The following is a 142,317-nucleotide window of genomic DNA, read 5'->3' on the forward strand; positions in this document are numbered from 1 at the left end:
GCTTGAGATCAATGATTCCTTCCGGTTTGCTAGCACACCTGTCATACAATTCCAAATGCTCATTTGCAGCTATTGCTTCAATGATTTTGATGATTCCTGAGGCTGTTGTGAAATTTGTCGAGCCTCCAGCTGCTGTATCAATTAACTGCTTTGTTTTGATTCTGAGTCCATTGACAAATACTTGCATCTGTTCAGTCTTGTCCATGTTGTGAGTGGGACATGCCACTAGAATTCTTTTGAATCTTTTGTAGGCATCTCCTAAGGGCTCACCCTCCTGCTGCTTGAAATTTAGAATGTCATACCTCTTCCTTATAAATACCGAAGCGGGAAAATACTCATTTAAGAAAGCTTTTTCCATCTCTTCCCATGATGTAATGCTGCCCGCTGGAAGGGAATAAAACCACTCTTCTGCTTCTTCTGCCAAGGTGAATGGAAACATTCTCAGCTTCTTGGCCTCTTCTGTATGACCTTCGATTTTTAAAGTTGTACTCATGGTCAGAAACCTCTGTAAGTGCTTGTTTGCATCTTCATTAACCTTTCCGGTGAAAGGCTTTCTTTCGAGCTGAGTGATGGTGCTTGGGTGCAATTGAAAATTAGGGACATTCACCGGTTGGTTGATAATTGTTTGTCTTCCCCCCGGTGTATTTGCAACTCCATAGTCTCCGAGGAGTCTCTCTGGTGGTGGTACCTCGCCCATGACTTCTTCTTCACTTTCAGAACCTGAATGAACTGTCACAACTTCTTCTTCGGATTCCAGTTTAGCTTGATGAGCTTGTCTGCGCCTGGCGTGAAAAGTCCTTTCAATTTCTGCGTCAAAAAGAAATTCTGCTGAGGCCTTGCCTCGCATAAACAGATTAGACAATTATTAGAATGAGGAAAAAATAATATAAAATTTTTTTTTATTTTTTTATATATATTTTGAAAATAAAATTTTAGTCGCAGAGCAACAAAATTCTAATTGAAATAAAACTAAAACTCTACAATTTTCGGCAGTCCCCGGCAACGGCGCCAAAAACTTGATCGGTAAAATAGCAAGTGTACTATTTTGCCTCTGTAGTAATAAAGGGAAAATTCCCCGAATATCGATCTCAAGGACTGCGTGAGATTATAGAGTTAGTCGCACTTCAATTAAACAAAAAGCCTTGGGGTTTTGGTTTTTGTGATTACAAATTAAATTGCAAATAAACTTAAAAAGGATGAATTGGCCAAATATGAGTAACATGCCAGGGTAGGTGTGTGCATTAACATGTAACAATTCTGAACCCTTATTTCATTAACAAAGTTCAACTTATCAATTACCGGTTCTTAAGGGTATTTGCTCCTAAGTCCTTAGTGGGCAAACTTTTGAACATTGAAATCCTAATCCCAAAGTCCTTCGAAATTAGTGATCAAATCAAATATTATTATAATCAAGAACAATCCGGTTACTATAGGGTATCCCTAGTCCTAGGTGATATCTACTATAATATAATGGTATAAAAACCCTAACAATGGAGGTCAATCCTAATTGTCAGTCATAAATCAATCCAGTTGGTCCGACGAGGAAAGCATTAAAAACCTTATACCATTAAATTGAATGTAAAAGAGAAACATGTTATTGAAATTCGGAATTCAAAATCATCACAAATGTTAATCAGGGACACCCCCCTAGCATTGGGGGGTTTAGCTACTCATATCATCCAAAGAGATTACAAAGATATCAAATAAAGACATTACAATAGAGATGATGAACTTTGATCTTCAATGGCTTCCGCTCATGAGAGTTCTCCGTTCTTCTCCAATTGCATAGGCTTCTTCTCTCAATCCTCCAATTCTTCGTGTGGCAAAAAGATCCCTAATTCATCTTGGAAACCCTCCTAAATAGTGCAGACTCACTTAAGTTGGTTGGAAATTCCAAAAACACCCCTGCAGGCCAACCACTGAACTAAATAATAAAAATCACTGAAATCAGCGTCATCACCCAACACGGGCCGTGTTGTGCAACACGGGCACCCGTGTTGCTTCACTGTAATATTTATTTTTCAACTTTGGTCCCAGGATGTGCAACACGGGCCGTGTTGTGCAACACGGGCACCCGTGTTGCTTCACTGTTTTTCCTCTCTCTCAAACTTCGCTCCCAACTCTCTTCCTGACACGGCCCGTGTTGGGCAACACGGCCACCCGTGTCAGGCCTCCTGTAGCATGTTTTCTGAACTTCCTCAAAACTTCCGAGTTTCGCACTGATTTACTCCGGTTTCTCCATATGAACCTGAAAACATTAAAACATACAACCAAAGCATAAAATGACGAATAAAGACATAAAACACTCAATAACAAAACTTAACCATACTTAAAAACAACGATAAAAATATGTGTGAAAACCACTGATCAGGAAGCATGGTAGCAACAAGTTCTATTAATATTTATTATTATTTTTACAAAAAAAATATTAGCAACATCAAGTGTTTTTGCTTTTTTTGTTATTAATGCAATATGTAATTGTATTCTTAAAAAAAAGATGTGAAATATATGTTTTTTTTATTAAAAAAAGAAAAAAAATAACGAAATACTAGTGTTATAGTTTGATCGAAAAATATAAATAAAATTTTAAGATTTGATCTCCGTGGGGATCTGTGGGGATGTGGGAAAATATCCGTCTGTGGCGGGGATTGGGAATGGGGAATAAATTTGGGGGCGGGGCGGGGCGGGGAGCAGAGAAGCATCCTCCGAACATTCCCTTCCCCGTTGACATCCTTAATAAGTAGTCAATAGTATATGGTGGTTTCATTTGAACTCTTCCAATTCAGTTTCTTTTTCCATACCCGCGATTTGAAAAAAAAACTTTGTACCCGAGCCCATATCCGCGTTCGCACCAATGTTCATACACGTATCCTTATTCTATCAGTATCTTAATACTCGTACTTGTACCCATTTATCTGCGTTTGTAATTAAATTAAATCGACTAATTATAAAATATCATATAATTTTAAATTTTTTTAACAATATTTAAAAAATTATAGATGTTATTGTTGAGTTAAAAAATAAATAAACATTTTTATTAAAATATGTAATAGTTTAATAGTGATATTTTTTTAATTATTGATAAACATGCATTTTTATATAATAATATTAATGAATTTATATAAATATGTAGTGCAGGTATGGGGCGGGGTGGGTAGTAAGATACCCGTGCCCACGCCCATACCCGCTTATTTTAATGGGGTTATTATTTGTGTCTGTGTGCATATCCATTTTGCTGGTTTTTACCACATCAGTTATGGGCATTTTTTGCGGGTATCTATAGGGTATGGGTCAAATTGTCATCCCTATGCACGATGTTATACACATTATTACACACATTTTTCACATCTGATCTCTAAATCACAACAACTTCAAATATCACACAAAAGAAATAATCAAAGCATTTTTACAGGTAACATCATATCATAATAAAGCATGAAAATAACATGCAATTAGATTCATGAATAGAGGTTACACCATATAACATAAACCACATATCATTAGAGAAAAATTAGAATGTACTTATTATCCCCTTATTTTCCTCAAAAGGGACAAAGGGAGGAGATAACTGCTAGGCCCAAACGGTCATACAAAATAGAGAACAGAACCAATCACACATGGGCATAAAACATCATCATAAAGCATATTATATAGCCTAAATTGGGGGAAAGCATCGAGAGAGAACAAATTATCTAGCCATACTAAGGTATAGATCTTTAACAAAATTTAGAAAATCCAACAAAATAAAAACAATCACAGAAACCATCAACATTTTAATGAGAGGAGCTAAAGGAGCCATCATTATAGGCACTATCATACTAAAAATCTTTGTCTTCATCACCACTAGCCATGCTTCATCTTCACCCAATGTCACAACATCTTTCTCAACATCTGGTACAACGACTTGAGAAGATGAAGCATTTGTAGCATTTAGACTTAGCATTTAAATTAACCTTTCACACACACCCTTTCTGATAGTGGATGTAACTAGGATTTCCTGTAACACCTTGTTTTCTTGCATAAGGACCTTAAGGAGATGGATTTTTACAAGGCCATACATGGTAGGTATGTCAATCATTCTCTCATCAGTAACTAGATTAGGCTTATCAATACTCAAAATATTGGGAAGAACAATGTTAGGGACATGTTTCCCCATAAAATATTATAGCTAAAATTTAACAAACAAGGAGAAACACTTATTTCATATTTAATAGAAAAAATATCTCTCTTTTGGTTAATCAAAATTCTATAAACTAAATATGGGAACCTAATAAAAAGTTTAACCACATATCGTTCAACATGCTTCACTACTTGCTAAAAAACATACACACCAAAACCAAACGCTTCCCTAGTTCATATTTGATATATTAAACTAGCTAGGTTGGGATTTGTAGTGTTATATTTGTAAAGGGCATAACAAAGGCAGAGGGATGTAGCCCTCAAAAGGGGAGATAACCATATGTCACCCCCCCAGATAGGAATCGGCTCACCCTAAGTGTCTCTCCCTCACCCAATCATGGGGAAAATGGAGAAATACATTTATTAGACAGTGGGAAGTCAAGGTCAATGTCTGATCCACGTCCTCCTAGAAAATAGGGATTCAACGGTTCACCTTGACTGAGTTGGAGGTTATCATTCCCAAGGAAACTATAGGCCCAAGGGCCTATATAAATACTTCTTCCCTAGTAGGAGAAAAGGCAGGTAATAACACCCTAAGCACAAGGCATACATACATAGTCTCTCACCTCACGTTACATGGCCTCTCATACCACCATAAACACCACCTTATTGGGGTTTTCGCTGCCACGGGAGAGATATAACCACCCTAATTATTATAAAACTGCTAAGGCTTCTAAGTATCCCCTACTCTTAGAGACCATACATAATTGAGGTTGGTTTTTCTTGTGAGGAGTCCACATATAACAGTTGTCTGTTAATCTGGATCCCTTCATTAATTAAACATTATTCTTGTTAGTGATTTTGAATTCTTTGCGATTGAAGTTGAACCCAAGAAATTTATCATATGGTTGGTTAATGCTTAGAGGTTAGAAGTGAGACACGCAAAATAACACATCATTTAGATAAGGGAAACCAGCGTGATTTAACTTCCCTTTACCTACAATTTTTCCTTTGGCTACATCACTAAAAGTGACATAACTGTTAGAATAATTTTTAATGTCCTTCATATAACTCTTTTCTCATGCCATGTGCCTAGAGCCATTGTTGTCAAAGTTCCAACCTTAATGAGAAGAGACCCTCAAAGAAGTATAGGAATTATGACTTAAAGTCTCAGCCTTGGCTCTCTAAAGTTGTTCAGGACACACATCATCTACTACACTCCATTTAGGTTGGGACTGATAGTGATAGGATGGTCTACCATATAATTTGTAGTAATAAGGTCACATATGACCCTAAATACCACAATAGTGACATACCCAAGAGAAGTTGTCATCAACATTCAAATGGGGGTTAGGATGCTTGACAAGATGTTGAGACTTATAGTCAGACATTTTTAACTCAATTTTCATGACATGAGATACAAACATGTTTTTTGAGTTGGATGACTCATAAGTGTATCCAATTCCTTTCATGTATCTTGATGTCTTTTCCACCCCTAAAATTTCCTCAATGGCTTCAATTCTAGAATTCAACATATGAACATATTTAGTCATACCTTCAAGTTTAGAATTAATATGGTCAACTTCTTTCTTTAATTCTGAGATAGTAGCCATGAGACGAGCTTTGTATCTATGTAGAACTTTAATTTTCTCTTTTTTCTTCTCACCAGCTTTGTATTTATCATTCCATTTAAGATACATAATCTTTTAGGCTTCAACAAGAGCATTATTATATAAGTTGACACCATTTGTGTCACTATTATTATGCATAAATGAACTAGACCTTATGTGATATGTGACTGCAACCAAATTGTTATCTTAACTTTCCACATCTAACCCATCTTCAAAAAAGGTGGTGTTGTACCCTTCTTTTCTGATTTCTAAGCAAATTAGCACATTCAACCTGAATAAGTTCAAAGCCATGACACTTGATTTTGTTGCCCTAGTTTTGTTTTTCTCCATATTTTCCTTATGCTTAAAGTTGACACCTCTGGAATTTTTATGTTGGTTGACTTTGACATATGTAGTGCCATTGTTCCTCAATCTTTTAACAATTATTCTCATGACCTTGCTAAAAACTTTATCTCGAAGGGCAATGGATTCAGTTAAATTTTCATTAGTGTAATTTTCTAACTATTCATATCCTTCTCCAGCATATGCTTTTAAAGCCGTACTTTTACTCTTTTTCTCTTATTTTTCATTAATAGTCGTTTCAAAAGTTAGAAGAGATCTAATTTGCTTAACAACTTTATTTTGTGCTACATATTTGGCTTCTTCAATAGTTGTGATCATCATATCAAACCTCTTGGGAGAGATCTAAGGATTTTTCTCACAAGTTTTTCTTCAGACATATAAAAATCAAGGGCATTAGAGCTGTTAACAATGTCACTGAGTCAAACATTGAATTCATCAATGGTTTCATCCTCCTTCATCTTTATATTTTCAAATTTTGTTTTGAGAAGTTTTGGTCTTGACATACAAACCTTGGATTAGGGGTGGCAAAACGGGTTGTGGCCTGCCGGGCCGATCCGCGCACCCGCCAAAAAATAGCGGGTTGGGTTGGGATTTTAAGTCCGCCGCTCGCCAAAACCCGTCGCCCGCCATAGCCTGCCCCGTCAATGCCCGCCGCCCGCCGAAGCCCGCCCCTCCTCCAAAATTCTCTCTTTTTTAGTTAATTCTAGTAATTCCAATTCTTGATGGTTTATTTTATATATTTATTTGTAAATATATGTAATATTTTTTTAAGTAAAATTTGTTAAAAAGTTGTTTTTATAAAAAATTGTTTTAAAAAATAAGTGAAAATTTTAATTAAAAGGTAAAAAAAAACATATTAATCTATTTAAAAAATGAAAAATAATATAAATAAAAATAGGCGGGCAATCCCACCACCCGTCAACCCGCCATCTGGACGGGGCGGGCATGATTTTTATGCCCATTACACTTGGCGGGCATGCCCGGCCCGCTCGTTTTTTGACGGGCTTAAGGCGGGCGGGCGGCCCGTTTTGCCCCCTACCTTGGATGTACCCTCATAAGAAATTTCTAGAGTGTCTCAACCTTTAATGATTCTGAAAATATTATTGTCAACTTCATTAAAAAAGGCATTAAGAGCACGAGTGTTTCCAAGTTCTTATTCATCTTCAGTCGTTGCCCAATCTTTTATTTTCAGTTGTGATCTTTGGAGGAGTTTGTCCTTTTATGAATGCTTTTCAAGTCTTGTTGGTCATTGACTCGCGAAAGGCAATCATACGAGACTTCTAATAGTCATAGTTCGTACCATCAAGAACCAGTGGTCAATTCACGAATCCTCCTTCTTTTTCATTGTCCATATTGAATAGAATATAGAGAGAATCCTGGAGCTCACCCAACTAGAGTACGGTGCATGCTCTGATTCCAATTGAAAATTTGTTAAATCACTAACAGGATGTCACACACAATATTGAAACAATGTGTACGATGATAAAAAAGACGTAACAACAAATAATAAAAATAAATGACACGGGTAATTATTAACCTTGTTTGGTAAAAATTCATTACGCTTGGAGGGTATCAACCTAATGAAAGAAAATTCACTAATCACTAGTCAATAGCACACGACGGTCTCATCAGAACTCTCCCAATTTAGTGATTTTTCCTTATACAACTTGTGAACTTTGATACAGGCTCCCTCTGAATATGAGATTCCTCTCACTTTAACTTAAACACTTTTCCAAGTGTTTGTATAATTACATAAATATAAGGCATGATAAATTACAATTAAAATCAAATACTCTATCCTTTTAACTTATAAAATATACCCTGGGATAGAGTATTTCATAGCCAAAATAAAATAATCAATGAAAACGGAAAGCTTAAATCTACAAGGTCTGAGTCTCTACACGAGGAAGAAGGTCTCCTTAAATAGCAACAATATCTAGCATAAAAGCTCAGTACGGGTTTGGCATAAAAATAGTTGATTTCCAAAAAGCGCAACGAGAATCAATCTTCATAAAACCAATTCCAAATCTTAAAGAAATCAAATCTAATTAAATCTTAATTTAACTTAAAATAAGAGAATTCTCTAACCCCCAAAGCCACCTTTATTTTTAGGCTTACACACATCGTCACAACTAATCCAAGAGAATTTAGATTCTCTCTTAACACCTCCCTACAAGAACCTTCTTTGAATCAACAAAGTTGGTGATGAGATCTTCACAGCTATTGATGTGATCTTCAAGTCACTTCTTCAATATTTCTTCTTCAAAATGGAAGATGTACCTCCAAAGACACTATGATATCAAAATTAGATATACATGAATTAATTGGTCATACCTAGGAGGTGAACCCCCATTTATGGAGTGGTTAGTCTCATACATGCTTTAATCATTTATTATCCTTCTTGAGTTAATCACATGGGTCATATAAGGATATGTATGATGTGTTAGCATAAATGAATATCGAGATAGGTGATAGTGTTGATCATATATATTTGAATATGTTTCATGATGTTTTGAATGGTAAAAGCATTAATTTTTTACGTGTTGATAAATTTATATTCCATAAAACATGTCATTTTTACTCCATATCAAACTATCTTCATGTCGAGTAGGGGTGGAAATAGGTCAGGCCGACTAACAGGGGCCTACGGCCTAACCTACACAAGCTTAGGTCAGGCCAGACCAGACTTTTTTTCAAATAGAAAAGGCCTATGCTTTTTTAAAAGCTTATTTAGATAAAAAGGTTAGGCCACATGCCATACAAAAAGTCTTTTAAGCCAATTAAGTTGGACTATTTAAATATAGGGTTAATACATATTTTCACCCCTGTCATATAGGGTTTGTTTAAAAAATCCTCCTGCCAAAAAAAAAAGTTGCAAGAATTCCCCTAACATTTGAAGATTCTCTCGTTTTAAACCTTGTAAAAATTTTGTTTTTAAAACCAACCTTGCCACTTGAAGGACTCTATCATTTTGAACCCTGTAAATTATTATTTTTATTAAAACCAACCTTGCCCGTCATATTCCAGAGGGTTTAAAATGACATAATCTACAAGATTATAGAGTTTAAAATGAATGAATCTTCAAATGGCAAGGTTGGTTTTAAAAACAAAAATTTTACAAGGTTTAAAACGAGTGAATCTTCAAATGTTAGGGAAATTCTTGCAACTTTTTTTTTGCAGGGATTTTTTTCAAACCAACCCCATATGCTATGGATGAAAATAGGTATTAACCCTTAAATATATATGAATAATTTAATTATTATTATAATATTGTATTCATACTTTGAATTAAAATACAAAAATCAAGCTTAGTCATTTAGATGAACAGATGAAAATTAATGTAAAAACTTTATGAACAATGTCATAAATTGTTTTCTTAAGTTATCTCAAACAAATAGTATCAAAAATTTATGTTAATAGGTAAACTTGAATAAGTCAACGCGAATAAACATTTCGTCTTGTTGATCTCTTAATTTGTTAGTCCATTTAAACATTAGTTAAATTTCTTATTTACAATTGCTCAAATAAAATAGGCTTTTATGTAGGCTCTTAGGCCAAACAGGCCTTCGAAAAGGTCATGTTTAGGCCCAAAAATAAGCCTTTGATAGACCACAGCCCAGACCCAGGCTTTAAAAATTTTTACAGGTCAGACTCTAGTTTGGCAAAGCCTAGCTCGACCCAGCATATTCTCACTAGGGATGGCAACGGGGCGGGTCGGAAACGGTTATTACCTCTCCAAACCCAAACCCGAATCCCCAAACAATCCTTGTTCCCCGCCCCAAACCCAAATGAGGATGGAGAATTAAAATCCAAATCCGACCCAAACGGGTTCGTGTATCTCCGTCCTGCCACCATCTATTTAGTGAAATTAATATTTTTAATTAAAATACTTTTTTCCCGAAATTAAATTACTTTATAAATAATAAAATGAAACAATTTCAAAAAAATTCATACATACATTTAAAATATTTTAAATAATAAATACAAATCAAAACATTAAAATTTTGACTACGTATTTAATATTCTAAATTATCAAAAATATATAATAATATACACAATAAAATAAACAGGGCGGGTTTGGGATGAGTTCGGGATGGGTAATAGTGTCCTCATTACCCGACCCGTCCTCATATTTTATAATCGGAATAAACCCAAACTCGAATCCAAATTCAGTCAAAACGGATTTTCCCCGTCAATTTTTAGACGGATTCGGGTGGGTATCCATAAATACAGGTTTTGTTGTGATGTCTAATTCCCACCATAATGTTGAGCTCGTTAATTGAGACATTATTTCAATGTGAACTTCCTCATTGTTTCATCCACCCTTATTTAGGTTGACCATCTTAGGTGCATACGATGACTTAATAGGTAATCAATCTCAAAAGCTTAAAATCAAGAGCTCATGATACCATAGAAAAATATCACTATTTTAAATTCTTAATTAAAATATTGATATTTAATAACTTCAAATACAGCATTCACGACAATTACTTATAAAATTAAATATATTTTTAGTATTGATAAATTATAGTTATTAAAAGTTTAATCTTTATATAAATTGATTTAACATTAGTCTTTATTATTATTTTTTAAATTAAATAAACGTTTTCAGTTCATGGATATAATATTTACAAAAAGAAATGTTAAAATTGAACAAAAATTAGGTAAAATTAAACTTCAAATTTTATAATAAGTTTTATAAGAAACATAAATATACATGTACTGATATTTTTGGGATAGTCATGACTATCTCATAAGTGTGGGATTTTAGTTTAATGCACCGACTCTATATCTTCCACTCCCATGTTCTTGAACGAGCTAACCACCCTTCAACATTTCTGTTTCATTCATCCTCCAAAATCACTACCCACCATGTGCCAAACTGCATTGCAATTTGAAAGTCTATTTGAATGTTGACTTGAAAGACATTTTCCCCAAGTTCATATGAATTTTACAAATATTTATTTACTTTTAATGGTCAAAAGATCTAATCTATTTTAATTGTATAATAATTTGATGCTTAAATTCAATTTTAGAAGCAAAAGCTTCTAACTCCAATTTAAGTTAGAATTAATTTTGAAATTATATTATATTATATTTATAAACACCAAAACAGAATCATACAAAGAAACTTTATGCTAGAGGTTGAATCAAAATAACTCACAACTATTTTTAGAATTAATTATGATGGTAGAATTATATATATACTAAACAATTTTTTAGGTCAGTTGTTAGTGTTTGTTCATTAAAGTTCAATATATTTATTGTAACACTAGTATAAATATAACTAGTGGAATTTACTTTAATACATGCAGAATTCTATATAACTATGTAGTACTACTCCTCGAGGTGTTAGAGGTTGAATCGTGAGTCAAAAACTTATAATTATTTGGACTATCTAGTAAATATTAGCTAAGCTATCTCATCCATCTCATAGTACTGTTGTCGGTGGTTGAACCTTAGATCAACAATTCACACTCATCTAGTCTAATCAGCAAATATCATTTGAGCCACCATATTCATCTTATATGTTGTTGTTAAAGGTTGAACCTTGAACCAACAACTCACACCTAACTATCCCAACTTGCAAATATCAATTGAGTTATATCATTCATATCTTGTAGTATTTGTTAAGGGTTGAACCATGAATCAATAGATCATACTCATATGTCTCAACTAGTAAAATCAATTGTGCTACTCTATCCGAGAGTTGAATTATGAACCAACAACTCACACTTGTCTAAGTACTCAAATAGAAAATATCAATTGAATTATCACACCTATGTTTTAGTGTTGGTGCTAGGGTATGAATTTTGAACCATCAACTCGGACTCTTTTAATTCAATTAATAAATATCATATGAGATATCACACTCATTTATTGATAATTTATTAGACAAAATAGACCTCATTTTTCAATATGCACACATAATGCATGCATGGAAAAACCTTAAGAGTGTGTTTGGATGAAAAATCATTTTAAATTCCCTCAAAACATTATATTACCTCATTAAAATACTTCATCCAAACACACTCTAAAAGATTATTTTACCTTTATATAAAAACACAATAATGATCATATACTCTTACACACATAATCGTAAGGTTTAGGTTTGAGCATAGACAATATATTTAGAGCATCGACTATCCGATTTTCACTATCCACCATTACTTCATATTCAACGTGTAATTTCACATATGATAAAATATGATCTAAACATATATTTATTTATTAGTGAAGATAATCTTTATCTTATAAACTAGTTATAATCTAGTTTTATAAGTTTAAGTTAAATTCAATCTAAATTTTAAGCCGAAGGTAAAGAGAGGAATTTGAAACCAATTCATATTGTAAAATCAATTTATAAATATAAATTAGTTCTAAATCAATTCAAAAATATAATTAATGCTTTTGAATCAAATTTAGAACAAACAAAATCTGATTTAAAAATTAACTATTTAATAAATGATTATAAAAAGCTGAAATAAATAACTACTTCAATTCAATTCGGTTAAATGGAGTATGAAAACTTTTAGTTATAGGTGAATGTATAGTTGTAGTTGTAGGTCATTTGTGGGGTGCACATGAATATTAAATTGCTTTTGGTTTATTTTTCTCAAAAATTAAAATTTATTTTTATTTTTCAAAGAAAGGTCCTTAGATTCGACCACCGATAAAAAAAACTGAGCGCTCCCTTTGTTTGAGTGCACATGAATTATTTTTATTTTTCAAAGAAAGCTCCCTTTGTTTGCCAGTTTTATATATTTTCGTTTATTGCTTTTGGTTTTTTAGTCTCCTTTATGCTAGGGTTACGCATATCTCTAAATTGAGATTGTATGTCAACTTGCCTTCCGTTAGTGGGGATCTCCGTGGAGATTCTCCATTTGAAATTTCAAAGACGGAGAAATTTTCTTCAGTTGGAACGGGGATGAGAAATAAAGTCTCATCGAAGGCACTTTAAAGACGGGGTGGCGTAAATATCCTTGCTCCGTGGAGTTCCCGCCCTGCCTAACCAAGCATAATGTCCTTAATTAATATATAATTTTAAATTATTATGTAAGTTTATTTGTCATTTCATATAACTAATCTTATACACAAATTTAAAATATATATGTATTGTTAATAAAAGAGTGAGTTCTAAATGATTATTTCAATTTTTTGTTTTAGTTTGAAATTTATGTGATCATGAAACTCAATATTATAGATTAAATATTGTTAAAACAATATATTTATCATAAAGGAATAATTTCTTGTGGTTAATTTTTGAAGCTTTTACTATTAATTTGGTTTAAAATAATAAATAAACAAAATCATGTTTATGGATCTCCGCGTGAACTTTGGGGATCCGTGGAGACCCGCGGGTACGGGAATGAGGGACAAAATCCCCCCGTAACGGAGATCCGAAGCAGGGATGGGGAATAGTTTCGAGGACGAGGATTGTGAAAGGAATGTACCCCTCGCCCCCGCCTCGTCCCATTAACATCCCTATATATATATATATATATATATATATATATATATATATATATATATATATATATATATATATATATATATATATATATATATATATATATATATATATATATATATATATATATATATATATATATATATATATATATATATGGTGTTTTTGCATCTTAAGAAAAAATTGTTACAAGTGAGGTGAAATCAAATTAGTCAATCATTTGAATCAAAAACATATGAATAAATGAATGACATCTATCATACTAGTTTTAGATTCAATGCTACAATTCAATTTTCTCAAAATTTCACATTTTAGAATTGTCATTCAAATCAAAGTTATGTACGATTCAAATAAAAATTGAATGTGAAAAACAATATTTATCACAGCTAGTATGATTCAAATCACAAGCTTTTCCAACTCAAATCAGAAGCAAGTTTGATTTGAATCAAGCTAAAGGCTGACTCGAATAAAAAAAACATTTCAAAATCAGAATTTTAGTTCTACTAATCTAATTTGAATCAAAGTTTTTCATGACTTGGATCATGATTCGAATCAAAGTGTCAAAATTTTGGGTTTTAAAGTTCTCGGGTCAAGTCATTTCTCATTCAACTCGAATCACACAAAATGCTCTTAACTCGGATCAAATGTGTATATTTGTTCATTTTTAGTGTTCTGTCTCAAACACATATTTAAATAATATCGTGTCATTTTTCATAAGAGATGTGACTAATAACATCATAAATTTGAGAGTTTTCAAAACAGAATGTTTAACTTTTAAATTACACCAAATCACAATATTCTTTTGAATTTGCATTCATCTTCCATCTCTAGCTAGATATCATTAGTTGGTTTCTTCTCAATTCTTATATAGAGTGAGATCTATCATAGAAGAGAATCTTTTATCGTTGATATTGTGGATTTATGTGCTTGAAGGTACGGAGTTGATGATCATGATCTTGACAACCTACTTGATGTTTTGATGATGACAACACTTATGCTTGTTGAAGTTGGTGGTAATATCTTTCCAACTATTTGATTATGGTGATTAACTTGAATATCTGAAGTCTCATCACACAAAGTATTCAAGGTTTCAATGAAGTGTTGATATCATCCGTATATATGAAAAAAGAACTTGAAAGCTTCAGAGTTGTGAAAGAGAGAAAATGTGAAAATTTGTTTGGTCGTGTCTGTTTGAGTGACCAAATTCTTATGAAAGTATGAGAGTCACATAAACACTTAAAATACTTTTAAGACCTCTATTTACTTAACAAAATCACCTAAAAATATTCCAAGGCCTCTCTTTACTTAACAAAATCACCTAAAACTATTTCAAGGCCTAGTCAATTGATTAGGGGACTATCTACTTGATTAGGTGACTTTTTCTAACTATCTAAATGATTAAATCTTGAACCTAATAAATTAGATAATGTATAATCAACTCTATAATCTATTTTGACATTCTCTTAATAGTTTTGCACATCTCTATATCTAAACTATCCATTTTGAGCCACAATAATCTATTATTTGAAGTGCTTAATCGATTTGACTCAACACCTAATCAATTAGGTGAATTAATTGGCCCACAAATTGTTTCTTTTTTAAGTCAAACGTTCTCCTATATAGAGGAAATCTCTCCATACCTTTTCTTACACAAGAATTCAGGATTTTCCTAATTCTTAACAATCTCTCTCACTCAATATTTTCTTTTTCACCAAAGTTGACTTAATGCCTTCTAGCAATATTTTTAAAACATGATTAGTCATCAAACTGGTGAGGGTACTAGGTTATTGGTTTATTGGTCGAACCGTATGACTAAACTAAATTAAATTGGATAACTCGGTTGAATAAACTGATCTCTATTACAAAATTATATAGTTATTAAATTGATCGAACCAGAAGATTCTAAATTAAACCAATCTCGTTAAAAAGATCACAACACCTAAAAAAACTTAAAATTTTAAAAAATATAATTTTACAATGTCATTCTTTAAATTAAAATTCTAAACATAGTCGTCACACATAGCAAAATGATACAAAATTCAAATCCAAATAAACTTTGAACAAAGTCTAATAGTAACATAAATAAATAAATAACAAAATAATTGTAGTGTCTAATAAATTTAATTCTAAGGAGAGAAAATTGTTCTAAATAAATTTTGAACAAAATCTACTTATTTTAATTTTACTTTTTTAAAAAAATTATCAAAACAACGTCGTTTTTTCGGAGAAAAAAATAAGCAAAATGTCGGTTCACCGGTTCTGACTGGTTCCTATTGATTCAATAGCGTATCAGATCCAACAATCAGACCATACCAGTGATTCCTCTGGTTCTCGATTTGACTGGTTGGTTTGGTCCGATTTTTAAAATATTGTCCTCTAGTCGCCCCTTGATCAAATCACTAGCCCATTAGATGGCACACTCATCTGTTGGCTACAATGCTCACCCATTTAGGAAAACATGGAGAATGATGTCTCTTTACCCAGTAATGGTATGGGAAGGAAAGTCAAAGAATAAAACCACGTTCTCTAGAATAATAGGGGAAATAACGGTTCCACTTCTCACGTTCTTTAGAGAAGAATACAATAATCACTCTCTTAGGTCCTAAAATACAGGCTCATCAGATTCCTACAAACATCTCAGTCATAAGATTTAGAGAGGTCATTCAATTCACTCGTAAATCACCTAGATACAACACTTTTCATCATTCATTCATGCGTGAATTTGCTCTAACACCAACAACAACGTTAAAACCCTCGAACAACTCTACATAGTTAGGTGTTACCACTCATTGTACTTTTAGCAAATAGCAAATACATGCATAAATTAGGGTTTTCTGCATTAGTTAGTCTGCAAGTAAGTTAATGAGTAAAAATAGTGAAAATCATGTTAAGTTACATATTTGTCACAAACACAATTTAGGATTAAATCATTCATCAACAATGTATAGCATCAAACACAAACAATATTGAATAATAAAAAGAGAATGCAATTTGTTGGAATTATAAAATATTGGAATTATAAATTTGTATTTAGGAGTCAATACATGTACCTAGGAGTCTATGCCTAGAAAATTACATACATGCATCTAGGAACTAGCAACATCCTTGAAAATCTTATCTTGTATTTACTCTCTAGTGTGTATATAATCAAATTACTTGAGTGCATTAGGAACTCAAGCATTTTACCAAATATTCAATTCTCTACATGGTATCAAGAGCTCTCGATCTTGAGAGACTTGCTTCCGCATAAACCCTAGCCGTCTTCATTTCGGTAAATCCTAAGTCACCTTCATCGTGACAATTTTTCCGCCTTCATTGCAGCCTTGTTACCCTTCATTGCAATTTTTCTGCTGCCTTCATTGCAGCCTTGTTACCCTTCATTGCAGCCTTGTTACACTGTCCGAAACACCTCACTCAAACCCCTCTTTATTTCTTTCATCTGTCAACCCTTCATTGCTGTCTTGTAGGCCCCTCTTGAGGAATATTTCATCTTCTTGTTATTTTTATTTTTAGCTTGCTTCTAATGGCTAAAAAAAATTATGCTGATTACTCTTTATCATTCACCGAGGATGAGGTGAATCATTTAAAGGTTATACTTGACTCTGTCAGTAAGCCTTTTGGTAGTTGTTCTCGACCGATGACCGGCTTGAGCGTATGCTCTCAATCCTTTAGTGTTTGCGATAAAATCCCTAAGAATGCTTGGATTTTGGACTCTGGTGCCACCGACCATATGACATTCAATCCCAGTTGGATTTCATCTTACACCTCCTCTGAGAAGAACCGTTATGTTACAGTTGCTAATGGTTCTTATGCTCGTATTGATGGCTCTGGGAGTGTTAACTTGCAACCTTCACTTCAATTACAGGATGTGCTACATGTTCCCACACTCTCTCACAACCTAATATCTGTTCGTAAACTCACCCGTGATCAGCACTGTAAAGTAATATTTTTCACTTCTTATTGTGTTTTTCAGGATCTTACCACGGGGAAGACAATTGGAGTTGCTAAGGAAAAGGGAGGGTTGTACTACCTATCTAATGAACCAAATTGTTCGAAGGTGTTGGCTTCCTACTTGCAGACTGAGTCTTCGGTGTCCTCTTCTCATTCCGCCGCACAAATTTGGCTTCAGCACAAACGTCTTGGTCATCCACCATTCTCTTTAGTTAAGTCTATGTTTCCTTCTTTATTTTTACATCATTCAGTTGAGTCTTTTAAATGTGACGTTTGTGAGTTAGCTAAACATCATCGTGTCTCTTTTACTCCTAGTTCCAATAGAAGTGTTGAACCTTTTGATCTCATACATTCTGATGTATGGGGACCAGCACCTATTTCTAATATTTCGGGTGCTAAATGGTTTGTATCATTTATTGATGATTGTACTCGAGTAACTTGGATTTTCTTGATGAAGGATAAATCAGAAACACCAGAATTGTTTATTAGTTTTTTAAATATGGTACAAACACAATTTGGCAAGGGGATTAAAAGAATCCGCTCTGACAATGGCAAAGAGTATGCCAATCACATCCTTTCAAATTTTACCAGTCAACGGGGAATAGTTCATGAATTTACATGTGTCGACACCCCACAACAAAATGGTGTTGCAGAAAGAAAGAATCGTCATTTACTTGAAGTTGCTCGAGCCATTCTCTTCCAAATGGCAGTTCCCAATTCATATTGGGGAGAAGCCGTTTTGACAGCTGCCTACTTGATTAATCGAGTTCCATCTCGCATGTTAGGTAATGTCAGTCCTGTTCAGTTTATGACTTCACGGTTTCCTTCTGTTTCTATTTTGCAGAGTCTCGAGTCTCGAGTATTTGGTTGTGTTGCCTTTGTCCATATCCATAAACAACACCGAAGTAAGTTGGACCCCCGTGCAGCCAGATGCATCTTTGTTGGCTATCCCCCAAACAAGAGAGGATACAAATGCTATCATCCTCCTAGTCGTAAGTACTTTGTCTCTAAAGATGTCACGTTTCATGAGAATTTAGCCTACTTCTCTCGTCCTCAGCTTCAGGGGGAGAGCATTCAGAATGTAGAATCTGATTCCGAATTTTTAGTCCTACCAGAGTTGCCCATGACTCCTCTCATAAGTCCTATTACCGGTCCTACAATTGAGTCTCCCGAGTCGGCTGTGAATCCTGTGTCAAGTCCTATTACTGATCCTCCTATTATTGATCCTGCTTCTCCAAATACAGAATCTGAGTCGCCTGCTTCTATTTTTGTCCCTCCTTTGTTGTCTATTTTGCAGGAACCATCATCTTCCATACCAACAAAAACTAAGGCTGGTGAGCCAACCTTAGTGTATCAAAGAAGAAGTAAGCCCGACCTGCTCCAAACACAACTCCAATTGCCAGAACCGGAGGTAAGTGTTGAAACTCATAATCCTATTAGTGATTCCCATAGCTCTGACACTTGCGACACTAATACAGATGATTTGCCTATTGCTTTAAGGAAAGGGAAAAGGTCATGTGCCAAATACCCTATATCTCAATTTGTCTCCACTAAAAATCTTTCCTTGCAGCATCAAAGTTTTATTTCTGCAGTTGACTCTGTGGTCATCCCATCATCTGTTCAAGAGGCATTGAAAGATAGAAATTGGGTCCAAGCCATGGATGAGGAAATGAAAGCTCTTGAAAAAAATGGAACTTGGGAGATTGTTGATAGACGGGAAGGCAAGAAACCCGTTGGTTGCAGGTGGATCTATACAGTCAAACACAAATCAGATGGTACTCTTGATCGTTACAAAGCCAGACTAGTAGCAAAAGGATACACACAAACATATGGCATAGATTATGAGGAAACCTTTGCTCCAGTTGCGAAAATGAACACTGTTCGAATCTTATTATCTCTTGCTGCTCACTATGGATGGGAATTACAACAATTTGATGTCAAAAATGCATTCTTGCATGGAAACTTAGAAGAAGAGGTGTACATGGAAATCCCGCCGGGATTTGGCCCTTCATGTGGATCCAACAAGGTGTGTCGATTGAGGAAAGCCTTATATGGGCTAAAACAATCTCCTAGAGCATGGTTTGGAAGATTCACAAAAGCAATGGTGTACTTAGGCTACAAGCAGAGTCAAGGAGATCACACTCTTTTCTTTAAGCACTCACATGAAGGAAAACTGACTATCCTTCTTGTTTATGTTGATGATATTATTATTACAGGAGATGATCAGGCAGAGAAACAATTGCTAAAGGAAAAACTATCGGCAGAATTCGAGATGAAGGACCTTGGACAACTCAAGTATTTTTTGGGAATTGAGGTTGCTTACTCAAACCAAGGCATTTTCATATCTCAAAGGAAGTATATACTCGATCTCTTGCAGGAAACTGGGAAACTAGGATGCAAACCTTCAAGTGTTCCCATAGAGCAAAACCACAAGTTGAGCCTTGAAGAAGAAAGTGCCAAAGTTGACAGAGTCCAATATCAGAGGTTGGTAGGGAAGTTGATTTACCTGGCACACACTAGGCCTGACTTGGCTTATGCAGTCAGTGTAGTGAGTCAATTTATGCATGACCCGAGAATGCGACACTTACAATCTGTTGATCGCATCTTGCAATACCTCAAGGCTACTCCAGGAAGAGGACTATTGTTCAAAAGAGGTGGAAGTTTAACTATAGAAGCCTACACCGATGCTGACTATGCAGGATCAATTAGTGATAGAAGATCCACTTCGGGTTTTTGCACCCTCTTGTGTGGGAACCTTGTCACATGGAGAAGTAAGAAACAAAATGTAGTGGCTCGATCAAGCGCTGAGGCAGAATTTCGAGCTTTGGCTCAAGGAATTTGTGAGTTACTTTGGATGAGGATCATTCTAAATGATCTGAAAATACAATGTGAAGGGCCTATGAAGTTGTTCTGTGACAACAAGTCAACAATCAGTATTGCTCATAATCCTGTTCAGCATGACAGGACCAAACACATTGAGATTGACCGCCACTTCATCAAGGAAAAACTAGACAATGGTTTAATAGCTACATCCTACATTCCTTCTAGGCATCAACTAGCAGATGTGTTAACAAAAGGCTTGCCACCTGATCGTTTCAATCAATTGACTTGCAAGCTGGGAATGATTGATATCCATTCACCAGCTTGAGGGGGAGTGTTGGAATTATAAAATATTGGAATTATAAATTTGTATTTAGGAGTCAATACATGTACCTAGGAGTCTATGCCTAGAAAATTACATACATGCATCTAGGAACTAGCAACATCCTTGAAAATCTTATCTTGTATTTACTCTCTAGTGTGTATATAATCAAATTACTTGAGTGCATTAGGAACTCAAGCATTTTACCAAATATTCAATTCTCTACACAATTATATAAGTCAAAACAAAACAAATTACATAGGTCACACAAATTTAGAGCAAATAATTACTAATAGTGTTAATAATCATTGCTATATACAAGAAAAATGGATTGAATTACATTACAATCAACTTCACTTAATCATCAATCTTCTAGTAGCACACAACAAATACTCAAAATCAGTTATCAAATATCATCTTAATGCTCCAATCTGAAACTTATTACAAGTATACAGAAGGTGTCAGCATTAGAATAAGCCACAACAAAAATTATATAATTACTAGGATCAACATATGAATTGTCCATCATTTATTCCGCTTTCTTACCAGGGAGAATGTAAATTCGTAGCCACCATTTGAGGATCATTGAATATTGTTGGAACAGTTACCAGCAACATCATTATCATCTTTCTCTTTCTTATAAAGAGGACATATTGCACACTTTCTTACCTTGAAATCTGCTCCATTCGTTAGCCTATATAAACCATCATTATATCTGCATATCTCAAATGTGAATTTGTGAACACGACGAGAGAGCATTTGACTAACAATTGAAGAATCCAAGTGATATTTCCAGAGGAATGTGTGATCAGGGACAATAAATCTCTGTTCACCCTTCCACCTGAAATAGTATCTCAGCTGATCATTGCTAGGAAATATGTGTATACCATCATCAGATTCAACTACAAATCTATAGCTAAAAACTCTATCTCTTCTTTCTTCATCATGCATATCTTCAAGTCCCAAAACGACACATAGAGCGAACCCAATGAGCCTATTATCATTGCACCAGTTTAGCAAATCTGTATTCAGAGTCACTGAATGTCCTTCGCAACGGTAAGGGAACCAAGAAGGAACTGCACTCCCTGGAAAGCAATAGAACACGGATCTATATGCACCCTGAAGGATCCTCATCTGTGCATCAGCCGCAAGGTTACTTTGAGCACTTGAATCTAGCTCTTGACTATTAGTGAGATGAAATTTGAAGATACGTTGATGACCCTCTTTGCAATGTGATGAAATTGTAGTACTTGAACTTGACACTCTCCTAATGGATGGACAATCAAAAGCCCACAAGTGCTCCAGAAATGGTGGTAGCTCTGGGATACATTCAAGTCTTTTACAGTCGGTTAAATCAAGTGATTTCAAGCTTGAAAGATGAACAAGACTCTCAGGAAGGCTAACAATACCACTTTCATGAAATGACAATTCTCGGAGTGATGACAAGCGACCAATATCACTTGGAATTTCTGATAGCTTGTCACAACCTGAAAAATCAAGCTTAGAGAGAAGGTTTATGTTACTGATGTTGTTTGGAAGAAGCTCAATATCTCTGCACAAATTAAGGCGCAAGGTTTGAAGCCCCACCAAATAGTCCAGCGATGAAGGAAGTTCTTTAATTGCTGTTTTTGTTAAGCTAATGTGAGCAAAATTTTCTGCAGGCTCCAAGATCTCTGGGAAGGTCTTCAGCATTGAGCAGCCATACAAATCAAATTTTGTTAACTTCAATTTGAAAATGCTGCTTGGAATAGTTTCAAGAGATTCACAGCAGGTGAGGTCTAACTTACAAAGTTTGTTGAGACTTCCAATGCAAGAAGGAATAACCTCGAGCATTGAGCAATTGTGTAAGCTCAATTCTTCAAGCCCAACTAAATTGTGCAAGGATGAAGGCAGTTCCTTTATTGCCGTTTCGTCTAAGATAAGCATCGATAAATTTTCTGATATCTCCTCAATTTCTGGGAACTCCTCTAAATTCAAGCAAAAACGGAGGTAAAGTCTTTTGAGAAATTTCAATTTCAAAAGGTCGATTGGAAGGCTTATGAGTGATTCACAGTAAGAGAGATCCAACCAACAAAGCTCACTGAGACTTGGAAATAATGTGGATGAACCTTCTCTCAACACTTTTAAGTTTAGTAAGTGTATATTATCCTTCGGAATAGTATGTTTATTTAACTCATCAGAGACAAGAGGGTCAATAGTATATGAGAATTTCTCAAATATGGAACTAGGTTGTTGGTTGATGCCGAGTGCCAATTTCCCGGGCAAAATGTTTCTGTGTATGCTATCCCTTCGTGTTCTAGCACGTGAGCAACCATATGATAGAACCCCGTGTTTGTACTACTGACCGAAAACATCTTAAGGTTGCAACAATTATATAGAACTATTAATCCTAAAGACCTCGAGAGAATATTGCTAGGAATGATTAAACTCCTAAGCTCAACACAACCATTTAACCATAAACATTTTAGCCTGCTGAGAAAACCAGAAGAGTAAACTTGAACCAACTCTTTGCATTCACTAAGAATTACTTCTTCAATGTTTGGGCATCCTGATAGGTCTGGTATTCGAATCAGTTTTCGAGAACCACTAAGATCAAGCTTTTTCAAATTCGGTAAATGCTAGCAAAATCAAGAGCACATGTACATCATTAGGTACTCGCAGAAACTACCAATCACTTGATAAAAAGAAATAGCTACTTGCTAATTTAATTCCAACATTATGTATCTAATATATAATTCATTTGCAACTACTGATCACTTAATGAAAATGAATAATCACTCATTAACAAGAAATGGTTGTCCCTAAATTTCATCATTGAGGTTACTTTATCTATTAATATTTTTTTTGAAAAAAAATCATCTAATAATATGATTATTTATTATTCTCTTTATAAAAATGTTTGATCTTAATGATTTCAGCTTTTATTGTCTCAGTTATAGAAAACTGTAGTTGATATTGATTTTTCGAAATTTGTTTGCAAAAAGTTAAAGCTAGCAATACCTGATCTCCCTCCCAAAGTTGTTCAAGTTGACTGTCACGCATATCAAGTTGAACAAGATTTTCTGGAGAAAAATCCAGCGGCAAAGATCTTTGAGGGAAGGCATCCCAGCGAAGAAATCTTAAATCATCTGGAAGACTAAGAAGAAATGATGGAATGTACACATTTGAGCCTTGATTTTTGCTAGATTTATAGAACTGCAGCAGTCTTAGATTGTGCATCATTTTGAAAGTTTGAGGATTCAGTTGAACTTCTTTGATTCGGCACATGTCAAGAAATATACATTGCACAGAATCTGTCCCCTAAAAGTTAAAGGAAGGACTTATAAACAGAAATACAAATAAGCTGTAAAGAAATAACCGCCAAGTGTTTCCAATATGCGATAAAGACATAAAGTACATGTGTATAAAAAAGGTTTCATGTTGTGAAGAAAGCAATATAAGAAACATAAAGGTTTTACCTTGTTCTTTCTTAAAACATGATAAACATCCTCGTGTTTCCACAGTCGGCTGCGTTTTCCAGGATCATTTACACATTGTTGACGAACAATTTCAAGTCCCATTTCGTGTATCAAATCGTGCAGCACAATTTCACCTTTTAGAATAGATATAAGGCCCCGATCAATGAGAACTCTCATTCCAATAGTAGCCGAGAAACCACAGCTATCTAGTATTTGTTTGACAGTATTCATATCATGTCCTCTATAGAAGCAAGCTATTTCAAGAAATATATCCTTCTCCTCATCATCAAGTCTATCATAACTTAATTTCAAGGCACCAAAAATTTCACCTTCAGGTTGCTTTTTCAACTTCCCCAAAGCACTCTCCCATTCTTCCTCCGTTCTATTTTGAAGTGATAAGCCCAAAACTTTGAGAGCTAATGGGATCCCTTTGGCATAATTTAATACCTTCTCTGATAATCCCATATAAGCTCCTATAGGATAGTTTTGTTTGAAGGCATGGAAACTGAAGAGTTGTAGAGATTCTTGAAAACTCATCTCATCCACTTCATATATTTCATCAGCATCTACATTCTTAAGCACTTGCATGTCTCTACTAGTCACAATGATTCTACTTCCCTGGTCAAAGGCATCACGCCCTCCAATTAAATCTTTAAGTTGACCCGAATTGTTCACGTCATCGAGAATAAGGAGAGCCTTTGCCCGTAACTCAGATAAATAATTGCTTTTTACGTGACGTATTCCAAATCTTTCTATTTCTTCGTGAACTTTTTCAACAAAGCTGCTGGAACTGAACTGAGGAGCCAAGTTTTTATATACTGCACTAGCAATTGTTGTCTTGCCTATTCCTCCAATGCCCCAAATTCCTATGATCCGAACATCTGTAGCCTCAACATGCAAAATAGATTTGATTTGTGCAACATGCTTGTGAATTCCAATCTGTCCTTGACAATCACTCAGCGTAAAAGGAGAACGGTACAACTTTCTCCTGATATCTTTAGCAATTTCTTCAACGAGAAGGTATTCAAAATGTCTGGCAGATAAAAGGAACTGAAGCATTAGTCTTCAACAAAAAAAATTGATTAACAAATATTTATTACTAATCCTAGAGGTATTAGCGCCCGATAAAAATACTAAAGTTATTAATGCCCATTATAAATCTGCATACTACTGTTGATAAATTATTTTTTCTTAAAATGTTTTTTAGCAGCAAAGTAAGATGTATTAACCAAAAGAGTACCGGTAGAACTCAAAGTCTGTATAAAATGATCAAATGGCGCCTAATGAACCACAATCTATGACAAAAATTAAGGCAATAGTCTAAACTCCCATCAACCAAAAGCACACTCCATCAAATTAACTGACTCGTAATCAGTTACAGAACCACTTTTGCTTCTAAGCCTCACACAATGAGATATAGAAGACTTGAGCCCATGTTGCTGCACTTCCGAATCCTACTGGTTATGTCATCAACTCTTGAGTTGAGACAGTTAAAAACATTTAACTCCTTCCTCCCAAATGCAGAATAGTAGAGGTAAAAAATAGAACCATAACTGACACTAACACCAGGCTCTCATAAATCCACGCAAGTGTAAAAAAAAACAATGGAACTAGACTTATATAACATAGAATCCAGTTTGGCAGCATTTGACTTCTTCTTTTGAAAATTCGGCATCCGGTCCCAGTACCAACTAATTCGAAGGACTAATTCCAAGGTCCACTAGTAATGGCCCAATTAAAGCCAGAGCAAAACTCCATATGAATTAACCCAACACAAGCAATTGTTAGCACACCTTGAGAGAAGTACACTCTTAGATCTCAAGAGGTCACTCTTAGATCTAATATATAGTAACATACGATTAACTAATTTGTAAATAAAGCTATATAAAGCAATTAGCAATCAATCAATAAAGACTAAGCTCATTTTACTGAGTTTTTCATGATATCAATTAATTCAATTAGTGATTCCAAATCACCAAATCAATGTTAGAGTAAGTGAATTAGCAATGACGTGACCTGTTCTTTGAATCCCAACCAGAGAATCCAGCAACTTGGGTTAGAGCAGCCTTCCATTTCAGTATCAACTCTTCCTTAAATCGCTTCTCGTGCTTAACAAACGCATCAGCATAACTTCCTCTTTGATGCCTGACATTAGACGGATCCACCTTGTAGAAAATTGGTATCACCAACCTTCCAAACTTTTCTTTGCACTCCAGGATCTGTGTTAGTTCATCCAAGCACCAAGTGGAGTAGGCATAGTGTTCGGAAAAAACGATAACATAGATAGCTGATTCCTCAATTGCTTTGCGAAGAGAATCCGAAATGTGGTCACCTCTGTTGAGTCTGTCATCAATGAAAGTATTGATGTTTTCACGGCATAGAGCGGCGTAAAGATGACCGGTGAAACCGTTGCGAGTGTCTTCACCTCGGAAGCTGAGGAAGACATCGTGCAGAGTTGGAGTTGGAGTTGGAGGAGACATTATTGGAAAGTAGAAGGAATGCTGCTGCTATGAATGATTAATACTACTATGGTGGTCCGTAACTGTCAGTAACTCGGAGAAGCGCTAACCAACAACTTCAGTATTACTTTATTGAGGGCCCTCTCTTTCTCTCTAATTATAGATCTCTTTCATCTTGTTTTTCTCCTTATTTTATCCTATTTTCATTTTTTTTCATTTTTTTTTATAAACAAAATTATTTTAAATTGAGTACTAGGGATACTCAACCAATACAAAGGAAACCATGTTAACAATAGCTTTTAATATTGTTCAAAAAATCTAAAAGTAAATGCATCGAATTGTATAAATTTGTGACATATTTTCCCCTCTAAAGGCCATCCAATTCCAAGACTAAACCTTAACATTCATCATTTTTCTTTCATTAAAATGTCTAATTTCAATAAATTAATTATATTTAAGCTAAATATTTTGTTTCTCTAGTAACTTTGACTTGGATCACTTTGAGTCGGATCTAGGCAGTCTTTTCATTTTTAAGACATTTGTTTGGATTCTCAATTTTTTAAAATATACGATATTATTTCTTTCTGTCTAATTTGTTAGTCAAAGCAAACTAAATAGTTTATGTAGGGTTGATGTATATGCCAAAGTATATGTTAATTCCGTCTAACTCTTAATCACTTAAATTGTCCTGTAGTGCTTATGATTTATAAGATAACATTAATTTTTTGATCTGAATAGAGTTTTATAGTTTTAAGGAACTTCTCCTTTGTTAATTTTAAGATTGATTTTGTTTATTAAAGAATCTTCAACAATATTTTAAGATTGATTTTGTTTATTAAAGAATCTTCAACAATGGAGGATGAATTATCTGTTAGCAATCACTTATAATTTTTGCATTTATATTATCACACTCTTTGTGGCTTAATTTCCATAGTTTAAGTGGCTTTGACTGCAACACATTGTTGGTCTTGCATTTACAAATGGCTTAATTTCCATAGCCAAAATCAAGAGAAGCAGAAGGAAGACACATTAGTCGTATGTTAATTAGAAATTTCCAAAGACAATGTTCAGCAAGTAAGGAATGTCATACCCCTGAGAAAATTAGAATGGTGTTGAGTTTAATGAACAAGATGAAGAATATTTTAAAACCTAAAATATCAGTTTTTGTGATTGTTTTTTTCATCGTTAAATTAGTTAATAAATGTCAATGTTATATGTCATTTGTCACATAAGCGAAAAATAATGTTGTTACTGATATTTGAATGTAAAAGATTAACGTGATATATTTGAGAAGTTAAAAGACTCAAACGATCTTTTTAAAATTAAGGGTTCAGATTGGATATGAGTCAAAGATACGAGATGAAAAAGAATATTTAGCTTTATTTTTATGAAGCGGAATGGAGGGAGCAAAATAGCGCGAGTGGAGTGGAACGGGATGGAATAAATATGTCATTTCATCTTGAGTATTTCGTGATAGAATATAACAATTTTGTCATTCCGTCCAAATCGGAAGGAATGGAATGGAATACATACATTCCATCTTTTTTTTAGTTAATTCAAACAATGCAAACAATTTCATATCATTTCGCTCCATCTTATACCATTCTATTCCATCAATCTAAACATAGTCTTAATGATACAAAATTAGAGGATTTGCTTTCGATAAAAAATCGACTTTGAATATGATTTTTAAATCAGCTATATTGGTTGAATAATTCATCCATTAAGGGATTGTTTATTTGGGTTCAAAGCTAAACTCGTTAAAAGCTTGGTTGTATGGATTTAGGTATTAAGTCCACGGTTCGGTTTGATGACTCGGTCCGTATTAAAGTCTTCATTTGGTTCAAGATCAGCACGATGTTCAAATCTCACATGTTCATGATTAGTCTAGTATAAAACTAATGTTCGGTACAAGATCAGCCTGTTGTTAAAATCTCACAGGTTCATGGTTATCCCGGTATAAAACTAAGGTTCAGTTTGAGCTCAGACCTGTGTTTAAAACCTCATAATCAAGATCAGACCATATAAAATATTTGTTTGAAGCTTGAAGATTAATCGCTCCAAGTTTCTTGTGGAAAGAAGACTAACTGCTTTGATTCGTCATTTAGAAAGAATACTCACCACTTCTCTCCTTGTTTGCTGTTTGGTTGGAAGTTAGCCACAAACTTCATTTTCCTTGTATAAGGAGGTTTGATAACCACTTTGATCCATTGTTTAGAAAGAATACTCATCGTTTCTCTCCTTATTTGTTGTTTGGTTGGAAGTTATCTACAAATTTCATTTTCCTTGTATAAGGATGTTCGAGAGTTAAACCTACTAAAATCTTTTAAGTTTATTGGATACTCTCAAGATCAAATCTTGGGCACATGACTAAGTCATTTTTTAATGAACCTTAGTAATTCCTTGTGTCTTCTCTCCTCTCTTAACTTTTATTTTTTGCACTTTATCTTCTAAATTTTATTTTTCCACTACTTATTTCGAAAACATTTCTAAAATATTTTCAAACTCTCAAATTTATCCAAAAAGTTTTTCAAACTCAAGTTTTTCTGAAACGACACATTCATCACTATAAGCATCATCATCATAATTCCACCAATTCATCATACAAGACAAACACCTACATCTACCTTATCTCTATCATTTATAATAAACCGAGATTACCCCTCATACCTCGAACCCCTTAACAAATTTGATCTCTTCCTTTGCGTTCTACCGGCATCCTCTTTGATTCTCAGTGCCCTAGCCGCTTTCTCACTTTTCTCTGAAACTTCACGATTGTACCGAATGAATCCTCTTCTCATTATGTCCTTACCCAACTTATTTATTTTATTATTATTAATCTAAATACAATAATTGATTATTTAAACCAAAATAATTCTAACTCACATTAATCCAACTCCTACCCCATAATATGCCCCACACACGCATACGTCATACCAAATTATCAATAACTCACAAATAATCAAATAATTAAATAAATTTTAAATTTGGGGTGTTACAGCAATAATTAAATGACACGATTAGAAAATTAGTAAGTATTTCTTCATTGAGAACAATACTCATTTTGTAAAACAAGTTTTATTTGTTAAACTATGTTAAACAAGGAGAGTTCTTCTAATAGTTTTACTTTGAGTTAGGGGTGGAAATTTTGCCCGTTCGTAGTGGGTACACACAGAATACCTATAAATGGTAAGGTAAAAATGAGTATAGACACGGATTCAAATAATCATCCACATAAATAAATGGGTATAAACATTGTGATATTCATTCCGCCTCATACCCGTACAATATATTTATTTATATAATTTAATTTTTATATAAAAATAAATTAATATCAATTTTAAAAAAATACATCAATATTAAAGTATTACATATTTAATATAAGTGTTTTTTTATTTCATAATTCAACAATACATTTTTTAAAAACTTTTTAATAATCCTAAAAACTTAAAATGATATGATATTTTATACTTGCTATACTTATTTTTAATAGAAATGCGAGTAACAGATATAAATAGTTACATACTCATTAGACACGGATACGGGGGCTAACGTTGATATTCAAGCGAGTATGAGTTCACGGAAATTTTTCCTATCGCAAATATGAAAATAGATATTATAGTACCCTACCCAAATTCTACTCATTTTCATCCTTACTTTGACCTAAAAATTATTATCCCAGATATTGTATAGAACCATTTCTAATGTTTAATAGTAAGTCAAAAATAAAATCTCAAAGTTTTGCAGAAAGAAAAGCAAAGCAAAACACAACTTTGCACCAAGGTGCACTTATGTCATAAACTTGTGTAGTTTGCTACCAACCCTGCAATCATCATAACTATATACAGACTATCTAACTCAATTAGAATTGAATGAAAAAAAGTTGGATAGATGTAGATTCACGCATAGATGTAAAAAAATCTCAAGTTCTTGAATACTTCAGGTTCATACTTACAAATAGATAAGATATCTCTATCATGTCACCCGAGCTTAATAAATATATTCTATATATTGGATTATTTGCATTAAAAACGATAAATGATAAAAGGAAAAGAAAGAAAAAAATCATGGTTATGCAATTTTATATTGAGGTAACTGAGTCGTCATCGCTGCCTCCACTATCACTGCTGCTACTGCTCCCGCTACCACTATCACTGCTGCTTCCACTGTCACTGCTACTGCTAGAAGAAGATGTTTGTTCACCCTTCTTCCCCTCTGCATTCACCTGGGCTCTGAGAGCCTCAGCAGCATTGGGTCCTTTGTCGACCTCATCACCACTATCATCTACATCAGCTATCTCATCATCAATGATTGGAACATTCATGTCAAATCCAACATTATCCTTTTCTTCAACATTATTGTCATTCTCAGGTGTTCCACTTCCAAAAAGGTCATCAATGTCTACATCTCGATGTTCCCCAACATCATCTATGGCAGCTGGTGAGATAGCAGAAACAGGTGGTCGTTCATTTAGTTGATCATATGACCTCTTAGAATCAAACTTGATGCCTGTCATACGGAAAGTACAATATTAAATTAATTTTAGTTTAGCAAATGCATAGCAAAGTCACTGCAGAACTATTTCATTCATTGTGAAAGCATCACTTCTGAAAACAACAAAGCACACATCCAGCAAAATATCTTGGGTATGTGCATAGAAGATATCATAGACATTTCGGAAGATGCAACAAAGAAACGTGAAAACTATCATGTTGGAAAGAATGCATAAAATACATTTACACAAAAGTTGATATGATGATATAAAATAATTTCTTGCAGATGTAAATTTTCAATCTATACTTGGCAGCACCAAATTACAATGATATCCAAATGAAAAGCTTAGTATATCCTACCTGCACTTGATTGAAGGAAAAGGTTGCAAAATTGGAAACGGAAATGCAACCGAAAAAGGGCAAAATAGAGAGTAGTACAGAAAAAAATAAACATTTGTTGTCATGAAAATATTTCGCAAGTCATCAACAAAAATTCAATTAATCAAGGAAATCAACATAGTTCAAAGATTCCACTATAGAAACCTTCTTCTAACCATATCATACATACCAGTATTTTCAGGTTCACCAATATCAATACGTTCCACTTCAACCTGTGTAGAATGAATGTAAATGTAAGGAAATAAGGCAAGAAAAGAGATAAGAAGGATAAGGAATGAATAATTTACTTCCCTTCTGTCGCCAAATAATTAACAGCACAGCCAAAGCAGAGAAAAGGTTAACACTTTCTAAAAGAGGTTTGAAAGAGTATTTGTGCTTCAATTAGAACCCAACATACACCAACCTCAAAAATACAAATTCACCGGTTTCAATTCAATTTTTAATCCACTTTCTTTCCATCAATTAAGGAACACATAAAAAATAAAACAAAACACAAGCCAAGTATAGAATAATTGAATGATGCAAATATCTGCCTAAGCATCAAGTGAGAAGTAGCCGAGCGACTTGTATGTTATGTACGTCCGTACGTATGTAAACAATCAAGTTAACATTGTCCCTCCCTATACATACCAAGTTCATTAAGGTTTCAACTTCCATAAAAAACAATGAAAAACTAAATATATTTAATAAAATAAGCATATAAAGGAAAGTCTCCAACAGCATACATTTTTATGATGTAATGAACAAGACTACTAAACTAACAACTATGCTGAAAACATTTGGTAAGCACTTACTGCAACAGCTTGATTTGAGCTCCTGGCACTGCCAAAAGGTGATGGTTTTGTGTTCTTCCCAACGGGGGGTGACCAAGGATCCAAAGCTGGTCCAGATGAAGCAGCAGCTGAAGACTCCCCAGGCATTCGAAGATGCCGCAGTTGCTTTACAGCTCTATCAAGCCGCTCCAATCGAAGTGTACGACCATCAAAGAACAAGACAGCATCGTTTTCCTTGTATTCCTCGCTATTTCCCTCAAACGTCACCTTAGGTTTTCCTACTTGGTTGTTCTGAAACTCCACAGAAACTCGATTCTCTTTGGTCTTGCGTAGCAATCCTGGCTTAGTCTTATCAACTGAAGCCGGCTTAAATTCATCTATCAAAATTTCAACACATAAATTAAAAAACTCAAAATACCAAACAAAATAGTATTAGGTACTGCGTTGGGAAGAGCTTACATCGGAGAGTGCAGTATTTGTTAGCGGAATGATCTTTGAAAGAAGGTCCTAATGTGAGATTGTACCATGTATCAGGTTTAGGAGCAGTGTTAGGTTCTTCTTTAGATTTATTAGCCATTGTGGAAGGAAGTAAAGTTCAGGAACCTTACAAAACCTGTTTCAAAATGAGTTTTAGTTAAATTCATATAATTGAAAAAGAAATGAACAAATAAAGATTGGCCTGATGATAAGTCAATTCAAATGAGAGTTGTGCAGAGACATCAGACCGGAGAAATGTGCAACATTTCGGTCAGTAGACTACTTAACCAAAAATAAAAGATAAGGCTAATGAAGAGAACATATTGTAACCCTAAGTTGCAGTTACATTTTGAATCTGTATATTAAACACCATAATCAGCATACAATAAAACCTAATAACAACATTTCGACTATCTTAATTGTAACCAACTTCAGCATCACCAGAACAATTTTACAGATTATATTAACAGATTGGAAACTCTGTTTGATAAAAGGATTGTTGAAGAAATTTACAATTTAACAATGATGATCGATAAAGGGATTGTTGAAGGAGCTTAATGAGAAATTAGGTTTTGATTTAAGGGGAAATTTAGAATTTTGTAATGATGATTGATAATAAAAACCTGAACGGAATTTTAACTGTTTCGGCGCCGATGGAAAATTCCGGCTGCGTTTGCCGGGCGGTTGAGTTCAGTACTGCGACTCCGACTAATCATCGATGATAAATTTGTTTAAATTATTTCTTAAAATGTGTTTAGAATAATGATGGCTTTTTGAAAACAAAAAATACTCAACCAAGATAAGAGATTAGGATTTACTATTTTTCAATAATAATATGATGTAATAAAAAAATTTAACTTTTAAATTAGTCTAACAAAATAATTTTACAATCAAAGTTACAATAGCAAGAAATAGGACGGGAATGGCGCACAAAATTTGAAAAAAAAGGGAACCAAAATGGAAGTGTTATCAAATCGTAATCGTAGTGTGACTTAAGATGCAAATAAATGAGTGATTTTTTGGATATACTATATTGTGATTGGATCATGACGCGACTTATGAATCATTCAGTTATGTCGCGCAGGACTAATGATGACTCGTGCTGTGATTATGTTGTTTCGCAACGTTATTGTTCGAAATAGAAGACTCTTCGAACAGCACTTATAATCGAGTTACGCAGCTTTTGTCATGGTGGAGAAATGCCCAACAACTTCGAGCTAGCGATATAACACCAATTCAAATGACAATTGTAACTAAGTGAATAAACTTTTGGTTGGTCGCTTCAAATGTAACATCGACGCAGGTCGGCGCCAAGGGGTAGGCAACTTAGACCTCTGCCTTGGGCCTCCGATTTCTTAAGGCCTCTGTTTATTTCTTTTCAAGTGTTCTGAAGTATTTATGTACATGGCTTTTTTTAATTGTTTTGCAATCTTATTTTTAATTTTGGGAAGTGAAAATAGAGCACAATAAATTTTGTTTGCTCTCATTCTTATTAATGTGTATTTTAGTCTCAAGTAGTTAACTTTTAAATTATATTGTTTTGTGTATGATGCTTTTTGGTATAGCACGTATTTAAAAGAAACTATTATGAAAACTAATATTGATAGTTAAAATTTTCTCATTTAATTTTAATATATAATTTTAATATATTTTAAATTTTGTCTGCTGAAAAATAGTCATTATTTTTCTATTAAATAATATCAACTCTAAAATTTGAATCGGTGAAATTAAAATTATAATGAAAAAAGAAAATAGTTGAGGTTTTGAATTATATATTATCTCAACAAAGAATAAATGAGTTGACTATATTATAAATTAAAAAATATTAATTAAAATTGATTGTAATGTAAATAATTATTTTTCATTTTAAAAAGCTCAAAAAATAAATTAAAATAATAAATAATAAACTTGATTTTTGAAAAAAAAAACCTTGTTAAAATTCGGCCTTAGGCCTCAACATTTGTCGGGCCGGCCCTGCATCGACGCATCCTTCTCTAATAATAAGATAGGTATATGTGCTTGCATTAGAGATGGTGAGGGTTGTTTTGTTGCAGCCAAAACGGAATGATTTTCACCTAGTATTGAAATTGATATTGGTGAAGCTTTAGGTCTTATGGCATCTATTAGATGGATGCGTGAGCTTGAATATGACAATGTGGATTTCGAATTGGATGTCAAAAGCGTTGTGGACGATGTGAACACTTTGAAATCAAACGACTCGAATTTTAGTGTTGTTACACGTAAATCTAATCAATTACTGACTCTTTTATTAGGAACTCTCATGTTAAGTTTGCTAAGAGACAGGCTAATGAGGTTACTCTTGTTTTTGGCACGGGCGGCTCCATATCTTGCTAGTTTTCACAATTTTATCGATGTACCAACATGTAACCAGAATATAATAATTATTATTATTAATGATACAAATTAAGCCTTTTCCCGTAAGAAAAAAACATCTATTGTGTTTTGGTTTAAAAAAAATTTAAGTTCAAGTGTGAGTGATTAATTCCATATCGGCTATAAATGAATAAAATGTTAGATTTATAAAAAATATGACTCATATACCTAATGTCTTAAGATTTTAAATGAAGAGACGGGATCTCTATGTATATTGTTTATGTGGATTTTTTTTATTTAAACATGTAAAATATATTTTATTATATTTATAAATAATATTTTTTAGGCCATACAAAATCACCATGTTCTTAGATATATTTATAAAACTATAAAAAGTTTCATTTTTAATACTTCAAAAATTGTCTTTATCAATATTGTTAAGTCATCATGCATGTATGATGTACTATTATACTTTTTCGATAACTTTTTTTGTTGGTATGCTTAGAATACTATTAACATCATCTAAAAAAATTAAATTTTTTATCAAGAATAAATTGCATAAATATAGTTTTAAACTTTAATGTTCAGAAAACCAAATTAACACAAATAAAGATATAGAAAGTAAGTTATACATTTTAAGCAACTTCTATCATAACACATACATCATGTGCAAAGTTTGTTAGAGTCTCCATTTAGGTCTCAACTTAATTTGACTTTTAAAGGAAGAAGAAGAAAATTATAAGGGTTATGAAAAAATTTAAAAAATATTATAGGAACTAAAAATATATTAATTTTATTATTTATTATTTGAATAATTACAAATATTAGTATTACATCCTCTTTAGTTTCCTTAAAAAAATTCTACTAAACCATTTATTAAATTGTTAAAAAAAACTAAATTTACATAAAATAGTTAAGAATGCTCATCAATTTGTGTTATTCTTACGGAAAAGAAAAAAAAAACTCATAATTTTATTGAAAATGAAAAGTGTGATAGAATATAAATAATTAAAATTTCGATAGCTAATTTTTATGCTGTTGTGCACATAGATATTCAGTTTATTAAAAAATTATATTCTTAAATATAGGAATATTTTTTTAAAAAAATATTTATAATTTTTTATAAAACTATTGTTAATTAAGTACATTAAATTATCTTTTCACTTGGAAATAATCTTGTAAAATTATATTTTAAACAATTTTTTAATTCTAGACATTTATTCTAGAAAATTTTATGTTACAAATTAGTTATTGTATGTTTGTTTTCAATCTTAGAAAAGGTAATAGTATTTTTAGAATGCAAAATTGATTCTCAACGATTTTAATATATTCGATTCTGTAATTTGTTAAAGTAGAATTGATTATGCCTTTGAAATTAATTCTACTTAAAGTTAAAATAAATTTATTGTTCGATTCATTTTTATAATGTAATTAAATATAAATCTGTTAAACTTAACTCTATTAAAATCAATTTTATCAAACTCAAATCTACTGTAATCAATTTTGTGTACCGCACGTTCAAATATATTCTTATATATATTTACATTTTAAAACCAGGTACAATTCATGTTACATTTTGGTTTTGTACATAGAATTATTCAAACAAAAAGCAAAGCGATTTCATTAGAACTACTACACTTTAGGTAACATATTTGAATGGAGCCATTGTTTCTAAAACCAACAAAATTGGACAATTATTGTTGTCTAACTATATGTGTTTTATATTGGAATTTGTTGCGGTTGCTTCTGCCCATAGTTTTACGTTGTAGGTGATATCGATTGATAGTTAATTTAAAATTGAACGAGTTGGATAACAATTAATAATAAGTTAAGTGAAATTTTTATAGTAAAGTAGTAACTTTAATAGCAGTGTAAAATGATTTAAAAAATATTACTTAATTAATAATTTAACAATTATATTATTTTTATAAATTATTATTAAATTAAGTTTTTTAAAAAGTGAATGTAACAACACTAAACACAGTTAAACAATAGATATCAAAAATATATTAAATGCATATGTGTAAATTCTAGTGGGATGATAGATGATAAAGTATGAGTGAATATAAAAAAGATTAACGTTACAAACGACAAAAAAAGGTTGGTGGAGTGAAAACGGGTAAAAAAAAATTACAGTAAAAAATGCATAATTATTTTATTAAAAATTTAACTTTTTTATTTAAACAATAAAAAAAATTAATTTTATTTTAAATTATAATAAATTGCAATACACGAATAAATTTTTGTTGAATTATCGTTAGAAAATATATTTAAAAATAATTAAAATTTCAAATTTTGAGATAAAAAGATAACAATTTAATTAGTATATACTGACAATGTAAAATATTTTGTACACAACCAATTAATCATATAATCATTAGATTCTCATTAATGACTGACTTTTATCTTATTTATCTAAAACTAGTATAATACGCGTGCTTTCGCACAGGTAAATTTGTTTGATATTGTAGTTATAATATTTTGAAATATACTGTAAAAGTATTTTTTTTAAAATATTATGTAAGAAAAATGCAAGCTCAAAGCTACAAAATTGTAAGTGGTTTGAATTGAATTACACAACAATAAAACTTGTTAGGTCACAACGCAATATCAACATTATTATAAGATTTAAAATATCATTCATAAATAAGTGAATTATTGAATTCCCAACATGGCATAGGAGAAATTATTAAATGGTGCAAGTATCATCCAAGAGACAAACTTCTCAACTATACTTTTTTTCTTCTTTTCAACGATATCTCTAATGAATGTTAAGTAGCAAGCAATTCAAGAGAAGATCATAATATCAAATAGGGTGGAACTAAGCTTACACCATTTCTCTACAAAGGAACCATTTGAAATGTTGTAATTAATTTCTTTAATGGCTCGGGTCTTCAATTTTGTGGATTGATTTCTAAGAGGTCATTAATGTTCAGCAATTCATCTGACTTATTTAACCAAATACCATCTATAAATATCATACTCGAATAGAAAAAAGTGAACCTGAAACAAAATCGAACTGGAAAAATAGGTTATATAAACCTCAGTTATAAGGGGAATCATCGGAGAAGGCGCCGTCTACTCTTGACATACATGGAGCCAACCAGCCACATCACGGTCCTCGTCAAATACACTATCCGTTCATTCCTTCCTTCTCTATGCTCTTAAAAATTAATTCATTAAAATTGTTTTTACTATTGTAGAGATATTTGATAGCTAATCTTTTGATTGTATTGTAGGGTGAGATCAATCAAGTTTATTTCAGGATGAAAAGAAACACTTCAATGAAAAAGCTCATGAATTCTTACTGTGATCGATACTCTCTTCACTTCAACTCAACCGTTTTTCTCTTTGATTCTCGTCTCATATCACCAAACCTCTCTCCCTTTCAGGTACATCATCACTTCTATACTTCTAGTACTTGTTTTTATAATATTGTTAGGGTTACGTTCTCTTGAGGTTAAATTAGGGTTTAATATTACCATAAAGTAACTTCACTGTCGAGTTTTGATTTGAATATATACATATTATGCTTCAGCTAAACTTAAAAGATGGGGATGAAATAGATGCTGCCTTCCAAGAAGATTGTATCGAAATTAAGGTCAAAGGCCAGGTACGAATTCCACCACCGTTTTTCCTTTTTAGGGTTTTGGATTTAAGGTTAATTTTTTTTTGTTTATTTCTATAAAACACATATTACACCTGGACACGACACAACAAGATAATCATATTTTAACATGAGAGGTGTTACACTAATTTGTGACTTTTGGATATTATAGTATGGATTTGAAGCTTCTTATGTGATCCGAAGAACCGATCCATTGAGAAATATTATGGATAAATATTGTTTGCATTATCGTCTTAGTTTTGATGCAGTTGGTTTTTTGTTTGATGGGCGTCTCACCAAACCTGAGGAGACTCCATATGAGGTTTGTGTTTGTGAATATATGTTCATTATTATTTCATTTAAATTTATGCTAACTATATAATCGTGTCATTATCATAATTCTTGGTTATATTTTATGCAGCTCGGAATTCAGGATGGCGATGAAATTCTTGTCATGCTTCACATGAGTGCTTGCGGTGTTTTATCGTTTAGGATGAAATTTGATTGATTTTGGTTAAGGCTAATTAATGCTTTTATCTAGTAGTATTATGCAGATGTTGCATCTGAACTTTGCACTTACTTATCTTTAGTTATATATATATATATATATATATATATATATATATATATATATATATATATATATATATATATATATATATATATATATATATATATATATATATATATATATATATATATATATATATATATGAATGGATTATCATATTTCTTTATGTATAATATATGTTTGAATGAATTATCATGCGAAATTTCTTAAATGTCTTTTAAAATCGAAAGTATATTTTCGGTGTGCATCAAAATTTGATAAATTATACATTGGAATCGAAATTTAATTTCCGGTTTTGATCCGAAGAAGTAATTCCAGTTTTGTATTACAAGTAGTGGGTGATAAAAAAATTAATTTTATTTTAAATTATAATAAATTGCAATACACGGATAAATTTTTATTGAATTATCGTTAGAAAATATATTTAAAAATAATTAAAATTTCAAATTTTGAGATAAAAAGATAACAATTTAATTAGTATATACTGACAATGTAAAATATTTTGTACACAACCAATTAATCATATAATCATTAGATTCTCATTAATGACTGACTTTTATCCTATTTATCTAAAACTAGTATAATACGCGTGCTTTCGCACAGGTAAATTTGTTGGATATTGTAGTTATAATATTTTGAAATATACTGTAAAAGTATTTTTTTTTAAAAATAATATGTTAGAAAAATGCAAGCTCAAAGCTACAAAATTGTAAGTGGTTTGAATTGAATTACACAGCAATAAAACTTGTTAGGTCACAACGCAATATCAACATTATTATAAGATTTAAAATATCATTCATAAATAAGTGAATTATTGAATTCCCAACATGGCATAGGAGAAATTATTAAATGGTGCAAGTATCATCCAAGAGACAAACTTCTCAACTATACTTTTTTTCTTCTTTTCAATGATATCTCTAATGAATGTTAAGTAGCAAGCAATTCAAGAAAAGATCATAACATTAAATAGGGTGGAATTAAGCTTACACCATTTCTCTACAAAAGAACCATTTGAAATGTTGTAATTAATTTCTTTAATGGCTCAGGTCTTCAATTATGTGGATTGATTTCCAAGAGGTCATTAATGTTCAGCAATTCATCTGACTTATTTAACCAAATACCATCTATAAATATCATACTCGAATAGAAAAAAGTGAACCTGAAACAAATTCTAACTGGAAAAATAGGTTATATAAACCCCAGTTATAAGGGGAATCATCGGAGAAGACGTCGTCTACTCTTGACATACATAGAGCCAACCAGCCACATCACGGTCCTCGTCAAATACACTGTCCGTTCATTCCTTCCTTCCTTCTCTATGCTCTTAAAAATTAATTCATTAAAATTGTTTTTACTATAGTAGAGATATTTGATAGCTAATCTTTTGATTGTATTGTAGGGTGAGATCAATCAAGTTTATTTCAGGATGAAAAGAAACACTTCAATGAAAAAGCTCATGAATTCTTACTGTGATCGATACTCTCTTCACTTCAACTCAACCGTTTTTCTCTTTGATTCTCGTCTCATATCACCAAACCTCTCTCCCTTTCAGGTACATCATCACTTCTATACTTCTAGTACTTGTTTTTATAATATTGTTAGGGTTACGTTCTCTTGATATTAAATTAGGGTTTAATATTACCATAAAGTAACTTCACTGTTGAGTTTTGATTTGAATATATACATATTATGCTTCAGCTAAACTTAAAAGATGGGGATGAAATAGATGCTGCCTTCAAAGAAGATTGTATCGAAATTAAGGTCAAAGGCCAGGTACGAATTCCACCACCGTTTTTCCTTTTTAGGGTTTTGGATTTAAGGTTTTTTTTTTTGTTTATTTCTATAAAACACATATTACACCTGGACACGACACAACAAGATAATCATATTTTAACATGAGAGGTGTTACACTAATTTGTGACTTTTGGATATTGTAGTATGGATTTGAAGTTTCTTATGTGATCCGAAGAACCGATCCATTGAAAAATATTATGGATAAATATTGTTTGCATTATCGTCTTAATTTTGATGCAGTTGGTTTTTTGTTTGATGGGCGTCTCACCAAACCTGAGGAGACTCCATATGAGGTTTGTGTTTGTGAATATATGTTCATTATTATTTCATTTAAATTTAAGCTAACTATATAATCGTGTCATTATCATAATTCTTGGTTATATTTTATGCAGCTCGGAATTCAGGATGGCGATGAAATTCTTGTCATGCTTCACATGAGTGCTTGCGGTGTTTTATCGTTTAGGATGAAATTTGATTGATTTTGGTTAAGGCTAATTAATGCATTTATCTAGTAGTATTATGCAGATGTTGCATCTGAACTTTGCACTTACTTATCTTTAGTTATATATATATATATATATATATATATATATATATATATATATATATATATATATATATATATATATATATATATATATATATATATATATATATATATATATATATATGAATGGATTATCACATTTCTTTATGTATAATATATGTTTGAATGGATTATCATGCGAAATTCCTTAAATGTCTTTTAAAATCGAAAGTATATTTTCGGTGTGCATCAAAATTTGATAAATTGTACATTGGAATCGAAATTTAATTTCCGGTTTTGATCCGAAGAAGTAATTCCAGTTTTGTATTACAAGTAGTGGGTGATAAAAAAATTAATTTTATTTTAAATTATAATAAATTGCAATACACGGATAAATTTTTATTGAATTATCGTTAGAAAATATATTTAAAAATAATTAAAATTTCAAATTTTGAGATAAAAAGATAACAATTTAATTAGTATATACTGACAATGTAAAATATTTTGTACACAACCAATTAATCATATAATCATTAGATTCTCATTAATGACTGACTTTTGTCCTATTTATCTAAAACTAGTATAATACGCGTGCTTTCGCACAGGTAAATTTGTTGGATATTGTAGTTATAATATTTCGAAATATACTGTAAAAGTATTTTTTTTTTGAATAATATGTTAGAAAAATGCAAGCTCAAAGCTACAAAATTGTAAGTGGTTTGAATTGAATTACACAGAATTAAAACTTGTTAGTTCACAACGCAATATCAACATTATTATAAGATTTAAAATATCATTCATAAATAAGTGAATTATTGAATTCCCAACATGGCTTAGGAGAAATTATTAAATGGTGCAAGTATCATCCAAGAGACAAACATCTCAACTATACTTTTTTCTTCTTTTCAACGATATCTCTAATGAATGTTAAGTAGCAAGCAATTCAAGAGAAGATCATAACATCAAATAGGGTGGAATTAAGCTTACACCATTTCTCTACAAAAGAACCATTTGAAATGTTGTAATTAATTTCTTTAATGGCTCGGGTCTTCAATTCTGTGGATTGATTTCGAAGAGGTCATTAATGTTCAGCAATTCATCTGACTTATTTAACCAAATGCCATCTATAAATATCATACTCGAATAGAAAAAAGTGAACCTAAAACAAAATCTAACTGGAAAAATAGGTTATATAAACCTCAGTTATAAGGGGAATCATCGGAGAAGACGTCGTCTACTCTTGACATACATGGAGCCAACCAGCCACATCACGGTCCTCGTCAAATACACTGTCCGTTCATTCCTTCCTTCCTTCTCTATGCTCTTAAAAATTAATTCATTAAAATTGTTTTTACTATAGTAGAGATATTTGATAGCTAATCTTTTGATTGTATTGTAGGGTGAGATCAATTAAGTTTATTTCAGGGTGAAAAGAAACACTTCAATGAAAAAGCTCATGAATTCTTACTGTGATCGATACTCTCTTCACTTCAACTCAACCGTTTTTCTCTTTGATTCTCGTCTCATATCACCAAACCTCTCTCCCTTTCAGGTACATCATCACTTCTATACTTCTAGTACTTGTTTTTATAATATTGTTAGGGTTACGTTCTCTTGAGGTTAAATTAGGGTTTAATATTACCATAAAGTAACTTCACTGTTGAGTTTTGATTTGAATATATACATATTATGCTTTAGCTAAACTTAAAAGATGGGGATGAAATAGATGCTGCCTTCCAAGAAGATTGTATCGAAATTAAGGTCAAAGGCCAGGTACGAATTCCACCACCGTTTTTCCTTTTTAGGGTTTTGGATTTAAGGTTAATGCTTTTTTGTTTATTTCTATAAAACACATATTACACCTGGACACGACACAACAAGATAATCATATTTTAACATGAGAGGTGTTACACTAATTTGTGACTTTTGGATATTGTAGTATGGATTTGAAGCTTCTTATGTGATCCGAAGAACCGATCCATTGAGAAATATTATGGATAAATATTGTTTGCATTATCGTCTTAATTTTGATGCAGTTGGTTTTTTGTTTGATGGGCGTCTCACCAAACCTGAGGAGACTCCATATGAGGTTTGTGTTTGTGAATATATGTTCATTATTATTTCATTTAAATTTAAGCTAACTATATAATCGTGTCATTATCATAATTCTTGGTTATATTTTATGTAGCTCGGAATTCAGGATGGCGATGAAATTCTCGTCATGCTTCACATGAGTGCTTGCGGTGTTTTATCGTTTAGGATGAAATTTGATTGATTTTGGTTAAGGCTAATTAATGCATTTATCTAGTAGTATTATGCAGATGTTGCATCTGAACTTTGCACTTACTTATCTTTAGTTATATATATATATATATATATATATATATATATATATATATGGATTATCGTATTTCTTTATGTATAATATATGTTTGAATGGATTATCATGCGAAATTCCTTAAATGTCTTTTAAAATCGAAAGTATATTTTCGGTGTGCATCAAAATTTGATAAATTATACATTGGAATCGAAATTTAATTTCCGGTTTTGATCCGAAGAAGTAATTCCAGTTTTGTATTACAAGTAGTGGGTGATAAAAAAAATTAATTTTATTTTAAATTATAATAAATTGCAATACGTGGATAAATTTTTATTGAATTATCATTAGAAAATATATTTAAAAATAATTAAAATTTCAAATTTTGAGATAAAAAGATAACAATTTAATTAGTATATACTGACAATGTAAAATATTTTGTACACAACCAATTAATCATATAATCATTAGATTCTCATTAATGACTGACTTTTATCCTATTTATCTAAAACTAGTATAATACGCGTGCTTTCGCACAGGTAAATTTGTTTGATATTGTAGTTATAATATTTTGAAATATACTGTAAAAGTATTATTTTTTTAAATAATATGTTAGAAAAATGCAAGCTCAAAGCTACAAAATTGTAAGTGGTTTGAATTGAATTACACAGCAATTAAACTTGTTAGGTCACAACGCAATATCAAAATTATTATAAGATTTAAAATATCATTCATAAATAAGTGAATTATTGAATTCCCAACATGGCATAGGAGAAATTATTAAATGGTGCAAGTATCATCCAAGAGACAAACTTCTCAACTATACTTTTTTTCTTCTTTTCAACGATATCTCTAATGAATGTTAAGTAGCAAGCAATTCAAGAGAAGATCATAACATCAAATAGGGTGGAATTAAGCTTACACCACTTCTCTAAAAAAAATCACCTGAAATGTTGTAATTAATTTCTTTAACGACTCAGGTATTCAATTCTGTGGATTCATTTCTAAGAGGTCGTTAATCTTCAGCAATTCTTCTGACTTATTTAATCAAATATTATCTATAAATATCATACTTTGTTTTTTCTGACTTATTTAATCAAATATTATCTATAAATATCATACTCGAATAGAACAAAGTTAACGTGAAACAAAATCTAACTGTAAAAATAGGTTATATAAACCTCAGTTATAGCAAGATTATCTTATTAGAAACAAAAGTCATCAATTATATACAATTTTTATGAAAAAAACTATTGAGTACTCTCATTTAATACTTTTATTTTTATGAAGTCTTGTTTCTCGGTCATTATTGATCCTCCTCCTTTAGACAATTACAATCCAAATTGAACTATAAACAAAAAATATTTAAACATAATTAAAATTTCAAATTTTGAGATAAAAAGATAATAATTTAATTAATATATACCAACAATGTAATTTTTTTTACACCTTTAGTTAACCATAAATGTTAGATTTTTATTAATGAATGACTTTCATCTTATTTATTTAAAAAGTACTATCTTTGTTTTTTATTATAAATATATTTAAAAAAATGTATGAAAATGTTATAAAGATTTTTACAAAATTGTCCTTCATTAATAACACGTGGAACAAAAATTTATATAATTGAAAGGAGATAAATAATAAATATTTAAGAATATAATAGAAAAAATATCATTGATTATTCATTGGAATTATAAAACGACTTATACTTAAACACAAATTTTTTTCTAAAATGATTTATAATAAAAAACGGAGAAAATATTTTAATATATTTAAAATAAAAGTCAAACGTAATTTATAAATTGATAGTTATTATTTACTGTGGATATATTTCAATTAAATTCAAATTAATTTTTTAATTTTACTAAACATGTTGTTAATGCTTTACTCGTACGGTGTATGTTTTATGTTTTTTTTATTGAAGTTAATACTATTTGAATCATGACAATAATATATTTGAACTCTAGTAATGTTTTAGTACACCTAAACCAATTTTACACAAATAACAAATAGCAATTAAATTTTTTGAATTTCACTTTTATTACAGTGAGTGCTTATATTTTCTTTTAGGAAAAAGGCTTAATTCATATAATTAATAATAACAGTGTTTTAAAAACCGGACCGGTCGAACCGGGAACCGACCAGGTAACCGGTTTGATTCAATAGCTGGATCGAGAATATCATTGAACCGGTCAAAACCGGTGTAAACCGCTAAAATTGGGAAAACCGGCGGTTTTTGTGAACCGGTGGTTTAAATGCATTTTTTATTTTAAAAAATTAAAACAATGTCATTTTGACTATTTTAATTAAAAATTAAAATAAAAAATAAAAAAATGGTTGTAGATGCGGTTGATTTTGTTATAGATAATTTTGATATTGAAGAAGGAGATCCCAACATTGAAAAAATTTTCTTTTATTGAAATTAAATTTAGTAGACAATGAAATTATTTTGTTATAAATTATTCAATTAAATTATGTTGCGATTAAACTTTTGTTTATATTTTATAATTATGTACTATTTGATTGTGTGTGATACTTATGTGTAAAATTTGAATTTAAATTATGAATTTGTGAATTTTTTTTATAATATGATGTTTTTAAAAAATTTAAGTACTAGTTATATTTTGTACGGACTGAATTATCTGGTTCGACAGATTTTACACCTATATAATTTTGTTATACGACCGGTCTATTCAACCGAGTTATCCGGTTTAACCCGGTTTAGTCATGTGGTTCGACCAGTGACCCAGTGGTTCGACCAATAAACCAGTGACCCAATACCCCACCGGTTTGATGTCCGTTCCAGTTTTTAAAACACTGAATAATAATATTATGGATACATGTTAGTACATCGATAAAATTGTGAAAATTAGTAAAAGATGGAGTCATTTGTGCCAAAGCACGAACAACCTCATTAGCTTGTCTTCTATCGAACTTAACATGAGAGTTTCTAAATAAGAGATGAAGTAATCAGTTACATTCACGTGTAACAACACCAAAATCCGAGTCGTTTGGTTTCAGAGTGTTCACACTATCAACAACGCTTTTGACATCCAATTTGAAATCCACATTATCATATCCCATCTCATGCACCCATTCAATAGATGCCATAAGACCTAGAGCTTCACCAATATCAACTTCTGTAATAGGCAAAAACCATTTCGTTCGGGCTGTAATAAAATGACCCTCGTTATCTTTAAGACAAGCACCTATACCAACCTAATTATTAGAGAATTATGCATCACTGTTACACTTGAAAACGACCAACCGAAGGTTTATTCCACTTAGTGTCAGTTGTCATTTGAACATGAGATACATCGCTGGCTCGAAATTGTTGAGCCTCTCCCCACCCTTACAAAAGTTGCGCAACTCGATTACAAATAGTGTATGGAGAGTCTTTTATAAGATTCCAAATGTGGTTGTTCCTACCTTTCCAGATGCTCCATATGATAGTTGAGAAAACATCCTGTTGATCTTGATTAAAGACCTGCAAGAAAGAAAAAATAACAACAGCAAATGCTCCTCTATTATTGATCAACTACTGCAGCATAGAGCAAAATTCCATTTTTTTTCCAAACACTTAATACTCTTTGGGCACTGAAAAATAAGTGATAGTTGTTCTCTTTTCCTTCCATACAACCAATAGAACCATAAGGGCAATCAACACCTTTGTCTAAAAATTGCCTTCTAATGTTCTAAATCAAGTCACATCTCTCATTAATCCTAAGGTGAGAGTTACTGCTAATGCAATAACGATAAGCATTACAGATAGGGATGAGAATAGGCCAGGCTACATGGACATATAACCTAGCTTATTTAAGGTTAGGCCAAACCAATTTAATAAAAAGGCTAGACTTGGACTTTTTTAAAAGCCTATTTAATTAAACAGGTCAGACTTATGCTATTAAAAAACCTATGAAGTCTTATAAGCCGACCTATATTTTTATATATATTAAAAATAGTCTAAATAGGTTGACTTATATATGCATATATATTATAAAGAAATCTAAATGTGTTGACATATATATGCATATGTATTAGAAAAAAAACTAAATGGGTCCACCTATATATGGATATATAGGCCGATCTATAAGGCTTCTTAATTAATATGGATTAATGGAAAACCTTAATGAGAAACTGACTTTTAAATAGGCTTTCAAGTCAGACCAGACTTTTAAAAAGATCAGGTCAGACAAAAAAAAAAGAGCTTATCATAGATCATAAGCCAGACTCATGTCTTTTAAGTTTATCATAGGACAAACTTAGGTCTTCTAAACTCTAGCCTAACCTAACATATTTCCACCATAACTACGGACGGGGAACCTACCATTCTTTTCCAATTTTCAAACTAACTTATCCACTTGAACTGCCTCGACTAAAGGAGTATTGAGTACCTTTTGCGCGACATCCTCTACTAGAGAAGAAATCACGTTTGAATTCTAATGTTTTTCATTATGACTCATCAAATCCGAGTTATTTGGCCAAAAATCTATCATATAAGAAAGTTAATTGTTCTGGAAATACCAAAAATGCCCTTTTCTCAATTCCTCTTCATTTAGACTATACACGTGGACACTCTCTTTGCATCAGGTTGCTCTCTCTTTCCAATTTCACTTCTCTTCTCTATTTTTCCCATCTTTCTCCTTCTCTTTTTTCGCAAAACCCTATTCACCTTTTCACTAAATGAAAACCTTTCCCTATCAAATATGCAGCCTCAACTTTTCAGATTGCTTGCAGCTATGGTTTTGCTCCAATCAATACAAACCCTATCTCTCTTCATTTTCCTTCCGAAAAGTAAACCAATTTCCTAACTCTTTCTCTGATATTGTTCTTCTGATTTTTGTGCATGCAGTTTTGTTATTGAATCTGGTTGTTGGTTGATGGGTTTGTTGTTCGTTGAGGGTTTGTTGCTGAGTTCGCGATGATGAATATGATGTTGATGGTGACGATGAACACGTTTGCTGATTATATCGTGATATTGATTCTGAACCGTTAATGGTTGTTGTTGAGGGTTACGGTCGTGAAAATTGATGATGTTGGTGACGTTGAAAGTCACAACAAATCGGTGAGATCTTTCTTTGTTTTTTGGTATTTTGAGTTCTATAATCTCTCTTCTTCTCTCAATATTTTGTGAAGGGTTTGTGTAAAAAAATGAGGAAGATGATGATGAAATAAAGTTTCATGAATGTTAGTGTTGTATCAGGTTTACTAAATATGAACTGCGTTCTTTTTCTTTCTTCTCATTGTTTTTGGAAAATTTGTATAGATGATGATGACGATGATGATGGAATTTTAGGGTTTTGAATCTTAATCCCCTGGTACTGAACCGTAACTGTGATGTTATTGTTGATTTTCTGCAGTGAAAATTTTTGTCTCAGATGTTAACTTATTCTTTTTCTCTTTACTGTGAACTAAAGTTTATTTGTGATTTGTAGTAAATATTAGGTCGATGATTGTTCTGTGAAACTGTATGAGGCCTTTAAACATGATTTGAATCATTCCCCTTAAAAATTCTGGTTCCTTCACATAAACCCTAATGATGAATTATGAATCTTCTTGAGACTTCTTATTCATATTCATGTTTGTTCTAACATTACCTCACTTTCTCTTTTCATGTGATAGCGATCGATGTTGGCACAAACAATGAGAAGTTGTTGAGTGATGAGTTTTACGTTGGCCTTAGACATAACCGAGCAACTGGGAAGCTTTGATCATCCCTAACACTCACTGGTTTTTGTACATTGGGTGTGAAATTTCTATATTGCTAACATTGTGTTTGTTCATCGTTGTTTAGGAATATGCGGAGCTTCTAGACAACTTTATGCATGCAGTTAAGCAGAACAATGGAGAGAAAATTCCTGTGCAGGTTATATATCTGATTCAGCATCATGTGTGGCTTTGGTGTTTTGCTTGAATCAATTGTTTTTCTGATTTTATGATTCTTTTGTTTTTCAGTTTGAAGAATGACATTTTCCGGCGAAGAAGAAACGTATGTTCACTCTGCTTTTTCAGTTCTTTTCCACTTTGTTCTTCTTCTCTTTGATTGATAGTTTTTTTTTCTAAATTTTCATGTTAAATTTCTTTCTTTATTCTCAGTCAAATGTCATCTCTAATTTGTTGGTTAATTCAAAATATAGATTGTTCGATTTGGTTTTCAATGAGTTGTTTTGTTTCCGGGATTTATGGTGTCATGGCTGTTGCAGGGAGTTTTATATATCCGATTACCGGAATTGACTCTCTTGGAGGTTTACATCTTTCAATAGATGTTGTTCTTGAAGGACTTGGATATGCAGTTCCTCCAATTATGGCTCTTCTTTTTATACTTGATGTAAGTTCTTTTGGCTATGCAAATGATGATAAGGTTGTGATTTTGTAGGTGCTGGCTGAATCGGATATTAAACCATGTTGCATGGCTGTTGAACCGAAATATTACGACTGTTGTACCGAATGATGTAGGGACTGAACTGAGTCATACAGCTGCTGTACCGAATGATGCAGGCGAGAAACCAAGTTGTACACCTGATATACTGAATATTGCAAGTGCTAAATCAGGTAATAATGCTCATAATTGTTGAAATTCTGCGGTTCTGCGGTTCTGGATTGATAAAATGGAACGGAATAAAATGATTATGTTTGAATTAATAGTTGTTTCAATTCTGATTTTACTTATCTATATGAAAGTGAATTATGTTTTTTAGGTCCTAGAGTACCGGTTTTATGTGCTAAAGGGTTTACAAGTGTTAAAAATTTCACTTGATTAGTGAAGTTATAATTCATTATGAATTTGATATTTCGATAATTGCATATTTTCATGGATTCGGTTGATATCGTTGATCTTTTTGCTGCTACTATCTGATACAAATTACAATTTTGTTCAATTTAAATCCCATAACAACTTTTTCTTGCTTATAGACAATGTGGATCTTGGAACTGCTTGCAAAAAGTACCCCAGAGTGTGATGTCTCAGCGTATCTTGGCGCGTGCGGCTGCTAATTGTGAGAAACCAAAGTCTGGATCAAAGTATCAATATGCAGAGTTCAAATCAACAGGTTAATTCTAAGTTAGGGGTCATTGATCGCGTCCAAGGGAGGTTCGATTCGATTGAGGCAGCTGTTTGAATGATTGAGGAGAATTTCAGTTCGCCGCAGCTCCTTCGACTGAGACTGAATGTTTCTATCGATGTTTCGAGTCTGCTTTGAATCAATGCTGCAGCATTCACGACAGCAAGGCAGTTTCCAACTGGTAAATTTCAAGGAGAATGATCTTTCATCAAAAGAACACAAATAATTAGTAGACATGGTTTCACAAGTCGAGGTTTCCATTGATAAGTTATTTGGTGACTTGAATATTAATGATTTGAAGTCGGATTTTGATGTTATCTTCCAAACAACAGGTTTAGAAAGTCTTTTCTTGTCTCATGTTGAATCCTTCCATTGAGTAAATCAGGCAATAACATGATATTAAAATTAGTTTTCATTTACTCAAAAGTTCATTTAAGTTATCTTTTTTTGTTTTCAGGGTGTAATGAAGAGGTATGGATTTAAGGGAGGTTTAGCATCCCATGGGAATTCTAAAGCACATAGAACCATGGGTTCTACAGGACAACATGATTCTCCTGGAAGGGTCAGATGGAGTCCTTTATATTAGCTTTCTGTTTTTGTATATATTTAAAATATGTTAGATTAAGTTTCTGTATAATTTTCTTTAATTATTTTCTTTACATATATGTTTCTCTCCTATAGTTGTTATGCTAATATACTTTTTCCTCACTGTTCAGGTAAAAAGATGCCTGGGAGAATGGGTGGGAAGCAAAGAACAGTAAAAAATGTATAGGTCTACAAAATTGATCCAGCAAGAAATTTGATGTGGGTGAAAGGCCAGGTAATTGTTTTTATATACTAACGATTATTCACATTAATTTACTTGCTTTTGGAGGAGGTGATAATTTCTGCTAATGTAATATTTGCTATATGCTGGTTTGCTGATTCCATACTAATGTTTTCCTTTATTTTTGTCACACTAATATGCATTGCATAACTAAACATGAAAAACTTCATCCACTATCAGAAATGACAATCTTATTAAAACTTTGTGTTTTGACTTTTATGAAGGGAGAGATGCAACCGATGATTTTGAAGACGCTGGCCACAGAAAAAGTGCAAGAGAACTCATGGAGAAATATTATATTGGTGAATATGACACTTCGTCTACGATTTCACCAAGAAAGGTCATTCGAAAAGTTCACGACGCAGCTGGAGAATACACCGTATTTGGGTTTTTCTCTAGCTGTAGTTGACATCTCTGTGGTGGTTGGTTTCTTATACTTACAGAAGAAGTAATTGTTGGTTTCATATATTCATTCTTTTTGCAGTTGTTGTTGCTGCTGAAAATGAAGCATTGCAGCAATGTAGCTTTACTATATTGTCACTTTGTTGATTTTGTAACCATCTTCTAGACTGCTTCAGACGCCGGCGGATACTGCTTTGTCAAAACCTAACTTTTGTAGCTCATTTAGAAAAGGCTAGATCTTTTACTATTCATATGCTCATGCTTTTGCTAATTTCTGCAGTAAGTAGACCCTATTATAGAGAGGCTGGATCCCAAGCACTACATTAGTTACAGGCTATTAAGGCCTGCTACTAAGTATCATGATGGAAAACACTATAGAGTGTGTATAAGTTTATATTTGTGTATTATTCTTTCTCAAAATTTTTATACATACTCTTGCGGTAAGCTTACGACTGGTTGTTGCTTATAATAGAGAACATATGCCCGTACTGTAACTATAGTCAAAATACAACTTACACCTAAAAAATATTATTATAACAGATGTGTAACTATTATGTCCTCCACTTTTTCTCGCCATTTAATTATGATACGGCATAAATATGGCATCTAGAATAGAGTTAATCAAATGTTCCCCTCTAGATCTTGCCCTTCATTGGCAGGATCTTATAAAACTAAACATGAATCCTGCAAAAGTTATGTACTTAAGTGGCCATTCTCTTAAGAGTTGCATACAACCTGAAAAACGGTGTCCCTATTAAGCCATGGCTGCAGACTGATAATCATGATACAACTCTTGGATTTCATACCATTGCTTGAGTGTAAGTGCATTCATTAGCTGCAACAAAGGGAACACAATAGATGTATGATCCAATATGACCAAGCTTCCACGACAGTGACTAAATGCTTTTGCAATAAATGAATACCCTATGTTACTACATTACTTTTGTCTAGCAAAATGAATTTTGATTGTACCACTGTGCAGTTGTTTTTGTATGTTCATGATTTGTTACTCTGATGAAACTCACTAAAATTTGAATATAGAATAGGTAAGGTTCTCATACTTCTGTTAATAAAAATTGAGGCAAGTCCTTTAAGGTAGATGTAGAATAAACATGGAATATTTGAATATAGAATAGATATAAGCATTCTTACATGTATTCTACTAAATGTCTAAACTAATCACTTTATTTGCTACAAATATGTTTTGGTTTTTTGATATTGACTTTAACCAAAGCTCATTGATAATTTGAGCTAACCACTTTCTTCGTCGGGTATATGTTTATGCAGGTGGAATTGTTAACAACACACTAAGACCAACAATTCCGAATTATTGTGATCTTGAATGGAGGACACTGATGGAGCAATGTTGGGCACCAAATCTAGCAGCCAGGCCATCTTTCACAGTAATATCGAGTCGGTTGCGTATTATGTCTTCGACAACTAGCCTGGCCAAATCACCAGGCCTTAAGGCATCCAAATGATTGAAACAAATGCATGGTGGTGTAGTGTTTGTTTCTATCTTTTTCCATTATTATAGGCATGGATGCTTTCTTTTTTTAATATGGAAATTGATGGTTCATTGATTGGTCATCATCCATGGAAGTATTTGAAGTATTTGATGATGACTGGGGAGGAACGAACATATGCGAGAAAGAGGCAGCCTGCAATTTCTGTATAGCTTAACTTCATTAAATAGTAAATTTTATATTTATCTACTGATAGAAATCCTTATAACGACACTGTTTTTACAGTGGAGAGGTACAAGCTGTCAAAGGAATTCATAAATCTTTGAGTGTTGGCGAAGTTGTGTGGGCTCCATCAAATGAAAGATTGGTCTTAAGTGCTACAACACGAATCAAAATCTTATGAAAATGAGATACAGTAAGTCGTTTCAATTTGATTTCTTTTGAAAGTGATTTTGTTTTATTAAGTTTGGTTATGTTGAGCTGAAACGTAAAGGTGTTATGATGCAACTCATTTGTGGGATACTTTGATTATACACTCTGTTTGGCACATCAGTCAGGTTTCACTCTTCGATCTCCTATTGATTTTGAATGGTGGTTACTCTCTCATATTTATTCTACTTCTCCTTACTTGTGTTTCCGTAGTGTAGTTTGATTCTATTGTGTTGATGTCGATGATGTGAAGTTTTGCGTCGTGACTTCAGTCTGCAGGTTGTGTTGTGGAGGAGTTTGTCTGAGAACATTTTGGAACTGAGGCTTGACTGAGAATAGTTCTCTTCTTGTAGTGCTGAACTTTGAAAACTAATATTGCTTTATGTGTTGCTATTCATTAATTCTGTCCTCCATTCAACTGCTGCTATGGTCTGGCTGTTGGTTTTGGACATACAAGGTGAAAAAGTCGCCTTATTCTTGAGAAGATGCTTCTTATCTCACACAAAGCTCCCTTGGTCTTCCTGATGACAGATGGAGAAGTATAGGTGATACAATTTCTCCACAATGAACCTTCTTTAGGCACTAAGAATTTGTGTTTTTACTGATATGGTGACTGTTATTAATAGATGAAGCAACAAAGGAAGATCTTGTGCTAAGCTTATGGGAGAAGTCATATATGGAGAGCTACATGACAGAGATGCGGAAAGAATCAAAGCGCAGAAGATAGCTCCTACAGTTGCTTCACCTCCTGTTTTCAAAGGGCAAAATTTTGTTTTACTTTTGAAATTGATCTGAATTACAACGTGATAGTTAAAATTATACTTCAAAATTATTTATTATGGGTAGCTTTATTAATATTTTTGGGAGGGAGGAGAGTAAAATCGTTCTGGTTAAATACAAAATCTTATATTTATAAATAAGATGTACTAAGTTAGCACATGAAGTTTAAATAGGCTGGCACTTTGACTGTCTGTAAACGAAAACCAAAGGAAACTGGTTTAGGTATTGCTACATTCTTTTAATATAGGTACTTAACCTCAGTCTTGCAGCAGTTGAATGTTTGGCAGTGGTTTTGTGCACCTGTTGTTCAATAAGTATGAGAAGTTTTAGCAGAATGCGGCATGTTCTAGCAGAGTTATGAATTGTGTGAAGTACTTTTGCTTTTCATTATTGTAGTTTGGTGCATAACAAATTTCAATTTGGAATAATGTTGAAGTTATCATAAAAATGAAATGAAAGAAATTTGTCGATGATAATATCCTTTTATGTTCTTTTGATAGTAACTAAACACTGTCATAATGTCAAAGAGTAGTCTCAGGTTTCTCAAATAATTGTTTTCTTATACTTGGGGCATTTCCCGTCAAATACATTGCATTTTCAAATCTTGTGATGAAACTCATACATTTGAGAGTTAATGGCTATCACATACAAGTACTTAGTTAGGATGTGCCCAGCAAATACATATTATTTTATATCACAATCTTTATTTTTAAGTTTTTTAAATTTAACTTTTCTATTTATCAATTTATATAAGTGTTGTTTCTCTTGGGGTTCAATTTATAGTTCTAAAAAGTTTTTTACAATTTTGGATTTTAAAAAGAGTATAATATATAAGAAAATTTATGCTTCTAAAATGAAATTAATAATATTTTTTAAGTTAGTTTTAGTGTATAAAATAAGATGCTAAAATAATATTATGTTTTAATAAATCTTTTGTACACGAGAACATTAAGTTATTGATCAAAATATTGATAATTAACGGGACATGAAGTTACTGATCAAATTGATTATTAACGGGACATGAAGTTACTGATCAAAATATTTTTTAAGGTTGACGGAGACATGAAATTATTGATCAAACTAATATTTATACACGGAAACATGAAATTATTGATCAAAATATTGATTATTAACGGGACATGTAGTTACTGATCAAAATATTTTTTATTAATTATATATTCAATTATTATTTTTTCACAGATAAACAACTTAAATAAATGCGCGTCCCATACCAGAACCCGTGCGAACGCACGAGTTTATTACTAGTTATCTAAAAAATTACTGCCAAACAACCACTTTTAATTATAAACCAAAATATTCTCGTAAACCGATACTCCATATATAACCTAATTGCACCCTAAATTTAAAACTTAGAATGCTCCGCGACACATATCCGGAGTGCTTACATTTCTTAGCACATTATTAAACCAATCTTTAAGATTATTTACATATTATTGTTTTATGACATGATAAATTATTCAAGCTTTTTTCCATAGAAAAAACATAAACAGTATTGACTCTAATTATTCATTCTACTTTTTCTTTTTCTAGAAAAGACACTACTAATTCAATAATCACCCTTTTAGTGATATTATTAAATCAAACTTGCTTTCTCCACTAACCCATAAAAACAAAAATGAACTACAGTTAATACTATAATCAAACACAATACACAAAGACCATTCTACCCCTGTCACACTGGTTCTTCGTCCTCTGTTTTTCTCTCTCTATAAAACCCTTTCTCTCTCTAGAATCTCTAAACCCCAAACCAAACCAAACCAATGGCTTCACTCTCTCTCTTACGCCAAAACCACTTCTTCTCCGCCACCCTCCCAACCCGACCCGAACCCAAATATGCCGCCGCTCCAACAAGAGTCCGAATGTCTCTCCAAGAAAACGCGCCCACACTCGCCGTCGTCGGCGTCACCGGTGCCGTCGGCCAAGAGTTCCTCTCCGTCCTCTCCGAGCGCGACTTCCCATACAGCTCCATCAAAATGCTGGCATCCAAACGCTCCGCCGGCCGCCGGTTAACGTTCGAGGACAAAGAGTATGTCATAGAGGAGTTGACGGAGGAGAGCTTCAACGGCGTCGACATTGCTCTGTTCAGCGCCGGTGGATCGATCAGCAAGAAGTTTGGGCCTATTGCGGTGGATAGAGGAACTATTGTTGTTGATAATAGCTCCGCGTTTCGAATGGATGAGAATGTGCCGTTGGTGATACCTGAAGTGAACCCGGAAGCCATGGCTGGAATTAGGGTTGGATTGGGAAAAGGTGCTCTCATTGCTAATCCTAATTGTTCCACCATTATTTGCTTGGTGGCTGCTACTCCTCTTCATCGACGTGCTAAGGTTTAATCTTTTTCTACTTTTGGTTTTTATTTTCGTGCGATTTTGTAACTGGTTTTTGAATTGAATAGGATTTCTGGTTGGAAATGGTAGTTGATTCTTTTTGATAATTGATTTTTTTTTGGTTGAAATAAGTGATTTTGTAAAATTGATTGTGTATGTTTGGTTTAGCTTTTGGAAGAGTACAAATCAATTCTAGAGTTGTAAAATTGAGTTTGGAATGATTTTGAGGTGTTTGGGTCTTCTAAAGTAGAACTGAATTTCCCTACATAAGTGATTCTTCTTAAAGCTAGAATTTATAGTTTTTGAATTTAAACTTGATTTTTACATTGAAATTTAGTCAAATAAATCAATTTACATTCCACTCACTTTTAACTAGAATCAATTCACTCTGCAAAATTGATTATAGTTAAGAGTGATTTGAAATATAGTTATTTAGGTTTAGATAGTTTGCTATATGGAGGAGACAAACAAATTTGATTTCGGAGGTGTAGACTTGGTTGTGACATGTTTGGATATGAGCAAAATTGATTCTAGATTGAAGCTATAATTTGGAAGTTTTGCTTCGACAATTGATTTTAACCTCATATAACCTTTAATTAATTCATTCAAAATCAATTTTTATTACGGTAAAACCAAACACACACTTAGTCAAACAATTAATTTGAAGTTAAATATTGATTGGAGGATCAATTTTGCTTCATTATAGAGTGAAACCAAACAAACACTTATGGTGTATACTCTTTGATAGGGCTAGGGTTTAGATGTCATTTTATTTTATTGTGTGATTTTATTTTGGTATTTGTGTCATTTTTTTATTCTGTTTGATTTGATAAATGTTGCAGGTGGTACGCATGGTTGTTAGTACCTATCAGGCTGCTAGTGGTGCTGGTGCTGCTGCAATGGAAGAACTTGAGTTGCAAACTCGCGAGGTTTGATCCATATCGCATATTCTACATGGAACTAATGTGAGGGGAAACTGGTTTCCGAGCCTCTGATCATGAATTTTAAGTTTTTTTTGTTCTTTTTGTTTTTGTATGTAGGTATTGGCAGGAAAACCACCAACATGTAACATATTTAGTCGACAGGTATGCGATGCTCTTTGTACATCTCTTGTGATTTTAAGTTCAACAAATGTTTCTTGATGAAGTTACTATTTTGCAGTATGCTTTTAATCTGTTCTCACATAATGCGCCTATTCTTTCAAACGGATATAATGAAGAAGAAATGAAATTGGTCAAGGAAACAAGAAAGATTTGGGTAGGTTATGTTGTTTATTTGCATTTTTTTTCATGTATCATGTTATGAAACTCTTTAACCTTAGTTCACTATACTTTTTTTTTTTCCAGAGCGACAAGGATGTTAAAATCACGGCAACATGTATACGAGTTCCTGTTATGCGGGCTCATGCTGAGAGCGTAAATCTTCAATTTGAGACGCCCCTCGATGAGGTAGCCCATGCTTTTTTATCTTTATGTTGTCGCCCAAAGATCACATAGCTTTACATTCAAAACATTTAAGCAGGGTCATGTCATTTTGTGCATGCCTACAATCATGGTTATGCAGGACAAAGAAATGTGTTATGATACCGGAACTGAATTTCTTTGGTTTTAATATCCTCAGGACACAGCAAGAGATATTTTGAAGAATGCTCCGGGTGTAGTAGTAATTGACGACCGTGAATCCAATAATTTTCCTACTCCATTGGAAGTGTCAAACAAGGATGACGTTGCTGTTGGCAGAATTCGCCGTGACCTATCTCAGGATGGGAATCAAGGGTATAGTTTCTTCTGTTACAATATATTAGTATCAGTTTTCAATCAGTTTTGCACTTCATTATGATCATTTTACATCAATGGTGGATTGTACACACAGGTTGGACATTTTTGTTTGCGGGGATCAAATTCGCAAGGGAGCTGCACTTAACGCAATCCAGATCGCCGAAATGTTGCTGTGAGTTCTGATATATCAAAGTTTTGGTACCTCAAAATTACGCCGCCGCAGCTTTTGAGTCAGTTTTGTATCTGCTTGTTGGTAGGGGTTATTCTTAGTTTTTGTAAGGTTTAGTTAGTCAAGAGAATTTTTCAAGTATCTGGTAATTCACTAGCTTGAACTATTTCTTCTTCATGGCCTTAATTATTTACATAATTTCTGTAGTTCACCCCATGTGGGAATGAATAACAAGCATTGGTTATGGCATGTGAAATATATCATCTAATACTCCTTGATTTTGGGAGTGAGAATATGTTGACTAGCTACCCCCTTTTCTGTCATTTATTCTACTAAACACACATAATGTTATAAATCATTGTTTTTATCTTTAATAAGAAGTAAATTACAATAATTTATTTTAATGGGTTTGAAAATATTTAAATCTAAGAAACACCATGCAATTTATCTTCTAACTGGGTTTGGACTTTGGAGGACAGTGTCAAGGGTAATGTGAAAAAGAAAAGATTAAAGGCAGGGTAAAAGAAACTGTAAATAAAAAAAGATAGAAGAATCAAGAATCGGGTGCAGACATAAGTGTTACATCTTTTATTTTAGCAAATCTCAACCTTTAAATTAGTTTCGAATCTAATGCAACAAGCTACCTGAAAAACCTAATTTGTATTTTTCTTCAATTAAAATCTCTTTTATTCTCTTGTTGGACTAAACACAAGCACCCTTCTCTTTCTTTCTAAGGAAAGGTCTTCCCAAACAACACTAGGATCCCTTTTCAATTTTGCTACCATTTTCCTGTAGAATTGATTATTGCCGAACCAATTAGGATAGGATATTAGGGATATGCTAAATCAACTTAATCATAACATCTGGATAGAGCATCTACATCTTTACTTTCCAACACCCCGAATTGGTAGCCAAGGAACTTGACATCTTTATTTTCGTACACCCCGAATTGATAGCCAAGAAACTTGGCCAACCAACACGGTTGGTGCGAGGAGGATACTCTCAGTTGTAAAAAAAAAAAAACTACAGACTCTTATGGTCTCTATAAACCGCAAATGGTTTGCATAATAAATAGTAGGAATGCAAGGAATAAGGCCATCAACTCCTTTTAATATACTGATTTGGATAGGTTCTCTTTAGATAAAGCTTTGCTATTAGTTGCCTAATTTGCATAAACACAGCTCATATTCCTCTCCCTGCCTCATCACACTCCACTTCAAATGGCACAGAAAAATTCGGTGCCAACATCGGGAAGTGGTCATGATTTGTTTCAATTAATTGAAAGCAACTAAAGTCATTGTCTCCATGAAAATTTGTCCTTGTTCATCAACTCAGTCAAAGGCCACTCCATAATGCACTATTTTTTTTTATCAAGTGACCATTCTTCACCAGAAATGGTGTGGCCCTAGTAGTCTACTTTTTGACAACCAAATCTGCATGTAGCTCTGTTAGCCACAAAACATTGACTTACTTTTGTTGTTATGTTGTTAATGCTTGTTTCGTAATATCCTCGCGACCATCCCCCAACTTGATGTTTTTTTGCAGTTATTTGAGTGATTTTGAGACACAACGCAATTGCAATTTCTAGCCCCACCATCATCAATCATTGGCTAACTTCTCCTATTTTCACTCATACTTTTCTGGACCCCAGAACTAAGACACATATTGTTCGCATGGAATTTGTAAAGAGTCAGATGGAATTTATCACCACCCTTGAAACATTGGCCCTTAGTTCGCCTTTCTGCCACTTCATCACTGTGAAAGCTCCTAACACCCTTCCACCACTCAAATGCCCAAAGCCTTTTCTGTGGATTCTTAGGATTCAAGGTTCTCACTCTCCTTACTTAATTCAGTCCGAACGAAGCTCTGTAGCTGCATCTGCTGAGCTAACGCTTGTAGTGTTTTTTCACTTCACCCATCTGTTCCTCCAAATCGTCAATTCTATCTCTCATCTCAGTTTGTTGTGCCATCTAGTGTCACTGAAAATTGGCGTGGTATTGATCCGACAAGTCAGATCAAAATTCTTTATACGCCCCTATTCTCTCTTCCTCCACCTCTATATACTTGCTAACTAACACATGCTTTTCATTCCTTCTTGTGCAAACTCATCTGCCTTCATTCCCTTTTCCCATTTTCTTTCCTGCAATTTTCACATCTTGGGCTTTATTATCCAAGTTAACGATATTGTTCTAATGTGGATATATAGCATACGTAGCCAAGAAATGCATCATCATGAGTTTCAAATTTGGGTTACATCGCTGCCTTCATTCCCTTCATATAGGTTACATCTGACTTTGAGCTAAGAAATGCATCATCTTGAGTTTCAAATTTGGCAGTTGGCACCAAAACAATGTCTATTTTTATCTAAATACTAGAGAAATTTGCATCTCTAGATTTTTTTGTATGAATCTTTGTTTTCTTACGCTAATAATAATATATTTTATTCTCAATTTTCTTATGATTTTGATTTTGACAATAATAATACTGCTATTTTTCTGTTTGACGATCCAGTTATTATTACTACACAATCCCAACAACCTACTTTATCTCTTAGTATCATTACAAACATTGACCTTGTCCAAACACCTGGACTAAACCTTGCCAACTAATTCCAAATACTAATGCGCCTCCCAACTGCTTAAAATCAACCAGAATTAAAAGGGATCCTGCTTACTGCCCAGAATTTCACATACAACAACCAAAGCCACTTACCAAAATGAAGAACTCATTAGACGTAGATGACTATTCAGTTAGAAAAATTTATCCTTCCAATCCAAACACACAATGTAACATGTTAAACAAAATAAATTTTACGCAGACTTAAATTGTCATTGTTGAGTCGACCAATAATGTCATTGGGTAAAACCACACAACTGCAAGCCGGCACCTGCTGGATGTCTATACTACTACTATAAACATATTTTCCGCTTAAGAACTTTCGTTATCAAATTTCTATTTACTCAGTAAACAATTATTTTATAAAGAGATGGAAGGTTTTCTAAACATTATACATGCATTTTTAACACACCATAATTGAGTTTTCTGTTAAAAAATGAATATGTTGATGGAAAAACTCACGTTAAAAAACATGTTGATTATTGTGTAGCAGGAACGACTATTAATAGCCTAAAATTGGTGGTGTAGTACAAATTTAACACAGGCTCTTTACAGAGTTAAAACCGTTACATACACTCCTTAATTGTACATGTTAAAAAAGATCCACAAAACACTAGCCTTGTCCACCCAAATTCACCAGTATATATCAATAAAAACTGAAGGCTTTTCAGTCCACAGTGCCTAATTACCAAGACTTTAAGGCAAAATAAGATCCAACTGCAACATATACTCATGGTAATACTAGCTTATTTTGGGTTCCTAAGAACAATGATGACAGAATCTCCACGAAGGAACATCTTGCTGATGAATCTATCCTTGTTCACTGGCTGAGCTTTCTTCTTTCCTTTACCAGTCTTTGGAACCTGAAACAAGCATGAAATTCAGCTAATATAACAAGTACTAGAGAAGTATAAGAGCAAATTTAAATGGATAAGACATACCTCTGTCCACATTTCCCTGACATTTTCAAGAACCATGTTGCAGTGCCTATCAAATGCCCTGACACGACCTAGAAGCTTTTTGTTGTTGCGACAATTTATCAGTACCTGTAAAAGTTTCAAATTAAACGACAAATTAAATACATTCTGAACTCACAATCGATGTGATATACAAAATACAAGAGATAAACATACCTGTGTATTATTTTTAACACTCATCATGAGTACAGAAAGTGGTCCAGTATTGAACTCTTCTTCCTCATTCTTCCCCACCGGCTGTAACAATCAAACAGATAAAGAATATTAAACAACCATCCTCATTCTCCCTCAAATAATGTGTAAACTATTGATCAAAAAGATCATTGAAAGTTAAATAACTTACTTCTTCTTCCATTGGACGGCTGAGAAGTTAAAACAGAAAACAAATAAACTTGTTAGACAGATGCAAACAAAATAAGATGGTAATTATAGAAGATTTAACAAAACAATTAACCAGAGACTACATACCTCATTCTGGAAAAGAGTATGGGGCAGATGTCAAATTCTTCTAGCAAAGTTGAAACTGACAACAGCAAGAACAAACAATCAATCATAATGATTAAGTGGAACAAGAAAACACGGTACTAAAATAAAATTTTAAATCAGCTACAAATAGCAAATAAAAATCATACTACAACACAAGATTTGAAAGCCAAGCCTCTTCAGTTCAGGTTTCCATGTAATTTCCGCATGGGCAACTCAGTAGAACGAAAGTTATTTTTGATCATCCTCAGAGGCTATTTTTAGGTGTTTCATGGCAGGAAAAGACTTCATGTGACAGAACTTTAACAAGAAATAAAAATAAAGATAGAAAATCAACAATAGCACTTAGCAACTGATTACAAAAATCTAAAATAAATTGTAACAAATAAAAATAATTATAAACAATACAATGAGAAATATAAACATTAAAGGCCTCTTCAGTTCAGGTCTCCATAAAATTTCCGCATGGATAACTCAGAAGAACGAAAGTTATTAGTTTGATCATCATCAGAGGATTTAGCAACAGATTTTCAAGGCAAAATGTGATTTTAAACATGTGAAGACCAAGGCCAGCAAAAAATAACATTGAGCAAACAAGAAATTACACAATCAAACTAAGGTAGAACATCCTAATACAATGACCTATATAGTAAACAAAAGAATTGTATTCTATAAAATTGCACACAAAAGAAAATGAAAGCAAAATTTGACAAAAGTCTCTTCAGTTCAGGTCTCCATATAATTTCCGCATGGACAACTCAGAAGAACGAAAGTTATAAGTTTGATCATCATTAGAGAGTACATTTAAGTTGGGTGTCACAACACTGACAAATAAGAGCAGACAACAGCAAACTGGAACAGGCCAAATACAACAGCTAAAGGCAAATATAAATTGCAAAGAAAATGAAATAGAAGACATGAGACAAAGAGAAAAACTATTGAAAAAACCTCTTCAGTTCAGGTCTCCATATAATTTCCGCATGGATAACTCGGAAGAACGAAAGTTATTAGTTTAATCATCCTTAGAGGTTTTTTAATTAGGGTTTCAAGAAGTACAGACTTCACAATAAAGCTTGAAACAAACAACTATAAATAAATTAAGTAAAGTCTCTTCAGTTCAGGTCTCCAAAAATCTTCCGCATGGATAACTCAGAAGAACGAAAGTTATTTCTTTTTGATCATCCTAAGAGACTTGTTTCACTGGTTTTAAAAATTTGAAAACAGAATTAACTGATGAAACCCTAGAAATTGGGGGAAGAAAAATAAAGTTTGAACATAACTGACACTAAAAGCAAGCATGTCAAACATATTCAATGGTGAATCAAACTGGAATAAAAGCAAACAAAATGAAGTTAATACAGAGACAATGTTGAAGAACAAATTCAAAATCAATTAAAACTACAACAAAGAATCACGAAAGTAATGGAATAATTTGCATAGATAGATGCAAGAATTTGTTAGAATAAGGGTTTCAAGAAGTATAGACTTCACAAGATTTAATCAAACAATAAAGCTTGAAACAATCAAGAAACTATCCCTACAATTAAACAAAATTAAAGTCTCTTCAGTTCAGGTCTCCAAAAATCTTCCGCATGGATAACTCAGAAGAACGAAAGTTATATTGTTTTAAACATCATCAGAGACTTATTTCACTGGTTTTAAAATTTTGAAAACAGAATGAAACCCTAGAAATTGAAAGAAAAAAAGTTTGAACATAGCTGAATCCAAAATCAAGAATGTTAACATATTCAATCGGTGAATTAAACTTGAATAAAAGCAAACACAGTGAAGTTAATGCAGAGAAAATGTTGAAGAGCAATGAAAACTACAACAAAAAACGAAACACGGTAATCATGAAAGTAATGGAACAATTTGCACAGATAGATGCAAGAATTCGAAAGAAATGGCATGAACTGAAAGTACGCAAGCAAGTAGAGAGGGAGAAATATACCTCAGATCTGGAAAAAACGAGAGCTACGAGCAAGAACACCGATTGGGATCTACTACGCTCGCTACTCTTTATAGTGATAAAATCTTAAAACCCTAATTCTATTGCGATTTTGTTTTTGACGGATCAAAGATTCAAAACCCTAGTTTCGTGTCAAGACCCATTTTCAAATGTTGGGTTGGAAGCCCAAACCTAATTTTATCGAAGCCCAGTTTATTAGAAGTTACAAAATTCTTCTTCTTACCCTACATATTCTACTCCTACACCTACAAAGTATATGGATTTCTCATTTAAACCATATAGAATTTTAAATATTTGAGGGATTTGATTTTTTTTTAATTTAAAATTTTTTATGAGAAAAATTAAATTTTCTCAAACTCAAATATTTTTAATTTTCCTAAATAAATAATCATTAAAACAAAAGAGCGATACTATAAATAGGTGTTTTTATGTTAAGAAAAAAAGGTATATGAACTGACAGTCTAAAATATTTTTACACTGTCAATCAATCACAAACATGTATCCAATTAAAACACAATTTTAATTTTAAAAAAACCTTTAAACTCATAGCGATACTATAAATAGGTGTTTTTATGTTAATATTTACACATGATTTATTATATATATTTTATGTTAATATTTCGATCTTACACATGATTTAATATATATATATATATATATATATATATATATATATATATATATATATATATATATATATATATATATATATATATATATATATATATATATATATATATTATATATATATATATATATATATATATATATATATATATATATATATATTATATTATTTCTACAATTACATATGTGATATGTGAGATGGTTTGTAAGAGGTTGCATGGAAAATTATATCGCCTGCATTTTATGCATTTTAGAGCTAGGAGTGTGTAAGGGGTGAGTGCATTTTGGACAGTTTTCTTGTGTTCAGAATCAATATTTTGTTTTTTTAGAGTTTTATTGAGTAGATGTTCCTTAGAAAAGATTTTACTTTGAGTCTCTAATAGAGGACACACATTAATAAAGAAAATTTTAAAATTTTAAAATTTTATTCCACCATATGCTTTTGTAACCTCACACTTTATTTTTTAAATATATTACTATTCTTTAATTTTCACGAGCTATTTCAAAGTCAGTGCTTCCTTTGTTTCAACCTTGATCCCCCCGCATGCTTCATTATTGCCGTTCTACCTTCTTGTCGTTTTGCAAAAGCCTCTAGAAATATGTTGCTTTCTAATGGAGAAGACCAGATTCTATTGCCTTCAAAAAATGAAACTCAGGTTTCAAAAGCTAGTTGATGGGTCATTAGTGGTTTCAAGAGTTTATACTGATGTGGCTATTGTTCCTAAGCACCAAAACAACGAGATTCAACACTTATTATTAGGAACTGGAAATACATTTCCGGTTTATACCGGAAATGCGGTGCGTACCAGAAATATATTTCTGGTTTCAAAAGTATTTTTGGAAATTCATAGGGTATTTCTTTACACTATAGGGTGGAATAAAAACCCCTAAAAAAATTCCTTGAATTAGGAAATTGAATTGATATAACAACATAACTTTCTAACAAACTCCTTTTAGTATTTGTTAAAAACTTAAAATTCACATTGATACCACTTAAATTGTGAAATTCATATGAATTTTAACTGATAAAAAATGTGTGCTGGAAAATGTGTGTTTTAACTGATAAAAAAAGTGTGCGGGAAAATATGTGTTATAGAGTGTCGCTTAACACTCCTCTCAGTAAGTTACTCTCGAATTGGAATTTCAAAAATTTTCTTATTGATGACAGTTTGAATTGGCAGAGCCCTTTTATAAGTAAAAGTTACACTTAATATACAGAAAGATGTACACACAGAATTTTTTTTTTCTTACTTTCTAAAAATTTACAGGTCAGAAAATTCAATAGTGGAAAATTTTTCGACCTTATTAGGGAAAACAAGGTCTCAAAACCGCTAAACTTCCTATTCCTCCATTTGCACATACTTAGGTTCTTAATCCAGTGAAAAAGTTCCATCACAATACCTGAAAAATATTCAAACAAACAAAAATTAGAACTTGCTTTTCTATTGATGTAAGGATACTCTTCCACAATAGGGAATTTGTTAAATGTAACAAAACCTCCCAGGCCTGCCAAGTTTGTTCTCTTAAATTGAGAAACAAGTTTCGGTAGGAAATTGTTGCAATTCGAACCACAAACTCATAAATTGCAGATAGTGTCAAGCAGGTAAATTGGTTATTAACTTGAAATCAGGAAAATTACAACAATTTCTACTTTTATGTGTGTAGGAATGTAAGACAACAATTAATGATAGGAAACCAATAGAATACCTATTACTAAACTTCTCAACAGCATCTGAGGCATAAAGAAGGGTTTCATTGGCTTTCTCTAGAACCATGTACAGCTCCTTCCCTCTTGTAACTCGAGAAATAACCCAGGCATTATTTTTTGCTCTTATGCAAATCTCTAGATCTTTCTCACAATTATCGTCATCTAGTTTTGCTCGACTCTTCTCCAACTCAACCTCCTGCCTGAGCTTATTCATGGCAAGTAAGGACTCCTGTACAAGGTTTAACAATCAAAGTTTAAACCGTTTTATATTTTCAAGTTAGTTACTTTGCAGGCAATGAGAGCACTGGCCGCGAGAAAATTTTACAGCGCCAACCACCAAGCAATTCCATTAGAATTTTGATCCCTAGAGTTTGAGTAAAGTTGAACTTTGAATAACAAATATTTGAGTTTATAATAACATGCAAAAATACCAACACTCTACCTTAGTTAAAGTTGTAACTTTTGTTGCCGGAGAAGCCCTGGATACATTTCTATCACCATCCACTAATAAATAGCGGTACCCACCGACATGATATGCGTTTTCACCACCCCATCCTTTGGATAGTTTCTCTTCAATTTTCAATATCTTAAGTGATGCCTGATGTATTCATTCAGCAGAGAAAAGTAGATGTTCAGAGAAAAAGATACATTCAATAACACCAAATGGTTAAAAAGACAACCATTTACCGGTTATCCACAGGTTCAACATGACACATACTTTATTAGAGGACAATAATGCAAGAGGGCATAAAGTTCCATCAGTATTTATAAACAAGGTTCTCAAATACCCTTTTCAAAAATCAAGGTTCTCAAAAACATGCTTCATTATATACTATCGGATATCACAACCATGCTCAAAAAGCAACACTCGGCAAACGAGAAAAAGCAAAATAATATTGCACTGCTTACACCCGCAAAAAAAAAAACTTTACTAATGTAGTTCAAACAAATCATAATAAAACTAAAACAAAATTCAATAAAATAACAGAGGATAAATAAACAGTTAATAATAACATTCAAAGAAAATAGTAAGGCAGTTCTCTGTTTCAATTGTTCTCCTGTATTGCAAATTCTTTCCATGAAAGAGAACAGAACAGAAGGGATAACAACTAATCCCCAAAGGATATGTTTAGGCATTACACCTCACAAAATAGGGATCCTATTAGCTCAATATGCAAAGAGTTTGTTGAGATCTAAAATCAGCTAGAGAGGCCAAGTTAGTCCTTATAAGGTTCGGGCAATTTCACTGAATGAGCTAGCTTTCAAGGTTGAACTTTGTCTAGCCCAAATTCTATGATAGTGTTAGAGTCTATCCTAGACGTACTGTCGAAACCCATATTTGTCCATGCTCAAGATGTCAAATCATAGGTCTGAGAGGTGTTGTTATTGAGCCACTCGCATTTGTTTATGCTTTAGATATTCAGTCTTATGCATGAGGGATGTGTTGAAATTCCATATAGACTAAAGTAATACTCACAAGGCTTGAGAAATTCTCACCCCATGAGCTACTTTTTGAGGTTGACTTAGGCCTGACCTAATGAGAGATACCAGACAAAATTTAACACAATGGAAGACAGATGTTTTGTTTCACTATGTGCCAGTTCATATTATGTGTATAAACTTCCGAGAATTCATTAAGAAAAATATTTACTATAATAGAAACTAACATTTTCAAGAACTTGTTGCTTCACTGCCGACACCCCTTGCTCTCCATTAGGTATGGAGGATATGGGAATAAGAAGCATCAAAGTAAGGCTTCTATGTTGATAAGCACAAAGATACATTCTCTCTCCGGTCTGTTGAAGTAAGACTGTTGGAGTAGCAAACACCCACGTGCCAACCTCTGCACCCCATAAATCAGTGACAAGATAACCATCTTTTCCCTTAGACCATTTGTCACTTTGCAAGGGTCTCACAACATGATAGTTGTTATCCTCCCCAGGTGTTGTATCAGATGATCCATAAAAACTTTCAGACATAGAGCTTGGATGGGTCACATTAGTCTCGGTGACAACATTAGATGTAACATTTCCTTTCCGTAAGTAGGACCATGAACTTCCTCCAGAAGATAGAGCACGCGGAGTCAACCTTAGCACAGCATATGTAAATAAGTTTATGGTGTCATCCTGACAAAAGAGTTAAAAGTCAAGGTTATAAGTGATTTAATGAATGAACAAACAACCGTACCAAGATTAAAAAAAATCATTGAACTTGAGAGTTAAACCATACAGGAGATAGTGTTGTAGACACCAATAGGTCTTGAAATAAAATCAAAGAGTAGCAGGGAGTGTTTACAGCAGAAGATTCGAAAGCCCTGACAAGCGACTGCCAAAACAAGGGGTCAATTAAATGGATTTCTGCAACAAGCCAAAATCTATCCAAAGTGCGGGATGAGAAATAATATGCATTTTAGATAAGAGCAATTGAAAAGTTTAAACACTTAATGGTACGTGCAAGAAATATAAACCAAAAACCACATGTCATCATAATCAACTAGTAGCTATCGGTGAGTAATTACAGCTTTCCCGTGACAGCTAAATAATCAAATTTGTATAGTGAAGTGACTCACTAGAAAACTTCCCGTTGATAAATTGAAGATAATATATTTGCATGATAAAGTGAACTCATGAATGTCAGAAACTATATATTAGATAACTACAGAACTTTCTTTTCTTCGCAACGACTCATTAAGTTAAGTGAACTTAGAAAGGTACCAAAGCACCAACTGAGCCTCTTCGATCAGATTTCATATAGTTGACTTGACTCCATACAGAGCATTTTGTCTTCTGAAGATAACTTAAGTACACAAATGTCATCTTCAATATACTGAAACTAAAAATCTCTTAGAAACATAAATGTAAACAGCACTCCTTTACTATAGCCAGGAAAAGAAGATGAGAAAGAGTAAGGCAGAAAGACAGATACAACATATGATATTACCATCCCCAGTACACACAACACAAAACATTCTAAGTTCTTTTGCCCTGATTTTAAATGAGTTTTGTAGTTTTTCTTGTCACAACTCAAAATTTATCTAACCTGAACTTCAATTGCAGCTTCGCGAGTTATTGTCAGCATCTGCACAGTTCCACGTTCCTTTAAGCAATCACGGAATGAAGGTAGGAGGAACTTTTTCCCCACAAGAAAATCTGCCCCAAAGAGAAAACTCATAAGAAAGGTATGAGAGACAGCTCCTTCAGCATGAGTCAGATAGCACATATCCAAAGGAAACCATTTGATACAGCAACTTAACCATTACCACAGCAGCAATCATCCCACGGAGACCGCTCTATACACGCTGACAATTATGACTTACAATGAAATATTTTGAATCATAACTCTAGTGAAAAAATATCATGATACAATAATTTCACAAACATGTAGCTTACCGCGTAAATAATCCATGATAAAGGAATACAGATGCCGTCTGACTAGTCCTCCACCGGGTTCTTTCTCCAGCATAGCTCTTACAGATCCATGAAACATTACAAAAAGGGAGTGAATTTCCTTAAGAACCTTTCTCAATGCATCATCTCTCCATATAGGCTCCGAATCATTGCTCTTCGCCACCACCTACGAGGCAGTCAACAACTTCATACATATCACATAAAATTGCACAAATGTGAAGCAATTCGTGACAACATCTATACTCAACAATTCAACATCTATACACATCATGTGTCTCGTATTGATTCTACTTTTGCATGAATGTATCCAAACATATATCATTTTATCTTCAACTCACTTTTTAATCACAATCAATTTTACAGAAAAAATTGCCTCAAAATCATTTTTCATCGGCGCAAAATGGTAAACTTATATATCTGTGTGAGGAAATAAAATGTGACAAATTTATGAAACATTGATCAGCAAAATACATAATGCAAAGCAATAAATGAGGTTAATAAGGATGAAGAATCAAAGAAGTAACAAACCATAACCATCCAAATATCCGGTTCAGGTTCATAAAAAACATGAGAATGTCTTTCAGCTTCAATGGAGTCGCAAGCAGCTTCAGGAGAGAAAATTCTGCAATTGAAACACAGAAAACAAAGGAATAAGCAAACATCGAATCGATTGAACTGAATTGAATTGAGGTATTGTGAAATGCAAAACCTAGTGAAAGTGATGAGTCCTTCACTGAGACCGATAACGGAAAGCTGTTTGGAGAAAGGTAAACCGGAAGGGAAGAAGAACAAGATCTTATCGAGTTCTTGACCTTCGTTTTGGCCTCTTCGCAAATCGAAGATGCATAATTGAATCGATTCGTTTGAAGTTGAAGATAAACCCATTCCCCTTTTCGATTTTGATTTTGATTTCAATAAACCTTGCTTGGATCTAACTATTAACTGTGTGTATGTGTTTTGATGTTTTCAACTTCCCTTCTTCACGCACGCACCCAACTCACTTTCCTCGTCTTTTTTTTCTTTTTTTTTTTATCGAAAAAATATAAATTATTTTCCATTTTCCGCATTTTATCTTTAGAGCACTTTGTTTAATTATGTGCAAAATTTATTTATAGTGTAAGTTCATAATTATTAAACTCTTTTAATATTAAAAGACTTTAATAATAAATGATGTGCATACGGCATGTCAAAGACTCAAAGTCTAACTATTCATACTTATACTTTAAAACAAAATTTAAATGTTTTTAATAAAGTAAGGGTTTTGAATGATTGATAGTTTAATTTTTTAATTATTTTAACTCTAACACAAAAACTAAGGCAGGAAAAAATTATTAAAAAAAATAAAAAAGCATTATTCTAAATACAGGTATTCCACGCTTTCATTTGTTGGGAGAAAAGGGTTTTCAAGAAAGGTGAGAGAAGAAGAAGAAAGAAAGAAAAGAGAGAAACCGAATTATAAAATAGGAGTATTATTGAATGTGTTGTTGTTTACACCATATTGTGCCATTTATATAAGCAACTAAAACTCATACGCAAAACTCAACAAATCGACCCAGGCCCAAAATAACCCTCGCAAATTTGCCCATCACTCAAGTTGTTTTTAAGACTAATGTTATTACCATAAACACAACAAATGTCTGGGCAGTGATGGGAGAATATACATCGTTAAGGATGTCTTATTCGATGAACTTAGACTCCCCTATTATTCCATATTTCCAGCAACCTCAACTCTTCCAACCACAACTTACACTGTACCATTTCCCTTTTCCTAATCATTTTTTAAAAACTCATCACTACATATCTCACCTCATATAGGTATTCACCCTCCCTCCCTTAATCAATCTACAAGTTAATCGCCTAAACAAGCTCATATTTTAGTTTCATCCACATACTTTAATGGCAATATCAGCACACAAATTTTAAGTGTTAACCATTCTACAAACCTACCATTTAATCAAAGTCATACCTTAGTTTCACCTACACATTCAAATACCAACATCATCACACCAATTCAATACTTATTATCAAATTCAATGAGGTCTCCATTTTTCACCTACAATACACACGTCTCCTACCGTACTCCTTAACCTCATAGAATACACCCATAAAATACTCATCTTGTGACTACTAGGGCTAAGCATGGCATAATTCAACCAAGACTTAATCTCACACTACTCCACACTAAACATAAACATACATCATACATGTCTGCACTTAAAAATCCTAAGTGACTCTCACCTGCACAAGATGAGTACGCAACTTTACTCAACGAGAATATACATAATCTCATTTTCCTTCCACTAAACATAAGTTCCATTGGATGTAATTGGATCTTCAGGGTCAAGCAAAATCCATATGGTTATCCTCTTAAATACAAATTTAGGCTTGTGGAAAATATGTTTCATCAACAACTAGGGTTTGATTTTCAAGAGGACACTTTCTCTTGTATTGAAACTTGTTACAGTGAGAATTATCATCATCCCTTCAATTTATAGACAATAACGCATCACTTAATTGGATATGAATAATTCCTTCCTAAATGGTCTGCTTTAAGAAGAAGTATAAGTGCAATAGCCACCTGGATTTCTCAATGCAAACATATAACTTGTTTGCAAGCCAAACAAAGCCGTCTATGGCCTAAAATGGGCACTTATGACCTTATTTGAAAGACTTGCTACTACCTTACACAATTTTGGCTTTCAAACAAACTAGACTCACTCTTCTAGCACAAGTAACCCTACACTCGTCATGACCTCACCCTATTTTGATTTTATATAATAGTGTCCTAGATTAAAAATTCCTTAAGATTTTTAGTTGTGTTTGCAACCCTCATCTCAGACCATACACTCCTCACAAGTTTGCCTATCACTCAAGAAAGTGTATGTTTTTAGGCTATTCTTATTACCGTAAAGGCAACTGATGTTTGGCCAGTGATGGGAGAATATACATCTCTAAGGATGTCATATTCGACAATTTAGATTCCCCTATTCTTCTATATTTCCAACAACCACAACTCTTCCAACCATAACTCCCATTGAACCAGTTCTCTTTCCCTAATAATTTTTTCAAAACACATCACTACATATCTCACCTCATATAGGTACTCACATTCTATCCCTTAATCAATCTACAAATCAGTCACTTAATTAAACTCCTATTTTAGTTTCATCCACATGCTTTAATGGAAATTTCAACACACAAATTTCAAGTTAATGCCATCACACCAATTCAATCCTTATTATCAAATTCAAATGAGGTTGCCATTCTTCACATGCAATACACACCTCCACTACCCCCACTCCTAAATCTCACAAAATACACCCATAAAATACTCATCTCATGACTACTAGAGCCAAACATGGCATAGTTCAACCAAAACTTAATCTCTCACTACTCCTCACTAAACTTAAACCTACATCATACACGCAAACACTTAAAAATTCTAAATGACTTTCACCTACGCAAGACGAGTACGCAACTTTACTCAATAATAATACATGGAATCTCACTTTGCTTCCACCAAACAGAAGTGCCATTGGATGTAAGTGGGTCTTCAGGGTCAAGCAAAATCTATATAGCTATATTCTTAAATACAAAGCTAGGCTTGTGGAAAAGGTGTTTCATCAACAACTATGGTTTGATTTTCAAGAGACACTTTCTCTTGTATTGAAGTATGTTACATTGAGAATTATCCTCACCCCTTCTATTTATAGACAATAGCGCATCACTCATGTTAATGTGAAAAATGCCTTCCTAAATGGTTTGCTTGAAGAAGAAGTATAAATGCAACAATTACCTGGATTTCTCAATGCAATCTCGTCACTTGTTTGCAAGCCAAACAAAATCGTTTATGGCCTAAAATGAGCACCTATGACCTGGTTTGAAAGACTTACAACTACATTACATGATTTTGACTTTCAAACAAGTGTGATTCATCTCTTTTCACACTCTCAACACCTCCTTGCTCCATATTCATGTTAGTATATGTAGATGACATCATTGTCATAGGAACCTCACAACCTCAATCAAAATCTAATCTCCAAAGTACATGTGTAATTTTCACTCAAACAACTAGGCAACCTTGATTACTTTCTAGGAATTGATGTGTTTCATTAATGGTAGTTTATTTCTCTCTCAAACAAATTACATCAGGGATCTTCTTTCCAAAACAAACAGGAGTGATGCTAAAAGTCTACATACTCATATGGTTGCTAATCTCAAACTAACCAAAATGAGAAACTGATTACCTAATGATCCCGCCTAAACAGTGGTGAATCCAAGCATTTTTGTTAATAGGGGCTAAAAATTGATTTATGTATATTACTTAAAAAATATTACATTTTTTTATGAAATATATAACTATAAAGAAAAAAAACAAAACATCAAAATGTATACAAATTTTTATAAATTGTAGCTATCCTCCATGAGGTTTAATATTTTAAAATATTCAATAATTTTTTCATAGTCAGCACGGTCAAAATGTCCCACTATATTACTGAATATTATATCTTCAAATTTATATTTTAGAAAATATAATACAAGTAAAATAATTATGTGATTCAATAAGAAAATAATTCGAGTATATGTATATAGGCATGGTAGTAACAATTAAATTTAAAATAAAAAATGTACTAACATTTTAAATATTAATATTGAGTGAATGCACATATAAACAAATAATAATTGATGTTTAACTAAAAATTGTAAACTTTAAATATTGAAGGAGGGTGATAGAATGAGACCAAAAAATAAGTTATATTGTTATATTTCACACAAAAGGATCCTAAAGAATTATAGAAAAAAATATTGAAATTAAGAGAAACATGAAATACAAATTAAGAAATAAATATTTAATTAATAAAAAGTTGAATTTGAATGAATAATAATTATAAATGGATAAGCCTAGTTAAACAAATCTACAATTAGAAAATATATTAGATACATAAAGATCAAGAATATTATTATAACAATCATGAGCTGAGCTATAACTGAGTTGTAACTGACTCAGTTCAGTTCAGACAAAGTCTACTTTCTATTAATAGAATTCCTGATTGGTGTGGGAGGATATTCCTTCTGCAATAAGTTTCATATTTTTGTAGATTTATAGCATAATAATCCAAAGTTGCTTTGTAACTAGACAAAATAGTCTTCATCACCACCACCATATTTTCCACTAATCTGAAGAATAATTAAGAAACACTTTAGAAGGTGAGAGATGATAAGAGCATTCTTACAAATTTTAACACTGTAAATGTCATCACCAAATTAATGATTATTTAGTAATCCTCAGTCTCCATATAGAGCATTATCCATCATACCCATCTAAGGGATCAATACATTTTCATAAATGTTCATCCATACATACTTAAGAATCAAGTCTATTAGCCAACTTTTACATTAATATAACAATTAACAAAAAATTTCATCAAGCAGAACAACTTCCAGCAGTAGAAGATTGAATGAAGACTGACTATAACTAATTAGCAAAACTAAACCAATGCAACTGTACTCATGATTCATGAACATTTGACAATGAGCTCGAGTTTCATATGTTCGCCAACTTAGTATCATCACCTGATTTAGCAGTAACTGTTGGAGGAGAGCCTCCAGCTGAAGGTTTCTCAGAATGTATCTGTGCCAATTCAGCAACAGAATCTTTCTTTTCGCTGTAAACGATCTCTTTCTTATCAACCTCAGCCATTTCAACTTTCTCCTTAGTCATTGTGGTCACATCTTCAGCTGCTTTTGCAACAGCATTAATTGCGCTTGACACCCATAAAGCTCCGGTCGATACATAAGGATTGTTCATGATAGCAGATCCCGCATCACTTGCCTTTTGCTCAGCAACTGCAAGAGCAGACTTTGTTTTTTCAGAAACCTGAAATTTTTCATCCATCTCCCTCACTTTTTCATTTACTAAAGCTGTTCCAACACTTAGTTTTCCGCTCAATCCGATTTTACGATCAAGGGAAGCAACTTTGGCAGAAGCGTTTGAACTCAAGCGATGGCGTTCGTCAAAGGATTTCGCTCTGCCAATTGCATCTTTTCCTAATACAAAACCTTTGGCAAGCATAGTGCTCACCACATCTTCAGCCTTCTTAACAGCAGCGGGAGTTTGCTTTCGGTCCTGAGAAAAGCACTAGAGATTAGAAGTACTGTTTATAAATACTTGAAAACCTGTTAAATTAACGAGTCATGCGCAAAAACATACACTAGTACAGATAAGTTACTTTGATGATGATACTATTACTATAGGCATATGGATCAAATGAGAAATTTTGTTTAGAAGAATTGAAATAAATATCACATAAATCGAATCAATAATTAGGTGCTTACCGGACTAAAGGGTTGAGCTTCAGGGGGCAGTTGATAATTTTCAACCGGTGTGATGATGACAGACGCATTAGCTATGTTGGAACCCTATACTAAAAACAGAAGCATGAGTATATGGTTTTTTATCCAAAAGAAAAAATAAACAATTACATTATTTCTCTTTAATCTTCTCTACTTATCAATGATTAAAGATTCATAGTACAAAACTATACCGTCAAGAGCACTGCTGTGTCTGCTCCCTGCGTATTCTTAAAGGTAACATACGCAGTCTTGGTGTGCTCAGTATCCCTGCAAAAATGCCATCAAAGCGATTGAGAAAAATAACACATTCATAAAAATGAAAAGAAAAATGACGAATATATTTCGAGGGTTCTGACCTTTGCATCTCGACATATTGAATGTCACCAGAGAATGAGAAGAATTCTTTGATATCGTTCTCTGTAGCAGCAGCTGTTACATTGCTTACCTTAACTGTTTTTATCTGCAAGAATTAAAAAAGAATCAGCTTAGGGTTTTTCTGTCATCAGATAACGGAAATTAGATAAACTTGTCAATAATTTGGCATTAAACAAATACCAAAGCATGATAATCTGGAACAGATAAGAATTCTTTTGAAGGATTAACCTAAAGTAGCCAAAATTGATGTCATAATCAGCAAACAAAAATCGTCAAATGATGAAACTGGAATGAGTTTTCTTTGAGCCAGTTTGAGTCCTTAATGCATTTATGGAATTATAATCTATAATAGAGTAATATTAACTGAAAACTTATTATTAGTTTTCTCTATATATTGTTGCATATGATGCAAGTTTTGTTACGAAAGAAATGCATCTACACTGAAAACATGATATTGGTTCCATGAACATGATCATATATTTTACAATTTCAATGATAACCAATGCTATAGTTTAACAATTTCTTTCTCACATCAGAAACTTGAATAGTCCAATTTGGTGTAACTGTAGATTGGGGAACAGCTCCAACCCCTTTATCAGTATGGTCCACTGGAGCCTGCACATAAAATGCTAAAATCAGGTATTGCTATTTCTAAGGCAACTTTCTATAAACCAGTCTGACGGAACACAACACTGATATGCAGATACCAAACACAACACTCACACGTTGACTTTGATAATAATTTTTAAAAATAAAGAAATTAAATGTAATCACATGTATCGGTGTCAACACTCACACGTGCCAGACCAGACATCCATTTCTTCGGAGATGTCGGTGTTGCAAGCTATAAGATAATAAAGATTAAGTGATATATTTTGCACTCGAACGCACTACCATGACAAACACATTGTCCCTTATATTCATCATCAAACAGGTAGAATGCTTTCAAAGGTTATAAAAATTACCAATGCAATGTGAAATTGATAGCACCATTGATGTATTTGCATGCACCAATTTCAACGGTGAATCATGTATAAGAATTTCACAAACTTGTGACATGAATATGTACAATTTTACATCATCATAAACAAACGAGAAAATCATGACATAGAATAACTAGATCCATAAAGGAGCATACAAAAAAAAAACATACCGACATTGTGGTACGAGGTTTTCTGAAATAGCAACAAACAAGGAAAGGAGAGAAAATGGGATGGTTGGTTTATGAATGAGTGAATGAATGAGGATGAAGAAAAATGTATTGGTGAAGAATGGAAAAAGAGGAAAGGGTATTAAGGTAATTTGAAAAAGGGAACGTGATTGTTTTCGTGAGTAGTAGACTGACGCAGAGTTCGCGCGCCACGCTTCAGATTTGCGCTACTTCAACCAACTATTTTCTTTCTTCGTTTTTTTTTTCGCTCTAATAAAGGAATTTCTTAATGAACCTATAAGGAAGAAAAACAACGAAAATTAAAGAATTATGAAATTTAAAAAATGATTTTAGATTTTGAAAATTATCCCTGACAGAAGAATTGGTCTAAGGGTACATGGAAAAGCAAATGACACATTAGAAATGTTTTGGCCTTGGTGAGGTATGAACCCAGACCCATTTGATTGCAAGCCCAAAACATATAAAAAAATAAAAGCGGGGCGAGGGGGATTCAAACCCCATGCCTGAGGCATGAGAGGACTAAGAGTGCGCTGGTGACCAAGTGCGCTAACGATGTATTCAAACGATACAAGCCTACCATTCATTATATTTTAAGTAAGTGACTAAATTCAAATTTTCCAGCCATCTTCATCATCTTCTTCGTGGAACAAACAACAATGACGCCATATTTGAATTTCTCTCAAACTTAATCATTTTTAACAAAATAAGACCTTAACATGATCAGTATTCAACCACGAACTTAACCATATGATCAACTAACATTTATTCAGCCTAAAAGTGTCAACTTCTATATATGTCAAATTTTTTCAATTGAGTTTCTTGCACATGCTGAATACCAAGAGGTATTTGCAAAGATAGGGTTGAGATCCCTCAAGGTAGAAGAGTACCCTGATATAACTGAACCTTTTGAAAGAGGGGGAGAAGTAAAAGGCCTCTTTATGAAGACCCTTACAAAAAATGACAATGCAAGGGGTCTATATTTACTGAATTGGACTTCGGCTGAAAATGGAATGTTTCCGTCTTATGAACCACAAGATGGTGATCCAAAGTCTGATGAACCACCGGATGACGATCCAAACTCTGATGAACCACAGACAGAGGGTGATGCTGAAAATGGTAATTTTTAAAAAGAATATCAAATCCAAAATATTTGTTGGCTTCCAAAGGAAGGATAATCCTTCAACAAAAAAAAACGGAAGTATGGTGCAGGCTTACAGTATAGAGCAGTCTATATTATTCTCCGCAGACAGTGCCCATGCTACAAAGGAATTTATAATTTTTTATTTTCCATACTGGATCGAATTTCCGTTACACCCGAATATTGTGTTCGAATCCAAGAAAAAGCTCTCTATTGAAATGAGAGTTACAAAATCTAATCTTCAAGGTACTATTGATCCGGTAGGCGTTACTTTGCTAAAGCTTGGATCAGATGATGTTAATTGGTCTGAATCAAAGTTTGTTATTTTCCTGGTTTGTTCTTTTTTATTCCGTTTTACCTCTTTTTTGGCATTAACTTACTGATTTCATTTGCCTTTTTATGTTCGGATTTCTGTTCCTTGATATTAATGAGTTTCCTACTTGAAGTACAAGGTAGAAGAGTACCCTCATATAACAGAATCTTTTGAAAAAGAGGGAGAAGTAAAGGGCTTCTTTATGAAAACCTTAACAAAAAATGACATTAAAAAGGGTCAATATTTATCGAATTGGACTTCGGCTGAAAACAAAGTGTTTCCATCTTATGAACCGCAGGATGATGATCCAAAGTCTGATGAACCACAGGATGATTATCCAAAGTATGATGAACCACGTGCAGGGGGTCTAAGATCATACGTCTAGTTGATTTTGATAAGAAATATTGGGAAGTTAAACATATGGTTCAGAAGAGCAAGGACATTAAGTTTGGATCTGATAGGGGAAAATTCGTTAACGACAACAAATTGACTAATGGCGATACATTAATTTTTAAAAAGAATACCAAATCCAAAATATCGGTGAGCTTCTAAAGGAAGGATAATCCTTCGGCAAAAAAATATGGAAGTATTGTACAGGCTTACATTATGGAGCAGTCTAATTTATTCTCCTCAGACAGTGCCCATGCTAAAAGGAATTTACAGTTTTGTATTTTCCACACCGGATCGAATTTCTGATACACCCGAATATGTTGTTCGAATCCAAGAAGAAGCTCTCAATTGAAATGAGAGTTAAAAAATCTAATCCGCAAGGTACTATTGATCCTGTAGGCGGTACTTTGCTAAAGCTTGGATCAGATGATGTTAATTGGTCTGAATCAAAGGTTGTTGTTTTCTTGCTTTGTTCTATTTTATTCCGTTTTACCTCCTTTTTGGCATTAGCTTATTGATTTCATTTCCCTATTTCTGTTCGGATTTCTGTTCCTTGATATAAATGAGTTTCATGTTTTAAGTTCAAGGTAGAAGAATGCATACATATAACATACTGAAAAGGAATTTAAAGTTTTGTATTTTCCATACTGTATCGAATTTTTGGTACACCCGAATAATTTGTTTGAATCCAAGAAGAAGCACTCTATTGAAATGAGAGTTAAAAAATCAAATCCGCAAGGTACTATTGATCCTGTAGGCGGAAATTTGCTAAAGCTTGGATCAGATGATGTTAATATGTCTTAATCAAAGTCTGTTGTTCTCCTGCTTTGTTCTTATTTATTCCGTTTTACCTCGTTTTTGGCACTAGATTATTGATTTCATTTGCCTTTTTCTGTTTGGATTATTGTTCCTTGATATTAATGAGTTTATTGTTCTAAGTTCAAGGTAGAAAAGTACCCTGATATAACTGAAAGTTTTAAAAGGGAGTGAGAAGTAAATGGCTTCTTTATGAAGATCCTTTGAAAAAATGACATTACAAAGGGTCTATATTTACCAAATTGGACTTCGGCTGAAAACGGATTGTTTCCGTCTTATGAACCACAAGATGATGATCCAAAGTCTGATGAACCACAGGATGATGATCCAAAGTCTGATGAACAGCAGTCAGAGGGGTCTAAGATCATATGTCTAGTTGATTTTGATAAGAAATCTTGGGAAGTTAAACATATTGTTGAGAAGAGCAAGGACGTCTTTAATCTTGGATCTGATTGGGGAAAATTCGTTAACGACAATAAATTGACTCAGGGCGATACCATAATATTCGTTACACCCAAATATTTTGTTCGAATACAAGAATAAGCTCTCTATTGAAATGAGAGTTACAAAACCTAATCCGCAAGGTACTATTGATCCGGTAGGTGTTACTTTGCTAATGCTTGGATCATATGATGTTAATTGGTCTGAATCAAAGGTTGCAATTTTCCTGCTTTGTTCTTTTTTATTCCGTTTTTTCTCATTTTTGGCATTAGCTTATTGATTTCATTTGCCTTTTTCTGTTCGTATTTCTGTTCCTTGATATTAATGAGTTTCATGTTTTAAGTTCAAGGTAGAAGAGTACCCTGATAAAACGGAACCTTTTGAAAGAGAGGGAGAAGTAAAAGGCTTCTTTATGAAAACCCTTAAAAATGACATTACAAAGGTCTATATTTACTGAATTGCACTTCGGCTGAAAACAGAGTGTTTCCGTCTTATGAACCACAGGATGATGATCCAAAGTCTGATGAACCACAGGAGGATGATCCAAAGTATGATGAACCACAGGATGATGATCCAAAGTCTGATGAACCACAGGTATAGGGGTCTAATATCATACGTCTAGTTGATTTTGTTAAGAAATATTGGGAAGTTAAACATATGGTTCAGAAGAGCAAGGATAGCTTTAAGCTTGGATCTGGTTGGGGAAAATTCGTTAACGACAACAAATTGACTCAGGGCGATACCATAATTTTTAAAAAGAATACCAAGTCCAAAATTTTTGTTTGCTTCCAAAGGAAGGATAATCCTTCGGCAAAAAAATATGGAAGTATGGTACAAGCTTATAGTATGGAGCAGTCTATTTTATTCTCCTTAGACAGTACCCATGCTGAAAAGGAATTTACAATTTTGTATTTTCCACACTGTATCAAATTTCTAGTACACCCGAATATTTTGTTCGAGTCCAAGTAGAAGCTCTCTATTGAAATGAGAGTTACAAAATCTAACCCGCAAGGTACTATTGATCCGGTAGGCGTTACTTTGCTAATGCTTGGATCAAATGATGTTAATTGGTCTAAATCAAAGGTTGTTGATTTTCTGCTTTGTTCTTTTTTATTCCGTTTTTTCTCATTTTTGGCATTATCTTATTGATTTCATTTGCCTTTTTCTGTTCGGATTTCTGTTCATTGATATTAATGAGTTTCATGTTTTAAGTTCAAGGTAAAAGAGTACCCTGATAAAACTGAAACTTTTGAAAGAGAGGGAGAAGTAAAAGGCTTCTTTATGAAGACCCTTAAAAAATGACATTACAAAGGTCTATATTTACTCAATTGCACTTCGGCTGAAAACAGAGTGTTTCCGTCTTACGAACCACAGGATAATGATCCAAAGTCTGATGAACCACATGAGGATGATCCAATGTATGATGAACCACAGGCAGAGGGGTCTAAGATCATACATCTAGTTGATTTTGATAAGAAATCTAGAGAAGTTAAATATGTGGTTCAGAAGAGCAAGGACATCTTTAAGCTTGGATCTGGTTGGGGAAAATTCGTTAACGACAACAATTTGACTCAGGGCGATACGGTAATTTTTAAAAAGAATACCAAATCCAAAATATCTGTTTCCTTCAAAAGGAAGGATAATCCCTCGACAAAAAATTATGGAAGTATGGTACAGGCTTACAGTATGGAACAATCTATTTTATTCTCTTAAGACATTGCCCATGCTGAAAAGGAATTTACAGTTTTGTATTTTCCACACTAGATCGAATTTCTTGTACACCCGAATATTTTGTTCGAATCCAAGAAAAAGCTCTCTATTGAAATGATAGTTACAAAATCTAATCTGCAAGGTACTATTGATCCGGTAGGATTTACTTTGCTAAAGCTTGGATCAAATGATGTTATTCGGTCTGAATCAAAGGTTGTTGTTTTCCTGCTTTGTTCTTTTTTATTCCGTTTTATCTCATTTTTGGCATTAGCTTATTGATTACATTTGCCTTTTTCTGTTCAAATTTTTGTTCCTTGATATTAATGAGTTTCCTGTTTTAAGTTCTAGGTAGAAGAGTACCCTGATATAACTGAACCTTTTGAAATAGAGGGAGAAGTAAAAGGATTCTTTATGAAGACCTTTAAAAGATGACATTACAAATATCTATATTTATCGAATTGCACTTCGGCTGAAAACAGAGTGTTTCCGCCTTATCAACCACAGGATGATGATCCAAAGTCTGATTAACCACTGGATGATGATCCAAAGTTTTATGAACCACATGAAGAGGGGTCTAAGATCACATGTTTAGTTGATTTTGATAAGAAATCTTGGGAAGTGAAACATATGGTTTAGAAGAGCAAGGACAACTTTAAGCTTGGATCTAATTAGGGAAAATTCGTTAAAGACAACAAATTGACTCAGGGCGATACGGTAATTTTAAAAAAAAAAAACCAAATCCAAAATATATGTTGGCTTCCAAAGGAATGATAATCCTTCGGCAAAAAAATATGGAAGTATCGTACAAGCTTACAGTATGGAGCAGTCTATTTTATTCTCCGCAGACAGTGGCGATGCTGAAAAGGAATTTACAGTTTTGTATTTTCCAAATTGGATCAAATTTCAGGAACACCTGAAGATTTTGTTCGAATCCAAGAAGAAACTCTATATAGAAATGAAAGTTAAAAAATCAAATCCGCAAGGTACTATTGTTCCTGTAGGCGGTACATTGCTAAAGTTTGGATGAGATGATGTTAATTGGTCTGAATCAAAGGTTGTTGTTTTCCTTCTTTGTTATTTTTTATTCCGTTTTACCTATTTTTTTGGCATTAGCTTATTTATTTCATTTGCCTTTTTCTGTTCGGATTTCTGTTTTCTTATATTAATTAGTTTCCAATTTTAAGTTAAAGGTAGAAGAGTACCCTTATATAACTGAACCTTTTGAAAGAGAGGGATACGTAAAGGGCTTCTTTATGAAGACCCTTACAAAAAATGACATTACAAAGGGTCAATATTTACCGAATTGGACTTCGGCTGAAAATGGAGTGTTTCCGTCTTACGAACCACATGATGATGATCCAAAGTTTGATGAACCATAAGATGATGATGCAAAGTTTGATGAACCACAGTCAGAGGGGTCTAAGATCATACGTATAGTTGATTTTGATAAGAAATCTAGAGAAGTTAAACATATGGTTCAGAAGAGCAAAGACATCTTTAAGCTTGGATCTGGTTGGGGAAAATCCGTTAACGACAACAAATTGACTCAGGGCGATACGGTAATTTTTAAAAAGAATACCAAATCCAAAATATTTGTTTTCTTCCAAAGGAAGGATAATCCTTCGGCAAAAAAATATGGAAGTATGGTACAGGCTTATAGTATGGAGCAGTCTATTTTATTCTCCTCAGACAGTACCCATGCTGAAAAGGAATTTACAGTTTTGTATTTTCCACACTAGATAGAATTTCTGTTACACCCGAATATTTTGTTCGAATCCAAGAATAAGCTCTCTATTGAAATGAGAGTTACAAAACCTAATCCGCAAGGTACTATTGATCCGGTAGGTGTTACTTTGCTAATGCTTGGATCAGATGATGTTAATTGGTCTGAATCAAAGGTTGTTATTTTCCTGCTTGGTTCTTTTTTATTCCGTTTTTTCTCATTTTTGGAATTAGCTTATTGATTTCATTGGCCTTTTTCTGTTCGTATTTATGTTCCTTGATATTAATGAGTTTCATGTTTTAAGTTCAAGGTAGAAGAGTTCCTTGATAAAACTGAACCTTTTGAAAGAGAGGGAGAAGTAAAAGGCTTCTTTATGAAGACCCTTAAAAAATGACATTACAAACGTCTATATTTATTGAATTGCATTTCGGCTGAAAATAGAGTGTTTCCGCCTTATGAACCACAGGATGATGATCTAAAGTCTGATTAACCACCGGATGATGATCCAAAGTTTTATGAACCACATGAAGAGGGGTCTAAGATCACACGTTTAGTTGATTTTGATCAGAAATCTTGGGAAGTGAAACATATGGTTTAGATGAGCAAGGACAACTTTAAGCTTGGATCTAATTAGGGAAAATTCGTTAAAGACAACAAATTTACTCAAGGCGATACGGTAATTTTAAAAAAAAAATACTAAATCCAAAATATATGTTGGCTTCCGAAGGAATGATAATCCTTCGACAAAAAAATATGGAAGTATCGTACAAGCTTACAGTATGGAGCAGTCTATTTTATTCTCCGCAGACAGTGCCCATGCTGAAAAGGAATTTACAGTTTTGTATTTTCCAAACTGGATCAAATTTCAGGAACACCCGAATATTTTGTTCGAATCCAAGAAGAAACTCTATAGAAATGAAAGTTAAAAAATCAAATCCGCAAGGTACTATTGATCCTGTAGGCGGTACATTGCTAAAGTTTGGATCGGATGATGTTAATTGGTCTGAATCAAAGGTTGTTGTTTTCCTTCTTTGTTATTTTTTATTTCGTTTTACCTATTTTTTTGGCATTAGCTTATTTATTTCATTTGCCTTTTTCTGTTCGGATTTCTGTTTTCTTATATTAATTAGTTTCCAATTTTAAGTTAAAGGTAGAAGAGTACCCTTATATAACTGAACCTTTTGAAAGAGAGGGATAAGTAAAGGGCTTCTTTATGAAGACCCTTACAAAAAAATAACATTACAAAGGGTCAATATTTACCGAATTGGACTTCGGCTGAAAATGGAGTGTTTCCGTCTTACGAACCACATGATGATAATCTAAAGTTTGATGAACCACAAGATGATGATCCAAAGTTTGATGAACCACAGTCAGAGGGGTCTAAGATCATACGTCTAGTTGATTTTGATAAGAAATCTAGAGAAGTTTAACATATGGATCAGAAGAGCAAAGACATCTTTAAGCTTGGATCTGGTTGGGGAAAATTCGTTAACGACAACAAATTGACTCAGGGCGATACGGTAATTTTTAAAAAGAATACCAAATCCAAAATATTTGTTTTCTTCCAAAGGAAGGATAATCCTTCGGCTAAAAAATATGGAAGTATGGTACAGGCTTATAGTATGGAGCAGTCTATTTTATTCTCCTCAGACAGTGCCCATGCTGAAAAGGAATTTACAGTTTTGTATTTTCCACACTTGATAAAATTTCTGTTACACCCGAATATTTTGTTCGAATCCAAGAATAAGCTCTCTATTGAAATGAGAGTTACAAAACCTAATCCGCAAGGTACTATTGATCCGGTAGGTGTTACTTTGCTAATGCTTGGATCAGATGATGTTAATTGGTCTGAATCAAAGGTTGTTATTTTCCTGCTTGGTTCTTTTTTATTCCGTTTTTTCTCATTTTTGGCATTAGCTTATTTATTTCATTTGCCTTTTTCTGTTCGTATTTATGTTCCTTGATATTAATGAGTTTCATGTTTTAAGTTCAAGGTAGAAGAGTACCCTGATAAAACTGAACCTTTTGAAAGAGAGGGAGAAGTAAAAGGCTTCTTTATGAAGACCCTTAAAAAAATGAAATTACAAACGTCTATATTTACTGAATTGCACTTCGGCTAAAAATAGAGTGTTTCCGTCTTATGAACCACAGGATGGTGATCCAAAGTCTGATGAACGACAAGAGGATGATCCAAAGTATGATGAACCACAGGATGATGATCCAAAGTCTGATGAACCACAGGTATAGGGGTCTAATATCATACGTCTAGTTGATTTTGATAAGAAATATTGGGAAGATAAACATATGGTTCAGAAGAGCAAGGATAGCTTTAAGCTTGGATCTGGTTGGGGAAAATTCGTTACTGACAACAAATTGACTCAGGGCGATAAGGTGATTTTTAAAAAGAATACCAAGTCCAAAATATTTATTTGCTACCAAAGGAAGGATAATCCTTCCGCAAAAAAATATGGAAGTATGGTACAGGCTTATAGTATGGAGCAGTCTATTTTATTCTCCTCAGACAGTACCCATGCTCAGAAGGAATTTACAGTTTTGTATTTTCCACACTAGATAGAATTTCTGTTACACCCGAATATTTTGTTCGAATCCAAGAATAAGCTCTCTATTGAAATGAGAGTTACAAAACCTAATCCGCAAGGTACTATTGATCCGGTAGGTGTTAATTTGCTAATGCTTGGATCAGATGATGTTAATTGGTCTGAATCAAAGGTTGTTATTTTCCTGCTTTATTCTTTTTTATTCTGTTTTTTCTCATTTTTGGCATTAGCTTATTGATTTCAATTGCCTTTTTCTTTTCGGATTTCTGTTCATTGATATTAATGAGTTTCATGTTTTAAGTTCAAGGTAAAAGAGTACCCTGATAATACTGAAACTTTTGAAAGAGAGGGAGAAGTAAAAGGCTTCTTTATGAAGACCCTTAAAAAAATGACATTACAAAGGTCTATATTTACTCAATTGCACTTCGGCTGAAAACAGAGTGTTTCCGTCTTACGAACCACAGGATAATGATCCAAAGTCTGATGAACCACAAGAGGATGATCCAAAGTATGATGAACCACAGGCAGAGGGGTCTAAGATCATACGTCTAGTTGATTTTGATAAGAAATCTAAAGAAGTTAAACATATGGTTCAGAAGAGCAAGGACATCTTTAAGCTTAGATCTGGTTGGGGAAAATTCGTTAACGACAACAATTTGACTCAGGGCGATACTGTAATTTTTAAAAAGAATACAAAATCCAAAATATGTGTTTTCTTCAAAAGGAAGAATAATCCTTCGGCAAAAAATTATGGAAGTATGGTACAGGCTTACAGTATGGAACAGTCTATTTTATTCTCTTAAGACATTGCCCATGCTGAAAAGGAATTTACAATTTTGTATTTTCCACACTAGATCGAATTTCTGGTACACCCGAATATTTTGTTCGAATCCAAGAATAAGCTCTCTATTGAAATGAGAGTTACAAAATCTAATCTTCAAGGTACTATTGATCTGGTAGGCGTTACTTTGCTAAAGCTTGGATCAAATGATGTTAATTAGTTTGAATCAAAGGTGGTTGTTTTCCTGCTTTGTTCTTTTTTATTCTGTTTTATCTCATTTTTTGCATTAGCTTATTGATTATATTTGCCTTTTTCTGTTCAGATTTTTGTTCCTTGATATTAATGGTTTCCTGTTTTAAGTTCTAGGTAGAAGAGTACCCTGATATAACTGAACCTTTTGAAATAGAGGGAGAAGTAAAAGGCTTCTTTATGAAGACCCTTAAAAGATGACATTACAAAGGTCTATATTTACCGAATTGCACTTCGGCTGAAAACAGAGTGTTTCCGTCTTATGAACCACAGGATGATGATCCAAAGTTTGATGAACCACTGGATGATGATCCAAAGTTTTATGAACCACATGCAGAGGGGTCTAAGATCACACGTCTAGTTGATTTTGATAAGAAATCTTGGGAAGTGAAACATATGGTTTAGAAGAGCAATTCGTTAAAGACAACAAATTGACTCAGGACGATACAGTAATTTTTTAAAAAATACCAAATCCAAAATATATGTTGGCTTCCAAAGGAAGGATAGTCCTTCGGCAAAAAATATGGGAGTATCGTACAAGTTTAGAGTATGGAGCAGTCTATTTTATTCTCTGCAAACAGTGCCCATGCTGAAAAGAAATTTACAGTTTTGTATTTTCCAAACTGGATTGAATTTCAGGTACACCCGAATATTTTGTCTGAATCCAAGAAGAGGCTCTCTATTGAAATGGAAGTTAAAAAATCAAATCCGCAAGGTACTATTGATCCTGTAGGCGGTACATTGCTAAAGTTTGGATCAGATGATGTTGATTGGTCTGAATCAAAGGTTGTTGTTTTCCTTTGTTATTTTTTATTCCGTTTTACCTATTTTTTTGGCATTAGCTTATTTATTTCATTTGTCTTTTTCTGTTCGGATTTCTGTTTCCTTATATTAATTAGTTTCCAGTTTTAAGTTAAAGGTAGAAGAGTACCTTATATAACTGAACCATTTGAAAGAGAGGGATAAGTAAAGGGCTTCTTTATGAAGACCTTTACAAAAAATGACATTACAAAGGGTCGATATTTACCGAATTGGACTTCGGCTAAAAATGGAGTGTTTCTGTCTTACGGACCACATGACGATGATCCAAAGTCTGATGAACCACAAGATGATGATCCAAAGTTTGATGAACCACAGGCAGAGGGGTCTAAGATCATACGTCTAGTTGATTTTGATAAGAAATTCAGAGAAGTTAAACATATGGTTCAGAAGAGCAAAAACATCTTTAAGCTTGGATCTGGTTGGGGAAAATTCGTTAACGACAACAAATTGACTCAGGGCAATACGGTAATTTTTAAAAAGAATACTAAATCCAAAATATTTGTTTGCTTCCAAAGGAAGGATAATTCTTCGGCAAAAAAATATGGAAGTATGGTATAGACTTACAATATGGAACACTCTATTTTATTCTCTTAAGACATTGCCCATGCTGAAAAGGAATTTACAATTTTGTATTATCCGCACTAGATCGAATTTCTGGTACACCCGAATATTTTGTTCGAATCCAAGAAGAAGCTCTCTATTGAAATGATAGTTACAAAATCTAATCTGCAAGGTACCATTGATCCTGTAGGCGGTACTTTGTTAAATCTTGGATCAGATGATGTTAATTGGTCTGAATCAAAGGTTGTTGTTTTCGTGCTTTGTTCTTTTTTATTCTGTTTTACCTATTTGTTGGCATTAGCTTATTTATTTCATTTGCCTTTTTTCTGTTCGGATTTCTATTCCTTGATATTAATGAGTTTCCTGTTTTAGGTTCATTGGGACCGGGAAGCAGAAGTATCAAGTCTCAACCAATGGGAGATACAGCCATTCCCAGAGCCCATCCAGAGCAGATTCAAGCCGCCTCCTCGCCCTCGTCCTCGCCGACCTCTCTAATCCAACCCTGAGAGCTCCAACCCCAGGGATGCTGCAGCTGCAACACCGGTAGCTCCATCCAACATTGGAAATGCATCCCACCCTGAAGATATTTCCAACACTGGAAATGCATCAATTGAAGAGGAGACCCAACCTCCTTCCTAGCAAGACAAACTATAAATATAATAGGCAAATGACTGGACATGGTATTTCGGTTGGTTATTTTTTTTGTAAAGGATTAAATGCCTAGTACTTAGTAATATGACTATGGTTTTAGTTGGGTAAATATAGTGAATAGTCAAATCTCTTGTTTCTGTTTTTATGTGTTTCTGAGTTATGTTATGTGGTATCAGTGTTATAGTTTTGATCACTTCAACAATATTAAAAAGAAAAAACAATTAAGCATATCATATAAAAAACAGATAAATAAACTTTTGATCAATCATACAATTGCTCCATCTCGTGCTTCTAGTAGTGTAGATAAAAATTGTCGTTCTGATAGTGATTGATTAGATGTATGTAATTCTGTCCATGACTTGCTTAAACCTACTAAGTCATTAAATGGAAGTACTTCTGAACCCAATCACTTGGATTGTGGGAACAAGCTATATTGTTAGAGTGAAGTATCTCTATCACCTGGGAAGTATATAGTGGTAGGATGTCCTGAGAATAGGAATCTTGTAGATGCAGGGTTCATGTTGAGAGACTTTAGTAACCTATTAGATTCTACCATTTTTATGGATATGCGTGCTTTATATAAGGAACAATGCGACATATAATTTGATCTAATTTCAGATTTTTTTTGACAGATTTAATAAATATTAGTATACAAAATTAACGAAAACGAGATTTACATGTATTTTTTTAACAAATGTCTTCTTGTTTTTGTTTACTATTTTAGAAAGTACTCTTCTAAAGTATGAAATGCATAAAATGTCGGTGTCAGTCGATGACATATGTAGTTAGTAACATTCATTAATTTTATTTTTTTTCAAAATATTTAGAATTTTAGTAATCATAAATTTTATATTACTCAATTGATAAAAGAAATATTTTAATGATAGTAATTTAGTGAAGATTTATCAAATAAATGACTATGGAATTAACCAAATAACTATTTGATGACACAAATGAATAAACTAAAACCTGTTTGAGTAAACAACTTAATGAAGGGTGAGGAGAAGTTTGTTACCTACAAAAAAAATCAAAGCATGTTTGAATGAACAACTTAGATGAAATATTTGTATTATTTACTAAATCTTAAGAAAGAGAGTGATATCACTCAGAAACTAGTCAAAGAGCGAAGCTCAATATCAAATCCCAAATTTATAGGCATTGAAGGGTGTTAAGATCGACGACCAAGATTCATCCGATGATCAAAAAATGCGTCCAACGATCTAGATAAAACCTCGATTCAGCAATGGCAATCAAGTGCACTCAATTGAGCCTAAGCATTTCAACCTCCTAACCTAGGCGCATGGGATACGTGGTGGTAACCTTCCTCGAGCTAACATTTTAGCTACATTAAGGACATTAAATGTGCTAGTTCTCAACGGAAATGAAACGTCAACTCAAACTGTCCTAATAAGTAGTGCTTCAACATTCCTAATTTTATCATTTATCACTTATCAATGATAGGGAGGATGTTACGCGAAAAATGTTTTGGGTTCACCGTGATCTGAGATTTAATAAATTTTGATTGCATGGGCAAGAGATTAGATTAATAGAATGCAAAAAGCTAGTATAACTATATATTTCTACCAATATTTTAAAAAAATGCACTATTTCCAATTTCTCAGAAAGTAAAGATCATATGAATATTGGAGTTCCTTACTCCTGCTACAAAATCGGTATCTTCATCATCATATTATTTACATGTGTATTATCTGGCCGAATAGTAAAAACTGTTGTCTTTGTGATAAGGTGCATCTTAACATAGCATAGAACGAACTTCCATGATGCATTTAGGTGCCTCCATGTCTTTATCTTGTATTGCATTTCCTAGAAGTTGTTGCATCTGTGAGGCGAACGTATCATCCAAAACCTGCACACATACATAAAATCATGTTAGAATCCATAGAATCAGGACGCCGAGCATGCATTAAGAGAGATTGTTACTTACAGAAACAGCCACCCTTGAAACCTTGTACCATGATCTATTCTCTTTTCGATTCTCCAAGAAACTCAAAATTTTCTGTGACAAGGTAATATAATAAGAGCAAATTTTTCTTAAAATTTATTAAATCTAATGATGCTATAGGGTGGTGAAATCCGAGACGAAGGTGAAGCTAGTTACATGTCCCATTCGATCCCAATAACCTCTACAGTGATTCGTAAAGGTAAAACAACGGAATCCCGACACTGTAGGTTGGAGGAAAATAGGTGAATACAAAAACTGAAGAACCATTCAAAAGTTGTATGAAATTGGGGGTGAAAATGACCTATTTATACAAATAAAAAGTAGAGTAAATTATTTACCTGAAAAATAGAAATCATTGATGTCAATACACCTGAATCGGCGGCTGGATGCATCAATAGAAATTGAAGATGTCATGAACCAAGTATTGGAAAAGAGAAAGAAATTAATTTGTTGAGGAACCAATGTTGGAATAAGAAGGGATGGAAAAATTCATTCAATGTGGAAGAAGAAGGGCACTTGGAACCAGTAACCGATGTTTGGAAATAGATGCTTATGGGATTCCAATGGTCATTTTGCGTATAAAGAGGGAAAGAGGATGTTTCAGATTCCCAATAATGAATAATAATAATAATGATACAAATAAATATAAGTAAATAAAATAATAATAAAAATAAAATGCGAAAATTTAAAAAAGTAATATAACTTACTATAAATAGAATAACAAGTAGAATTTATAAGAATGCATAAGGAGCTGACACGTGACAATCTCGCCAAATTACTCGTTTTACTTTATTATATTATAAATAAATAGATTATTGTGATTTTGAATTTCTTTTGTTATTCTGACCAGACAAACTTTGACTTTCCAAACTTTTAAACAATTTAACTTAGTATATAAAAAACATGACACACTAACATTGACTTTCCAAACTTTTAAACAATTTAACTTAGTATATAAAAAACATGACACACTAACATTGACTTTCCAAACTTTTAAACAATTTAACTTCTAACAATATAGTATATAAAAAACATGACACACTTTGATTTTTTTTCAAACTACTGTATCTGGTACCGATACTTATACTAACATGTGACCATGAAAGTTCTAACATGAAGAATTAAGATGGATGGCAGCATTAGAGTGCATGTATTCAGAAGTATTAGTGAGATAAACTCAATCCATAGTGATGAAATTAAATGAAAAAAGTGTTTCAATAGCAGTACTATATAAATGTTTAGGCTGTACAAGCTCAACTAGTCATTTTCCTCATAGCAAAAGTACCTCCTCAATTTATACTTAAAATCCCAATATGGGGGGTATAATGGAGTCCAGAAATGATAATTTGGAAACAAAATCTCTAAGGAAAAGAAATAAAGGAAACAGTAGAGTAGTAATGTGGGACAGTGAGTGGGAAGAACAGTGTAGAGGCCGGAAAGCTGTCTGTGCAAGCTTCATGTTGCCGCATGGCGAGGCTGTAAAAACTGCCATGCAATGAGAAATGGTAACAAAGAGAGGCCTCTGGGGAGTGGTTTTTCTTTGGTGTGAAAACCGGGAAGCTATCTGTGCTAGCTTCATGTTGCCGCAATGTGACGCCTTCAAAATCACAGTGCCATTTCCAAACATACACTAAGAAATGAAAACAAAGTGAGGCCTTTGAGGAGGGGTTTTTCTCGGGCGCTTCCTGAAATTCACAACTTCAACCCGCCCACATGGCTCAGCTTCAGAAATAGATGACTCCGGTTCCGAATTAAGGTTATCACTCATAGTGAAGTCAATTGCTTCAATTTTGGGAGTGATGGTGCATCTACCACTTTGGTTGAAAACTAAACTCCTTTTTGTGTGATGATTAGGACCTTGGCTTTGATGCTCCACTGGTAGTGCTGAGATCTATCAACAACACATGATTTGAGTCAAAGCAATGTAATTGGAAACAACAAAATTTTACCATTACTTTAGAGCATGTTTGTTTACCTTGCATATAATTGAACACCAGCGACTGCGCTCGTCTTGCAAGTGTTTTCCGCATTGTTCGCATGTAGTACCTCCCAATTTAAATCTTGCTGATAAGTTGCTTTCTTTTGATTTAGATTTAGATTCAGGGCATTGATCACCAGGTTTAGATTTATAGATTGGAGGCCGAGGTTTTAGATGCACAATCCTTTCATTATTGGATATGTAAGTCTGATAAATCACAGAAACCATTGTAAGTGTGGATGTGTATGATCAATAACAAATTGTCGCATACTTAAACAATTATGCAAATAGTTAGATTGAGTGTGAGAATGTATCCTTCAACAATGTTCAATAAGATTAGAATATTCATAATATAACCCATATGGAAAATTTAGTCATTGTAATTTCAACAGGTTCACAACATTAGAGTTTTTCACCAACTAGAGAAACAGAAATGAAATCAAGCACAATATAGAAGCAAATAAGCAGATTAATGCAAGTAAATAGGTCAAAATCAGAGAGAAAATGAAAGAATGATTCAGTAATGGACCTGAATATTTGAGCAGTCGAAAAGGTTGTGCAAGTCGGAATGTCGAAAAACATCCTGATAGGAATATCTGTAAATCTGAAACATTGTATGCATGGAATGAGCTTCCTTACAGTGCCTACACATTCTAACAGCACAATCTACACAGAAAGTATTGTTCTCATTAGATCGAAGATCATGATGATCATCACAATAACCAGAGCTACTATTCATAAGTTCCCTAATCCAATCTCTATTCCTTCCCTTTGCTGAATCATTCTTCCCCACCTGCAAAATCCACAAAATATCAATTCAAGAACCCTAAAAACAAAAAACAAAAACTCATTTCATCATTTCAACAACCAATAACTGAAAACAGTAAACTTGAAACAAACATCAAAAACCTAAACCTAATCTCAGATGAAAAATCAACTAAATCTTTACATGCAGATTGCAAATTTGACATAGATATTAGCATAGAACAATCAATATTTGAAGAAAAGATTACTGAAAATCATCAGAATAAGTTCAACTAAACATCATCATCATCATCATCAAGAATCAAACAAATCTAAAAAATTGTTCTTACCATTTTTTTGGTTTCAGATTTGGATACTCAAACAAGTAGAAGATGCGGCGTGAAAAAGCAGAGAGAGAGAGAGAGAGAGAGAGATTGAAATAATGAAAAAGGTTCTTATGAGTTCTTATATGTAGTAATTGTGATTTTAATTTTAATTTTAAAATTAAGATAATTAAATATTAAATATATATTAAATATTACTATAACGTTGGGAAAAGTGAAATATGAAGAAAAAACGTTTCTTTTGGGGCAAAGGTTAAAGTACCGTACAATCGGCGGGAATTTGAATGATTTCGTACCGTTAGATTTGAAAGTGATCGTACGGTGGAGGTTTGTTTGCAGTGAATGTTCTGTGGGACCCTTTAATTGAAAAAGTATTGGAAATCCCAAAAAATTCGCTAGCTGCTCCCCACCGATTTCCCGCCAATTTAACCGAAATTCTCGGAATATTTTATTTTCATTTTTATTTATTTATTTATTATAAATATATTAAATTAAATTAAATTATGTGGTGGCCCAGAGATTCTACTACTATATCTAGCGTAAGAGTGGTTGGTCAAAGATATAAAAGCATTCACGAGACGTTTGTTTTACATTTAAAAGTCTCAAATTTTGAAAGCTACTTCAATTAATTTTGTTAGATATGCCATCTTCCATTTACATATTTGATCAATTTTTAGATTTGATAATTTATCCACTCAAGGTCAGTTAAATTTTAAAATATTTTAAAGGACAACTTATCTACTCAATTCATCTAATAAAATGTTTATTCCTTTCATGCACTACATAATAGATTGAATTTAATTCTTATAAGTAAATTTATGGATGGATATTCAATTCGTTAGCTATATTTTTATGGTATACTTTACATAAGTTAAATCACCTTTAAAAAAAATCAAAAAGTTATTTGAATTTTGGAGTATTAATTTTTCCGATTTATCCTTGCTCTGCCATATCAAAGGCTTCTAATGCTACACCTAAAGAGCTTCTTTCTACTGCATCATTGATCTTTCTTTTCAACGGCAATGAAACATTCTCATTATATATATAATATAGAGGGCATATCATATCAGAATGCATTTTTTATATGAGAATGTGAGAATGAATCTGAACCATTAGATTTTAAAATAAATGATGGAGATTATGGGTGAATCTTTTTTTTCTCTCTCCTACATCAAAATATAGGAAAGAGAAAAAAAAATATTCACCTATAATCTTCACCATTTATTTTAAAATCCAATGGTTCAGATTCATTCTCACATTCTCATATAAAAAAAGCATTCTCATATGATATGCCCTATATATATATATATATATATATATATATATATATATATATATATATATATATATATATATATATATATATATATATATATATAGTTTCAGACAGTTCCAATAGCTAGACATGGCTCAATCACTTTTACATCAAGAACGATCCAATAATCTTGGCCCAACCAGCTGAGGGTAAGAGAAAGCTCTTTGCCTCCTACCTCTCTGTCGAAGACGTATCTTCACCTGGCCCGAGGACAACAGACCATCGTTGTCCCTGGCCAGACCTTCACATGCGCCAGCAGCACGACATCTGTTCAGCCCCTCAGTCGAGGACAAATGACCATCTGCTCGTTGGACACCTCTGCTTCCCAAAAGTACGTCTCTGCCCAGCCCAACGGCTAGTTTCGGATAGCCTCATAGGATTTCTAGTCACACGCCTATGTTCTTGACAGTCACATATTTTGGGCTTAGATCCTCAATTCAGCCCAAAATATGGATCAATGGCCAAGCGCTGGGGGCAATTTAAAAACCCTTTCATTTGAGATGGTCAGGTAACTCAATTCTAACCCAGAAAACATTCAAATGTATATGTGCTCCTAGTTACTTTAGCATCAGAGTGTCTTGCAGGTATACCCCCTCATCCTCATCACCAACATTGTGCAAGAAGTCTCTGACCCACTTATGGTTTTGATTAACCAGTAAGATCAGTGGCGCCGTTTCTCTCTTTGGATCCTTTGACACAATTCCTTGAAGACTTCAAACACAACAGACTTCTCTTTGATAAAACTCACCCATGTGAATCTTGAGAAATCATCAACCACTACATAAGCATATTTCTTTCCACTAAGACTTTCAACCTGCATAGGCTCCATCAAGTCCATGTTAAGTAGCTCCAAAATCTTAGAGGTGGTAGTCAGGTGTTGAAGCCTTTTATGGGACATTCTTGTTTGCTTCCCAATTTGACTTACCACAAATTATTTCTTCATCAATCTTCAGCTTGGGAATACCTCTAACATCTTCACTTGATCAAACTTTCTTCATACCTTTCAAGTGCAAGTGAACAAGATTTTGATGCCACAATTTCGCTTCATCTTCACTTGTCATCAAACAGGTGAAAAGACATTTAATTTCTTGAGGACTCTGTAGATAACAATTATCTTTTGATATGGATCCCTCATGATAACTTCACCATCCTCAATTGTTACAAGACATTCAGATTTAGTAAAGTTAAGTTTGAGACCTTGGTCACATAATTGACTAATAATTATTAAATTAGTCGCTAACCCCTTAACAGGCAAAACATTCCCGAGGTTTTGTTGTCGTGTATGGTCCAGCTTTTAAACACCTTTTATTTCACCTTTTGATACATCTCCAAAAGTGACATAGCTAGTAGAATGTGCCTTAATATCTACCAAGAATTTCTAGACACTAGTGATGTGTCTAGAAGAGCCACTATCAAAGTATCAATCATCTCTAGCAGACGCTCTGAGAGAAGTGTGACTGTGTGAGCTATGAGAGCAGTCACAACCTTTTTGGGAATTCACTTCTTCTTTGTCTTAACAGCAGTCTGTTCTTTTTTGGGTTGTGAAACAGGTCTAGGATAGTCATATAATCTATAACAGAAGGATTTTATATGACAAAATTTCCACAATAATGACATCTTCATCTTTGATTCGCACTTCCTAAAAGCTTCTTCTGATGTCTTTTAGGATGTTGAACCATTGGATCTGACGTCTTCTGTTTTCCTTTAGCTCGGACAAACTTCACTACAACCACTTTACTTTTGGATTTTCTTTGATTATTATACACAACAACTTTCACATTTCCAACATTGTTCCCAGTTTGAAGAATCTTATCCAGCACATCAGAGATAATGTTAAACATTCTAACAGGCTTAGTCATATTGCCCAATTTAGAGTTTAGCAATACAACCTCACTATTCCGTGCATATATGATAGACAAATGCTTCACTTTCTCCTCATGAAGATGGGCAACAACTTTCTTTTGCTCTTCTACTTTTTGACAGGCTTTCACACTTCTGAGGCACAACTCCTTGTATGTAGATAAGAGCTCCTCAAAAGTAAGCTCCCCACAATCTGATTCTTCATCACAAACTCCAGACATAACAGTAACATGTTTTCCAGTTTTAGTATCACTCTCAGACTCATATTCTGACCATGACACAGCTAGACCTTTCTTCTGCCTCTTGAGATAACTAGGACACTTAGCTTTTATGTGTCTATACCCTTCACACTCATGACACTGGACTCCTTTTCCTTGGTAGGACTGTTCTTTAGTTCTGGATACTCAACTTTTATTGTTGATGTCGAAAGGCTTGTTCTTGACATTTGGTTTTGACTTCTAGTCTAGATTTTTAAACACCTTATTAAATTGTCTACCAAGTAGCACAAGTGTTAGAACAATATTTGGTTCCTCTGAGTTTTGATGATAACAATGAGTATGTTTGTATGAAAAAATTTGGTACTCTAATGTTTGTTATTTTGAGTATTTAACAAACAGGTCCTGAACCTGATAAAAGGTATTGCCAAAATATCAGAAGAGACCAAGTTCCGCCTGCGCTACACAAGTTCTGATGAATAGTGGCAAACCACTTCAAAAGGCTTTGAAGTTGTGACCCTGATACGCTATCAAAGACTCTGAAGACAAATTTCTGAAGACTCTGAAGACTTGAAGTTCTGATGACCCAAGGATTATTTTCTCTCTTCTAACTCATGCTCATCAGAAGCCTCTAAAGTCCAGGAAGATAAGAAGATGACATTACGTGGAACATGGTACAAACGAATTTTTCGCTCCACTACCATGAAAGGACGGACAAGTCGTACGATCTTGTCCCTCACGATGAATCAAGTTGTCAGCTTTCTGGAAATTCAAAAAATACCCTCCAACTGATATATTATTTTATTGACTTTAAATAAGCTTGGAGACCAAAGGAAAAGGCTGCTAATTCACACGTTCTTAAAAGACTGTTCATAATCATTCCTTATTCTCTTTAGTCTGTTATTCTTACAATATTGTTTACTATCAGCTTGTGTGGAAGCAAACATATTATAAACAAACCTTTTTTAAATTGTTGTGTGATTGTGCCTTAAGGGACTAGTTAGTCAAAATCCTTGATAAATCTAAGATTAGTGTGTCTTAGAGTTTGTACGTGAGTCACTTGCAGTTATCTTGTGGCATTGTAATAATATGTGAGATTATTGAATTAAGACCTTGTTTGATAAGGCAAAATCACATTGGCGGGTGGACTAGATTAGCTTGATAATTTTCAAGTAAACTAATATAAACACACCTTGTTCTTTCCTTCTTGCATCTTTAACTTTATTAGCATAAGTGAAGTTTTAAAGGGGCTTTATTTTTATAGAAAAGCTTTTGTTTTTAAAACCCAATTCAACCCCCTCTTTTCTTGTGTTTTTCACACCTTCAGTTGGTATCAGAGCTTCGGTTCTGCGTGATAAAAAGTGTGAATTTCTATCAAGCACTTAATAGTGTTTAGTACCGATCCATACTGTGTGAAAAACAATGGCCGAAAAAACTGTCTTTGTTGATAATAAGGATAAAGATCAATATAGTGAAAAACCTCATATGTTTGATGGAGAAAAGTTTGACTATTTGAAGGACAAAATTGAAACTTACTTTATGGCTTTTGATTTTGATCTATGGGATTTGCCAGTTGATGGCTACAATTATCTAGTAGATGATAAGGTATCAAAATTGCAAGAAGTGCAATGTTAGATGATTAGAAAAAGACTTACAAAAATCACTTTAAAGCTAGATCAATTATACTAACTACTATTTCCCACACCGAGTATGAGAAGATCGGAGATAAAAAGACTGCAAAGTCTATTTTCGATTCTCTTCAGATGACTCATAAAGACAATGCTCAAGTTAAGGAGACAAAGGCTCTGGTCCTAATCCAGAAATATGAAGCCTTCATAATGGAAGACGATGATTCTGTTGAAACTATGTTTTCAAGATTCCAGATGCTTGTTGCAGGACTCAAGGTTCTGAACAAAGGATATTCTGCTGCAGATCATGTCGAGAAAATTATCAGAAGTCTACCTAAGAAATTGATACCGATGGTAACTTCCTTGAAGTTGCCCAAGGATCTGAACAATACTAGTCTTGAGGAACTAACCAGTTATTTAAGGAGTCATGAGATTGAACTTAAAGAAGATGAACCTTAGAGAAAAGGTAAACCTTAGAGACAAAGACTTAGACTTCAGAGCCACAGATTTTATGTTTATTTATCATTTTTAAAATATAAATTAAAATCTCTCTCTTCTACAATTCAAATTTAAATTTAAATAATAAGTTAAAAAAAATTAATCTAACTGATAACTTAAATGTTTAAATTAATATAGTTTAAGAATTATTTTTTTATACTTATAAAATTATGTGTTAAAATTCTTTATATAAAATTATTTTGTTTATATAAATAATAAAATTTATACAATCCTCTAATTCTAACTTTTATTATTTGATATTATACTAAATATAACTATTAATAATAATAATATAAATAATGTATAATAATAATGTAATGTTTAACTAAAAATAGTAAGAGATAATAATAATAATAATAATAATAATAATAATAATAATAATAATAATAATAATAATAATCCATCTCCTTAATATAAATTTAAGGTTGTCATCATGACAACCTTAGACACAAACCTAATCCTAATGCTGAGTAATAGAATTTCCGCTCTTTTTTCTAATTCTCTACACCAACTTTAATTCAATACCATTAATTAATTTTACAAAAATATCTAATATTTCTAATATCATTATGTTTTTAATATTGTAGCAAAAAATTAAAATTGCTTATTATTCAATTTATTTTAGATTTAAAAATAAAAATAAATTTTTATAAGTTTATATTTTATTAATTTGTTAAAAAAAATCAAACTATTATTATAAATGATTAATAATATTTTATTTAAATTAAAAAATAAAATGATTGTATGTAATTTGTAACAAAAAGTCCTTATTATTTAATTTATTTTAGATTTAAAAGTAAAAATAAATTTAATATAAGTTTATATTTTATTAATTTTAAAAAAATCAAACTATTGTTATAAATGATTAATAATATTTTAGAAAATAAAATGGTTGTAAGTAATTTAGTTAATAATTGGTAAAAATGAAATAAAAAATTAAGAGTATTAAAAATCAATTTTTTTATATCTAAACCTTACTTATTTCATTCATTTTTTCAATCATTAATTAATTATTTTATAAAAATATCTAATTCTAATATTTGTAAATTTTTAATATTGTAACCAAAAATTAAAAATCTTACTTATTTCATTTATTTTTTCATTCATTTATTAAATAATATTATAACTTTTGAATTAATTATAATAAATGTAATGACAACCAATTAATACATATTATTAAAAGAAAAATAAATAAATTATTATTATTAATTTAAGGCATAATAGTTGAGCATATATTTTTTTAAAACAGTGGACTTAAATACTATAAATTTTGAATTAATTATAATAAATGTAATGACAACCAATCGCTACATATTATTCGAAGAAAAAATCAAATAATTGTTATTAATTTTATTTTATAATATTGAGCATATATTTTTTTAAGCAGTGGAGTATAATCTAAATAAAACAAAAACAATGGATTGTAACAAATGCTACAATTACGAATTTTATTAAAACAAAATTCAACAATCATTAATTGATTCCCTCATATTAAAAATCTACGTGATGATCGGTTTTATAGTTACTCTTTTTTCAACCTTTTCACACTAACTACAAATTAATTTTCTTTATTACTAAATAAATATTGTTAATTATTATTTCCACAAAAAAAACGGTGGAGTATCCTTCATCAATCATATTTATATTAATTAATATTTCGTAACTTCCAAATTTATATATTAATTCATATTTATATTAATACTTTTGTTATTATTTATAAATATTTATTTCATTATCTCTATTTGGTCATCTTATCACACACATATCTATATTTTGTCATCTCATCAAACACATAATTTTTCAAACAATTACATTAGCTGAATTAGTCAAAATGACTAACAATGGTTAGTATTGAAAACCTATCATCAATATACCGTATTTCATATTTTTATTTTACATGATTAAATTTTTATTTTATTATTTTATTGTTTGTAGGTATCTTTTCATGATAACTCCGGTATATGAGATTTTGGGTCGCAAGATTGAAATTAACTTGAAAGTTAGAGTAATACATCTATGAATTATACCTGATCGCATAAATATAGCACAAAATGAAAGTCTTCATATGCTTTTTTTTATTCATAGATGTCCTGACAAACTGGCAAACCAATGATATTTCCTACAAAATTTTATCGAATGAAACGCACTACCACCTTTTATTCAGAAAATTTTCTTGAAGAACCGTTTTGAATTTCCTGATTTAGATTTTTATTTATAATTTATCTTTTCAACTTATTTTTTTATTTTTATTATTTATTTTTTTTCTTTCATTTGTTAATATAGTGGGATAGGAGTTGCCCTTCCACTATTGTAATTTTCTTTTTCTTTTTTAAATTAAATATTTAGATTTTTAATAAAAAATATTATATGTTTTTTTAATAACATGTGATTGAGTTTATTATTAATTTAAATCTAATTAATATTGATATGATATAAATTAATGTATGAATACAAATTGTATTATCATAATAAAGTCATAGTATTGAAGTTGTTTATATTATATTAATTTAATAATTTTAATTCACTTTTCAAGTTGATTGTAAGAAAGAGAATTATATTAATATTTATTTATTTATTTCATTATTATGGATCAATTAGATAGTGTCGTATATTTAGATATTTGCCAAGTGAAACATTAGTATTTAGTGGTAAAAGAAGAAGGATATTTTTTTTTTTATAATGTTGAGTATTACTATTATAAATTTAATGATTAATCACAAATAATATATACAAATAATTTAATGTAACACTTTTTTAAAATATTGCATTATTCACGTAAATATGACTTATCTTTCAAATTAAAAAATATAATTGAATTTTTTTATATATATGAATTATTAAGTATTTTCATAACTTTAAAATTTATTTATATTTAATACAATTTTAAAACACGTTCGATCATAAGATTATAATTAATTATAATTAATTAAATATATTTTTTTATTTTAAAAAGTATTAAGATAAAAATTCTAATCAAACCCGTGCAATGCACGGGCCATATATCTAGTTGTCACAATCTCAGTAATGTAGCTCTGTCAGACTGACAATCAACCGTGTGCTCCATGCCAAAACCAAACCCATGGAGTTGAATATTTTTTCTTAAGAGGAAAGTTATCAATAAAACCTTTATGATCAAGCACATTCTTACCACTCTTCACACAACTGACATTCTCATTAAACCACTTTCCTCTCTAAGGTTTTTAACTCTTAGAGATGAACTTAAAATAGAAGACAAAACTTCTTTGACCTAAAAGCACTTCGACATTTAAGTCTTCTCAATTTGTGGTAAGATATTACAAGAGCATCTTCAACAAAGAAGTCTCCTCACTTTGTGGGAAAGATATTAGAAGATATTATTATATATAAGAGAAATAGGTTAGATTAGAAAATAATTAGTTACTGTATAACAGAATTGCTTAGTTGACGCTGAATTTGTTATAACTCAGTGCACTCAAGCTTGCCTAATTAAAGCAGTAATGCTTAGGGGTGGCAATACGGGCTGGGGCCCGCCGGGCCGCCCGCGCACCCGCCAAAATATGGCGGGTTGGGTTGGAATTTTAGGCTCGCCGCTCGCCAAAGCCCGCCCCGCCAAAACCCGCCGCCCGCCATACCCGCCCCGCCAAAGCCCGCCGCTCGCCAAAACCCGCTCCTCCTCCAAAACTCACTCTTTTTTTAGTTAATTCTAGTAATTGCAATTCTTGATGGTTTATTTTATACATTTATTTATAAATATATGTAATATTTTTTAGAGTAATTTTTTAAAAAATTACTTTTATAAAAAATTGTTTTAAAAAGTAAGTGAAAAATTTAATTAAAAGGTAAAAAAGCATATTAATCTATTAAAAATATATAAATAAAAATAGGCGGGTAAGCCCGCCGCCCGCCAACCCGCCATCTTGGCGGGGCGGGCATGAATTTGATGCCCATTTTACTTGGCGGGCATGCTCGCCCCGCTCATTTTTTGGCGGGCATAAGGCGGGACGGGCGGCGGGCGGGGCGGGCGGCCCGTTTTGCCACCCCTAGTAATGCTATCTCTTGTAACAAACTGAAAGATTATTCTGTTACTTAATACAACAGAATTTCTCAATTCTCTCTCATTCTCTATTCAATTATGAACACCCTTTAGATTTCTAATATGCAAAGATTTTCCTTCTTCAAAGTTATGAACTAAAGGAAAAAAACATCTTCCCAAAAGATGAAACTGAATAAATCAAAACTTATCTCACAAATTTTACGATAGGTATTGAAACTTTTCAAAACATCATGAAATCTCAAATAGAAATATTTGATAAAGCGGTCTAGGATTTAATATTTCAAAAAATAGAAGATTTATGAAAACTTTTTTTATACAAAAAAAAAAAAAAAGAGAGGAGGAAGTAGAACTAAAACAAGATGCATATATTGCAACAAAAATGGACATAATGATACAGCCTATTATAGAAAAAGAAAGTATATGAAAACTAGCTCAAGATGTTGTGTTGATAACAAATCTAAACAACCTTTACTTACATATATTGAAATATGCTGAAAGTCTAAACTCTAAAACATAGTCTAGTCAAATATTGCATCAACCTAGTTCAAGACTTACTATTGATTTGTTTGGTTCTGTCACTGCAAGTTTTGAACTATTACACCATAAAATGACTTTTCTGAGTAATATCATGGCCAAGGATTAATCAAAGATACTCTAAGCAAAACCTAATATTTAGCAGTTAGGGATACAAATTAGTTTTACCTATACAGGAATCAATTTTTTACTGCAAGATTCCTCCAACAACATATTTTGTCGGAAATAACAAAATTCTCAACCTTTTAGAATCTACACTCTTCTAACCCAGGCTTAATAAACACATTATATACATTGGATTATTTGCAACAAAAACGATAGATGATAAAAGGAAAATAAAGAAGACAAAAAAAATCATGGTTGTACGATTTTATATTGAGGTAACTGAGTCGTCATCGCTGCTTCCACTATCACTGCCGCTACTGCTTCCACTGTCACTACCACTACTGCTTCCACTGTCACTGCTGCTGCTAGAAGAAGATGATTCTTCGCCCTTCCCCTCTGCATTCACATGGGCTCCCTCTGCATTCACAAGGTCTCTGAGAGCTTCAGCGGCATTGGGTCCTTTGTCCACCTCGTCCCCACTATCATCCACATCAGCAATCTCATCATCAGTGATTGGAACATTCATGTCAAATCCAACATTATCCTTTTCTTCAACGTTATTGTCATTCTCAGGTGTTCCACTTCCAAATAGGTCATCAATGTCTATATCTCTATGTTCCTCAGCTTCATCTATGGCAGCTGGTGAGGTAATAGAAACAGGCGGTGGTTCATTTAGTTGATCATATGACCTCTTGGAACCAGATCTGATGTCTGTCATATGATAAGTACAACATTAAATTTAGCTCAATAAATACAAAGCAAATCTCTGCAAACTCTCTCACAGGTCATCAGAAAATCAATTAATCAAGGAAATCGACAGAGTCTAGATATTCTGCGAGAAAATTTCAATTCATATCATACATACCAGAATTTTCAGGTTCACCCGTATCAATACGTTCCACTTCAACCTGTGCAGAATCAATGCAAATATAAGGAAATAATCTAAGAAAACAGATAAGTACAAGGAATGAATCATTTACTTCCCTTCCTCCTTCACGATAGAATTAACAGGTCGCCAAAACAGAAAAAAAGGTTAACTAAACACCTTCTAAAAGAGATTTAAAAGAGTATATATGCTTCACTTAGAAGCCCAACATATACCGACCTCAAGAATATAAATCACCGGCTTCAAGTCATATTATAATCCACTTTCTTTTCCTTGATTAACAAGTACATAAAAACCAAAAAGACAAAAAAGACAAGTATAGAGTAATTCAAGGATCCAAATATCTGCCTAAGCATCAAGTGAGAAATAACCATATAAATAATAGTCTCCGCCATCATAGATTTTTATAATGTAATGACCAAGACTACTAAACAAACAACTATGCTAAAGATAGTTGGTAATCACTTACTGCAACAGCTTGATTTGAGCTCCGGGCACTGCCAAAAGATGCTGGTTTTACAGTCTTCCCAATGGGGGATGACCGAGGATCCAAAGCTGGTCCAGATGGAGTTCCAGAAGCAACAGCTGAAGACTCCCCAGGCATTCGAAGATGGCGCAGTTGCTTTACAGCTCTATCAAGCCGCTCCAATCGAAGTGTACGACCATCAAAGAACAAGACAGCATCATTTTCCTTGTATTCCTCGCTATTTCCCTCAAACGTCACCTTGGGTTTTCCAACTTGGTTGTTCTGAAACTCCACAGAAACTCTATTCTCTTTGGTCTTGCGTAGCAATCCTGGCTTAGTCTTATCAACTGAAGCCGGCTTAAATTCATCTATAAAATGTTCAACAGATAAAAATTAAAAACCCAATAGCAAACAGAATAGTATTAGGTACTGCTATGTTGGGAAGAGCTTACATCGGAGAGTGCAGTATTTGTTAGCGGAATCATCTTTGAAAGAAGGTCCTAACGTGAGATTGTACCATGTATCAGGTTTGGGAGCAGTGTTAGGTTCTTCTTTAGATTTGTTAGCCATTGTGAAAGAAAGTAAAGTTCAGGAATCTTACACAACCTATTTCAAAATGAACAGATAAAGATTAGCCTAATGAGTCCCGTTAAGTCAGTTCAGCTGATAGTTGTGCAGAGACATCAGACTGTAGGGTGCGGGTTCAAATGTGCAACATTTCGGTCACTAGACTACTTGACCAAAAATAAAAGATAAGGCATATAATGTACAGAACATATTGTAACCCTAACATGAAGTTACATTTTGAATCTGTATATTAAACACCATAATCAGCATACAACAAAACCTAATAACAACATTTCGACTATCTTAATTCTAAGCTGCACTAGAACAACTTTACAGAATATAATATAAGATTGTAAACTCAGTTTGCAGTAATTGTAGAACGAATTTACAAATTAGGTTTGGTTGAAAGGGGAAATTTAAAATTTAGTAATGATGATTGATAAAAGAAATACCTGGACGGAGTTTGTGACTGGCGGTGGAGTTCAGTGCTGCGATTCCAACTTGTTTCCGATTGATACTAAACGAAACCTTGAAAATAGGTGAAATCGATATGAAATTCAACAGACGGGGATTTTTTTCAATTGCTAAATTTTAATCCCAAAACGAATTGTAATATAATTAAATAAAAAATGACCAATGGTAAATAAAAGAGTTTCAATTTTAATGAAGTGAATATTAAAAAAAAAATAAACTTAATTGTAATTTTAATCTCTTATTTATTTTTTTTTTTAATTTTGGTCCTCTATTTTAAAATCTGAAATTTTTATTCCTTAATTTCTTTTAAAAATTTTAATCTCCTTTTTATTTAAAATTAAATTTTAATGACATGACAAAATCTTGATGATCTGTCATGCCACCTTTATTCCATGTCATTTTTTAATTTTTAATTACATATGAAATTTAAATATTTAATTACTTTATTGGTAACTAGTAATCAATCTGTGCATACGCACGGGTTCTGTTCGATTATGTGCATTTGTATACATCATATATTTAAATAAAATATTAAAAAAGAAAAAAATGTTTAGATAAATAATTTATTGTTTCGTATATGAAAACATTTAGATCAATAATAAACTTTTTTCTCGTATATCATATTTGAGTCATGAATAACATTTTTCGTATATAAAAATATTTAGATCAATAATAGATTTTTTTTCCATATACAGACTTCATTTTTGTTTTGGTACCATTTACAAAAATATTTGGATCAATAGTAAATTTCGTATATAAAAATATTTAGGTCAATAGTACATTTTTTAGCGTATACCATTTTTGAATAAAAATATTTGGATCATAAATACCATTTTTTGTAAATAATAGATTTTTTTCCGTATACAAATATTACTTTTATTTAGGTATCATTTACAAAAATATTTGAATCAAAATTAAATTTTCGTATATAAAAATATTTAGATCAACAATAGATTTTTTCCCGTCTACCATTTTTAGATAAAAATATTTAATCATAAATATCATTTCTTGTATATACAAATATTTAGATCAATAATAAAAAAAATTCCCGTATACATACTTCATTTTTGTTTAGGTATCATTTACAAAAATATTTGGATCAATATTAAATTTTCCTATATAAAAAAATTTAGATAAATAATATATTTTTTGGTTTATGTCATTTTTTAATAAAAAAAAATTGGATGATAAATAAAAATTTTCGTATGTAAAAATATTTAGATAAATAATATATTTTTTCCCGTATACTATTTTTGAATAAAAAATATTTGGATCATAAATAAAATTTTTCGTAAATAATAGATTTTTTCCGTATACAAATATTATTTTTATTTAGGTATCATTTAAAAAAAATTTGAATCAATATTGAATTTTCGTATATAGAAATATTTAGATTTATAATAGATTTTTTCCCGTATACCATTTTTGGATCAAAAATATTTGATCATAATTAACATTTCTCGTATATAAAAATATTTAGATTAATAATAATTTTTTTTCCGTATACATACTTCATTTTTGTTTAGGTATCATTTAAAAAAATATTTGAATCAATAGTTAATATTATATATAAAAATATTTAGATCAATAGTAGATTTTTTCCCGTATACTATTTTTTAATAAAAATATTTGGATCATAAATATCATTTTTCGTAAATAATAAATGTTTTTCTATATACAAATATTATTTTTGTTTTGGTATCATTTACAAAAATATTTGGATCAATATTAAATTTTCGTATATAAAAATATTTATATCAATAATAGATTTTTTCGCCTATGCCATTTTTGAATAAAAAAAATTTAGATCATAAATAAAATTTTTCGTATATAAAAATATTTAGATCAATAATAGATTTTTTTCCGGTATTCAGACTTCATTTTTGTTTAGGTATCATTTACAAAAATATTTGGATCAATAGTAAATTTCGTATATAAAAGTATTTAGATCAATAGTAGATTTTTTCCCGTATATCATATTTTAATAAAAAATATTTAGATCCTAAATACCATTTTTCATAAATAATAGATTTTTTCCGTATACAAATATTATTTATATATATATATATATATATATTTTAGATTTAAAAATAAAAATAAATTTTTATAAGTTTATATTTTATTAATTTGTTAAAAAAAATCAAACTATTATTATAAATGATTAATAATATTTTATTTAAATTAAAAAATAAAATGATTGTATGTAATTTGTAACAAAAAGTCCTTATTATTTAATTTATTTTAGATTTAAAAGTAAAAATAAATTTAATATAAGTTTATATTTTATTAATTTTAAAAAAATCAAACTATTGTTATAAATGATTAATAATATTTTAGAAAATAAAATGGTTGTAAGTAATTTAGTTAATAATTGGTAAAAATGAAATAAAAAATTAAGAGTATTAAAAATCAATTTTTTTATATCTAAACCTTACTTATTTCATTCATTTTTTCAATCATTAATTAATTATTTTATAAAAATATCTAATTCTAATATTTGTAAATTTTTAATATTGTAACCAAAAGTTAAAAATCTTACTTATTTCATTTATTTTTTCATTCATTTATTAAATAATATTATAACTTTTGAATTAATTATAATAAATGTAATGACAACCAATTAATACATATTATTAAAAGAAAAATAAATAAATTATTATTATTAATTTAAGGCATAATAGTTGAGCATATATTTTTTTAAAACAGTGGACTTAAATACTATAAATTTTGAATTAATTATAATAAATGTAATGACAACCAATCGCTACATATTATTCGAAGAAAAAATCAAATAATTGTTATTAATTTTATTTTATAATATTGAGCATATATTTTTTTAAGCAGTGGAGTATAATCTAAATAAAACAAAAACAATGGATTGTAACAAATGCTACAATTACGAATTTTATTAAAACAAAATTCAACAATCATTAATTGATTCCCTCATATTAAAAATCTACGTGATGATCGGTTTTATAGTTACTCTTTTTTCAACCTTTTCACACTAACTACAAATTAATTTTCTTTATTACTAAATAAATATTGTTAATTATTATTTCCACAAAAAAAACGGTGGAGTATCCTTCATCAATCATATTTATATTAATTAATATTTCGTAACTTCCAAATTTATATATTAATTCATATTTATATTAATACTTTTGTTATTATTTATAAATATTTATTTCATTATCTCTATTTGGTCATCTTATCACACACATATCTATATTTTGTCATCTCATCAAACACATAATTTTTCAAACAATTACATTAGCTGAATTAGTCAAAATGACTAACAATGGTTAGTATTGAAAACCTATCATCAATATACCGTATTTCATATTTTTATTTTACATGATTAAATTTTTATTTTATTATTTTATTGTTTGTAGGTATCTTTTCATGATAACTCCGGTATATGAGATTTTGGGTCGCAAGATTGAAATTAACTTGAAAGTTAGAGTAATACATCTATGAATTATACCTGATCGCATAAATATAGCACAAAATGAAAGTCTTCATATGCTTTTTTTTATTCATAGATGTCCTGACAAACTGGCAAACCAATGATATTTCCTACAAAATTTTATCGAATGAAACGCACTACCACCTTTTATTCAGAAAATTTTCTTGAAGAACCGTTTTGAATTTCCTGATTTAGATTTTTATTTATAATTTATCTTTTCAACTTATTTTTTTATTTTTATTATTTATTTTTTTTCTTTCATTTGTTAATATAGTGGGATAGGAGTTGCCCTTCCACTATTGTAATTTTCTTTTTCTTTTTTAAATTAAATATTTAGATTTTTAATAAAAAATATTATATGTTTTTTTAATAACATGTGATTGAGTTTATTATTAATTTAAATCTAATTAATATTGATATGATATAAATTAATGTATGAATACAAATTGTATTATCATAATAAAGTCATAGTATTGAAGTTGTTTATATTATATTAATTTAATAATTTTAATTCACTTTTCAAGTTGATTGTAAGAAAGAGAATTATATTAATATTTATTTATTTATTTCATTATTATGGATCAATTAGATAGTGTCGTATATTTAGATATTTGCCAAGTGAAACATTAGTATTTAGTGGTAAAAGAAGAAGGATATTTTTTTTTTATAATGTTGAGTATTACTATTATAAATTTAATGATTAATCACAAATAATATATACAAATAATTTAATGTAACACTTTTTTAAAATATTGCATTATTCACGTAAATATGACTTATCTTTCAAATTAAAAAATATAATTGAATTTTTTTATATATATGAATTATTAAGTATTTTCATAACTTTAAAATTTATTTATATTTAATACAATTTTAAAACACGTTCGATCATAAGATTATAATTAATTATAATTAATTAAATATATTTTTTTATTTTAAAAAGTATTAAGATAAAAATTCTAATCAAACCCGTGCAATGCACGGGCCATATATCTAGTTGTCACAATCTCAGTAATGTAGCTCTGTCAGACTGACAATCAACCGTGTGCTCCATGCCAAAACCAAACCCATGGAGTTGAATATTTTTTCTTAAGAGGAAAGTTATCAATAAAACCTTTATGATCAAGCACATTCTTACCACTCTTCACACAACTGACATTCTCATTAAACCACTTTCCTCTCTAAGGTTTTTAACTCTTAGAGATGAACTTAAAATAGAAGACAAAACTTCTTTGACCTAAAAGCACTTCGACATTTAAGTCTTCTCAATTTGTGGTAAGATATTACAAGAGCATCTTCAACAAAGAAGTCTCCTCACTTTGTGGGAAAGATATTAGAAGATATTATTATATATAAGAGAAATAGGTTAGATTAGAAAATAATTAGTTACTGTATAACAGAATTGCTTAGTTGACGCTGAATTTGTTATAACTCAGTGCACTCAAGCTTGCCTAATTAAAGCAGTAATGCTTAGGGGTGGCAATACGGGCTGGGGCCCGCCGGGCCGCCCGCGCACCCGCCAAAATATGGCGGGTTGGGTTGGAATTTTAGGCTCGCCGCTCGCCAAAGCCCGCCCCGCCAAAACCCGCCGCCCGCCATACCCGCCCCGCCAAAGCCCGCCGCTCGCCAAAACCCGCTCCTCCTCCAAAACTCACTCTTTTTTTAGTTAATTCTAGTAATTGCAATTCTTGATGGTTTATTTTATACATTTATTTATAAATATATGTAATATTTTTTAGAGTAATTTTTTAAAAAATTACTTTTATAAAAAATTGTTTTAAAAAGTAAGTGAAAAATTTAATTAAAAGGTAAAAAAGCATATTAATCTATTAAAAATATATAAATAAAAATAGGCGGGTAAGCCCGCCGCCCGCCAACCCGCCATCTTGGCGGGGCGGGCATGAATTTGATGCCCATTTTACTTGGCGGGCATGCTCGCCCCGCTCATTTTTTGGCGGGCATAAGGCGGGACGGGCGGCGGGCGGGGCGGGCGGCCCGTTTTGCCACCCCTAGTAATGCTATCTCTTGTAACAAACTGAAAGATTATTCTGTTACTTAATACAACAGAATTTCTCAATTCTCTCTCATTCTCTATTCAATTATGAACACCCTTTAGATTTCTAATATGCAAAGATTTTCCTTCTTCAAAGTTATGAACTAAAGGAAAAAAACATCTTCCCAAAAGATGAAACTGAATAAATCAAAACTTATCTCACAAATTTTACGATAGGTATTGAAACTTTTCAAAACATCATGAAATCTCAAATAGAAATATTTGATAAAGCGGTCTAGGATTTAATATTTCAAAAAATAGAAGATTTATGAAAACTTTTTTTATACAAAAAAAAAAAAAAAGAGAGGAGGAAGTAGAACTAAAACAAGATGCATATATTGCAACAAAAATGGACATAATGATACAGCCTATTATAGAAAAAGAAAGTATATGAAAACTAGCTCAAGATGTTGTGTTGATAACAAATCTAAACAACCTTTACTTACATATATTGAAATATGCTGAAAGTCTAAACTCTAAAACATAGTCTAGTCAAATATTGCATCAACCTAGTTCAAGACTTACTATTGATTTGTTTGGTTCTGTCACTGCAAGTTTTGAACTATTACACCATAAAATGACTTTTCTGAGTAATATCATGGCCAAGGATTAATCAAAGATACTCTAAGCAAAACCTAATATTTAGCAGTTAGGGATACAAATTAGTTTTACCTATACAGGAATCAATTTTTTACTGCAAGATTCCTCCAACAACATATTTTGTCGGAAATAACAAAATTCTCAACCTTTTAGAATCTACACTCTTCTAACCCAGGCTTAATAAACACATTATATACATTGGATTATTTGCAACAAAAACGATAGATGATAAAAGGAAAATAAAGAAGACAAAAAAAATCATGGTTGTACGATTTTATATTGAGGTAACTGAGTCGTCATCGCTGCTTCCACTATCACTGCCGCTACTGCTTCCACTGTCACTACCACTACTGCTTCCACTGTCACTGCTGCTGCTAGAAGAAGATGATTCTTCGCCCTTCCCCTCTGCATTCACATGGGCTCCCTCTGCATTCACAAGGTCTCTGAGAGCTTCAGCGGCATTGGGTCCTTTGTCCACCTCGTCCCCACTATCATCCACATCAGCAATCTCATCATCAGTGATTGGAACATTCATGTCAAATCCAACATTATCCTTTTCTTCAACGTTATTGTCATTCTCAGGTGTTCCACTTCCAAATAGGTCATCAATGTCTATATCTCTATGTTCCTCAGCTTCATCTATGGCAGCTGGTGAGGTAATAGAAACAGGCGGTGGTTCATTTAGTTGATCATATGACCTCTTGGAACCAGATCTGATGTCTGTCATATGATAAGTACAACATTAAATTTAGCTCAATAAATACAAAGCAAATCTCTGCAAACTCTCTCACAGGTCATCAGAAAATCAATTAATCAAGGAAATCGACAGAGTCTAGATATTCTGCGAGAAAATTTCAATTCATATCATACATACCAGAATTTTCAGGTTCACCCGTATCAATACGTTCCACTTCAACCTGTGCAGAATCAATGCAAATATAAGGAAATAATCTAAGAAAACAGATAAGTACAAGGAATGAATCATTTACTTCCCTTCCTCCTTCACGATAGAATTAACAGGTCGCCAAAACAGAAAAAAAGGTTAACTAAACACCTTCTAAAAGAGATTTAAAAGAGTATATATGCTTCACTTAGAAGCCCAACATATACCGACCTCAAGAATATAAATCACCGGCTTCAAGTCATATTATAATCCACTTTCTTTTCCTTGATTAACAAGTACATAAAAACCAAAAAGACAAAAAAGACAAGTATAGAGTAATTCAAGGATCCAAATATCTGCCTAAGCATCAAGTGAGAAATAACCATATAAATAATAGTCTCCGCCATCATAGATTTTTATAATGTAATGACCAAGACTACTAAACAAACAACTATGCTAAAGATAGTTGGTAATCACTTACTGCAACAGCTTGATTTGAGCTCCGGGCACTGCCAAAAGATGCTGGTTTTACAGTCTTCCCAATGGGGGATGACCGAGGATCCAAAGCTGGTCCAGATGGAGTTCCAGAAGCAACAGCTGAAGACTCCCCAGGCATTCGAAGATGGCGCAGTTGCTTTACAGCTCTATCAAGCCGCTCCAATCGAAGTGTACGACCATCAAAGAACAAGACAGCATCATTTTCCTTGTATTCCTCGCTATTTCCCTCAAACGTCACCTTGGGTTTTCCAACTTGGTTGTTCTGAAACTCCACAGAAACTCTATTCTCTTTGGTCTTGCGTAGCAATCCTGGCTTAGTCTTATCAACTGAAGCCGGCTTAAATTCATCTATAAAATGTTCAACAGATAAAAATTAAAAACCCAATAGCAAACAGAATAGTATTAGGTACTGCTATGTTGGGAAGAGCTTACATCGGAGAGTGCAGTATTTGTTAGCGGAATCATCTTTGAAAGAAGGTCCTAACGTGAGATTGTACCATGTATCAGGTTTGGGAGCAGTGTTAGGTTCTTCTTTAGATTTGTTAGCCATTGTGAAAGAAAGTAAAGTTCAGGAATCTTACACAACCTATTTCAAAATGAACAGATAAAGATTAGCCTAATGAGTCCCGTTAAGTCAGTTCAGCTGATAGTTGTGCAGAGACATCAGACTGTAGGGTGCGGGTTCAAATGTGCAACATTTCGGTCACTAGACTACTTGACCAAAAATAAAAGATAAGGCATATAATGTACAGAACATATTGTAACCCTAACATGAAGTTACATTTTGAATCTGTATATTAAACACCATAATCAGCATACAACAAAACCTAATAACAACATTTCGACTATCTTAATTCTAAGCTGCACTAGAACAACTTTACAGAATATAATATAAGATTGTAAACTCAGTTTGCAGTAATTGTAGAACGAATTTACAAATTAGGTTTGGTTGAAAGGGGAAATTTAAAATTTAGTAATGATGATTGATAAAAGAAATACCTGGACGGAGTTTGTGACTGGCGGTGGAGTTCAGTGCTGCGATTCCAACTTGTTTCCGATTGATACTAAACGAAACCTTGAAAATAGGTGAAATCGATATGAAATTCAACAGACGGGGATTTTTTTCAATTGCTAAATTTTAATCCCAAAACGAATTGTAATATAATTAAATAAAAAATGACCAATGGTAAATAAAAGAGTTTCAATTTTAATGAAGTGAATATTAAAAAAAAAATAAACTTAATTGTAATTTTAATCTCTTATTTATTTTTTTTTTTAATTTTGGTCCTCTATTTTAAAATCTGAAATTTTTATTCCTTAATTTCTTTTAAAAATTTTAATCTCCTTTTTATTTAAAATTAAATTTTAATGACATGACAAAATCTTGATGATCTGTCATGCCACCTTTATTCCATGTCATTTTTTAATTTTTAATTACATATGAAATTTAAATATTTAATTACTTTATTGGTAACTAGTAATCAATCTGTGCATACGCACGGGTTCTGTTCGATTATGTGCATTTGTATACATCATATATTTAAATAAAATATTAAAAAAGAAAAAAATGTTTAGATAAATAATTTATTGTTTCGTATATGAAAACATTTAGATCAATAATAAACTTTTTTCTCGTATATCATATTTGAGTCATGAATAACATTTTTCGTATATAAAAATATTTAGATCAATAATAGATTTTTTTTCCATATACAGACTTCATTTTTGTTTTGGTACCATTTACAAAAATATTTGGATCAATAGTAAATTTCGTATATAAAAATATTTAGGTCAATAGTACATTTTTTAGCGTATACCATTTTTGAATAAAAATATTTGGATCATAAATACCATTTTTTGTAAATAATAGATTTTTTTCCGTATACAAATATTACTTTTATTTAGGTATCATTTACAAAAATATTTGAATCAAAATTAAATTTTCGTATATAAAAATATTTAGATCAACAATAGATTTTTTTCCGTCTACCATTTTTAGATAAAAATATTTAATCATAAATATCATTTCTTGTATATACAAATATTTAGATCAATAATAAAAAAAATTCCCGTATACATACTTCATTTTTGTTTAGGTATCATTTACAAAAATATTTGGATCAATATTAAATTTTCCTATATAAAAAAATTTAGATAAATAATATATTTTTTGGTTTATGTCATTTTTTAATAAAAAAAAATTGGATGATAAATAAAAATTTTCGTATGTAAAAATATTTAGATAAATAATATATTTTTTCCCGTATACTATTTTTGAATAAAAAATATTTGGATCATAAATAAAATTTTTCGTAAATAATAGATTTTTTCCGTATACAAATATTATTTTTATTTAGGTATCATTTAAAAAAAATTTGAATCAATATTGAATTTTCGTATATAGAAATATTTAGATTTATAATAGATTTTTTCCCGTATACCATTTTTGGATCAAAAATATTTGATCATAATTAACATTTCTCGTATATAAAAATATTTAGATTAATAATAATTTTTTTTCCGTATACATACTTCATTTTTGTTTAGGTATCATTTAAAAAAATATTTGAATCAATAGTTAATATTATATATAAAAATATTTAGATCAATAGTAGATTTTTTCCCGTATACTATTTTTTAATAAAAATATTTGGATCATAAATATCATTTTTCGTAAATAATAAATGTTTTTCTATATACAAATATTATTTTTGTTTTGGTATCATTTACAAAAATATTTGGATCAATATTAAATTTTCGTATATAAAAATATTTATATCAATAATAGATTTTTTCGCCTATGCCATTTTTGAATAAAAAAAATTTAGATCATAAATAAAATTTTTCGTATATAAAAATATTTAGATCAATAATAGATTTTTTTCCGGTATTCAGACTTCATTTTTGTTTAGGTATCATTTACAAAAATATTTGGATCAATAGTAAATTTCGTATATAAAAGTATTTAGATCAATAGTAGATTTTTTCCCGTATATCATATTTTAATAAAAAATATTTAGATCCTAAATACCATTTTTCATAAATAATAGATTTTTTCCGTATACAAATATTATTTATATATATATATATATATATATATATATATATATATATATATATATATATATATATATATATATATATGTATATATATATATAATAGATTTTTTTTGTTGAATAAAGAAGTGAGAAAGTGATAAAAGAGAAAAAAAATAGAAAATGGAGAGAGATTTGATAAATTTGATAAAATATGAGAGTTGTATTATTTTAATAATAAAATTAAGAATTTTATTGTGTAAAGACCAAATAACCATAATTTTAATGTGGTGACAAAAAATTAAATAAAGATATTTTTGACTTTTCCACGACCATTAATTTTCTTATATTATAAATATTATATTATAGAAATACCTTACTACTTGGCTACCTCATTTGTTTTGATAAATCGTCATAGCACAAATATATATGAGAAATGATATTCTTACACTAAATGTGACACCTACACCTCAATATTATACTATTTTGTGTATTTAGAATGTATAATAATTATTTTTTCAATGTTTTGACATAGACAAACATATATCCATGCTGTATTTTTTAAGGTGTAAGTGTATGGTGTATGATTCTTGGTGTAAGAATAGCAAGCCTCAATATATATATCATTTCCTTACGTCCATGTAGCTTGATTTAGCATGAGAACCACCCTTACACCATTTTTGTTCTCTTCTGCTTTTTTTTCTTCTACGGCTTATTGATCTGTTTTGAAATCAGAAATTGAAAAAGATCATCATGGAGTTGTGATAATAATCAACATTTTTTGAGCATGCATGATCCATTAGATCATCATAGTCATCATCATGGTCAGCATGCATCTATAGATATTCCTCAACAACAACAAGATATTGGTGTTTCTAACAACATTGTTGGTGGTGATTTCTCACATGATACTAAAGAGTGAAAAAAATAAGAATCGAATTAAGTATGAACTAATACCATTTTTTTTTGTAGGAGATAAGTTTTTCTAGGGGTGCTCGCGGTGCGGTTTGGGCGGTTTTGACGAAAAAAATCATCCGAACCGCAGGAGAAAAAAATAGTGCGGTTTGGTTTGGTTCGGTTGGCTTTTAAAAAAAATCCGAACCAAACCAAACCAAACTAATGCGGTTTGGTTCGGTGCGGTTGGTTCGGTTTTTTACAAATATTTTATTGAGCCATACATACACATATAGATGATAACATAATTTTGTATTTATACATTCATACACTATCAAATAACAACAAAACTCGTCATATTTTGACAACAATTTTCCATTTAATATGTGAAAATTAAATTAGACAAAAGTGAAATATTAAACATAAAATAATAGCATAAAACAATATAAAAATTATTATAACGAAACAAAAAAATAGAAGAGACGAAAGATTAGTGAAAGTGAAAAAGAAAAAAAGTGTTAAGAGATTAGAGAAGGAGATATGCGATAAAAACGAAATTGAAATTCGGAACATTTACATAAAAATGAGAAGGTGAAAAAGAAAGAATATAAGAGAGTATAGATTATAGAAGAAGAGGGAAGATGTATGTGGCAAAGAAGGTGCGATAATGTTATTAGAGATTTTAGAACATCGGGACTGAAATTATATGTGTAAGGATGATAAAATTGTTCATAATCATAATGCTAATGTATAATAAATTTAAGTTTGGGTTGGATGTGAGATAGTAAAATTTAGGTTGTAACATAGTGCGGTTTGATTCGGTTTGGTTCGGTTTACAAAATACAAACCGCAAACCGAACCGAACCGTGCGGTTTTGTAAAAACTAACCCAAACTAATCCGAACCAAATGCGGTTTTTTGCGGTTTCAGTTTGGTTTGGTTTGATTTGCGGTTTTCTATTGGGTTGGTTTGGTTTTGATCACCCCTAAGTTTTTCTAAATGCTCCATAATTAAGTGATGAATAAGTATTCAATTAAATTTTTGGGATATTCAGAAAAGAAATTAGAGACTTTTGGAGAAGGGTGAGGGGGTAGTGGGCCCTTTAAACTGACGTGGCGTATGGATAAATGTGAGATCCAGCTGTATGTTATGGTTCAAACACCATAATCAAAGTCTCTTTCATTAATTTTCTCTCCAATTTCTCATAACCCGATAATTTACCACTTCTCTCATCAACCTTATCCACTACAACATTGTCCCACCAATCACCTGTTCCAACATCATCCTCTCAATCCTACGTGGAAATTCCCATTCGGCGCCGCTAAGGTACCGCGGTGTTTCCGCTGCACCGGATGACCGGAACATTATGAAAAAGTGTCGAAAAATCGTTCAACGGCAACACGAATCTCAATACAGAATAGTGTCCGTGTACTGCCACGTGGCGTGTTGAAGGTTGGTTGAGCCAATGGGTGATCGTAACGTGTCTGGTTTGACAGATATTTTTAGACAGTTCATCAAGTGGGTCCCACGTCCGTAGCATGGAGTGTGTTATATTTGTGGAAAAGACATTATTGGATAAGAATTTATAATTAGGACTCATGAGAAATGATTCTCTACATTTTTATTCTGTTTGTATTTTTATGAAACTGTTTATGATTGAATGTTGATTGTGCTTACTTTTCATTCTTTTTGACTTATCTGACGGTAGGCCATTCTTCATTTTGTAAAAATAAAACTTCAATCAATCTAGTTTATATCTAGCAAATAAGTTACTCATTTTATATAAGAGTTCAGTTAATTGGCACCTTCAGCTTTGTAAATTAAAATATATAAATATATTTTTAAATAATTGTTTTATATTTGATTTTTTTAACTTGCATCCTCACAAGTTAAGTTTTTTATTTTGGGTAAGTAAGACATATATTAATAGAGAAATGCTATTCATACACCCAAAACCTACACCAATACTTACACCAAACACTGTTCACCGTATTTATACGGTGAACAGTGTTTTTTAAAATAAAATAATAATATTTATAAAAAATATTTTTTATTTTTAAAATTACGGATGACACTGTTCATGTAAGGACATGCATTAACCAACTTCATTACTGCATTAACCAAGTTTTTACACTGCATTAACCAAGTTTGATTACTGCTAAAAATTATTTTAAATACCTGGATGTTGCATTAACCAACTTCATTACTGTATTAACCAAGTTTTTACACTACATTAACCAAGTTTGGGTAATGCTATTCTTACACTCATGAACAGTATTTTACAGCAGTCATCAAACTTGGTTAATGCAGTGTAAAAACTTGGTTAATGCAGTAATGAAGTTGGTTAATGCAACATCCAGGTATTAAAAATAATTTTTACCAGTAATCAAACTTGGTTAATGCAGTGTAAAAACTTGGTTAATGCAGTAATGAAGTTGGTTAATGCATGTCCGTACATGAACAGTGTCGTCCGTAATTTTAAAAATAAAAAATATTTTTTATAAATATTATTATTTTATTTTAAAAAACACTGTTCACCGTATAAATACGGTGAACAGTGTTTGGTGTAAGTATTGGTGTAGGATTTAGGTGTATGAATAGCATTTCTCATATTAATAAGAGTATTATGGATCTTTATTCAACTTTGAATACAAAAGCCGAGAGAGAAAACTTAGAAAAATATAAATTTAGACTAAATATTATAGGGTTTTTTCAATCAGTAGCTTAGTTTTCAAACGCGCTTCTTGACTAATCCAAACTAACATTTCTCACCACACCAACTTCGAAAATGTACAACGAAAAAACAGATGATCTGTACATTCGACCTCCGGCATAACATAATACATATAATAATTAATAAGTCATTAGAAGATAAAATAATATTTTTACAGAAGAGCTGATCGATAACATATTCAGCAAGCACATTTATATAGCGCATTAAACTAAGTTTAAATTTTAATTAAATGAAATATTCACAATTATTATTTAATTGTGTCTAAAATAAGATTGTTTAATACATCTAGAGAATACATTAGGATAAAAACTTAATTTTTCTTATTTCTTCTGTTTGAATTATAATATATTTAATAAATATTTATTTATTTTTAATGTATCTATTATTATTTTTAAATAAATACTTTATTTTGAAAAAATAAAAAATATATATTTAAGAAACTATTCTATTTTAGTACAAGGAGTGCAAGAAAGAAAAAAAAAATGTGAAGGTACACACATAATCCATAAAGATATATAAAAAAAAAAAAATTAAGGAATATAAGAGTCTAAACATTCAATAATATTGATCAATCAATTGATTTTGGTCATATGTGAAGGAGATGTACTTGGCCTTAATCTATCATCAAACGTGATTTTTCACATGATTAACAATTTTAGAATATGACATTTTCTTGTGTCGAATAATTTGCTATTAAGACCAAATATGGCTCGAAAACAATTTCATTTTTTTTTTAAGTGGAAAGAGACTAATAAATTTTTTAGGTATGATAAACAATATTAGTATTTGACAAAACATTTAAATTTAAATCTATGTTTGATTTTATGTTTGAGGTATCTAGAATTGATTCTGGATATTTATAGTTGATTTTGACGTGATTGATTGATCTCGAGCAGAATTGATTATGCTTTCTAGAATTTATACTATTTAAAGCTAGAATTTGTAGTTTTTGATCAAACATGATATTTACACTAGAATTTATTGTTCAACTCACTTTTGTAAAAAAAAAATTCAAACATAAATCACTTTAGCTTTAACTCACTTTTATCTAAAATCAATTTTATATAATCAATTCACTCAAAATCAATTTTTTTCACCGCAGAACCAAATACTCGGTGTTTGAAAACTACATTTTCATAGTGAAAAAACATACATTTATCCAACTCTACAATTAGTCGTTTCTAGATTTTTACGGTAAAGATGAATTGGAATGCGATTTTAAAGGGTCAATCATGGATTCTAGGCTACATTTCCTAACCAATTCAAAATGTCATACCAAATATTCCTAGAGAAAACACAATCAAAGTTTAAATATTGAAAGTTTTCTTTAATGACATTAAGAAGATTTGGCATTAATAATACCATGTTGTAACAAATTGTTTGTCCTTTTGAAGTCAGTTTTGAATTAATCTAAAAATTAAAGAGCCAATTTATTCCAAATTAAATTCTTAAGGTGCAAAAGATCCTCTAACTCAACATAAATGAAGAATTATATGCTTCGTTATAATCAAATGAAGCACAATTATGTTTAAAGTTTTTTCTCCCAAAACAAAAAGATTTCTTATCTAACACCACCATCTTCCATTATCGAGTTGAGATCCTTTCCATATCTTCAAAGAAATGGAGAGTGTCATTACCAATATTTGCATTGTATAAATATCAAAGTATATAAAATATATGTCACACATATAAATAATATAAATGTATCATTCTCCAAAACTTTAGTAATGACAATCTCCATTTCTTTTGAGAAATTAGAGAGGATCTCTACTCTCCATTACCCTCCCAACTAAATCTAAAGAGATCCACCACCAAAATGTGCTTGTCTTGACAAATTAAATAATCTACTTAACTTAGCTCTCAAAGTATTGAGATTATCTACTTACTTAACCTAGTTGTCAAATATAGAGATGAATATCGGTTGTCAACGAATTACATCAAAATTAACGTTATATGAAAGTTCATTTTGACGTTAATATTTGGATATCTTGATGGTATAGTAAATCATTATAGATTAATCTCAAACTTTATAGGTATGATTTATATGATATCATGTTTCAATCCAACGATTAATTTTAAAAAATATTTATTCGAAATGAAGTTATGAGCTAGTGTAACTCGTGGTGTAACTCTTCGGATGTAATTTGATCCTTCCTCTATATATGTACACACACACACACCAATTCAACCTTTATTTTTACCCAACCCAATCATGTATGGTTCCATCCGAACCAACCCATTCAAATCCATTAGTAGTTGGTTCGGGTAACGGGTTTGAAGCTTTAAACCCACGATCTAGTGAACCTAACTTATAGACATATCACTCTATTTTTATTTTATTCTATTTATAAATTATATAGCATAAATCTTACTATGCATATATATTTTTAAATATAATTATAAGTTTTTATTAATTGTAAAAGTTTAAGTCTCAAATAAATTTGAGAGATCAAATTTATTTATTTAAAGAGAGATATATCTTATCTTTTAAATTATACTTTACACCATTTGTATAGTTTTTTGACTTTATCTGAACCGTAAAAGAATATTTAGGTATTAAATGATAAATTTTATTCAAATTAAATAAAAAAATTATGATTTTTTGTAAAATAAATGTGTTAATTAAATTGATATTTTATTTAGAATTTAAAAATTATATTTAGTGGGTGACCCACGAACCCAACCCAACTCATTGATGAGCGAGTTAGTTCGGTTCAGGTTTAGCCTTAGAAGGACAGGTTGAACACTCAACCCAAACCAAAGACTATTGATTGGACCGGGTATTGGATTTAATCAAATTAGACCCAACCCAACCCGCGAACACCCTTGGTCAACATGTATTTTATATGGAGATGTAACAGTTGAATTCATGTATGGTATTTATGTTCTGGTTGTTATGTTGTTGGTTGTATTTAGAGTTGTTTGATTATGTAAGTGTGACTTATGAAATGCAGTGTTATTTTGTTAAAATTGATCCTTGTTATGATTTAAATTGAGATAATATGACTTATTTGATGTTCTTTCAGTTGGTATTATCATGACGTGTAATTTGCACACAATATGGCTTATAAAATTTGACATACACGTGACCTATAAATTGCACACAAATGACCTATAAATCATGAACTATAATATGCACTGAGAATACCCTATAATTTGCACATCAGCTACTATTAACACTATAATTTTGACATAAACTTTAGAAGTTAGTATGACCTATAAATTTGACATCAATTGGCCTATAATTTGCACACAATGTGAATAAATTCCAAAATGTCATTCACTTATTAGGACATTAGATTAAGTTGGTCAATACATCAAAATAGTTAGTGGAACAAGCCAGAGTCATAAAAAACAACATATTATTCACAAAACACAAAAAAAAGTTAATATGTCTTCATCACTGAGTCATCCCTTTGCAAATGTATTTCCAATTTTTTGACAACTTTCCACCACTAGTCAAGTCTGATGTGGTATCCTCTTCATTAATGACCAAAGAATCACCAGGCTTCCTTCCAGGGCCACCAACTTCTTTTGTTTTGATGGTCCTAAGCCTGTCACTTTGTCATTTTGGAACATCCATAACAACAATTTTCTTGGCCTTGGTCTTCTATTTTGAAGTCCTGACATATGCAAAACAATAAGAGTTAAGAAAAATGAAAAAAAAGATTAGGATTTTTTTTAGGATAATTTAATACTCACAAGTTCACTGCAAGTTGGCCTTATTAAAGATGGTACTTAGTCTTTGAAAGGTTTCTTTTTGCAAACTTTTGGAGTTTTACCAATGAAAGTCCTTACAGTTTTTTCCAAAGGTGATGTGTCAACACTCAAAGGTTGAATATCCAATATATCATCATCCTCAAGTAATTCAGCCAATGTATCAACATCTATACCATAATATTTCAATAGAGAAGATTGTGAATCATTGATGTCAACTTGTGTATCTGTTTTAGCCTCAACTGGTGCATTTAGTGCAGGCTCAAGTGGTGGATCTGGTGCATCTATTTCAGTCTCAACTTGTGCATCTGTTTGTGGTGTATCCGGTGCATATGTTTCAACCTTAACTTGTGCATCTGGTGCATCTTTTTGTGTTGGATATGGTGCATTTGTTTCAGTCTTAACTTATGCATCTGGTACAACATTTTCTGGGATACATTTTGTGCAGGTTCAACTTGAATCTTCTCTATCGTTGGTTCATCCTTATCCTTCTTTGCCTTAGTCTTTTTTGTCTTTGGTTCAACCTTATCCTATTGTGCCTTGTTGCTAGACCCTATAGGTCCCCTAATGGATACAAAATATCAAAAAATCATAATTATAATCAATAGCTAAAAATAGTTTGTTATATAAAAGCAACAAAAGGAACACGAGGAACAAGATGACATACCTGGGACCACACAGATGAAAGTATGGAACAAACCCTATATGAATGTTCGATTTAGGACCACAATCTGGAAGCTTTGATGTTTGGACCACATGAACCTTGCAGAGACGAAGTGGGAAAAATGTTTATGGTTTTGGTCTACAAACGAGAGAGATAGAGAGACGAAATGTAAAATAACAAAGTCAAAATGTTCAAGTGTTAAAGATAAAGTAACATTATCACATGTCCACATTAGTTCGCTTTGGATCTTCTCAATTCATATTTCAGGCACTACATGAAATCAATGCCAATACAACTATGTGGTTTAATAGCAACTATTGGAAGTTCTTTGTCCTTTCAGCAAGTCTCCGGGTATTCCGCGTTCCAATGGGCTCTATCTCACCACCTTCTCCCTCCCTACTGCCAGTTGCGTAGGAGTAGTCTAGGAACCTTCAAAAACCTTCCCCGATTGACACGAGTCATGGTAGGCCTACCGTGACTCATGTCCCTAAAATGTTCAGATTCCACCTCTTGCATACGTTTCCAACTTACCTTTAGGGTCCGCGATAAGGAAGACATAGGTTTAAAAGTTAATTGCTACTCGATTACCACCCCGTCTATGCTCCAGGAGATAGAAGATAAAGATGGTAGGCTAAGACACAAGGAGTTCAAGTTAGATCCACTAAGATCGAGTTGAGATTCCTAATTAAAGTAAAGTACAATCATACCAAGTTGGCGCGAGTTTTTTAGAGCAAAAAAAGAATATGAATGAGGAGAAAGCATTTGTTATCTCCGTAAGTTTTCTTCCATTAATTTATTCTCAATCAAGGTAGTTTACTTACTTGTTAGAATCAATTTTGGAACCCTAAAACGAAGACCTGAAAGAGCATCTATCTCAGCTCGTCCGGAAAGAGGAGCGAGACAATTCAAATCCTCACTCAGATAAAACGAGGTGTCTTGGAAAGGTATTATCGAAGTCACTTCTAGATTCTAATTCTATTCTTTTGGGCTCATCCGTAGGGCAGCTAGAAGGCATAGGTTCCGTATCTGGTTTTGGAATATGTATTTCAAAATCTTTTTCTCCTGTACCCATTTCCCTAAACTTCGGTGATCTACGATTTCACTGCCTTGGTTGGCCACTATGCCTACTTATCTCCAATGCCTCCTTACTTTCAAATAATCTGTTAGGCCGTTAAGCCCCCTACAGAGATGAATTGATCGATTCATCGGATCCTAGGTCGGGACTGCAGAAGAGCCCGACTTTATAGGATTATTGGCACTAGCGCTTTATTTTAAAAATAAAAAGTAAAAAGTAAAGGGTTTGAAAACGTAATAAGCTGCTATTCTAGGCTTACTTCGCACATTGAGTCTGCTTTATATATTAATAAATAAACCTTCCCGTAAGTCAATTGCTCTTGGTTTTGGCACTCTAAAAGAGAGGAGGGGGGATATCGTAAATCCACCCTGCTACTGACTAAGCTCTAAGTTAATGATTGTTTGTCTTTAATTGAGAGAATCAAAGCTAGAGTATAGAGATGGACTGAAAAATATCTATTATATGTCGGACAAAAGGTTCAATACACGCTGACGAATCAGACAAAAACAACTGAACATTAGTAACTTAACTCTACTACACATAAGGTCCAATTGCAGATAGGAGATTGAACCATAATTTTTCTTACTAAATTCAAGTCAATCACACTAAATAAATTAATTTTTTTATTTAAAATCACGTCAGCTCAAAATGATAGTAACATAAATATAATTAATACTTTGACAAACAGTAGATAAATTAATTCAGAGATAAGATCAGTTTCTTCTTTTTTAATTCTCAACAAGTCATAGATATTTTCAAATTTAATATTAAAAAACACAATGCTTGATACAGATATAAAGAAAGAAAAAAAAGGCCTTAATCCATTCCACACTTAGCTGTTGACCTTTTACAAAACAATAAGGTGATGAAGATAAAAGCATGACACACAAACACACACACTGTTGCATGTCGTGTCAGCTCAGTGGAGAAAGACAACTTGTCAACCTCTATCCATCCATCTCCACCTATTCTCATCATTCACAACAAACTTTCCAAACATAATTCCAATTTTTTTTCCATTTTTTTCTATATTCCTACCTCATCCAATCAAATTACAACAATTGATATTTTTCAAAACTGGTAATTTCCTTTCCTCACCTCACCTCACCTCAACTATTTCATGAAATTTTTAGTATTTTTTTTACTAGAGGCTCTCTTTGTTCCTTCCTTATTTTACAACAAGTTCTGTCCATTCATGACAACAATCTCTTGTTTGGTTGCTGTTTCTTCTCTTAGCTGTTTTCCTTCTGTATTACAACTATCCATCTTCCTGTTTTTATCTTTTCATTCACTCTTTCCACCCACTCTTCTCTCTCTAACCTTATCTACAATCAAGTTTTAACCTTTATTCACTCTTTCACCCCTCACCTCTTCCCTTTTCATACTTTTGTATTTTCTTTTTTTTATTAACAACTAGTGTTATCTATCATCTATTATCTATTATTATCTATCTGACCCAGAACTCAAAATCTTTTCTTTTTGTCTTTGTCATTTCACACACACTCTTTGTTTCTGAGATGAGATGAAACGGTGCTGATAGTGGTTGCAAGATTGGATTTTTCTGTTATATTTATTATGTGTAGAGCAATGTTTATGCTGTGTTGATTTGGACTTTGTTTGAGACACTTTGAGTGAGGAAAATGGTTTCAAGATCTTATTCAAATCTACTAGAGCTAGCTTCTGGTGAGTCTCCAACTTTTGAACATATGAATAGGAGGATTCCTAGGATTATGACTGTTGCTGGTTTGATATCTGATGTTGATAATGATGATGAGCCTTTGGAGAGTGTGTGTTCTGACCCTTCATCTTCATCTGTTCAAAGAGAAAGGATCATAATTGTGGCTAATCAGTTACCTATAAAAGCTCAGAGGAAGCAAGATAGTGGTAATAGCAGGAGTAATTGGTTTTTCAGCTGGGATGAGAATTCACTTCTGCTTCAACTCAAAGATGGGTTAGGAGATGATGATGTTGAGGTTATTTATGTTGGTTGTCTTAAGGAAGATGTTCATCTGAATGAACAAGATGAGGTTTCACAGATTCTACTTGAGAGCTTTAAATGTGTTCCTGTTTTTCTCCCTGGTGATATGTTTACAAGATACTATCATGGCTTTTGCAAGCAACAGTTATGGCCACTGTTTCATTACATGTTGCCTTTGTCACCAGACCTTGGTGGTAGGTTCAATAGGTCACTGTGGCAGGCTTATGTATCAGTCAACAAGATATTTGCTGATAGGATTATGGAAGTGATTAACCCTGAAGATGATTATGTTTGGATTCATGATTATCATCTCATGGTTTTGCCAACTTTCTTGAGAAGAAGGTTTAACAGAGTGAAACTTGGATTTTTTCTGCATAGTCCTTTTCCTTCATCAGAAATTTACAAGACATTGCCTATTAGGGAAGAACTTTTGAGAGCCCTTTTGAATTCTGATTTGATTGGTTTCCACACTTTTGATTATGCAAGACATTTTCTCTCATGTTGTAGTAGGTTGCTTGGTCTTACCTATGAATCTAAAAGGGGTAATATTGGGATTGAATATTATGGTAGGACAGTTAGTATCAAGATTCTTCCTGTTGGCATACACATGGGTCAGCTTCAATCAGTTCTAAGCTTATCAAAGACTGAAGAGAAAGTTTCTGAGCTCATAAGACAGTTTTCTGATAAAGGAAAGATAATGTTACTTGGTGTGGATGACATGGATATCTTCAAAGGGATAAGTTTGAAGCTATTAGCCATGGAGCAGCTTCTTATTCAGCATTCTGAGTGGCATGGAAAGGTTGTATTGGTTCAGATTGCCAATCCTGCAAGAGGGAAAGGGAGGGATGTGAAGGAAGTTCAAGAAGACACTAAGGCGACTGCGAAGCGGATTAATGAAGCATTTGGTAAACCTGGTTATGATCCTGTCATTCTGATTGAGGAGCCGTTAAGGTTTTATGAAAAAGTTGCGTATTATGTTGTGGCCGAGTGTTGTTTAGTGACTGCGGTTAGGGACGGAATGAATCTCATTCCGTATGAATATATAATCAGTCGTCAAGGGAATGAGAAATTGGATAAAGTTCTGGGAATAGGTTCTTCTTTAAAGAAAAGTATGTTGGTTGTGTCTGAGTTTATTGGTTGTTCGCCGTCTTTAAGCGGAGCTATCAGAGTGAATCCATGGAATATTGATGCAGTAGCAGATGCAATGGACTTGGCTTTGGAAATGGCTGATTCAGAGAAACAGCTTAGGCACGAGAAGCATTATAGATATGTTAGTACTCATGATGTCGGTTATTGGGGTCGCAGCTTCTTGCAAGATTTGGAAAGGACTTGCAGTGATCACGTAAGGAGAAGGTGGTGGGGGATTGGTTTTGGATTGAGTTTTCGAGTTGTAGCACTTGATCCGAACTTCAAGAAGCTATCAATGGAGCACATAGTTTCAGCTTACAAGCGGACAAAAACTAGGGCGATACTTCTCGATTATGATGGTACACTAATGCCTCAGGCTTCCATTGATAAGAGCCCAAACAGTAATTCCATTAAAATGCTTAATAGTTTGTGTAAAGATGAGAACAACATGGTGTTTCTCGTCAGTGCTAAAAGCCGAACGAAGCTTGCTGAGTGGTTTTCTCCTTGTGAAAATCTGGGAATTGCTGCTGAACATGGTTACTTTTTAAGGTAAATTGCTTGGGACTTTTGACCTTGGTAGTCACAAATTCCATGCAGTTAGCACATTGATTGCTGTTGGATCAAGGTCGATCCAGATTCAACTCTATCTAAAGGCTGTCGATGTGCCGACTTTGAAAATTTGTGTATGCAGACAATCTAATTACACCTTTTCATGGTTTGATGCTTCTGTTAGATTATAACTTATGTCGGGCTTTATGAATTTCAGACTTAAAGGGGATGCAGAATGGGAAACCTGCGGACCTGTAACAGACTCCAGTTGGAAACAAATTGCTGAGCCTGTGATGAAGCTTTATACCGAAACAACAGATGGATCTACGATTGAAGATAAAGAGACCGCACTTGTTTGGTGCTACGAGGATGCGGATCCAGATTTTGGATCATGCCAGGCTAAGGAACTTCTTAATCACCTTGAAAGTGTGCTTGCAAATGAACCGGTAAAAGTGAAGAGTAGCCTGAATAATATAGAGGTCAAACCACAGGTGCGTATAACATTTGTCTAATTATAGTGATATATTCTTTCTGTTTATTTGATACTGTGCATAAATGTTTATAAGAACTTACAAAAACAACTTAGGATCCATAAGCATACTACTGTTTTCAGCTTATGCAGAGCTTAAACTAATTCCTGCTTGATTATAGAAACAGATAAGTTATACTATAATCACTTATTGAGTAAGCACTTAAGTTGAATATTTTCAAGTCCCCTAATCCAATCCTACATGGGCTTGTAGTTGTTAACTAATACTTACATGCATATACCTATATATGCACTTGCAGGGTGTGAACAAGGGGCTTGTGGCTAAACGCCTACTTTCAACCATGCAAGGAAAGGGAATGTCACCTGATTTTGTTTTATGTATTGGAGACGACCGATCTGATGAAGACATGTTTGAGGTAATCACTAGCTCCGGTCCTTCCATGGCACCCAGGGCTGAAGTATTTGCATGCACCGTCGGTAGAAAACCCAGTAAGGCAAAGTACTATCTGGATGATACTACTGATATAGTGAGAATGGTGCAGGGTTTAGCCTCTGTTTCAGACCAAACAGTTTTATTTTAGGCATGGTAAAGATAATGGTGAAAATTGAAATGGTTACTTTCCTGGATATTCCATGTAAATTATTATATATGGGTTCTGTGTTTTGGCTCAACTTCTCAATTTGTCTTGGGAAAACTTGTAAATATATTTCTCATCGTGAACCCTGCTTTGCATACCTTAATCCACATGATACTACTGGTTGTTTGGGATTTTACTGATTCCCTGGAAAGTTATTCATTTGAACGTCCATTATTCCCTAGGAAAAAAAATGGAACTTCACTTTAACACGAATCATTTGGAAGAACCTGAATTCAAATCCTAGATGACACGATCTTTTTATCAAATTTTAATTATTTCTGAGTCAAACTGTGAATTTTAGAGTTCCCTTTCTCTGTGAACCGGAGGGTGAACACCAAAATAAAGGATGCTCTAAATGAAATTATTTATAGATTTAACAATGAGTTACAGCATGTATATATAGCAGAGTTTGGTTAAAATAAAACATATGTGGCAGAGGTTGGTAATATAGATCAGAAACCAATAAAAGCTGAAAGGATAAGAGTTAATTATACAGGTGACTTAAGAATAGGATGAAATCTGAAAATTATTTAAAGATTTGAAGATTCAAAATATATGTGGGCCGATCTTATGCCCTGATATCCCTTCTCCAAGCAATTTGATTCTGCTGAAAACGCCTCTTTGTTCGTCAGCATAAAGTTAAAAAACATGCCCATATCAAATAGTTAGCCACTGTGTTAGGGTGCTTTTTTCCCTAAAAAAACATGAGAGAAAAACATGTAGAAGATCATAGATCCAAATGATCATGAGAAGGTATTTCAAGTTACCTTCTGTCACAATATCACAACATAAAAAATGGAGTCAGACAATGAAAAAGTATTTGAGCAATAATGACAGCGATAAAGATATTTGAAGAATGTTACCTTGTCTCTGGCAGAAAGGATTCTTCCTCATCTGGAAGCAAAAATGGAAAACAGTCAAATCCCATGCCATCTTTAAAGGCCTAAGGATCCATTCATGAACAGTAAGAACAGTTATGAAACATATAAACTTATGAAAATCAAACTCTTGATAAGGCTACATTCATTAGTGGCTTACATAAGTCATTACTTAACATTTTGTACTGTTCAAAAGCCAAAACACACTTTTATGTTTTCTTCAATGAAAGGAAGGGAGGAGAAATCAGAAGACAACCTCTAAGAACTCCTTATAAATTTTAATTCAGAAAACAAACTCCTGAGTCACGGTGTTGTTCATACGGTAGGCAATCAGAACTCATTTAAGATGCTTGTCATGAAATCAGACAATGTATAATCAGGATCCAAACCCTCTCTTCACCAATTTGAAACCACAATCTTGCTGCAGCACAGCCAGTATCCTAACTCAGTTTTAGTCCTGACTTCAGTTTCTTTGCTTTCATAATCCACCTCTCAGTTAGTGTTTACATGCTGAGTTGTCACTAACAACCCAGTGGCTGGGTTTAAAAACAGGATTTCTAATCATAACTGGACTGCCACTTCACCAATAATCACCACATGAACAAGACCCGTTCTTGAAATGGTGAAATCGACTATTATCCCTTACGACAATTTCCCTTCCAACAATCTTTGCTATAAATTTAATTGCAGTGTGGCAGTCTGTGCACACCCGAATGTTCTTTATTACTCGGATTGTTGTACCAGCAGTAGTGCTAATGATGCCAAATGCTATGGCAAGTCTCTCACTGTGGTTATGTAACAACTCGCGTTTATGTTCCTCATCAACATCATGGAGCACCTCATTTGTGTCAAGGACATAACCTTCTTTCTCCATCTGTTCCAACAAAACATTCAATGCCTCGTTTATTTTTTCATAATAAGGATGTGATTTATCTCCAGCCATAAAAGTATGCACTTCTTTTCCAACCTCAATCCAGCTGCATGCAGGGGTCTTCTTCAAGCCCTTTTTTCTCATTTGTATTCTCAATCTTGCAGCATCTTTCCATCTCCGTGCAGCTGAATAGATATTTGACATTAAAACATAAGCCCCCATGTTTTCGGGGTCAATCAAAAGTAACCTGTCAACAACCTTTTCAGCTAATTCAACACTCTTATGAGCTCTGCATGCAGCTAACAATGTTGACCACACACTCCCAGTTGGTTGTACACCCATGTTAGAAATGAAATCATAAGCTTCTTCTAATCTTCCAGCTCTACCAAGCAGGTCCGCAACGGCAGCATAGTGCTCCAAACCAGGAGCAATACCAAAATCTCTCTCCATACTGTTAAAATACCTCCAAGATTCATCTACCAATCCGGCATGACTACACGCAGTTAAAACAGCCATGAATGCCACGTAGCAAGGTCTCACTCCATCCTCCAACATGTTTTCAAACAAGGAAACCGCGTCGAGGGCATGCCCGTGCATTGCACATCCCATAATGATTGCAGTCCATGCCACCATATCACGTTTCTCCATTCTATCAAAAACATATCTAGCCATCTTAACGTTACCACATTTTGCATACATGTCCACAAGAGAGCTAGCAATAAACTCGTTATCATCAAAACCAATTCTAACTATACATCCATGAAGCTGCTTCCCCAAATTCAAAGCAGTCAAATGAGCACAAGCAGGTATAACACTAGAGAAAGAAACAGGCATAGGTCTCACATTTTCCTTCAACATCTGACGAAAGAATCCAAGCCCTCGATCAAATTCACCATTCTGCACACAACCAGCAATGATAGAGTTCCAAGAAATAGCATCTTTTCGCGGCAAGAGGCAAAAAGCACATAGCGAATTTTCCAGTCTATTACACTTTGCATACATATCAATCAAGCTACTTCCAATGAAAACATCCCCATCAAACCCATTTCTTACAGCATATCCATGAATCTCTTTCCCTCTATAAACATCAACGTGCTCAGCGAAAATCGGAAGAATACTCGAAAGAGTAAACGAGTCAGGCTTCAAATTACCATTCTTCCCCATCTCTCTAACCATGTCCAACGATTCAACAAACATCCCATTTTGAGCATACCCTGCAATAACAGTATTCCACGAAACAACATCCTTAACCAGCATCATATCAAAAACCTTCCTAACACTATGAATCTCAGATTTCCCTCTCTGAGATAATTCATCAAACATGTTGCCTGCATTTGCATTAACATTAAAACTATGAAATTTAGCGTACGTGTTAATGAGTGCATTGGCAATATAGAGATCAGAATCAAGACCAAGACGAACGGTGGAAGCGTGAAGAGAATAAGCGAGTTTAGCGTGTTTCAAAAGAGTGGAAGCTTTGATGAGAGAAGGGAAAACATTACGATTAGGCGGAACAGAGAGAGAGCGCATGGAGTTGAAGGAAGAGAAGGAAAGGTGAAGAAGGGAGTGAGAAGTGTAGCATTTGATAAGGGAAGACCATGCGAGAGGTGGAGGAGGAGAAGGAAGGGAGTTGAAGAGGCGGGTGGAATAGTGTAGGAGGTTGAGGTTGGAATAGAGTGAGAGTACGAGGATGTTGTCTTCGTGGGAGATTCCTTTGATTTTTACGACATGTGCGTGGAGTTGTTTTGCATGTCGTGTTGAAACTGAATTTGTTTTGTTTGAGGTTGTTCTTAGGATACTGATCACCATGTGTTGGGTGCAACTACTCATTTTCTCTTCTCTTGATGGATGATGATGGTGATGAGTCTCTCTATGGTGTACAAATCCAAACAATTGAAGATTATAAGTTACTGTATAACGTTAATCAGTTCATATATTTACGTGTTTCGATCCTTTGTCTCATGTTTCCATTCGGTTCTCATCTCAACCATTCATTCATCATATGTTGGTTTACTTATCAAATTCAAATCTTCTGTTAGCCCAAAAACCGAGTTTGATAGCTATTGCTATGGCCTACGTATAAAGTAATTGGAAAATGCCCTTTCTACACCTCACAACTATGAAAACCTTAAAATGCCTTTAATGTATTTGAAGTTACATTTTGAGACGCATCTTTTATTTATCTCATTTTGAATAAAATATGGTTTAGAAATACATTTTTTATATTATTTGGATGTATATGGAGATACATCTTCGAAATGTTCCATATATATATTTATTGTGTTTTTATTCACTGAGTTGATTTAATTAACAATTTAGTGATGTTTTCGGAGATGCGCATCAGGATAAAACACCACCTAGTATGATCTTTTTCTTCATGTTAAAAGAAGTTTCTCCTTTCAAAATTCCTAATTTAGGGTCTCTGAGGACATACTTCTCGTTTGTAATATCTAAAAATTCGGAGAGTTGTCAAGCTAGAGTGTCGTTTACCCTTGATTGACAACGAAGGAAAGATACGGTTTACCATGCTTGAACTGAAGACATATTAGGATTTAAATGTTACGTGGAGTACATTTTATCGTTACTCATCAAATGGTCTGATTGAAACGAATGTGACAGTTACAAGATCGACCGAATATATTCTAAGGATGTTGCAACATCCTAAACCACTCATTTTTAATGAAATATAATGTTAAATCTATGTTAACGATTATCAAAATGTAATGTTTATTTTGAAGATAATTTATTTTGTTTTTTCATTATTCTGTTATTGTTCTTGGTTGTTTCTGGTTTGAACTAATAAAGTATATTTCAGAGATGCATCTCCGAAAAACTCAATGAATATTGAACTAATAAGGGATGTTACAGAATGCATCTCTGAATTAACTCTTTATGCATACAGAGATGCATCTCCAGACTAAATTTTAGTAAAATAGGGGGTTTCTCAACAATTTCATCTGACGTGTGTGTGAAAAAGGTGCTTCAGCAGATGCATCTTCAAATGTTAGGGGCAGTTGTGACTTTTCACGGTGGTGAAAGAACATCTCTAAAGTTGGAAAAAGTAATGCCCACAATTTTATATGAAGAATGCATCATAACTATTTTTTACAAAAGTTAAATATTTTTGAAAATGTAACACTTACGAAGTAATAAAATATATTTATATTCTCAGTAGATATCATTACATTTGTGAAGAAATATGTTCAAATGTTCAACAATTCACTTATTCATTTTTATTGATGAAATTCTCAAGTTTTAATATAAATAATTGTTTTTAAAAATCTTAAACCACTTTCATTTGGGATAGTCGTCATCTCATTTGGCATGGTTATGTTGTCTCACGTCATTTTATTTGATGTGAGTATATGGTTAATATTTTAAACTCAATAAATTTATCGAGCTCTAAAGAAAAATAGTCCATGATCTGATCAATCCAAAGGAGTTTTGAAAAGGTCGTTAGAGGAATCAGGAAGGCATGTTCTTAGGCCGCATGACTAAAGCTTGGATCGCCCGACCATTTCTATATGTTGCCAGTCCGCCTCTTCAATGTATGGTAGATGAGTTCTCCTTGAAAGGATCTCTTTTGCATACCTGCAAAGTAGGAAATCGCTCATCCATTCCAAGAGGAAGAACAATTCCTCCTCTACTCCCACATGCTCATTGGAAAATTGAGGAAAAACCATTTCCTTCCCATGATTAGGCCCATTGTGGTATCTATAAACATCCCAATCTTTAGGGTAGGAGAGATCGATTGAGTATTCACATTTTGAGAGCATAGAAACCCTCTTGTAAATACCTTCGTAAGCTAGGTCATCTTCATTGTATTTTTACAAGTACAATTAGCGTCTACTGTGGGCTATCGGTAAAACTAACATAGGTCACACCTATCTTTAATAGTCATTCATCACTGTCATCTTCTTCAACATGGTGATACGATGAGACACCACTACAACTAGCAACTGCAACATTGAGGTTTTATCAAAGACACGTACAATAACTTTTGGGAGGGACCAAAATGGATCTTCACTCTAAATAAAATAAAAATTATAAAATTAAATATTATTAGATGTGTTTGGTGTGATTTTATAAAAATCACTTGAATTATATATGATTTTGAATTGAATTTTCAAAACCGAACCAAACAGCACACATATATTTTAATACTTTTTTTTATTTTCTATATTACATTAATTTATTATTAGTTTATTTTTAGTTTTTTTATACAGTGATCAACTTAATTTAATATTTTATATATTTGAAACATAATCGACGAATTTATTCCGTTATATTAAAATTTAATATACTATATATTATATTTGATAGCAACACTTTTATTTTAACATGTTTTTTCTATAATACTATTATTAATATTTTATAAATTTTGATATGTAAAAGATGATCCAAAATAAATCGGCTAAATTTAACTTGTATATTTAAGATTAATTTAAATCGTGATTTTCAATTAAATTGAACCACATGTACTTTTAATTTTAAATTAAATGAAATTTAAAACTAATTCAAATCGGACCATAAAAACTCGTAGGTGAGACTCACAAGTCACTTGTAGTATAAATTACAGGGTTAATAGGTATTTTGTCTTTGCCATGTGGGTGAACTTTGAAAAATCCTTTAAAAAAATTAAAATTCCGTATTTAGAATGTCAAGATTCTCTCGTTTTGACCTCTTTTAGAATCTATCGCATAACACTATTTTTTTTTTTATTAATGTGAAAATTTTAATTGACTTTTTTATATATTATTTTTTAGATTAGATTTAATATTATTTTATTATTATAAAAGCGCCTTACCACCGTGATGCATAAGCTATTCTTGTAACAATGCGCAAGATAAATAATAAAATGTTTATTTAATATTATAATTTTTGTCTTTTGATTTAAAGTAAGAAAAATCACAAGATAAATAATAAAATGTTTATTTAATATTAAATTTTATTAAATATTTCAATTATTAATAAAATATTTAATAATTATTTAAAATGTGATTGTATAATTAATAAGAAATACTTATTTATTTCATATTTAATATTTTTAAAAATAATTTTATATAAATAATTAGTAAATTGTTAAATGTATTATTAATTTAATCAGTATTAAATAATTAGTAAATTATTTATTCATAATAAATAGTAATTAAACATTATTAATTTATTTTAAACGAAATAACGAATAAATTATATAAATATTATATATTAAAAAAATGTTACGCTTTGGAAAATATTTAATACATTAATAATATATTATTAAGTAATCAATATTTTAATAAATACTCATTTATGTATAATACATTAATAAGAATTATTTAAATTATATATATGCTTGTCACACATATACACTTTAAAAATACTATTACATAATTATTTTTAAAAATAAATATTTAAAAATATCTAATACATAATAATGTTTATGGAGTAATTTGAAGAATTCAATCTTAAAAAATCTAATCTTAAATAAATTTAATCTTTCAACATTAAATTTAAATGATTCAACCAATTTACTCAAGATTAAATTTTAAAATCATTTAAAAAATTCAATCTTGACAAATTTAATCTTAACGAATTTAAATGATTCAAACAATTTATTGAAGATTAAATTTTACTTTATAATATATCCACAACCACAAGTGTTAAACGTTCTTCTCCCTCTGTCTTAATTTTTCTTAGTTCAAAGCGTCATTACTAACTTGAGTTGATGACAATATCCATTAACTACAAATGGAAATAAACACCAGCCACAGAAGTTTATTTTATTTAATTGCTTGAAAAATTAAAGGTTGCCTTCACAAATAGGGAATTAAAATAACGATTTCTGAGTTATGATTCTTAATTTCTTATACACCTCACATTTCTCTACTCTAAACATTATCATTCATTAGAGATTCAAAGTTAAATACCGCAATATTTTGCATCATGGAGTTATATGATTCTTATTCTATCATGTGTCGTTGATAGGATAAGACCATTAATAGATAGTACATCTTAATAATAATAATAATAATAATAATAATAATAATAATAATAATAATAATAATAATAATAATAATAATAATAATAATAATAATAATAATAATAATAATATTATTATTTTAGTGTGTGGAATGTATGATATGATGACATATTAATTAATGTGTAGTCTTGGCTCGTAAAAGGGGATCTCTTGTTATTTTCTTTAATTCACATTATTAGTTGTTGACAGGTATGTAATTTATTATGCAACACTGCAAAATGGTAATATAGGTCAACTTAAAGTCCTTGGGTGCAAGTTGTAACAAAAACTTATTTTCTTTCTCCCTGTTTTGCTGACAGGAGAGAATCAACAAACCGGATTTGTATCTAACTTCATATTGGTCTTAATTATATTTTGATCCATGCATTTTCCAAATTAATATATATATATATATATATATATATATATATATATATATATATATATATATATATATATATATATATATATATATATATATATATATAAATATATATTTCTCACTTCTAAAAATTTTAATAAATTATGTGTCGGCTAAAGTCTTCTGTTAAATTTACTTTTTTTTTAACCAATGAAATTTTTGATTAATTCAAAAACGACATGTACAAGACGATTCCAAAGATCCAATCTTCAAAATAATAAAGACAAAATTAAAAAAAAAAGACAATATTATTTTTGTTTTCTATTATAAGTTATTTTAAATATTTTAAAAATATTAGAAAATATATTAATTTTTGTATAAAATTAAAAAATTGAAAGATTTTCCATGATTATTAGAAGTCCTTGATAATTCAAATACATTGTGAAAATTTTTGGGATTGTTTCGTTGGAAAGTAGCTTATTTGGGGAAATCAATTTCCAAAAGCTTGTTCAGTTTTTCTGTTAGGGAAATCGACTACCCTTTTAGGAAATCGATTTCCGCCCCGTATTTTGAATATTTTAGCTGTTTGGTTTCAAGGTGTACTTTGTGTATTATATAAATACTCCCTCATGTAATATGTTTGAAACTAATGTCATTTGTGAATATTCTCCTCAATTACTCTCTCACTTAATATCTCTAAATTCAATTCATCTTCTCAAATTAACCATTTTTTCTCCATTGATTCACCTACAAGCTTTGTGCTTGTTTCAACGTTTGGCATCAAGAGCCTAGGTTCTAATCCTTTATCCGCTGCAAAGATGTCTGCCGTCTCCAATGATCGAGTTCCCACCAATCTTCCAACCCTTGATTCAAAGAATTATGACAAATGGTGCAAACAAATGAAAGTGTTGTTTGGCTATCAAGATGTTCTTGAAGTGGTTAACAATGGAGTTACATCACTTGGGGCATAAGCTATTGATGCACAAAAGGCTAAACATAAGGAAGAAAAGAAGAAAGATTACAAGGCACTCTTCTTGATTCACTCTTGTGTTGATGGTGACAACTTTGAAAAAGTTGGCGATTTCAATTCGGCGAAGCAAGCTTGGGAGATCTTGAAGAAAGCTTATAAAGGGGCTGATAAGAAAAAGGTGGTGAGGTTGCAAATTCACAAGCGTTAGTTGGAACTTGATCAAATGAAAGAGAAGAACTATTAAGGAATAAGTAACGC

At 32.2% G+C, this 142,317-nt stretch overlaps 15 protein-coding genes and 6 non-coding genes across 25 annotated transcripts; 5 read left to right on the forward strand and 16 right to left on the reverse strand.

Moving 5' to 3' along the window:
• Positions 1–20,449: 20,449 nt before the first annotated feature.
• LOC131604016 (disease resistance protein TAO1-like) lies at positions 20,450–22,829 on the reverse strand. The gene is made up of 2 exons (XM_058876503.1): positions 21,203–22,829; positions 20,450–21,087 (listed from the first exon to the last, which is right to left on the reverse strand). The coding sequence occupies exon 1, from the start codon at positions 22,580–22,582 to the stop codon at positions 21,239–21,241; it is 1,344 nt and encodes a 447-aa protein (XP_058732486.1). The 5' UTR covers positions 22,583–22,829; the 3' UTR covers positions 20,450–21,087; positions 21,203–21,238.
• On the reverse strand, positions 22,825–26,684 carry LOC131604015 (disease resistance protein RPV1-like). Its single transcript, XM_058876502.1, has 4 exons — positions 26,131–26,684; positions 24,115–25,147; positions 23,657–23,956; positions 22,825–23,274 (listed from the first exon to the last, which is right to left on the reverse strand). The coding sequence occupies exons 1-4, from the start codon at positions 26,592–26,594 to the stop codon at positions 22,825–22,827; spliced, it is 2,247 nt and encodes a 748-aa protein (XP_058732485.1). The 5' UTR covers positions 26,595–26,684.
• A 3,799-nt stretch (positions 26,685–30,483) lies between these two features.
• LOC131604017 (uncharacterized) lies at positions 30,484–33,516 on the reverse strand. Of its 2 annotated transcripts, none has more exons than XM_058876505.1 (5): positions 33,229–33,516; positions 32,698–32,851; positions 32,260–32,615; positions 31,635–31,677; positions 30,484–31,082 (listed from the first exon to the last, which is right to left on the reverse strand). In XM_058876505.1, the coding sequence occupies exons 2-5, from the start codon at positions 32,813–32,815 to the stop codon at positions 30,655–30,657; spliced, it is 945 nt and encodes a 314-aa protein (XP_058732488.1). In that variant the 5' UTR covers positions 32,816–32,851; positions 33,229–33,516; the 3' UTR covers positions 30,484–30,654. The 2 variants fall into 2 exon arrangements, with proteins under 2 accessions (XP_058732488.1, XP_058732487.1); XM_058876504.1 differs by having other exon boundaries at positions 33,339–33,515.
• Positions 33,517–38,333: 4,817 nt separating this feature from the next.
• Positions 38,334–41,500, forward strand: LOC131606048 (uncharacterized). The gene is made up of 8 exons (XM_058878334.1): positions 38,334–38,441; positions 38,588–38,662; positions 38,829–38,978; positions 39,078–39,134; positions 40,627–40,779; positions 40,926–41,000; positions 41,165–41,314; positions 41,414–41,500. Exons 1-8 carry the CDS (start codon positions 38,334–38,336, stop codon positions 41,498–41,500), a joined length of 855 nt encoding a protein of 284 aa, XP_058734317.1.
• Positions 41,501–42,991: 1,491 nt separating this feature from the next.
• Positions 42,992–43,822, forward strand: LOC131606049 (small ubiquitin-related modifier 2-like). The gene is made up of 4 exons (XM_058878335.1): positions 42,992–43,099; positions 43,246–43,320; positions 43,487–43,636; positions 43,736–43,822. Exons 1-4 carry the CDS (start codon positions 42,992–42,994, stop codon positions 43,820–43,822), a joined length of 420 nt encoding a protein of 139 aa, XP_058734318.1.
• A 12,692-nt stretch (positions 43,823–56,514) lies between these two features.
• LOC131604018 (uncharacterized) lies at positions 56,515–59,421 on the forward strand. The gene is made up of 7 exons (XM_058876506.1): positions 56,515–57,179; positions 58,022–58,108; positions 58,220–58,264; positions 58,341–58,436; positions 58,526–58,627; positions 58,800–58,954; positions 59,052–59,421. The coding sequence occupies exons 1-7, from the start codon at positions 56,613–56,615 to the stop codon at positions 59,131–59,133; spliced, it is 1,134 nt and encodes a 377-aa protein (XP_058732489.1). The 5' UTR covers positions 56,515–56,612; the 3' UTR covers positions 59,134–59,421.
• A 2,779-nt stretch (positions 59,422–62,200) lies between these two features.
• LOC131604020 (uncharacterized) lies at positions 62,201–65,291 on the reverse strand. 2 transcript variants are annotated; one of them, XM_058876507.1, is made up of 6 exons: positions 65,154–65,291; positions 63,188–63,242; positions 63,063–63,081; positions 62,876–62,956; positions 62,684–62,788; positions 62,201–62,605 (listed from the first exon to the last, which is right to left on the reverse strand). In XM_058876507.1, the coding sequence occupies exons 2-6, from the start codon at positions 63,190–63,192 to the stop codon at positions 62,489–62,491; spliced, it is 327 nt and encodes a 108-aa protein (XP_058732490.1). In that variant the 5' UTR covers positions 63,193–63,242; positions 65,154–65,291; the 3' UTR covers positions 62,201–62,488. The 2 variants fall into 2 exon arrangements, with proteins under 2 accessions (XP_058732490.1, XP_058732491.1); XM_058876508.1 differs by lacking the exon at positions 65,154–65,291 and adding an exon at positions 63,352–63,502.
• LOC131608440 (small nucleolar RNA Z159/U59) lies at positions 63,376–63,457 on the reverse strand. The gene has a single exon (XR_009285701.1). It is a non-coding gene; the product is annotated as a small nucleolar RNA Z159/U59 (small nucleolar RNA).
• LOC131608437 (small nucleolar RNA Z159/U59) lies at positions 63,634–63,717 on the reverse strand. The gene has a single exon (XR_009285698.1). It is a non-coding gene; the product is annotated as a small nucleolar RNA Z159/U59 (small nucleolar RNA).
• LOC131608435 (small nucleolar RNA Z159/U59) lies at positions 63,918–64,001 on the reverse strand. Its single transcript, XR_009285696.1, has one exon. It is a non-coding gene; the product is annotated as a small nucleolar RNA Z159/U59 (small nucleolar RNA).
• Positions 64,149–64,232, reverse strand: LOC131608439 (small nucleolar RNA Z159/U59). Its single transcript, XR_009285700.1, has one exon. It is a non-coding gene; the product is annotated as a small nucleolar RNA Z159/U59 (small nucleolar RNA).
• On the reverse strand, positions 64,309–64,394 carry LOC131608438 (small nucleolar RNA Z159/U59). Its single transcript, XR_009285699.1, has one exon. It is a non-coding gene; the product is annotated as a small nucleolar RNA Z159/U59 (small nucleolar RNA).
• LOC131608436 (small nucleolar RNA Z159/U59) lies at positions 64,761–64,846 on the reverse strand. Its single transcript, XR_009285697.1, has one exon. It is a non-coding gene; the product is annotated as a small nucleolar RNA Z159/U59 (small nucleolar RNA).
• A 1,553-nt stretch (positions 65,292–66,844) lies between the features above and the next one.
• On the reverse strand, positions 66,845–71,925 carry LOC131604021 (vacuolar fusion protein CCZ1 homolog B-like). 2 transcript variants are annotated; one of them, XM_058876509.1, is made up of 10 exons: positions 71,623–71,925; positions 71,442–71,535; positions 70,896–71,079; positions 70,766–70,804; positions 70,546–70,655; positions 69,736–69,831; positions 69,174–69,632; positions 67,949–68,104; positions 67,506–67,735; positions 66,845–67,199 (listed from the first exon to the last, which is right to left on the reverse strand). In XM_058876509.1, the coding sequence occupies exons 1-10, from the start codon at positions 71,796–71,798 to the stop codon at positions 67,169–67,171; spliced, it is 1,575 nt and encodes a 524-aa protein (XP_058732492.1). In that variant the 5' UTR covers positions 71,799–71,925; the 3' UTR covers positions 66,845–67,168. The 2 variants fall into 2 exon arrangements, with proteins under 2 accessions (XP_058732492.1, XP_058732493.1); XM_058876510.1 differs by lacking the exon at positions 70,766–70,804 and having other exon boundaries at positions 66,851–67,199; positions 71,623–71,923.
• A 3,969-nt stretch (positions 71,926–75,894) lies between these two features.
• On the reverse strand, positions 75,895–78,917 carry LOC131608245 (binding partner of ACD11 1-like). Of its 2 annotated transcripts, XM_058880161.1 has the most exons (7): positions 78,796–78,917; positions 78,174–78,257; positions 77,624–77,727; positions 77,459–77,534; positions 77,250–77,333; positions 76,488–77,040; positions 75,895–76,091 (listed from the first exon to the last, which is right to left on the reverse strand). In XM_058880161.1, exons 1-7 carry the CDS (start codon positions 78,799–78,801, stop codon positions 76,087–76,089), a joined length of 912 nt encoding a protein of 303 aa, XP_058736144.1. In that variant the 5' UTR covers positions 78,802–78,917; the 3' UTR covers positions 75,895–76,086. The 2 variants fall into 2 exon arrangements, with proteins under 2 accessions (XP_058736144.1, XP_058736143.1); XM_058880160.1 differs by lacking the exon at positions 75,895–76,091 and having other exon boundaries at positions 76,204–77,040.
• A 2,054-nt stretch (positions 78,918–80,971) lies between these two features.
• On the forward strand, positions 80,972–86,774 carry LOC131606050 (uncharacterized). The gene is made up of 9 exons (XM_058878336.1): positions 80,972–81,106; positions 81,696–81,935; positions 82,184–82,260; positions 82,391–82,505; positions 83,124–83,177; positions 83,286–83,495; positions 85,031–85,180; positions 85,361–85,519; positions 86,592–86,774. Exons 1-9 carry the CDS (start codon positions 80,972–80,974, stop codon positions 86,772–86,774), a joined length of 1,323 nt encoding a protein of 440 aa, XP_058734319.1.
• A 7,176-nt stretch (positions 86,775–93,950) lies between these two features.
• On the reverse strand, positions 93,951–96,131 carry LOC131608247 (protein RGF1 INDUCIBLE TRANSCRIPTION FACTOR 1-like). The gene is made up of 4 exons (XM_058880162.1): positions 96,002–96,131; positions 95,437–95,700; positions 94,905–95,114; positions 93,951–94,820 (listed from the first exon to the last, which is right to left on the reverse strand). The coding sequence occupies exons 1-4, from the start codon at positions 96,002–96,004 to the stop codon at positions 94,560–94,562; spliced, it is 738 nt and encodes a 245-aa protein (XP_058736145.1). The 5' UTR covers positions 96,005–96,131; the 3' UTR covers positions 93,951–94,559.
• A 10,052-nt stretch (positions 96,132–106,183) lies between these two features.
• LOC131608248 (suppressor protein SRP40-like) lies at positions 106,184–108,708 on the reverse strand. Its single transcript, XM_058880163.1, has 5 exons — positions 108,555–108,708; positions 107,988–108,141; positions 107,539–107,903; positions 107,049–107,091; positions 106,184–106,894 (listed from the first exon to the last, which is right to left on the reverse strand). The coding sequence occupies exons 2-5, from the start codon at positions 108,103–108,105 to the stop codon at positions 106,449–106,451; spliced, it is 972 nt and encodes a 323-aa protein (XP_058736146.1). The 5' UTR covers positions 108,106–108,141; positions 108,555–108,708; the 3' UTR covers positions 106,184–106,448.
• A 5,996-nt stretch (positions 108,709–114,704) lies between these two features.
• Positions 114,705–117,229, reverse strand: LOC131608249 (suppressor protein SRP40-like). Its single transcript, XM_058880164.1, has 5 exons — positions 117,076–117,229; positions 116,509–116,662; positions 116,060–116,424; positions 115,570–115,612; positions 114,705–115,415 (listed from the first exon to the last, which is right to left on the reverse strand). The coding sequence occupies exons 2-5, from the start codon at positions 116,624–116,626 to the stop codon at positions 114,970–114,972; spliced, it is 972 nt and encodes a 323-aa protein (XP_058736147.1). The 5' UTR covers positions 116,627–116,662; positions 117,076–117,229; the 3' UTR covers positions 114,705–114,969.
• An 11,843-nt stretch (positions 117,230–129,072) lies between these two features.
• Positions 129,073–133,114, forward strand: LOC131604022 (alpha,alpha-trehalose-phosphate synthase [UDP-forming] 6-like). Its single transcript, XM_058876512.1, has 3 exons — positions 129,073–131,850; positions 132,068–132,341; positions 132,640–133,114. The coding sequence occupies exons 1-3, from the start codon at positions 129,836–129,838 to the stop codon at positions 132,919–132,921; spliced, it is 2,571 nt and encodes an 856-aa protein (XP_058732495.1). The 5' UTR covers positions 129,073–129,835; the 3' UTR covers positions 132,922–133,114.
• A 118-nt stretch (positions 133,115–133,232) lies between these two features.
• On the reverse strand, positions 133,233–136,779 carry LOC131604023 (putative pentatricopeptide repeat-containing protein At3g23330). Its single transcript, XM_058876513.1, has 2 exons — positions 133,842–136,779; positions 133,233–133,672 (listed from the first exon to the last, which is right to left on the reverse strand). Exon 1 carries the CDS (start codon positions 136,555–136,557, stop codon positions 134,437–134,439), a length of 2,121 nt encoding a protein of 706 aa, XP_058732496.1. The 5' UTR covers positions 136,558–136,779; the 3' UTR covers positions 133,233–133,672; positions 133,842–134,436.
• Between the last annotated feature and the right edge of the window lie 5,538 nt (positions 136,780–142,317).

This window comes from Vicia villosa, linkage group LG5, assembly GCF_029867415.1.
Source record: "Vicia villosa cultivar HV-30 ecotype Madison, WI linkage group LG5, Vvil1.0, whole genome shotgun sequence".
In the NCBI taxonomy this organism is placed as follows: domain Eukaryota; kingdom Viridiplantae; phylum Streptophyta; class Magnoliopsida; order Fabales; family Fabaceae; genus Vicia; species Vicia villosa.

What these genes read in the sequence shown, in the direction of transcription:
- LOC131604018 (XM_058876506.1), top strand. Translation starts at nt 56,613, where the DNA reads ATGGCTTCACTCTCTCTCTTACGCCAAAACCACTTCTTCTCCGCCACC. An exon ending in GTAACATATTTAGTCGACAG is followed by an intron (nt 58,265 to 58,340) that starts GTATGCGATGCT and finishes ACTATTTTGCAG; the next exon opens with TATGCTTTTAATCTGTTCTC. An exon ending in AGGAAACAAGAAAGATTTGG is followed by an intron (nt 58,437 to 58,525) that starts GTAGGTTATGTT and finishes TTTTTTTTCCAG; the next exon opens with AGCGACAAGGATGTTAAAAT.
- LOC131606050 (XM_058878336.1), top strand. Translation starts at nt 80,972, where the DNA reads ATGTTGTTCGAATCCAAGAAGAAGCTCTCAATTGAAATGAGAGTTAAA. An exon ending in AATTGACTCAGGGCGATACG is followed by an intron (nt 85,181 to 85,360) that starts GTAATTTTTAAA and finishes TTTCCACACTAG; the next exon opens with ATAGAATTTCTGTTACACCC. An exon ending in TTAATTGGTCTGAATCAAAG is followed by an intron (nt 85,520 to 86,591) that starts GTTGTTATTTTC and finishes AACATTACAAAG; the next exon opens with GGTCAATATTTACCGAATTG.
- LOC131604017 (XM_058876505.1), bottom strand. Translation starts at nt 32,815, where the DNA reads ATGGCTAATAAATCTAAAGAAGAACCTAACACTGCTCCTAAACCTGAT. An exon ending in GCTCAAATCAAGCTGTTGCA is followed by an intron (nt 31,678 to 32,259) that starts GTAAGTGCTTAC and finishes CATTCTACACAG; the next exon opens with GTTGAAGTGGAACGTATTGA. An exon ending in TGGTGAACCTGAAAATACTG is followed by an intron (nt 31,083 to 31,634) that starts GTATGTATGATA and finishes TCCGTATGACAG; the next exon opens with GCATCAAGTTTGATTCTAAG.
- LOC131608247 (XM_058880162.1), bottom strand. An exon ending in TCGACTGCTCAAATATTCAG is followed by an intron (nt 95,115 to 95,436) that starts GTCCATTACTGA and finishes GTGATTTATCAG; the next exon opens with ACTTACATATCCAATAATGA. An exon ending in GGTGTTCAATTATATGCAAG is followed by an intron (nt 94,821 to 94,904) that starts GTAAACAAACAT and finishes TGTTGTTGATAG; the next exon opens with ATCTCAGCACTACCAGTGGA.
- LOC131608245 (XM_058880160.1), bottom strand. An exon ending in GGACTATTCAAGTTTCTGAT is followed by an intron (nt 77,728 to 78,173) that starts GTGAGAAAGAAA and finishes TAATTCTTGCAG; the next exon opens with ATAAAAACAGTTAAGGTAAG. An exon ending in ACACAGCAGTGCTCTTGACG is followed by an intron (nt 77,334 to 77,458) that starts GTATAGTTTTGT and finishes TTTTTAGTATAG; the next exon opens with GGTTCCAACATAGCTAATGC.
- LOC131604020 (XM_058876507.1), bottom strand. An exon ending in GTGTTAAAAATAATACACAG is followed by an intron (nt 62,789 to 62,875) that starts GTATGTTTATCT and finishes AAACTTTTACAG; the next exon opens with GTACTGATAAATTGTCGCAA. An exon ending in TCAGGGAAATGTGGACAGAG is followed by an intron (nt 62,606 to 62,683) that starts GTATGTCTTATC and finishes TGCTTGTTTCAG; the next exon opens with GTTCCAAAGACTGGTAAAGG.
- LOC131606048 (XM_058878334.1), top strand. Translation starts at nt 38,334, where the DNA reads ATGAAAAAGCTCATGAATTCTTACTGTGATCGATACTCTCTTCACTTC. An exon ending in AAATTAAGGTCAAAGGCCAG is followed by an intron (nt 38,663 to 38,828) that starts GTACGAATTCCA and finishes TGGATATTATAG; the next exon opens with TATGGATTTGAAGCTTCTTA. An exon ending in CTGAGGAGACTCCATATGAG is followed by an intron (nt 38,979 to 39,077) that starts GTTTGTGTTTGT and finishes TATTTTATGCAG; the next exon opens with CTCGGAATTCAGGATGGCGA.
- LOC131604023 (XM_058876513.1), bottom strand. Translation starts at nt 136,557, where the DNA reads ATGAGTAGTTGCACCCAACACATGGTGATCAGTATCCTAAGAACAACC.
- LOC131608249 (XM_058880164.1), bottom strand. Translation starts at nt 116,626, where the DNA reads ATGGCTAACAAATCTAAAGAAGAACCTAACACTGCTCCCAAACCTGAT. An exon ending in CAAATACTGCACTCTCCGAT is followed by an intron (nt 116,425 to 116,508) that starts GTAAGCTCTTCC and finishes AACATTTTATAG; the next exon opens with ATGAATTTAAGCCGGCTTCA. An exon ending in GCTCAAATCAAGCTGTTGCA is followed by an intron (nt 115,613 to 116,059) that starts GTAAGTGATTAC and finishes GATTCTGCACAG; the next exon opens with GTTGAAGTGGAACGTATTGA.
- LOC131604022 (XM_058876512.1), top strand. Translation starts at nt 129,836, where the DNA reads ATGGTTTCAAGATCTTATTCAAATCTACTAGAGCTAGCTTCTGGTGAG. An exon ending in GAACATGGTTACTTTTTAAG is followed by an intron (nt 131,851 to 132,067) that starts GTAAATTGCTTG and finishes TATGAATTTCAG; the next exon opens with ACTTAAAGGGGATGCAGAAT. An exon ending in ATATAGAGGTCAAACCACAG is followed by an intron (nt 132,342 to 132,639) that starts GTGCGTATAACA and finishes ATGCACTTGCAG; the next exon opens with GGTGTGAACAAGGGGCTTGT.
- LOC131604021 (XM_058876509.1), bottom strand. Translation starts at nt 71,798, where the DNA reads ATGGGTTTATCTTCAACTTCAAACGAATCGATTCAATTATGCATCTTC. An exon ending in AAGCTGCAATTGAAGTTCAG is followed by an intron (nt 69,832 to 70,545) that starts GTTAGATAAATT and finishes TTGTTTTGGCAG; the next exon opens with TCGCTTGTCAGGGCTTTCGA. An exon ending in GTTGAGAAGTTTAGTAATAG is followed by an intron (nt 67,200 to 67,505) that starts GTATTCTATTGG and finishes AATATTTTTCAG; the next exon opens with GTATTGTGATGGAACTTTTT.
- LOC131604015 (XM_058876502.1), bottom strand. Translation starts at nt 26,594, where the DNA reads ATGTCTCCTCCAACTCCAACTCCAACTCTGCACGATGTCTTCCTCAGC. An exon ending in ATGTTTTAAGAAAGAACAAG is followed by an intron (nt 23,957 to 24,114) that starts GTAAAACCTTTA and finishes TTTAACTTTTAG; the next exon opens with GGGACAGATTCTGTGCAATG. An exon ending in AACTTTGGGAGGGAGATCAG is followed by an intron (nt 23,275 to 23,656) that starts GTATTGCTAGCT and finishes TGATTTTGCTAG; the next exon opens with CATTTACCGAATTTGAAAAA.
- LOC131606049 (XM_058878335.1), top strand. Translation starts at nt 42,992, where the DNA reads ATGAAAAAGCTCATGAATTCTTACTGTGATCGATACTCTCTTCACTTC. An exon ending in AAATTAAGGTCAAAGGCCAG is followed by an intron (nt 43,321 to 43,486) that starts GTACGAATTCCA and finishes TGGATATTGTAG; the next exon opens with TATGGATTTGAAGCTTCTTA. An exon ending in CTGAGGAGACTCCATATGAG is followed by an intron (nt 43,637 to 43,735) that starts GTTTGTGTTTGT and finishes TATTTTATGTAG; the next exon opens with CTCGGAATTCAGGATGGCGA.
- LOC131604016 (XM_058876503.1), bottom strand. Translation starts at nt 22,582, where the DNA reads ATGCTTATCTTAGACGAAACGGCAATAAAGGAACTGCCTTCATCCTTG.
- LOC131608248 (XM_058880163.1), bottom strand. Translation starts at nt 108,105, where the DNA reads ATGGCTAACAAATCTAAAGAAGAACCTAACACTGCTCCCAAACCTGAT. An exon ending in CAAATACTGCACTCTCCGAT is followed by an intron (nt 107,904 to 107,987) that starts GTAAGCTCTTCC and finishes AACATTTTATAG; the next exon opens with ATGAATTTAAGCCGGCTTCA. An exon ending in GCTCAAATCAAGCTGTTGCA is followed by an intron (nt 107,092 to 107,538) that starts GTAAGTGATTAC and finishes GATTCTGCACAG; the next exon opens with GTTGAAGTGGAACGTATTGA.